This window comes from Parasteatoda tepidariorum, chromosome 2 (genome assembly GCF_043381705.1).
Source record: "Parasteatoda tepidariorum isolate YZ-2023 chromosome 2, CAS_Ptep_4.0, whole genome shotgun sequence".
NCBI lineage: Eukaryota > Metazoa > Arthropoda > Arachnida > Araneae > Theridiidae > Parasteatoda > Parasteatoda tepidariorum.
In genome coordinates, this window is record NC_092205.1 from 21,021,788 (window position 1) to 21,165,966 (window position 144,179).

A 144,179-nucleotide genomic window follows, 5' to 3' on the forward strand; every position below is an offset into this window, starting at 1 on the left:
ATATTAAATAAAATAATAAAAAATAATAAATATTTACTAAAAATATAAATTTGCAGGGAATTATCTATGGATAGACAAATTTTATAATAGTGTGCAAAAAAATTTCAATGCGCTTAAAAACTTCCCGAGATCGGGTAAAAACGTAAAAATAAATTAACATTAAGGAGTTCAAACTTTGGACTGCTCTTCTGACCAAACTATGGGGACCTTATTTCAGAGATTGCGACTTCCAGATAGCGGATATTTCAGGAGTTAGAAATCCGAATTCGTTGGAAAAAAAAGGTATGTTTACTCAGAGAAAGTACATTCTGTGTCTGATTTCGTAACTTGAAATGTCGTCTACACTTATCATTTAGCATATTTGAGGTCACCCCCTTGGAATTATTAAGATTGAGCCCTAGAATGCGAAGATCAGATTATTAGATTAAAAGTAATTCATTGTGGTCCATTTTTAGTTTGCGCATTGTACATGCAATGCATGTATTTACTATTTAAATATGTAATATAATGTAGTAAGTACTTATATACACACAATGTATGTAAATAAAATACACAATTCAGAACAGATGAAATATTCTATTTCTGATTATCCCAATTATATTCTGATTACTGGAATTCTGTAATCTAATTTCATAATTTCTTTTAAGCACAATTCTTTATTGTTTGATTATAATTACCTTTATCGTTATTTTGTCTACTTGTATTTATATTATTTGATTACTTTTAATCCCAATAACAGATGTAATAAAAATTTTGATAAGTTCTAATCCCAATTGCATTTTTGGCCCGATTTGGTTCAAGCTGTAGCTTAAACTCTTGATCAGCAATTCTGAGAATGACTCAATTAATGTATATAGTCAGTTTCAAGTAGCTAAGCAGCTTCTTGGGTATTCATCATTATTACCGTTTATACAACCAATATCTAGAGATACCAACTGCTCCGCTTTCTAAAAAAGATTATATAAGGAGAGAGCTAATTAAAACCTGAAATTTTCAAATATTTAACTAATTCAGCCGAGAGCTTGAAGGTTTACTTCAAAGTGACTTATTATATGAACTTTTAAACTGCGTAGTGGTGAGCTACTTTAAATTTAATTCACCTAACCAAAGGTCATACATTAAAGTACAAAATTTTTAAACCATTTGAAAAATCTCTCTCGCAGAAATGAACAAGTTGGCTTCACCTCCAATATCTAATGCCTGCATATTACAGTGCATATACGTAATTAATTAAAGATATTCAACAATGGATATTAAAATAAGACGAGAACCAATATTCTTCTTTCCAATATTCCAATATTCTATTTTCTTAATCCAAAATTTTTGAAAAACACTTTTTAGCATAATGCAGTAGTATTGTTAGAATAAGTGATTCCAAGAACAAGTCGTCATCGCCTCCAATATCTAATGCTTACGTATTGCAACGCATATACGTATTTAATTAAAGGCAGTCAACAATGGATCTTAAAATAAGAGAAGAACCAATTTTCTTCAATCCAACATTACAATATTCTATTTTCTTTATCTATTGCATTTCCAACTATCCAAAATTTTTGAAAAACATTTTTAACATAATGTATTGTTGAAAAAAGTTATTGCAATAACTCATAATTCAACTTATAAAGTATTAACTAACGTAATAGAATCACTCTACAATGACGTTTCAAGCAACGTTTTTTTTCTTATAACGTAAATTTTAATAAAAACATTAAATGACTTCCAAAATATTGTCGATACAAGGACGTGGTTGTCTCCCTATAACGAATTTTTTAGACGTTTAGCATTTAAATTTTTTTGGAGGGATTTTGCAACTGTTTATCTTTTATATTTTCGTTATTTTTGAAGAACATATTTTAATTTTTGGAAGAAAAGAAAATCTGATATCACATATTTTTAAACTAATCATACTGACTAACCACATTGTTACATTTATTTAAATATCTACAAAAGTTAAATTTGTGTCTACTATAAATGAACAACCTATATTTTCAGTTGACAACTATAATGAAATAATATTAGTTAAGTAGTTATCAATCATTGTCCGGAAAGAAACACTAAAAACGTTTACTACAATAGAGTGTTCACTATATCCGGATTTCATTATAGTAGAAATAGATACTTTTACTATAATAATTATTATACTTATTTTTTGAAAATGAAAAACATTTATACAAAATTTTTATTTGATATGTCTAGTTCTATTTCAAAAGAAATGCAGCATTATTACATGGCAGGTAAAGCATGAAATGATAGTATTTAGAAAAAAAAACTTTCTTTGTAATCTAAAATATTCTGGTCATCATCTGAATCTGACAGCTCTATATTCTGAATTCTATTAGCTGTCCCCGGGGATTTGCCGAATGAACATGTTGTCCGAAGGCGCCTGATTGGAGGGGTGGGGCACGACATTATTCTCGTTTTTGTATCAGTGACAAATATTCCTACTAAGAGAAATCGATAATCTGCTATGCTGGAAATCGCTTGTTTTTAATTCTGAATATCACCTGCTTTTCTCAACTGGTGTATGGAGGCGAAGTTCGGTTTAGGTCAATTTCATTCGATATTTTTAAAATATTCGTTATTAAAAACAATTTTATTTATAATTTAGATCATTGTTACTTATGTAGTGTTTTTTTTTAATTATTAGTTTTTTACATGACGTTAATGTAAAATATTTATAATGTAAATCTTGCATTAATAAATAATTTATTATTTTTATTCTAGTTATGAAACCTTTTACACTAAGAAAAAAATCCTGGTAAAATTACCGCCCTGTATAATAATGTCATTTCTGGTAAAAATACATACATAATATTTATTAAAAATACAAACATATTATAATTGTATTATAACATAAGACAAAATATACGGTATTTAAATTATTAATTTGATAATTTGTACATTCATATGGTCATTTTTCCATTCATATGGTAACGGTTTATTGGAAATTCTGCTTTTCAAAATTATAGCTCGCGTAAATACACATTTAGTAAAAAATATAAAACTAAAAAGCAAACTTAAAAGAATAAATGTTTTTTTTTGCTATGCTCTAAGGTATAATAAAATGTACAAATTTTTCCAGTTTTATCAAATTTGTTATAAAAAATTATTTTATTGCTAATTTTATCAAACTTATTACCAATGCGCTTCGGTAAAAGTTACCTAGGTTTTTGATGCTCCCATAGAGCCAAAAACACGGTAAATGTTACCATATTCTGGTAGTTTTGACTATACTTTTTCTGAGCGTAGAACATCTTGTAAGATAAATTCAACTTATTTGATAATTATTAAATGAACTATTAAATTAATTATATCGATTATAAGTCCTGTGGTGTAATAACGTCACTTGGGAAAACGGACAAAAAATAACATATTTTATTTGCTGCAATTAATTTAAAAATATTATTGAATATTATTGAATATTTTGGTCAAAATATCAAAGACAAATAGAAACATAAAATAATGATAATATAAAACTATGAAAATTATTCAACTTCTTCTCTAAGCTATAGATAATTGCAAGTTTTTTTTAAAATAAATTAAAAAATTTAAATTATTAAGTATAGGAAATTTGGATTAAAATATTAGAGTTGCCGAAATACTTTACAGCACAAAGCAGTAAATTTTTTAAAAATTATTCTATCTAGCTTTTTGTATAAAACACACTAATTCAATTATAAAAATGAAACAAAAATAAACTGATTTCCGGTACCTTACGTTGAATATACGTAACATTTTAAGCAAAACAAGTAATGGCGTAAATACGGGTTAAATATTTACTACGAACAGATTGTTGTTTTACACAACTGTTGTAAAAGACACAAATGCTTTTAAATCACGAAGAATAAATTATATTTGTAAAAGAATTGCTTGAACCAAAAGTTTTAAACAAATGCTTTCACAATAATCTTCACAATATTTATCCAGTTTATGAAAAAAGAAAAGAAAATACTTCAAACGTTTAACTAAATAAAATTTTATGAATACTTTTTTTCTAAAAAAAAGGCAAAAAAACAGTTCTTTTTTTTTCGGTTTTCTTAAATTGATAAAAGATTTTTTCGTTGGCATGGTTCCCAAATACCTCACATTTATTACCATAAGGGCGTTTTCTTTAAATTCAGTTTACCAGTATTGTTAATGCATCATTTAATGAAATGACTTTTCATATTATAGATCAGTATTAATAGTTAAAGAATAGTAAATAATAGTTATTTATTTTTATGAAATAGAGTGTAAGGCCCAAGATTCATTGATTTTAAAATATGTTTTTGGTTTATTTTGTTTTATTACTTAATTTTGCGTATTTTTCATGCTATAAAAAATAATTTTGAAAGTTCCAAATTTCATAAAATTATGGTATAGGGATATCTAAGGCATCTAATGATCTTATTTTTAACTGTATTCATATGCAGTAAAAAAATTTATTTTGTAATTATATATTATAATAAAAGGTTTATCTTGTTTTATTACTTAATTTTGCGTATTTTACATGCAATAAAAAATAATTTTGAAAGTTCCAAATTTCATAAAATTATGGTTTAGAGATATCTAGGATATCTAATGATCATATTTTTAACTGTATCCATATGCAATACAAATTTTTATTTTATAATTATATATTATAATAAAAGGGTTTGAGGGAATATAATGATAAGCCACTATTTAAAACTGTTTAGGAGAGCATTTATAAAAATATTTTTGGCGACAAATACCGTGATTTCCATGCAGGAAATAAGATGTTTCCGTGTATCATCTGTATTTGTCTGTTATATGACGGAAATTCAGAAAACTTTTAAAATTTCTTGCTAGAAATAAAGATTAATTCGATGTTTAAATGTAACTTTTGGACAATTTAAGTTCTATCTACCTCCCAGCCCTTCATTTATAATATTTGTGTATACATAGATAAGTTTCCAATTATAGTATGCATGCATAGAGAAAAGTTTCCTTCTCTAGTATGCATGTTTGTAGGAAGAGTTTTCTTGTAACAGTAGGCATTCATATGGAGAAACTTTCTATTATAAATTATAGTATGTACGTGTATAGAGAAGTTTTCAATTATGTTAGTATACAGAGTTCTTTACTAATATAGTATGCATGTAGATAACGAAAGAAGCTTAATTTTATCATATGCATGTATAGAAAATTTACACTGTAAAAAATTCATGGTAAAATGTACCATGAAATACCATACTTTACCGTATGGTATTTCATGGTACATTTTATCGGAACATGTTACGGAACAAAACCTCTGAGATATCGTAATTTTTTGCAGTAATAATTACGGTAAAATCACGGAATAACTTAAATTAAATAAATATTACTGTAAAAATTAGGGAATAATATCTTATGGTAAAAATGGATTTTACGGTAATATGAATTTAACAGATGGATTATACTGTACTTTTATTCAGATTTTTTTACAGTGTTGTATGCGTGTATATAGAGAAATTTAATATTATAGCATGCATGTATATAGATAAGTTTACAATTATAATATCCATGTATATAAAGAAGTTTAGAATTATAGTATACATGTATAGAGAGAAGCTTACTGTTATAGAGTTCAATCACTAATCCTTTTATGCATTTTACTGATGGTATTGATTACAAATCTCACAAATGATTATCATACAGAGAGAGCTAACTTATTTCTAATTTTCATTCGCTTGAAAGCTTATTGCAAACAACATAGATAAGTTTCGTAGAGCGTAAAGACTGTAAAAAATGTAGGGGATAAGATTAGTATCCTTAATTAATCATTAGAATAAAAAATTGGAAGTTTCGAAAAGTTTTCAGAAAGCAAAAATACTAACAAACTTATTACTTAATGTTTAAGTTCCGTCTACGTGGCAAAGGGATACATCAGAGTTGGCCAAAAATGTAATCGATTACATTTTTTGATTACAGTAATCAATTACTTGTAATCATGATTACAATTTTCAAAAATTTTNACTCCCTCTGATTTTGATAATCACAATCGCAGTTCTATATTTTTTGAATAATCATATCATTTTTAAAACTCGATGTTCGTATAGTAAACTGAAAATAAATGCATTTTAACTACCACATGCGTGTTATTTATAAAGACTTGTGTATTAATAAAAATATTGATATATTTTGGAGGTTGAAAAAATACTTGCGATAAAGAATGGATGGAGCAAAATGTTTATGCAAATCTCATATTTTTTCCCTCATATTTATAACACTTTTCTTTATCTCTTAGTGAATGCTATATTCTTCTAAAGATCAACACGTATAGTTGAAAGCTCTGTGAACTAAAAGTTAGATAGAATTTGTAAAACTTAATAGAATACATAAACTACAATTGTGGTAGTTTTTTGAAGAAAAAAAAGACTTTAAAAAAACATATGCCAAAAAAAAAAATCTTTATGCCATGTTTTGATTTGTTTTCCCGAATTTTTTAAGTGATATAATGCATAAGGATTTAATGCATTTCATTTTAAATATTTTTTCAGAATATCTACAATATCGAATTTAATATTTCCTAAAAAACCTCTTTTCGAAATGGTGACCTATATTTCATCATGACGATACCAAAGCAAACAAAAATGCCAACAGTTCATTGCTAAAGAATGTAATACTTATGGTATTGGCGCTTTTACAACAATAGCAACACCATTTTTAAACCTACTTATTACATCTGTTAACCTTGGTATCCTCTAATCTCGCAGTCCCCAACATAAAAAAACTAGAACATAGGGGGGTTCTCGGTTGGGCGCGAAGAACAAGGGACCCTGTTCTATCACCCATAGCATAGATACGGAGCAAGGAACTTAATCAATAGCCAAAGCTAGAGAAATGACAACAATGAAAGAAACAACTATTTACCATGAGGTATGTAGGATAAGTAAGATGACAGCCGGGACAATGAAATCATCCGATCCTACTGACCATCTCCTCTTGAATACTACGATGCCAGGCATCCTCAATTAGATGGAAGAGGAGCTCTTGCTCCTCTTTTAAAGATGAGAGGTGCACTACGCGAAAATCCATCCACTATCTTGCCGGAGACGGAGTCAGAAGAGCTTTTTCCCTTCGGCTAGCAGGGTTGCTACTTTTTATGGCCCCTCGTTTGACGCCAATGACATTTGGCAGATGTCGCCAACTTCAGCTGTTTGACCGATTGATCAAAAAATGAGTGACGGTGTCTTATTATTTATTTATATTTTTGTCGGATAAAATATGATGCAGAGGACGGATTTTTTATCACTCCGCATAAAATGAGAATAAAGATTTCTAAAATGGTTTTTGACAACAGCTAAAATTTTATTCATAAATTTAACTTTCGAAAGGAAATGGATGGAAAGATAGGAAACATGCATTTATCTATCTATCTATCATATATATATATATATATATATATGTATNCGATGTTCTTTTTTTGTGGCTTTTTCTTACATTTTCAGGGCCTACGCTAAAGATTTCAAATTATTAGCTACTAAATTACCCAAATATCAAAAGTATACGCCAATTTTCGAAAGTCTTCGTAAAATGCAAATCTTAAAAATTTTTATGATTATTTTTTTCCCATAGAAAAGTATTTTTTGGTAGTTTGTTGTTTATATTAATTGGACTCAATTCTAATTGGTTATGCGGCTCATCTACCGAAAATTACTGTAATCGAATAAAAAATACTGATTTGTTCAGAAAAAAATGATTTTGACTTAATTTTGAGGAAAGAGTTATGTATATATTTTTCTCTCCAGTGGAAAAAATCATTCGCCTAAACTATATATATATATATATATATATAAGAAGAAATATTAAAGTTTGTGTTTAAAATAATTTAAATTAGCAAAAAAAAAATAAAATTGAATGTAGAGTGAGTTTTGATTAGGGCGAAAGTCGGATGCGGTCACACTGCAAAGCACTCATAATAATATTATAGAGAGATATAATGTACTCAAGGTAACAAAATTGCAACATATTAGAAAATGAGTCTGATGCAAATACAGAGGAAAAATAAGTAAACAAAAACAAAACAGAAAGCAAAAAACCTAAAAAGCACACATTTAGATAAGTTAACATGCAATTTTTAGTACGTTTTTCATTTGTAATATAAATCCAAAATGCCATTTAATGAATTTTTTTGCTTAATAAATAAAATGATTGATATAAATTTTTTATATGAGGAACGAAGTTTTTGTCATACAATTTTTTACACCTGCGAATTCGATGGTGAAAAGAGAATAAGGAAAAAACGATTTTATAAGACCTATTGTTGCTACTTCAAGAATAAATAAGTAAATAAAATATAAATGTAAATTGAAAGTTATGGTTAATTAAGCATTTTTTGTATATTGCTTTCTTTATTTTTATGCAATAGGGATCATTAAAACAAATGCAAATATATCAAAATTTGTGGAGAATTCGCCCTTAAATACTCATTAGCTATAAGAAAGGATAGAAAAAATTTATAAGCATAAAATAGTACTTCCTTTAAAAAGTTTTTTAAAAAAAATCAACCTTTAAGTTCTACCATTCCCTTGATAGGGAAAAATGCAATTTTAATACAAATGCAAAATTTTATGACAAGAAATAAAGCAGCTGAAAAGGAAGTTTAGTTTTTGATTCAGGAAAAAAATTAAGTTAAATCTTAATTAATGGTTTGAGGTTTTACGATATCTTTAGTATACTATGACAATTTTAGGGAACAATTTGCGTATTATGGACTTATAAACTATTGCAAATAGTCACTAACTTTATTCAATTCTCGCAGTCCATTATTTTTCTATTCACTCGTTCTTATGTATAGTACTATTACAATTGATAATATTATTATGTTTCTCTGAATAATAAAGCCTTCTCTATCTGATAAATAATAGTCTTTTAAATCATAACAACTGCAAAGTTTTTTTCGTGTCATATATATCTAAGATAAACCTTCCTTTAAAAAGAAATAAATAAAGCATTATTGTTTTAGCCCTAACAATGAAAAATTAAACAGTTCTAAATGAAAAGACAGAATAGAGAACTGCTGAAAACAATATGGAAAGTAAAACAATTCGTAATATACCCTGCTATTAATTATTATTTTTAAATTTTAATATGCTTTACCAAAATTTGTGATTTGAATTTCTATATCTACGTATATATTTCTCATATGTAACACCATAAACTAGGGTTTTTATCTACTGGCAACACTATAGTTATTATTCATTTCATTAGGTTGTCTTATTTAATAATTTATGCTGTGCCAAAAGATTAGTTATGCGTTTAAGTATTTATTTGGGTTTAGTTTGTATTGTTTCGAAATAAATACTTAGTTACCAAGTAAATGTTTAGATTTATTTTTGAAACTATTTGAAAAAGATGTAGAAATTTTAACCATAAATGGGGCTATGGTGCGTATATTGTCAAACCATTTATCGATAACGAAGTTTGCCTTTTTCGAGTGATCGCATATAATATATATTATGAGAAACTCAAGTTATGACTTGAGAGGTGCGGGAGTATTGGGATGAGTTTTCAGTTTAATCTCACTACTGAGATAGAAATAATTTTAATATTTATACTACCATGCAGAAATGTCACGAACTCATTCTTACTATGGTTTGTATGATTTGAGGGCTGTCGATCCAGGCTTTAAATAATTTTAAGTAAAATTTAGTGTGGCCTTTTAAATTACAATTCAACACATTCATATGAAAAAAAAACTTTGATAATAGCGCTGACGTCTCTTAAAAATAGTAAAAATTGAAATCAAAGCCAAGCCGTGAGAAACAGCTAGGTGTTGAAAATTTTTTGTTAATTTATTGTTTAAAACTAATTAAGGTGTTAGGAATGGTGGAGGGATTGAGGAATTAGATTATAGTATGCTCTCGATATCTCTAAAACCTTGTTATGACAAAAAAGTATTTTTCTCTCATAGCGTTATATATTCACCTAATGTTAATTTGAATTCCAATGTCAGAATGTTTCTTCTCAAAACCTTGCTGCATCAATTTTTTTAAAAATAGAAAGTGAATGGTAAGTTTATTGTAAACCAATTCATGTCCATTTAATGCATAATTGTTAGTAAAATCGATTATAATATTCTTTAGGCATGAACTGTTTGAAAATTTAGCTAATTTGGCGTATATTCGCGAAATAGTGTTCGTGAATAAAAATTAAAAATTGTTTTCTCCGTAACAATGATTATTAAAGTCATAAAAGAAAATTTTCAAAGGTTCTATCTGAACGAAACATAAAATAAAATTTAATTTAATTTAATTTAAGATTGTATGAAATTAAAATTACCTTATATTTATGTTTAAAAAAAACTGTTGCGTGTTTATTGAAAACACGCACATCTGACGCGCATCTGCCTCACAAGCGTGACGTCACTTGCAGGTATCGTATTAAATCTTATCCGAAAAATTGATTCAGCGTGATAATATACCCAAGCCATAAAGCTTAAGCGTTAACATACCATGCAATACCCCGTGGTTGGATACAGCAGCGTGATCAGTAGCAAGTACCCAATTTTACTCTGTGGTTAGCAAGAACTCGAATGTCACCGACACTTTGATGCATTTAAGCTAATGATTTTAAAACAATATTTTTTTCTTTCATACTTGCATATTGCATTTTATATATTATAGGTTTTATATATTATAGATCTTTACAGTTCGATTAAAGTTCTCGAGATATGGAGAAATGAGCAAAAAATAAAACCAAACTTTGCCCAAAATGTGGATCACTCTCCTAACTAAACTATGGGAACCATATTTCCCTGATTGCGACCACCCCCTTAATTTTGGGAGTCAGAAATCCATATCCGTCGGGAAAAAAATTACATTTATTCTGACAAAATACGTTTTATATCAGATTTTGTAACTTAAAATATTGTCTTCCCTAATTAATTAGCATATCTTAGGTCACCTCCTCGAACCATTAACCATCGAACCATTAACCTCGAACCATGGAGTCCTAGATCGTGAGGATCCGATCATGAAATGAAAATTTATTTAGGGTGGTTCATTTCATTGGCACACTCTACATTGCAAATCGATCACAACAAATCAAGTAGAATTTATTTGAATTTATTAGGGGAAAGTTTATTTCACTTTTTTAATAATACTTTTTCAATTTGGTCACACTTATTTTTTAAGAATAGAGCATAATAATTATAATGATGGTTCTATATTATTATATATAAAGCACACATGGCCCACTTAGAATTCGGTTAAACCCGAGAAACTTTAAAACAACCCAATTTTTCAATTCAAAAATTCAGATGTTAATACTTCTGAAAAATCCAGAAAAGTTGACTTTATATGATATACTGTTAAGATAGTATGAAAACAAATAAAATACTTATGTTCTAGTTGCTACAATTTTGAATATTAAACAAGAATGTGAAAATACCTAAACATTTCCTTCTCTTTTTTTCTTTTCGTCTTTTTCTTTATTTTCTTTTTTTATGTGGAATTCATTTAATTTAAATTTAAATTACACAATATGTGATGTTCATCAACTCTTCAATTTTCATGAGACTGTCTTTAAGACTTAAAACTTCATTTAAATTGCCTTTGCTTGTTACAAGCCTCTAGCTCAGCGTTTTCTAAATGGTGTTACGCAGAACCTTAGTGTTCCGTGGAAGGGTGACAGAGGTTCCTAAAGTTAAGACTTTTCTTAACCAGTTATAATTTGCAATATTTGGTATTAAATTTAAATCCAATTGATTATGAAATTATTTAATTGAAATATTTGCGAATCAAGAAAATTCAGAAAAGTTTTTTTTTCTAACAGCAGTACAATGAGTGAATTACGAATAGGATTTGAAAAATTGCATCAGTATTTCACATTAAATAGAAATAACCAAATTCATCTCTAAAGAAACACAAGAATGTTTCTCTGATAACTATTTTCAACGTTTATTTTCGCCTGCTTTCGTTTTATTTTAGCGTAAACCATCTTTCAACTTATTTCTTTCCATTTTATGCATGCACCAATATCAAATTAAGAACTAGATTAGATTCCACGCCAGATCTGTGAATGCTTGAGAAAAACCCAATTTTTAGACTAATATTGATGAAAAAAATTATAAAAGAATTTCATTCTTCAGTCATCCACTAAATATTTTCAGAATGATTAATAAAATTTAGATCAGGGCATATTCTAAAATATCCTGTTATACTAAACTAATATTTTTCCAAAACTAATCCATTTCAGTAAAAAAAAATTTAGAAAGTTTTAACCACCATTCAAGCTCTTCAAAGAACCGATAAAAGACTTCTGTGTTTTTTACTGCCATCTTAGCATAACCCTTACCCTTTTTACGAGTGATTTAAATTATTTTTTGCAGAGTCCACCAAGTTCTTTAGCTAAAATAGGGGTGTTATTTTATGTAATATTGTGAAATTGTCGCATAGTGGTCACTATATCAGTTTCTAATCCTAAGTGAAAATTCTGCCATAAACCTTTAAAAATATTGTCATTTTAAAACATTTTTAAAGAATGCTTTTTTCACATTTAATGTTAAGTTGATTTAAAGATTATTTAAAGACTTTTTATAGCCCTCTTTAATTGCCAAAATTCTCATAAAAGTTTTCTCCGACGAAACAAACATTTTGCCTGCGGTGATTATAAAATCTTCCTTGAGGATTAGAGAAATTTTCCGAAATCTTCATTTTCCTGCATGCATTTATGAGCAAAAATTTTATCAAAGGGCTTTAACAATCTCTGAAACCTTCAAATTACAGTTAAAATTATTATTATTTACTGTTAAATTATTGGTACATTAATTCATCCAAGAAACCTTTTACCTTCTGTGTTTGAGCAGAGTTTCTTAAAAAATTTAAATTTATATAGAGTGAAATATTTGCTATTTACTTTATATCTTAAAGTTATTTAAAAATAATTACCTTAAAAAAAAGAAAAAAGTTTGTAAAAAATAAACAAAAATTGATGAAACTGTATTAAACATGTTGATACACATTTTGAATTATTACAAAAAATTATAATAAGTTTAAGTTATTTATTGTTTGCATTAAATTAAGAAAAAAAATGGTTTTTTAAAGAGCAGCTTTGTAAAACTGCACGAAATTGAAAATTTTTACTTATACTTAACTTGGTAATAATAATAAAAAAATGAAACAAGAATAGAAACAAAGATTATAAAACCTAACAGAAAACAAAGCAGAATATTTAGAAATAAAACAGTTTATCAGCCATCTGTTGAGGATCCTCCGTTTTATAATGCCATTAGGTTAATATATCAATATGTAAATATGCGTGCTTTCGTCATTTTTCTCCAGTTGAGGAAATTCCTTGAACAAAGTTGTTTTCTCTGTGTAACACTTAAAGGAGACTCGATAGTTGGCTTTTTTCCAGCTTTTTCGAACATTTACTGACCAGTCCTGTGTATTGCGCAGAAGCCGCACTTGCGATTCGTGAACGAAATCCACTAGGAAATATTTGACGTCTAAATTTAATTTATAGATTATTTTTACACGGCGTTAGCTTTATTATTATAAAATGAGTCAGATTTGACATTTTACAAATAAATTAAAAGGCCATTTAACTGGGAAGACTAAGTTGAAAAAGAATATTAGAATAATAAAAAATATTTGGATAAGAATACTGCTATATAAAATATGCTCAGTAATTTGGGGAAAATATAGCAATTCGTCTAGCTATAAAAGTAACTGTAAAGAAATTTTGACATAGAAGTATTTTTAATAAAATGAGATGAATAAAAGTTTCAACAAATTATAATTTATATTGAAAATTGTTTAAAATAAAAAAAATCGTTAAAAATAGTCATTTTTAAAGAAGAATTATAACAAATATATGATTGTAAGATTAGTGATGTATATGCAGGGTTTCCCATAATGACTGACCTTAATATATAATCATTGTTAAATATGAAATTTAAAAAACAGAATGCACAATAAGAGTCGGAGATTAAAAATGAAGCAAAAGAATAAACGCTATCAAAATTTTACTAAATACTACTGAGGAAGCCGAAATTGTAAATTTTAAACCCCTTTTATTGACGGAGGAAATAAAGAGGAGTTGAATTACGGTTATAAGAAACACCTACAAGTTACATTAAGTAATCAAACTGAATTTGATGTTTTTAATCTTCGTTACTTGACAGATTTCGATAGCGGTTTTGTTCTTTCCTCACTTAAATATTTATTTTTTACCTCTAACGAATATGCTTTTTTTAATTTATTTTTGAGCAGGATTCTTAAAATATTTCTAAAATAATGGAAAGTACAAAACACGCTGCATGCCTATTGTTTTTAATTTTGTCATTAAATCATTTATTTTTCATCATTATATTTAGTATTATTATTTTGAAATAACGAGAGTATTTTGTTTTATTTTTAGGAGAAAATCTGGTTTGAAATTTATCTTGTATACTATACGAAGTTTCTGTTTTTAAAAGCTACTCGTGCGTAAACGTAGGAGAACTGTTAAAAAATCACTTTAATTTTTTTTTTGTTAAGATTGGGAGAATGTGGATTAAAACAAAAAATCTACTAGTTTATTAATTTTGAATTTACCAGAAGGCCTCAAGAAACATGGGAATCTAAGCATAAATGTACAAAACCATATTTAATAGTTATAAATGCAGTCGACCTCTAAATTAGAGAGCACTTTAAAAAAGACACCTGTTTTTCCGTGCAATTGAAAAATTAACGTACTTGACAAAAATTTCAAAATTGAGAAACTTACATAATTGACATCATCTTATGATAAACTACATATTGCGAAAAAAAATTTTCAAAAATGAATTTCATTTTATCAGTTTTTTGAAATTCTATTTTAGCATTCATAGCATTAACAATGGAAAAATAATAGATGTCAAACCACTTATTTCGAAATTATTTTGTTTAATTTCGTAATATTATTTTATTTCACTTATATTTTATTACTTTATTTCATTATTTTATTTCATTACGTATTACGTATTAAATGTTGTTTCACATATGCATAAAATTTGAATTATTTGATTGAAATTAAATTTTATTTAAAAAACAAAACCTATCAATCAAAACAATAAATGTTCAATTCAAGAATTTTTTGAAAAAACAAAATCCCTAATTAAAACTACATACACTGAAAATTAATATTAAAAATTTAAAATTCGCAAAAGTTTCATTTTTTAAAGTAATTTTTAACTCAAACTAAATCTCATCAAAAACAAATCTTTCAATCAAAATACGAAACGTTTAAATCGAAAACCATTTAGGAAATAAAATAAAAAAACACTAATTCAAACTTAAACGAATATTTACGCAAATTCTAATTTTCTACATTACTGAGAGCCATTAATTAAGCGCTGTGGTAAATATTTAACAGGTAAAAAAAAATAAACTACGGGGAGCTTTATTAACCTGACAAACTATTCGCTTTACTCAAATAAAGAACCGCGGAACAACCAAATCATGGCATTTAATATTGCTTCTGTTTGGCGAGAAAAAAACACAAACTAAAGGAGATAACGAACTCGAAATGGCTGTAGTTGTGAAAGAGCGCGCCCTACAAGCAGCTAAACATTCTCTGACAATCCACACAGAGAGACAGACTGCTTGCAATACTATGAGTGAGAAAATCGATAACTGGCCTGCCCCCCCCCCACATTAGAAGGGAAAGAAAGGGGAGTGGGGGACTTTTCAGTTCCCAAACCATTTTTTATTTTATTTTTTTATTTAAATGCCAACACATTGATATTTATTTTGTCATTTTAGAACGGCTTATTTATTTGGCAAAGCTAAAAAGTTTAATATTAACTCCGCTTTAGTAAATTACGAGTGGAATATTAAATTTCTTTCTTAGAAATTGTCGAACTTCGCTTTAATAAATTTGGGATATAGGATACATTCGGTTTAGTAAGAATATATAGGATATAGTAAAAAACTGAAGGCGAATAAGTTGCTAAACAGCACATCGTTATCTTGAACAAGAAATTTCGGCAACTTTTATCTTGAAAGGGAAATTAGCTTTAAAGGTTCTGAATGGGCCGTGATGTCTTGGTGGAAAGAGCGTTCGCTTTATAATAAGATGAACCGGGTTCGAATCCCAGTGAAAGCTGGTTGATACGAACTGCACATCCGGCTTGCACCGACCACAGTGCTGACGAAAAATATCCTCAGAAATAGACGGATCATGGGTTAGAGTCCCCTTGCCATCAAGCTAACCGTGGGAGATTTTCGTGGCTTTCCACTCCATGTTACGCAAATGTGGGTTAGTTACTTCAAAAAGTCCTCCACGAAGGCAAATATCTCCCAATACTTGATCCAGGAGTTCCATTGTCTTCTAGATTGGGTTCAAAATTACAAGGCTACGGCGTTGTACGGGGGTTCAAAATTACAATTGGTTACAAAATTGCGATTGGGTTCAAAATTACAAGGCATCAGTAGTCGTAAACCCAAATCTTGGGTCGGATGTTCAACGACGGGTTATAAAATATAAAAAAAATGGTTCTGAATTTTATTTTTTCTGAAGAAAATGAGGATTGGAATAATATTTGATACCTTATTAATTGTTGATACCGAAATTGGTAAACTGTATTTAAAACTGAATTGTAATCAATCGAAATTTACTAATTTCCTTCTTAGAATTATACATTAATTGATTAATTTGTCTTCTTAATGTCTGATTGATAATATATTTAACTGATTTATAATTTTTAAGCATATATGAACTATCGTAATCACTATTTTATAATTATACTGTTGTCATATGGTAAAAATAATTTTTCGAAGAATTTGGATATAATGAACTACCGTTTATAATGGACTTACTGCTGGGTTCAAAGACAGTTCTTTATAACGAGGTTAGGCATTTTTTTAAAACAAAATCCTCCATAAAATGATTCTATAAAATTTTAAAGTGCTACAAAGGTTTTTGATATTTGTGCACTATATTCAACTATACGTTTTAATTAAATTAAAATTAATGTAATGTTTTTACTACTATAATACAAATTTCTATGCGATTTGTGATAAAAAGGAAATATTTTAACAAAACGTTATTCAACACCATTAACTGTACAAAACTAATGATATTTGTTTTCTTTAGATATAGGTTAAATTTTATTTTTTATTTTATATAACTATTGACTACTTATGTAAAATATTTCTTTTTTTACTAAACAAGTGACTTACTTTGAAATCAAATAACATTTTAAAGTGAGGGAAATAAACACTACAGTTACATCAAACAATTCTCCAAATAGCGAATTTTTTGTATTTTTTCCTTCCAATTTTTAGCTTTATTAAAGCAATTATATGATAACAAGATATTTTGAATGCATGCGTAACTATTAAATATTAAATGACACTGCCCAAAAATATATGGAAAGTGGTCTAATAACTTCATCAAAAATAGTCGTGTTTTTAAATTTTAAGTTCTAATAAACTGGTAGACCGATTCTGATAATATTTTGGATTTTGCATTTTAAAATTAGTTTGAAATGATGCAAAAATTAGAATAGATTACGATTCAAATTTATTAAATTTAACATTCATTATCCTTCTAAAATAAACATTCAGTAATCAGTTAAAAGTTAAGTATTAAATACTCACTGTGATATTTAACATTTATAATAATCAGCAACTAAGCATTTTTCTTGTTTTTCAGTGGATTTTACTCATTTTTGAAAAATCGAGTTTTATACTAGTGGGCAAAATTTTTCGATTCACTTAAAAAGTTCCAGACATGGCAAAATATGCAAAAAGTAGAATTTCAATTAAGGAACCCCTGACTAAATTTTCTGTATTACAGCTACTCCTATCCTTCTTATATCGAAGATTAAAAATCAGAACCTTTTTGAAAAACTGTGATTATTTAACGGAATTATGTTTCTTGGTTTGTTTACGTAAATTACTATCTCAACAGATTCATCAATTTAAATACGAATGCTCAAAATATGAAAATTGTACCTCATTCTGTTAGCATTCAACCATTTGATCAAAAGTTATACATGCTGTTGTTAAGCTTTATTTTGCGTACAAAATACATTATTTTGAGCATTATAGTATACATTACTGTAGATAAATTATTTTGAGCACCAAATTATAGCATTATTATGAACATTTTTTAAAATTTTTAAGCTAATTTTAGCTAATTTCTTTTTTTTACTCGTTTGGAAAATATACAAACTTTTAAATTTTAGCTTCAGAAAAAAAAAACATATTTTAATAATTAAATTTTGAATCCTGGTTTCGACGTACTGAAAAAAAAGCTATGCAATGCTTTTTATTCGATCAAATTTAAGTTTTGTTATATCAAACAATTCTTTATTCTTGAAAGGTTCAACAGATATTCTTGAATAAATTTTGCATTACTATATCCTTATTCTCACTTAATGTATCTTTGGACACTTTTTGAAAGAATATTTCTCATTTATCGCCTATTCCAGATACCGAAATACTACAGATAGAAATTCTTCTTGAAATTCTTCTTTAAAATCAGCATTTTCCTTTCTTGTTGAAAAGGAATAAAGGAAATCACTTTGAACTTTCTGTGTATGTCAGTAATGAATTAATTCTTCGCATACAATTCAGAAAATTAATACTTTTTCCAATTTTAAAATTATATGAATAGCAATACAAACTTTAAAAAAAACTTCTAAATGTATTCTAAATTTCAAAATGGCAACAAAGAACTGGCAACAACCAGCATTCCATTTATTTTTTGTGCTTAAATCCAAGGTCCAATATTTATGTTAGTCTACAAATTATAATTTTCCTCCAAAATATGCGCAAAATTTGAGAGAGGCGTTGTATATATTTGGCAAATTTCCATTTGTCTAAATTCTTGCGACTTAATCGCTTTCAGAATAGAAATTCTAAAAATAACTTACTAAAGAAAATTTTCTAAGAATTCAGCTCGACTTCCAAACCACTCCTTTATCAAATTAAAATTATCGATTAGGAAAAAAATTCAAAATATTAAAGCAATTAAAATAAGTAATAATAATACATCTAAATGGAAAAATGCGCTAAGCAACAGTAAAACCAAGAGGAATTAAAATTATCGAGTTGTTCTTCAACAATTCCTTTATGTTTTGAATATCTTTTTTTATCGAGACGTGTTACATCGTGTTTAGACTTAAACATGTTCATTATTACGTGCCACCAAACAGAACAATATAATAATTGAAGCAAGAATGGCATATAGAAAATTCGCTATAAAATTATATGAATTAATTAAACTGATATCCTTTCGTCTTTATCAGATCATCTGTTTCAAAAACTGCATAAATTTATGTTTGCTTTCTTTTTGTCCAATGGGTTGGATTGAGTTTCAATTCCAGCCACTAAACGTTTCTTAAGACGTCTATTATAAAGCTGTTTATCTTTCTTAAGTAATCATATTTATATTAAAATCACCGCCAAGACAGAAATTATAAATAAGTTTATCGTAGAGAATATAAAAATGCTTTTAGTACATATTATGGAAAAACTTTAAAAACGCGCTAGTGGAAATAAAAAGTTGTTGGACAGTTGGGTCCATTTATTATATCCTGATATTTTTGTTTCATTCCTATATATTTTTTCCTTTAATTTGCCCAATCAACATTTTCCTTTTTTTATTCTTATTAAATATAGAGTAAGTTTTTATGTATTTTAGAATTGAGGAATGTTTCATCACAGTTTGATATATCACTCGCAAATTTTGGGATGATTATTTTCACAAATCTAAGCATTCTCACATTATTTTTTACGTCAAATCTCTCTCTTGTATCAGGCAATAAGGAAATGATTATTTTCTCATATGTTTTACAGTTCACAAAAATATAAATAAAAAAAAGCACTCTAAATAACTTTTGATTTAAAGATAGCATTTTCTCATTCTCAGACTCAATGGTTCGAGGGGATGACCTCAAATATTCTAATTAGTTAGTGCAGGCTATGATTTTAGGTTACGAAATTAGACACAAAACGCATTTTCTCTGAATAAACATACCTTTTACTTTCACTGGGGAGATTTGGATTTCTGAATCTCAAATGATGGCGGATAGCCACACTCTGGGATATATAGTCCAAATAGTTTTGCTTGGAGAGCTGTCTAAAGTTTGAACCCTCAAATGTTAATTTCACTTTTTGCGTATTTCCCATATCTCGAGAATTTTTTAAGCAAGTCGAAAAATTTTGCACACATTTATAAAATTCGTTTATCCAAAAAAAAATCTACACAAAAAATAATTTTGAATAATTGTTTATTATATATTTTTCATTTATAATAGTTGAAAAAAATTGAAACTCTAGGTATGCGAATTTTTGCATAATTTTAAAGAATGTAATTTATACCTCACAATACAAAATTTGTACAAAAACTGACGAATAAAGTTCTTGAGAAATCGAACTTTTAAGAAGTCGTGTATTTAAAGTGCGATTGCAGGGACTATTGGACCGATTTCGTTCCAATTTCGAATTTTGACACATACCATTACACTGTTTTAAATGATAAAAAAATGTGTATACAATGCATTTTTTAAATTTTATGCATGCAAATCTTTTGCACACAAAATCTATGCATGAAAATCTTTTGCTCACAATTAGAAACAAGTTTTGTAACTGAGTTCAGACTGTTTCGACTCGCTTAAAAAATTCTCGAGATATACAGAAATACGCAAAAAGTAAAATTAGCATTAAGGGGTTCAAACTTTGGACCGCTCTCCTATTAGACATTCTCAGATTAAAATCAGTCGAAAGGAAGTATCTCTGTTGAGAGAATGTACATTTTTGTGTCTGATTTCTTATATTAAAATTCGCTTGCTTAAAAAAAATAACTTCGCTTAAAATATCGTTATAACATTTGAGGTCACCTCTTTAAACCTGTAAGATTGAGTTCTAGTTCGTGAAGATTTGATCATTAAATAAAAATATATTATTTGGGATAATTGGTGCTTTTCTTTGCACACGCAGTATATTGACATGATTTTTAAGTAACTGCCAGTGAAAGTGAGAATGAGTGAAAGTGAGAATGAGTGAAAGAGAAAGAGTGAAATTTTTCAATCGTATGAGTAAAACTTTATTCTTTCTTTCTTTTTTCTTTAAGTAATTTATTCTTTCTCTACATTTTTTCTTTTCGCAATGGATTATTAGTTATGTTACAGATAGTGATTGTAGCAAAGGTTATTCTCCCTTATTAATTTACTAAATATCCATCTAAAAAAATCAACTTTTAGTGAATGGTAATAAATGAATGTAGATAATACAAATTTTTTATATTTGACAGAAAAAAAACCGTAATTAAATAATATTTTTAGTTAGCAAAAGTCACCAGATTTAGTGATAAAAAAATAATTTTTCAAAATAATGTAAACTGCTGTCGTCGCTATGGTAACGCTTATATTAGCTTTGCCAGGAGTATAGTGCAAATAGACCCAGACGAGGAAGTACCCAGAACAGCAATCATTTTATCAATGGTTAATAACTTTTATCTTAAATTTATTCATGTTAATTATTTTATCATTCAATTCATATGATATGATTATTATTTTGTAATTCAGTTCCTAATTACTTTGTTAACAAAATATATATTGTATTCTTAAACAATTTTTAAATATTCCTTTAGCGAAATGTAAGTTTTTCTTAAAAAAAGGAGTTGCGTTTCGGGGGGGGGAATTGATGAAGTTTTACAGGTACTTGCAAAATCGACTTTAAGAAACAGAATATATATATAATGTTTTAAATACAATTGTAAAATAGACCTTAAAAGTGGAAAGAATTGCAAAAAAATGTACAAAGAAACTAAAATATTATTTCGGGAGCCATAAAAAATCTCCAAGCTATTATTGACGGCAGCGATGCTTAATTAAGAGTGGCAAAAGATACTTCTGGTATTGTGGTAAAAAGTATATTTAATATACTAATCTATGCACTACGGTAATGAGTTTTTGAAGCCCCACCGAAACGAATAAGCATCATAAATAATGATAGTAATAAATAATGATAAATAATGATAAATAAATAAATAATAATAATAAATGGTAATAATAATAAATAAATAACAATAATAATACATAATAAGGATAAATCATAATAATACATAATAAGAATAAATCATAATATTAATAAACAATAAAACTTAGAACAAATAGTTAAAAAGAAACTTAATCATAAAAAGTTTTATTAACATACATTGAAAGAAGTTCTCACGCATGTTACATTCTGTCTACATCTGCCAAAAAGTTAAAATTACTATTTAACCTCTGTTGAAAACGTTGTTTGACAAAGTAATAAGCACTTTTCTCAAAAGCGCTTATTTTCCGCTACGGTTTTTGAGTTGTCCCATAGCATTTGCACGTCTACCGCAGCTTTAATTGAGTCTCTTCGATCAATATTCATATGAAGGGGACTTTCGAATCGTAGCATTCGAAGTTTCTCAAAAAAATGAAAGAGAAGGCTTTCAGCTGTCATGCTTCTGATTTGCTACCCAATTACTCTAATGAGTCATACAGATTGAAAAACGCTTGTGTCAGCGCAATTAGTTTGTAGCCCAATTTGAGAAACATATAAATTGACTTCTCTTCGCTGCACCTCTTTTGTACAATGATGGTGAAGGGATTACATGAAATATCTGATGCGTGTACAAAATATTTTCCGCCAAATATTTTATTCAAACTATTCATTAATAATCAACACAAGCCAAACGCTGACTTGTATATATTACTTCAGCTCTCCGCTTTATTTATTCTACAGAAAATCAGTACAAATTGCAAAGATAGTATTAGTTTGTTATGTATATTATATTTGACAAGCTTTAAATACATAACTTCTAATATTGTAAATTATAAATTTGCAATGGAATAAAGTAATCAATCGTCATTTACATACACGTTAAAAAAGCCTATTTTTTACGTTCTATAGTAACCATTCATTACGTTCTACAGTACAGTACTATACCTACTTAAACTATAATTCGAAGTTTTTATCCTTTTATTTACCAAGTTATTGAAAAATTATCCAAAAATGTACTAAACTTTTTTGTACCATTCAATAATATCTTTTTTATACTTTAACGAATAGTTTTTAATATTTAATAATATTTTCTAGTTTTTTTTCTTTAAATTTTTAATTTAGGATTTACGTCACGTTATAAAATTTTAATTAAGGTTAAGTATTTAATACTTTGATTTATAAATAGTTGAAAATGTTAATAAATCAATAAGGAAATAAGAGAGACTTGTTTTAAAAACTGATCTTGATAGAAATCTGAGAATTGAGGAATCATAAGATGGCGTCCTTGAAAAATATATTAACACTTAAATAGTTCCATACGGCCGGAATAGCGTGGTTGGCAGGGCGCTGGACTAGAGTTCGCATCCAGTCGGCTGAAAAACCCCGTGTAGGCTACGTTAGACTAATTAATAGGCTACGTTGTTGAACATTTCATTTTTGTATACTCATATTTGGGTCGGCAGTTCAATGCGATTATAAAATTACTTATAAAACAAAACCATCCTTCTGAAATCAAATTCTTTTCCTTGATACGTGATTTCTTTTATTCTGAAATTACCTTTCGAATTTGTAAAACGTTTATAAAAAGTTAAAACTAGAAAACAGGACTTTTCAAGTTTTTCAGGCACCAAAGTACCTTTATGCTTGAGATAAATAAGCATGTTTGTTTAGCCTAACTTACTTAACGGATTCTATTTAGAAACTTTAATTTTTCGAACTTTCTAACCGTTTGCATTGTAAAAATAAGATTTATTATGTGTTGATGCTGTTTGTACGTATCAAAACAATTAATTTGTAATTATTTTCAAAACGAAATCTTTCATTTTATTGCTTATGTATATATCAAACTTCATTTCGTTAAATTTAAAATTTATTTTTTGGAATTTTTTTATTGAGAGCTATTTAATCAAGCTAGGTTATTTTATCGTACTGATTTTAATAGAATCGCCGCAAGAATACAGTAATGCAAAAAAATATTTTATTAGTTCAACAATCATTTGATTTTTGATAAAAATATGAAATATAAAACATTTATTAATTTATTTATGCATTAAAAAAAAACAGTTTATATTTTATTATTTTGGGATCTCCATTTCTCACAAACACATTATACAGCTATTTAGCTCATGGAAAAGTAATCTCGATAATTTGTTTAGATATATGGTTGTTATAAGTTATCTTCTCGTAACACCTGGATAAAATCTCGTAAAACCTCGTTGTTACGTATATCAGTTTAATTTGCTAATTACAAATTGCCTTATAGAAATAAAATCTCATAAAACTTCGTTGTTTTGTATACTCTTGCGTCTCCTGTTGGCTTCTGGAACCATTCTCAGAAGTCTGATAACTTTTGACACATAACTTAATTTAAATCAGTTTTTATGACCCAAATGCAAATAAATCTATCCTAAGAAACGTAAAATTTCAAAAAATGGGGAAAAACTTTGAAACGACGAAATTCTTCCTTCGAAATTTCGAATTATTTTTTATCAAGTTATATTGATAAAAACAAATTCAGCTTGAAATCTACAGTTTAAAAGTTAAATTTATACTATCTTAAGTTTCATCTTGGTTTTATTTATATCTGAATAAACAGGTAGGGTAAAACACTTTTTTCTACAATCATAATTTATTTTTCGAGAAGCACATAAAGTAAAATCATGAGAAACCTGTAAATTATACATTATCTGGTTCAATAACTTGTCAAGGTGTCAAAAGCAATTTTCTTACTTCATAAACTGTTTCAAGAAGCCAAGTTATCATGATTTAAGGTTTCACTATATACAGATATTTTTTACTTAAAACAGAAAGCTTTCAACTCTATAGAATGTATAGTATTTTTAAAAAACTCTTTTTTATTTAGGAAAAATAATTTGTACGATACTTTCGCTTTTCTTTTTGTATCAGTTATTTACAAAGGAATGTTTAATTTTTCTTCTTTGCATTGAAAGATAAAATTATTTGTTAAACTACAAGGTGCTGCTTTAATCTAAGGTACTAATTTCATAAGTGTTTGTAATATGTAAATTAAATATTCATTTATTTCATTTTAAACAACTGTATTGAATTTCTGTATTTAGCTATAAAAGTTTCAGAAATAATTTTAAGTTATCTTTCGAAATAAAAAAAGTTTTGAATATCTTGCTATATATGTTTTTTTTCCAGAAAATGTTTCTAATTCTGAAATTGTGAAAATGAATCATTAATTGATGCCATTCGGAAAGTTCTGTTATCAAAGAAAAAATAGAAACTGAAATTTGTTTCATTACTTGACAGAATATTTGTGTGATTTAAAATAGAACTTTATATTATTGCTTTACTTTGTTTTACTTTTTTACGATTTTTATATAAGAGATTAGTGGACTGATCGTTAAGACACGGTTCCCAGCAGATCACCGAAGTCAAGCATCACTGGCTGCGGTCAGTGTGCGGGTGGGTGACCACTTGGATCAGTCTGCGTAGGGACCGAGGGTGTGCGGTATTGGTCCTCGTTAAACTGTGCTACCGTAAAGTGCTCGACTTCGCGTGCAGGTCGTTGGGCTACCGAAGCAGCGGTGCCATCCCCTCTGCTGAGGATCAAGATTGCGATGGCATGTCTTCGGATCATTCTCAGGGATGCTTCCCAGACCGTCGCCAATAGCCCATTGTGCAGCTCTAGTGCGACGTAAATGAACTACAACAACAACATATAAGAGATTATTTTCATTCATAACCTAGATTAATGTTCTTAATCAAAAATAAAATATTCACAAATCTTTATTTTTCTTTTCTTTTTTTTAAATTATGAGTTATTTGCAATAAAAACTACTGATATTGCAAACTAACACCCATACATATTCTTACCATCACCTTAAGGAATGGATATATCTTATGTAATGTTTAAAAAGGAAATAAATAACTAATATTGTTCTTATTATTTGATGGGATATTTATGAGCTATAAAGTAGAACTTTATTACTTTACTTTTGTTTTATTTTTTTACGAATTTTAAATAAGCGATGATTTTTACTGAGTGCTAACAAATTACCTATATTCATATATTTAATCAAGAGTAAAAAATTTAAGCTGCAATTTCACTTAATTTTCATTTACTTATTTTAATAATGATGGTTTGAAATAAAAACTACAGTTATTGCAAACGAATACTTGTAAAAATTCTTTCCATTACCATAAAGTATAGAAATATATAATGTAATGTTTAGCAAAAAAAAATAATAACAACTAAAATTAGTTTTAATACTAGACAGGATATCTACAAGATATGAAATCGAACTTAATATTATTTCCTTACTTTTGCTTTACTTTTTTATCATTTTTAAATGGGAAATGATTTTCAATGATGTGAAATTAACTATGTTAGTGTTCTTAATGAAGAATCAGAAATCTACACTGCAGTTTCATTTAATTTTCATATACTTATTTCAATAATGAATGTTTTGTAATCAAAACTACACATATTACAAATGAACACTAGTAAAAATTCTTTCCATTACCATAAAATATAGAAATATATAATGTAATGTTTAACAAAGAAAAAATAGCAACTAAAATTTCTTTTAATACAAGACATGAAATCAAACTATGTATTATTTCTTTACTTTTGCTTTACTTTTTTATTATTTTTAAATGAGAGATGATTTTCAATAATAAGAAACTAACTATATTAATGTTTTTAGTCAAGAATCAAAAATTTACACTGTAGTTCCACTTTATTTTAATTACCTTTTTAATAATTATAAGTGCTTTACAAAGAAAACTACTGACATTGCAAACTAAAGTTTGCTGAAATTCCTCCCAACACCTTAAAAGATAGAATTGCCTAATATAACATTTAAAACAAAGAAAGAAGTAACAACTAAAGTTGTGTTAACTACTTAATTGGAATTTTCGACATACTTACTTCCTGAGATTAACGATAACTCTATTAGCTTTTAGTAGATTTTCTAAGTTAACGACTTTTCGCACTTCTCTCGGCATTCTATGAAAATGAGTTTTAATCCCCTAAAAATTTTAGCATCACATTTTGTGTATAAAATCTATAATGAGATCAAATATTTGAATTATCTTATTCATAGAGTTTTAAAAATAAAGTTCTCGATTACCGTTAAGAAATAGAACGCTCTTTTAAAGTCTTCATCAGTTTGTTTATTGAATACGGAGGATAAAATGATTGTGATTTAATAAGCCATCATCATACCATTGCTAAAATTTACTAAATTCTTGCAAGCGCTTTAAATAAAAGTGTTCTGGTTGTACACTTTTATACAAATTGTTATTTCTTACGAATTGGATTAATTTGTTTGCTTTCTTTTCACGTCATTTTTATCATTACGTTCCATGAATTTTTATTTAAAATCTGTGTTTTTTAAATTCATATCTCAAAAAAATTTGAAGTTTGTGAACACCAGCAGAAAAATATCTGATTATAACGTAAGGAATAATTTTTTACTCAAATATAAAAATCCCGCATTGAAAATTTAATATGCAATATTTAATATTATCATTATAAATGATTCTTCATAAGAAAGGCAAATTTGTAAATCCAATTTACATGTTTTGCATTTATTATCATAACTAATTTCTTTTTCAAATAGAAAATTCTAAAAGTGGAATTCAAATATTAATGTTTAAATTTTTTTAATAATAATAATTTCACTACGAATAAAAGAAATTCGAAATTTGAAATCTATTATGCAAGTTATAATATTATTTTTATGGTTAATAATGAGAAGTTGTAAATCCTTAAATTAATTTGAGTTAACTCTCTCCTCACTTTAGCATAATACCCTCAGTTTTATAAAAGGTCCCAAAATATACTCAAGATTTGAATTAAATAGAAATTTTTTTCTTTCAATTGTATTTTATTTAATTTTTTATTGAAACGTGAAGTATATAGGATGGTATTGCGAATGGAGTAGCAGCTGGAGTAAATATCTTCCACGGATTTGCTAGCACATATACACTTTTTTGTCGAAAATTTTCATAAATCTAACTGAATTCCGTTGATGGTAAGGGTAATCTCTTCCTTCAACACACGGGTGGATGTGGGAATGTTGATATTGACCTTTGAATTCAAATAACCCCATAAAAAGAAATAAAACTGAGGATAAATGACATGATTTAGGGAGCCAATTTTGATAATCAAAATACGCATACATTAATTGGATTTTTTAAATAAATCATCAATGAAATGAAAACATTGAAAAACATCATCAATGAAAACGCGCTGTTCTTTCGCGTAGTGCTGCATTTTTACTGTCAGTTGCCAAACTGTTTTTAAATACAAACACTAAATTAATTAATTTTCTACTTGAATAAAGTCATTGCATAAGTTTTCGGACACCCGTTACATTAGTGAGGAAGTGAGAAGTTTTCTTGAAATTTGAGCGAGAAATAAGAAACTGTGAGAAATAAAACTCTCACTTTTGACAATTCAGCAATCCTAGAGCCATATTTCGTTGATTTTGAGAATAATTTCAAATCACATGGTTTGTGACAAAACGTGAATTATAAATTATATGACGAAAATATTTCTGCAACTGGAAACACCATCGTAGCTTATTGTGGGAGATCGTTAATTAGAATGACGAAATTAGAATGAGGACTGGAAATAGAGATCGAAAATAAAGTGATGAAGTAAGCCGACTAGCTGGCCGGTATGGTAATCAAGGAGATGGCCTCTTACCGGGAAGATCCCGGGATCAAATCTTGCCTCGAGCATGGACGCAAAATATCTCTTAGGGCTTATGTCGTTAGGGAGAAATTAATCTACCTGTATGGTGCCTACGACAAAAAGATTAGTGGAAAAGTTAAATACTTTAGGCCCTACAAGCTGTTTTTTTTTCTTTTCTTGTAATAAATCGAATGATGAGATATTTCCTTAATTTTGAAGAAATTCGTTTTCTTTCAGAGGTGAAGATAAGTATTTCGTCACTTTGACGGAAAATTCACTCGTAACATATACTAGGAAGGAAGAAAATTTCATCAAAAATGAAGGAAGTTTCGTACTATTTGATTATCTATTTTCTTCAGTGAATTTGTTTTGGAAAACAACAATAGGAAATTATATTTATAAGAGAAGACAACTCATGTTTCCCTTTTTAGGTGTTATTTTATTTTATCGAAACATGTACGAACGACAATTGTCAAAAATTGTTGTCTACTTTGACGGATTCGAAACGATTGTTCAGGTAAAGCTTCAGTGAGTTGAAGAAAAAAACACACTGTAAAGATGTTTTGTGTTGCTAGTTGTAAGCAATTAAAGTTTTTATTCAAAGAATTTATTTTATTGTGATTTAAGAGAATAAAGGCTTTGCTGTGAGGGAACTATATAATTAACTGGAAACAAACAGAAAGTAAGTTATGGATTTAAAATTGTTGCTCTGGATTATATACCTTAACATAGTAAATGGAAGAATACAAATACACAAATTTTTGCTTACTTTCTGAGAAATAATTTCATCTTACTTTAACTCAACACTAGTTTTAATTAAGAACATATATATTTGCGTAACATGAAATCAATAAAAATTGAAAAATAATAATCTTGTTTTGTTATTCTGATAAAATACATTCTAAAAGACACTTTCCACCCAAAAAAATATGCATAAGCCATAAAACTAACATTAATAATAGAGACAAAATAACTGCTTTCGTGTTAACTGCCATAATATAAAACAAGTAAACGAAACTTACATTGATAATTTAATAAAACTCATTAATATAATAATTATAAACAATAACATATCCGTATTTATTCTTATATTAATTTAAGATGACAAATGGTGCAGTACTGACTGTTAATTTGAAGATTTAGGTCAGTGGTTCCCAAAAAGTGTTCCAAATAACCCTACAAGGGTTCCGAAGGTTATGACTCTTATAAGCCAATGATATTTGAAACCTTTCATTAAATTTTTTATAAATTTAAGAATCTGTGATAAGTACTTAATTTCTTGATTACTTTTATGAATTTATTTAAGTAAAATGAACTAGAAAAAAGAAACAGTAAAATTAAGAAAATTATATTTTTCGTAACAACAATATATTGAATAAATTAAAGGGATATGTATTTACGAAAAATAGCAATATTATGAATTTCTCATTAAATATTTTAATTGAAAATAAAAATTAAAGATGTCAGTGCTAAATAAATATGTTTCTCCGTTATTGTCATTGCTTATAATAGTTCTTTTTCATTTGAACTAAAACATAATGAATTTTATTCAGTATATCTTGTACTTTTCAACTTATACAAAAAACAAATTCAAAACCGAGCTAGATTCCAGTCCAGACCTAAAAATTTAACTGTTTGACATAAAATTTAATATTAAGAGTAGTATTGATAAAACTAAGAAAAAAATTCATTTTTTAAATTACAGTTTTACAAAATAATTGCCAGTATTCTTTTGCTGATATGAGAATTTTTTTGACTAAAAATGGTCGATCATTCAAAATTCCATAACCGAAAAAAAAATGGGGACAGCTGATTTAGATAATATATGAAACTGTTGCGTACCTGCAAGTGACGTCCCGCTTAGATGTTGAACCTGATTGGCTGGTGAATATGGTTATACTATGATTCAGCAGCCAATTAGGTTCGACACTTGCACGTGATGTCACTTGCAGATATTTGATTAAATCTGATCTGAAAATTAAATAATAATAAATCAAGCCTAACAACTATAACGTTAACAGGCAATCTTCGTTATGCACAACCAGCTGATTTCAGCGGTCTTTTTCTACTCGAGTTGAATGGTACCCAATTCCATCAGAGTTTTCAGATGATAATATCAGAACTAAATATGGCAACAGAGAATTCTTCAGATCGGTAAAGTTCCAAAAATGTCGTTTGCTTTTTGGGATTGATCTTGTTGTGCTGCACATTGTTATTGTTTTAATTAGTCTTTTGATGACTCTTACAGTACTTATAAAGTATTATTAAATATCTTATATCTTATTTAACATAGAAATAAATTTAAAAACAAGCAAAATAAAGAAAAATTAAAGTATTTACATCAAATCGTAATTTTTTTGGAGGTTAGAAAAACATGAACTGCGTCTTCATTACTACCCGACGTCATTATATAAAACACATCCGAGCATTTTTTTAAATCAAAATAAAATTAACTAATCGATTATAGAGAATTTTATGAATTCAATTTAGTACTTGTACTCGAGAAGCAGAGCACAGCAGAAACCACGTGATTTTGCCTAATCTAGTGGTTGTGCTTGATTGTTAAACATTGCAGCTATTAAGCTTGACTTATCTATCAAGCTGAATACATTTTAGGATCGCATTTAATTGGTTACCAGCAAGTGACGTCACGCGTGGGTGACGAACCTGATTAGTTGCTGGATCATGGCTTAAGCAAAAGACAAAGTTTACTTACGCTTGAAGGCATTCAATTAAAAATAATGAAGAAAAAAAATTCATTTATTTTCCAGTTAGAAGTTGAATTTATTATTTAATATTTTAAAATATTGCAGATTCTTTTCGAGTTTTCGTTCCAGATAAGCAGGTTTCATTAAAAAAAAAATTATAGGAACTACATTTTTTTGTCATTCTTATTTATTTAGTTTTAAATAAGATTTTTTTTTTAAAAAAAACACAAACCTAATTGTATGAAAAATGTGCTTCTAGAAATTCAAAAAATTGAATGATTCGTTTAAATAAAATAAGAGAGAGTTATTACTTCACGAAGAAATAGTTTTTAAAAAGAAATGCAAATTGGAAACAATTTTGAAACTCATTTGAATTTTTCACATAAGTCTTAAATGCTTTCATACCTTGAATAGCTCTCTAACTTTTTTGAGATTTTAACCCTGATATTGGAGTTTTTAAGGACGAAAAAAAACTCTCTTTACTTGACTTCAGGTGAAAATTTGAATTTTATTTTACGATCACTTGGTTTTAGATTTCTCATTCTTAGATTAAAATTAGAAATAAAAAATATGCATCGGTGACAAAAGACTTCAAAAGAATTTTAATTTTGTGAAAAAATAAATTGAAATATTATAGAAAGTAAACTTTTCATATTTAATAAAATGTATTTGAGGCAAGTTGAAGGTTTTTGGCTGATTTAGATTTCGCTTTGTATTTAGTTTTCAGTTTTAAATAATTCCTCGATATTTAAATTTGAATTTCACCTCACTTAAAAACTAATTAGTTCTAATTACCAGTATATTATTCAAAAGAATTATATTTCTTTTCTTAATATTATTTTTCTTAAATGCTGCATATTTTAGAGAGACATTAACTTCAAAAAATTATTAAAATATTATTTACATGTTTCTTGTTTGTTTATAATACGCATGCTTTACCAACACTCTTATTAAATTATAAGCATTTTATTGAATTTGTTTTTATTGATTGTTTTTAATTTCGTTTGTTTAATTTTTGAAATACAAATATAAAAAAAATTAATTTAAATTGAAGGAATTAAGAAAATTTAATTTTGAAGGTTGATTCTCTTGAGTTGCATCAAAAATTAAAAGTTCTAAGTTTTTAGAAATTTGAAATTAGTTATGACATTTACATTATTTGAGTTACACCAAGTTGAGTATTTGTAAAATACCATAAAAATTCAGTAAAAATTAAAAGGTGGAAGAAAAAGAGATTATTTTCTTAATCCACATTTGAATTATTTTATTTCAAAAATCCAATTTGCTTTTTTTTTATAAACTTTGAAAGTTTCTTCCACATTTTTGAGAATCATATGCTCTTAAATTATTATGCATGTACTTGTATGATGGATAAATAGGTGAAGTATCCTAGTCAGCTCACTGGAATTTTATTTTATCTTATATTTTTATTTGGTGTTTAATATCTTATCCAGAAATAAAGATCTCTTTTTTAAAAATTTTATTGGATAAAAAATATATATAATTATTAAGTAAAAGCGTGATATTGAATAATAATTTAAGAAATCCGTTTTAAAATATAGGCAAAAAGAAATCTTGAAAAAGTACTTTTTATCTTTAATGTTCATTTTCCCAACCAAACTACAATTTTTTCTCTTTATGCTTGATCATTTTTAAATCCATTTGAAAAGAATTAAAGCAATAGGTAGTTAGTATTAATTGTATAATAATCCTGCAGAAGCAGATATTTAGATTTTTCCCCGAAAATGATATTAGAGGAATTGCGGTTTTGGTTTTTCTTAACTTACACTATAATTTGCGGGCTCTAGTGTGTATATTTAGATATTCTCTATGGCAGCAAAAGCTGGACATAGAGTAAGCATATGCATAACAGGCTTCTAATGTTCGAGAGAAAAATTCTGAAAATTTTATGTGCCGTAAAAGAAAATAACCCCTGACGAATTCTTTACAATAATGAAATTTATAATCAATATAAGCAACCAAACATAGCGAGAGTCATGAAATCAAACCAAATAAGGTGTCTGGATAACTTATTTAAAGCTGAGGATTGAAACTCTACAATGCTGTTAATCGCCAGTAAGCCAAGAAGCACTAGCAAACGGCATGGATGGCTTAATGACGTTGTGGACTCTGATGGGAAAAAACTCGTGGGAATGTCCCTGGCCTGCTCTGGGCTGTAGTGCAAAGAATAATAATGTGAATATTCGTTTTACTTTTTAATAAAATTATAAAAATATATAGTAAGAGTGGGGATTATGAAACACCTTTTATATCTGAAAAAATTACACTTGTTGATAATAAGCATCAAATTGCATATTCTATGCCAGAAAAAATATTTTTAAGGTTTTAGAAATTGTTGTCGCATTTGCGTAAATAATATTTTGAGTTTTTTTGAGAATATTTTTAAAAAATATAAAATACAATAAATTGTCTTCTCACAAAATTACAGCAATTAAATTTCATAATTAGACTTTTCAAATAAAAGTAATTAATTAATTAATCCCTCGAAAAATATATTTTGAAATTTATTTAAAATTGTGTTTTAGTACATTTAAATTATAAAAAGCGTTGTTTGAGATGAAAAAAGTAGCGTTAGATTTTTAAAATGAAAAAAGTAGCTTTCTATTAAGTCCAAAAACAACGATTTCACGGTTTGAAGGTTTCAACAACTAACTCCCCCTGATCCAATTGGTGCGAGTGAATCATTTTTTTTAATCCCTTTATAAAAATATCGTACTGCAAAATAATGCGTTCTGTTAAGAACAAACGCTAAGCTTAACATTTAAGCTTCAAATTCGAGATAATGCGGACGAAAAACGACAAAAATCCGGCCGTAAAAGGTATATTAATTTCACTGCATTGAAAGTATTCACGGGGAAAAACAACTTTTACAGCGGTAAAAGCGTTATTCGGCGTTATAAGGAATTCAATGTAGACTTCTTAGCATTTACATTTAAAGCTCTTATCTTGTAATGTAAATCTCGCATTCGTATTTTTTGTAAGAAACACTTAGGAAATACGTTAATAGTTTTAGGTTCGTGACGTCATTCCAACGCAGATAATTACTGGAATTTTTCCAGAAGACTCTTTGTTGAAATTGCGATAAACAAAGAAAAGAAAAAATAATTGTGTAGAAGCAAGGAAATCCTATCCCGACTTTAAGTGTACTTTTCAGTTCGAAAAATAATAGTAAAAATAAATTTAAAAAATAAAACTTTACAATGCGAAAGAGAGTTTTTCCTGACAACAGAAATTTTAAATACAAATTTCAAATAGAAATGCATTATTATTATTCCTTTCACCTCCATGCTTTTTTATCATTCATTAATCTACATGCTTCATTATCATTGATTAACCTTCATGCTTTATTATCATTCATAAACTTATGTGTTTTATTATCACTCATTTAACTCCATGCTTCATTATCATTCATTAGCCTCCATGCCTTACTATTATTCACTAACTTTCATCGTTCATTATCATTCATTAACCCCCGTTCTTCATTATCATTTATTAATCTCCCTGTTTCATTATCATTCATTAATTTCCATGTTTCGTTATACTACCAGCATATGCCCAGGAATTTGATTTGCACTTGAAGCACAGATACAGAGATGTGAAGTTTTCTTTTTGTAAATTTATTACATGATTTCTTCGTTATTTCATTCCACTTCGCGATTTTGAATGTAACATTGTTTATCACTATCACGTGATTATCGTAAATAAACTGTAACGTAAATGATTTTCAACGTTACGAGTTCAAATGTGATAATATTTTATAGACGGGAAAAAAACTCCTGGATGGTGGACAATTCCTTACACTAGCAAGCCTAAATATTACAAATCTCCACAGTTCATAAAACATTCCTAATTTATATAGCTTGCAGTGTAAATAACCCTATATTAGAGTCGTAGCACAGTGTTGATCGGTGATGGGTTAACTCGTCTTTTCATGTTCAAACGTTTCTGACCGATCACGAGTTAAGGCGTCATTGCACTTGCAATGTCGAATTAACTCGTCATCTGTCAAAAACGCTTTGGCATGAAATTAATGTTTAGAATGTTTTATTTTACGTATTTATTTACAAAATAATAGCCCTTGGCATGACATAGTTGTGTAAAATTGCCAGTCAACAAAGTTTTAAGAATTACTTTGTTAACTATAAATGCCTCAGAGGAATATCTAGTTCCTGATATGTACTTTCTCATGTTTTTTAAAAAAAATTATACTTCTCAGAAACAGATTTGATAGAGGGTTCCTACAAGTTTCTCCCACTAAACATTTAATCTCTTGCTATAAAATATTTAAACATGTGCTCTTACTCATTAGAAATATGTCATATATATGCCTTATACATTCATCACATTATTTTACTATGCTAGTAGGTCAAGCCCCCAGCTCATTCATTTTCTATCGGTTTTTCTTAAATTTTAATAAATTATATGGCTATTATAATTTTGGGTCGAAACATCTTGTTAAAATATTAGTCGTAGCACAATGAACGACTTCCGGGATTTGAAGAACAACCCAAGGTGCTTGAAAAAATAATTTAACACTAGGAAGATTGAACAATGCTGTGTACCTAGAAAGACTGAAGGGAGGAGTGTGGCCTTTCCGAGATTTCGTTCTCAGATCAATTTAACATCTAAAATCTGAAAATATAATTACAATTAATTTATTAAAAAATATACTAGAGACTTGATCATCAAAATTCTATGGTATTTTATTCGATTCGGTTAACGAAATTATTTAATTTACTGAGTTTTCTATTATGCATTAGTTTCATACAATATTGAATTTCCTTTCTAATATAAATAATAATTATAGATAGGTTGAAATACTCTTGTTTTTTTTTAATGAGACTGGCTACTTTATGGTTACCAAAGATTATCTTATTCTCAAACCTTCCTTGGGTTATGGGATACCTACTTCAGCCAATTGAATGATTAAAGCATCTAATTATAACTTTTAATTATATTTTACGAAATTACCATTTAGAAATTTTCAATAAAAGCGACGAAGCCACTCTATTTGGTGGCGTAGCTTTGAATATTTCGAGAGCAACTGAACTTTAGGTAAAACTTATTAAACTTGCTTTTAAGCTACTATGTCTTTTTTTTAAAAAAAAAGTATTTCAAGTTATACTTCATTTTAAATAAAAATTATTATGCATTACTCCTTTTTACCAACAAAATTTTATTGATGATTCTTATTAATGCAGTTTTTTATGTAATTTTAGTTTCACATTTTTCAATAATCATTTTTGATCCATGTAGCAAATTTGAACTATATTTTATAGATGTTGAACATATCGATGTTATGATTTAAGTGGCTAAACTACTTTTTGTATTGCTAAAGCAAGTTGGCTATATATCAGGAAAATTAGGAATTCTGAGAAAAATAAGGAAATTTTTCAATAAAAAGTTTTTTTATATGCCAGTAATTTCTATTTTTGAATGAAGGAAAAAAGTCCAAAAGTTCTCCATTAATCAATGATTGTATTTGTTTTTGGAAATTCCCAATTTTTTCTGAAGCGAAAATTATTGCCTTCATATTAATCTCATTCTCATTAATAAGTTTTCTGAATGTGGGGTTAGACTAGGTATGATTACCTAGGGATGATGGGGTTAGATTACGATGTATGTTCTAAATCAATTGATGAATAAATATTTTGAATGTCCAGTCTCAAAATGTTCTTAACCCCTACAGGATCATGATTAAATATATGTGATCACGTGATTCTTCTTTCCCTGCCAACAATATGGAATGAACATTCCTGACTATAGCGGTCCAAGATCTGATGGACATGATCGCATTAAGCTACTCTCGTATTTTCTCTCGCAATAGTATGCATACGTAGTCTTTAGTACGTTTAAATTTAGAGTTTGCTGGTCGGTAGAAACGCTTTTTCTCCATCTGCTGGTCCTGCAAGGTTTAAGGGTGGTACAATAAAGTAATAAGTAAAAAAGATGCTTGTTTTTCGTATCTTAGTTACTGTTTGATTGAAACAAAAGAACTCCATAAGTAATCATTGCTCCAGAAATGGTTAAGAACAGACTTTTTTCAATATTGAACATTTGTCCACCGGTTACAACTAAGTTTAAATCTTTTACGTTATTCGACAAGATGCAGAAGGCTGCGATTGTGTCAACTCTCGATGACGAACTAATGATTCTCGAAGAACATTGACGCAAAATAACATTCAGTCGCTTTCCAGCACTTGATACTCGAGCTCCAGTGACGGTCAACCTCCGAAACATCATAACAGAGACAATAAAGTTCCATCCGTTGTAAATCATGACCATGTTTGTCTGTAACACTTCTTCTTGCGACACAAAAATGCTTATCGTGTTATAAAACAAAGAAATGGTAATGCCATAGACCATCAGGGCTGAGTAACACAACGCCCTATCCGCTTCTCTTACGAGAGATGATATCACGTTAGCAGTTTGAATATCGGCGGCTAATGAGTCTTCACTTGGGATTTGGGATGTTAGCTTCTTTTTTAAATTGTCTCCAAATGCGTCAATGATGTCCCCCAGTGTCTTGTAGACGGAATTGCAAAGCAATAGTGCCACTCCACAAGAAGATCCACCATTGCAGAAAGAAAAACAAATGCAAGTTAATACAAAAACAGCCATTAATTCCTTGCCAGTTTCAGAAGCATGCATAGCACTTTGAATAGCCATGCTGTAAGTTTCCCATTCTTGGCAAAAGAAAAAACCTGACATTAAAATAGCTACCGTCACGAACAGTATACCATGCAGTATAATATAGATAGTAATTTTAGTACCAATATATTTGCCTGGATTTAGTATGCTAGAGACCACACTTATGTTTTTTAGCATTCGTCTTATTTTGTTTCTTTTCAACAGAATGACAACTGTATTTAAAATTCCAAATATCATGCATGTGCTTAAAGTCAAGAGAACCGAAAAGGTAGATATTATTTTCCAAATAAAATATAAACCGATTGCCGCCGCTAGCACTTTAATAATATTGAATGTTATCATCCAAAATGTGTAAATACACATATTTTTCTTTTTATTGGTAAGCATTAAAGGTACTCCAATAAAGGTTGCTAATTTGCATATGACATTGAAAGAAGTCTTCTGTTTATCATACTGAATTAAGTTTTGAGGCATTTTTTCGTTAAACAGCATAGCTACAGTATTCAAAATTAAAATGTTTCAAATAATGTAATTTATCTCCTACGTCCTTAAAAATTTCTGCGATGTAAAGTAGGAGCAAATATCACCAACGTTTTGCTTTTAAAGACTTCCTTAAAATCTGTCCAAGGCATTTAAATGTTCATATAAGAGACTTACGTAATATTGATTGGTTTCGTTGAAATTAACGGATGACCGATGAACTTAGCAGAGGGTTCTTTGTTTTTGTAATTGATTTCGTAGTGAGCACAAAAGGATAACTAATTGAGATTATTTTGCGGTGTTGATTTAATACGAAAAATTATAAAGCTCACTTTGGTTGACTAAATATTACTCGCAATTGATGTTTACTTTATGCATGCCTGCTGTTATTTAAAAACAAAGGAAACTAATAGCTGAAAAGTTTACTATTATAATGTTCACAAACTTAATCTATGAGTAATAATATATTAATTTTCAGAACATGCAAACTAATTCAAATATTATTGTCTCAAAACAAAGGCCACTTTAAACAAACAATTTAAAGTAGAATGTATTTGTTATTACTTCATCAACACATTTAAATCACTTTATCAGTTGATAAACAAATATTTTTAATTATGAAATTTGAAGTTCAAATTTTTTTGGAGCAAAATGAGCCTATCTGATTGATTTCTTGTCTAAAAGTTTTTCATAATATTTTGCAGGTAGACTATTTATATTAATTATGGATTTACATTTATTCTGCTCATGGGATTTACATTAATTCTACTTGCAAGATTAATGTTAATTCTGTTTGTGGTTCATTAATTCTATTTATGGATCTGTTACGTGATTGTGTGTTTTTTAAAGGGCTAGAAAAATTTGAAACCTTTTTGAATATTACGAAAGAATCATTTAATTTAAACTTTAAGCATATTAAAGAACAATATTTGAACAATATTTTATAAAGTTTTCATGTAAAATGTTTAAAATCTTAGCCGTTGAGAAAAGTTTTTTAAAAGTATTTTGAACAAGCATTCCCGTGGGGGAGACAATTTCTCAAAGCCTAATGCACCGATCTTTAAAAGATTTGGGACACTCTTCGACATGAAATTGAATAAATATTTAACAAGGGATATAAAAAATTTAAATCAATTTAAATACTATTTGCTTCTTAAAATGACTTTTGGTACAATTTACGCAGTATATTACCTTGTAAAATAAATTGCGCTCAACGAAAAGAATTTTCCTACAATCAAACAATTTCATGCTGATACCAAAACAAATTTCTCATCTACTGCCTTTTAGTTTCATACAGTAGAAGAAAAACAATCAAAAATATTTAGAAAGTTCTATCTGCAAGAAGAGTGAAAAATTCAAGATTCAAGGAAAATTAAACTATCGTAAGAGCCACCGCCATATTGAGTACTAGAAATTCATTGGAACAAAAAAATTAAGATTCGATAATTTTTCGACAGTTATCAACTATTAAATTTGCAGTAAAAAAATACAGATCCATGGTGACTCAGGGGATAGGGCGCTCACCTCCCAATGAGGTCACCCTGGCTCAAATCCCGGCAATCGCAGAATTCAAATTCTGTACACGGCACGCACCGACCACAGTACTGAAGTAAAAACATACACAGTGGTAGACGGATCATGGGTTAGAGTCCCCTTGACGTCAGGCTAGCCGTGGGATGTTTTCGTGGCTTTCCTCTCCATTTAACTCAAAGGTAGGTTAGTTACATCAAAAAGTCCTCCACGAAAAGACCTCCCAATACTAGATCCAGGATTTCCTTGTCTTCTGGATAGGGTTCAAAATTATAAGGCCGCGAAGTTGAACATTGGTTGTCGTAAACTCAAAATTGGGTCAGCAGTTCAACGACGGTAATTGCGGTAAAAAATACAACGTGGGCTGATTTACTCTTCTTTAACGAGCTGAAATGCCTTTTTAATTCATGAGTTAAACGCGATTGTTTTACAAAATTCCAATGCGTCCGAAAGTTATTGAGATTTCAAATTTTTTTTTCTTTAGATCTTTTTTTCTTTTCATAATGACTATTTATCCATTGCTATAGAAAAATGAATTCATATCCCTCTAGATTTTCACTTTATGAGCTTGCACTTTACTTGATGATAAAAGTTTAAGAAAAATTAGTAAATAAAATAAAAAATAAGAGAGTGATTAAATGTTGCGAAACATAAATCTTCACATTTTTATTGAAATTTTCAAAAATATAAAGAGGCTCAAGAGTGATGAAAAACAGTTTCCAAATCGAACTAATGTAAAATATACGTTAACGTTATACCTTTTGCTAGTGAGTGAAATTAATTTTCATGTATTATTTCTTATTGTGTCCACACATTCTGCATTCTTAAGTTTAGCACAAGAAAGGCGGATGGGGCCAGCTTGGCCCCTTTCGTTTCTTCTTGCACTGCATTTCAAAAAACTGACTGAAAGTATTGAGTATGGATAGTGTGTTCTATACTACAAGCTCTTTACTGCCTGTACTTCTAGGTTACTGTTTCCGGTGTATTTTGAAGCCATTTGGCTCACAATGTGATCATTGTGTTTCGAGATTCTCTTGAGTAATATTTCTTATATACGTGTATTTGTTACCTAATTTATTATTTGTGTTTAAAAAAAGAATCGTTATAAAAATCGCCATTTGAAGACCTGCCATTTCAAGACGTAAGAATCGTCATTTGAAAAAAAAAATAATTGTTATAAAACTCGTCAATAATTTACCATATTCGAAATTTAAACCTAAAAGATAATTAGTAAAATGAACTTAATCTCGTTGCTCGAACAATATGCTAACACTAGCGTATGATGGTGCACGGCTTGCACCAAAAACAAACAGTAATAAACAAGTAAAAAGAGGCCAAATCAGAACTGCCAAAAAAGCGACTTCTTTCCAAATCTGGCAACCATGTCACTTTTTTTAACTATACATCTTTAAATAATTAAAGCAAATTTTCACTTCAAACTCCCCAGAATTACTTAATATCATTAATATCTCATGAAATACATCAGATTCAGAAATCAGATAATTCATTTTTTTTTAATTTTTTTCTTTTTGTTAAAAACAAAATTATCTGTTTGAAAATATCGCCTCACGGAATACCCATACGAAAAAATCGAGGTATTTTTGAGGTAGTTATTTAAATACGTCATGAGGTTTAAAAGAGTGCAAATGAATACATCAAAATTTACCTCAAATATACCTTAAATATAACTCCAGGGGTATCAATCTGAGTTGTTTCATTTTGCATCGGTGGAGAGGTAGATATTTACTACTTTAAGGTGTTTCGTTTTCCACCTTAGGTTATCAACCTGAAGTATATTTTTTTACACCTGTGGAAGTATTTATTTTACAACCTAAGGTGTTTCGTTTCACACTTCAGGTTATTCTGGATCTACCTCAAATGTATTTTTTGACAGTTGTAAAGGTAAATTTTCACTAACGTGAGGTGTTTTATATTCTATCTCAGGTTATTGTATTTCAACCACAAGTATACATTTTTATGCTTGTAGAGGAATTTTTTATCAACTTATTTGTGTCATTTTACACATCAAGTAATTATAAATCAGCCTCAAGTGTATTTTTCTACCATTGGATAGGTTGTTTTTTATTAACGTGAGGAGTTCGATGTTCTTTTTTAGGTTATTATTTTTCAACCTCAAGTATAGACTTTTATAGTTTTCGAGATATTTATTTATCTACCTAAGGTGTGCCATTTTACACTTCCGGTTATTATAAATCAACCTCAAGTGTATTTTAGGACACTTGTAAAGGTTATTTTTTATTAATCGGAGGTGTTCCATGTTCTACCTTAGGTTATTATTTCGTGACCTCAAGTATATATTTTTCTATTTCTAGAAGAATTAATTTATCAACCTAAGATGCGACATTTTACACTTCAGAGTTATATCGCTGCTGTTTACATTTATATTGAAAACACCATCCATTTCTGACCTTTTATAATTAGTTCCAATTTATGTGCTTATTTATTCATTCATGTGGTTATTCTTGTGACCTATTTGAACAAGAATATCCTTTCTATCACGCTTAATTTTACTGATAATATTTTCGAATACTTTATAATGCACCATCAAATAAATAAATAAATAAATAAATAAAATAATTTAACTGAAAAAAATTGAAAAACAATTATCACATACAGGTAACAGGTTACTAAAGACAATATTTTGACACTTACTTCTTTTTTATAACGCAACTGGATTCGTCCACTATGGAAAGTTACAAGTAAACAAATTACTCTTCAAAGCAATGGTTTGAAAAAGCTCCATCGTTACCTATCGCAAAATTTTTCAATTACCCAAAACTATTAAAATACTCTCAAAAAAAGTACAAACTTTTTTTTAAAAAACCAAAATCTCCGACATTTCTTGTTTTGGTTGTTCATAACAAAAATTAACAACTTTTTTTGTGTTTGACCAAAGTAACCTAAGCAGTAGCGGTTGCTAGTATATCCTGATAGCTGCCATAAGAAAAATGACTCATACTCAAAACATTAAGTTCAATTAATAAGACCTCTTGAAATTCCGAACATAACCAGAATAAAACAGAGACGAGAATCTTTTTTTAAGCGTATTATACGTATAATACGAAACATGGAACAGGGTGGTATAATGATTTTAGCCTAGACATGAATATGTTTGTGTTAACAATTAACAATATCACATTTGTGTAGTTTCAGAGCAGGTCCGGCTCAACAAAAAGGGGAATTCGAGGCAAAATTTATTTTTGGGCCTTATCTACATGTAATGTGATTCGAAACAAAAATTTTAAAATTTTGCTTTTTGTCACATCTTTCAATTTATAACCTCAATAATATAAAAGATATCTATTGTATTATTATACATATGTTCTTATATTATTATATATCGATTTCGATTCAAAATTGTTAGGTTCTAGTATCCATTTATACACGCTTTCTTTCACTTTTTTATGTTTGATTATAAATATTAGATGTCAATTTAAGAAAAAAAAAATCAATATGCACCAAGAGAAAGTATTATATATATATAAACTAAGAACAGTTTTAATACTTGTTTAGTTTTACAGTGAAATTTGTATTGCATACTTTTATTTTATTCACTTTTACACACGAAAAAAAAAAAAACGACGTAATCTGAAGTTCAAGCTTAGATGTCAATGACATATATAAATAAGTCACTCCTTTAATATGTTATGGTTACTTAATGAATTACTAGTTGACTTGTAGATCTACGCTCAAGTATAGCCAAAGATCTTGGAAACTATTTTTAATCGGGTAAGTTTCCCTTACGAAAATTTAAGGTATATTTAAGGTTGATTTGAGGTATTTTTGAGGTATTAAAGTTGTTTTGAGGTATATTTAAGGTTGCAGACAAAACAGCAATTAAAATTATACCTTGTAAAGGTTGTAATTAAGGCGTACGAGGTTGATTTACATATACTTCAGCTTGTTTTGAGGTTGTTTAAAATTCACTTCAATTCATCCAGACTGATAAGGTGATTTTTAAGGTATACCAGGTTTATTTTCTTACACTTGTAACAAAAGAGGTATTTTTGAGGGAAAAATTTTTTACCTTATTTCAACTAACGAGAGTGAGGTATTTATTGAGGTATATGAAGTCATTTTATTTATACCTAAGCTTATTTTGAGGTTGTTTTAAATTCACCAGACTGATAAGGTGATTTTTAAGGTATACGAGGTTGTTTTTTTTACACTTGTAACAAAAGAGGTATTTATGAGGTATAAAAAAATCAACCTTATTTCAACTAACGAGAGTGAGGTATTTAATAGGTATAAAAAAATATATCTTTTTTCAATTAGAGAGAGTGAGGTATTTATTGAGGTATATGAAGTCATTTTATTTATACCTAAGCTTATTTTGAGATTGTTTTTAAATCACTTCATATCAACCAGACTAATGAGGTAGTTTTCAAGGTGTACCAGGTTGTTTTTCTTACACTTGTATCAAAAGAGGTATTTATGAGGTATAAAAANCATATATATATATATATATATATATATATATATATACTAAGGATAGTTTTAATACTTGCTTAGTTTTATAGTCAAATTTGTATTGCATACTTTTATTTTATTCACTTTTACACACGAAAAATAAACGACGTAATCTGAAGTTCAAGCGTAGCTGTCAATGACATATATAAATAAGTCATTCCTTTAATATGTTATGGTTACTTTATGAATTACTAGTTGACTTGTAGATCTACGCTCAAGTATAGCCCAAGATCTTGGAAACTATTTTTAATCGGGTAAGTTTATATTTATTCCACAGATTCTCATATTCTTTCCAGGGTGATCTTACCACCCTGATCCTTGGAGATCCACCCTGATCCAGGAGAATGATCCCTTAATGCAAAAAACATATAACTTTGAATGAAACTAATAGTTTAAAAAGTAATATTTTCCTGAATATGAATTCAATTTGGGAAATGATTTAGTTTAATGTGATTCACGCACCTCCGATCTCTTTCTAGAGAAAAGGGTCTCATTCATCCTCAGTAGCGGTTTGAGGTGTGTGAATCTAATGCAGTGAAAATGCGACTTAAATCAATTAGTCAACTTTTCTGCTTACTTTAGAACGCACATGACGATTCTGCATCCTTTTTCTCTCACTCGTAAACCGTAATCGTGATCGATTGTTTACTTTTTGTGTTGTTTTATGTATGAGGAAAGTGTTTTTATTTTTGTATCTATATTTAGCCAGAATATTCGAGTATAATTTAATTAACTTATTATTTATTAATATTTTAAATGTATTCTAGCAATTATGTTTCGTGGTAAAGGTTGGTTTTCTGGCGGAATGTGGAAACCTAAGAACCCTCACTCATTAGAGCACTTGAAGTAAGCCTTTAATTTAGACGTAATAAATTATGAAGGTTTCTTATGCAACTTAAATTTCACAAATATTAGTTTCATTTTAAATTTTCTAATTGTTTTCATGATCTAGTAACCTTGAATCTTATTTTGTTGTATATGTGTGGGGAAACGGGATAATGGAATTAAAAAATTATGAAGGATCTATTTTATTACAAAAAAAATATCGAATGAATCTACTATCGGCGCTATTAAACCACAGGAATGCAGAATGAATCTGATTTAGCGAAAATGGATTGTAGAAATTCCGGCAGCTCTTTTGAAAATTTTTGTCGAATTTAAAAGTTAAAGGCTGCAATTTTATTATTTTTTTTACATAGAATAATAGCAGGAGTAATTGTATTTTATTTAAATACCAGAATTCGAATGTGTTTTTCTTTTTTAATACTACCGAAAATTCTCAAATTTCTGCTCTGATGAAGCTGAATTTCTGATTTTGAAGAAAAATCAGAAATTCAGCTTCTTTAAAGAAAGTTCTGTTTTTTGTTATTTGTGTTACTGCTATTGAAGCCTCTATAAGTAAAGACGTTTCAAGGTGATTTGTGAAGTAAGCGTTGTTAATTATGTTAATGTGTTATGAAAATCACATTTCAATTCTCTGTAAAATGAGTTTCGAATTACCATTGGGATTACGATTTACAGCTGATTACTTTTTTGTCAACCTCGTTTTTTTATTTACCATATTTTAATATCATATTATTTATCATATTTTTTACTACTTCTTAAACTGATTAAGAAATTACACATCACAATTTTATCTAGTTTTGTGAGTGACGCACGCAATCTCCAGGTTACCACATCAATGGTATTTCGTATACAAATCTCAAAATCCATCTCTATCAATTAGAGTTACTGACATTTTTGAGTTAATTGCAAATGCAGTTGTACTTTTCAAAATGTAAATGTTTGTGTTTGGACAATTTTTGATAGCCATTCATGAATGAAAAGCTCATTAAACAAAATGATAAAAGTAATTAGAAGTTGAAAGCTTTTTTTTTTCTGCACCTTCTGTAGAAGAAACAATGTTAACTAACATTGTTTGTCAAGACTGCCTTTTAATAAATGAAATTCATCAAATAGATTCAGTGTTTTCATTACAAAAAATAAATGGGAGAGAACTGGTTGAGATTTCAAAAAGTTAAGTGAGATTTCTAAAAATTAAAAAAAAAATAGACTTGGATAAAAAATTATTTCTTTAATTATAATACATTTTTAACATCTTCTAATTGAATATTTTTGCTGCATCATCATGTGGAAAATGTTCTATATCTACTTTTTCAACAGCTATTATATTTATTTGGTTGAAAAATATCCGTATTTGTTTCGTTTTGACCGTTTATACTGAAATTTTTTTCATTTGTCCGCTACGGAGTAGAAGATGTCGCCGTAACAAGGTATTCGTTCATCTTACATTCATGCACAAAAAATATAAACGTCTTACATGAAGAAACCTTACCTACGGTGAACAAGTGGTTGCAGAGAAATGTGCTCTAAAAGGGGTTCCGTGGTTCGAGGGGGGGTGTTCTGTTGTTCGCACCGGTTCTGAACAATACTGGTAAATAGGGAAGCTAGATAACAAGGACCGATGCTCAAAATAATGAAAGATCAAGGAAGAAAAGTGAAACAAATTTTATTCAAACTGGCAAAAGACGAAATTTTTTCCATTATTCGCGCATTTTGAAATTGATTAATAGAGTGCGCGAACTTCTCACGTTTATCATTTTTTATTGCGAGAAAAGAAAAAAAATATGTGAGATTCTCGGCTTCTCGCTCTGTAGTGAAAACACTGAGATTATTCCACAGAGATTGAAAAATGAAGAAAACCGAGTCCTTTAAAAACTGAAGAAAAAATTATAAATATCTTTTTTATTTGAGAAATGTTAGATAAGTTTTTAGTTATATTTTTTTTGTAGGGAGGGCAATTTCAAACAAACAACAACAAAAAAAAAAACAACTGTTATGAGAGAATATTAGCCACAGAAAATTTCTTTCCTTCCTGTTAACTAGGTTTGAGTTTTTGCAGTGACATGGTAAAAATTTAGTTTTTACCAGTAAAAACAATGGCGAAAATGGTAGAAACAATTAACCATGTTTATTTATCTATTTCTAGTGGTTTATTATTTATATCTATTATAAGTAATTATAATTTCTGTATTATAACTAATCTTAGACATCGCATAATCAGTGTTTTCATCATGGAAAAAAAATGGGTGAGAATTTCTCACCCTTTCTCTAAAACAGGGTGAGATTTCTAAAAACTAAAAAAACACAAAAACTCTTGAAAAAAAATCATTTCTTATAATACAATTTATACTTATAATACAATAATTACTTATAATACAATTTTAACGTCTTCTATTTTTTAAAGCATTGAATATTTTTGGTACATCATCATAGAAGATTTTGCCTTTACAAGGTATTTGTCCATCTTACATAAATGCATAAAAAATATGAACGTCTTACATGAAGAAACCTTACCTATGGTACATGGTTGCAGAGAAATGTGTTCTGAAAAGGGTTCCGTGGTTGTGTTCTGTTGTTCGAAAAGGTTCTGAACAATACTGGTAAATAGGGAAGCTAGATTACGGGGCAGATGTTGAAAATGATGAAAGATCGAGGAAGGAAAGTGAAACGGATTTTATTCTAAGAGGCGTAATTCGAAGCTTTTTCCAAAATGCGAGAAATTAGTGAATTTTGAAATTAATTTATAGAATGCGTGAATTTCTCACGATAATAATTTTTTAATGTGAGAAAAGAAAAAAATATGTAAGACTCTCGCGCTGTAGTGAAAACACTGATAATGCATATTTCTTATATATGAGCAAGTCACTAACCATTAAACAAGCTATCTATACTGATATGAGTTATTACACTATTTTATATCAATGTATGCTATAACTTTATTGCAACTGCATCTTCTTAAGGCTCAGAAACCAATGTTGGATAACATGGTGATGTAATTTTGTCAATGATTATATAATGATTATATATTTTCTCCTACAGAACAATTGTCTCTGAAAAATTTTGACTTTTTTTACTATCATTAGTCAAAATGTTTAATTACTATGAAAAGTTATAAGAATGTCCAGAAATTAGATCCCTTATTGCTAAATAAATAATCTGAGTTCAAACTCTAGTTTGCAAAACAAGGTGAAATTTGTTTGACCGCCTAAGGAGACGAGAGGAAGATAAATTTAGATAAATAAAAGTAAGGGATAACATTGAATTACCAATGCTATAAAAAAAATAATAAAAGAAGCTAGAATGATGTCATTTGATTATGCCTCTTTAAATATTTATACCTTACAATAACTGATATCGAAGAAAAATAAGAATAAATATGGATTAATTGTAGAGGATCTTTCCATTGTTTGCAATTATTTTTAATTAGCAATCTCCTTTTAGTATTTTTATTAAATCATGGTATTTTTTACGAGGTTTCTGATTGATTTTTTTCTTTTCAAAATTACATTTATAGGGGTAAAAATGTTGAATATTCACTCAAATGTGGTTTGCAGGTTAATGAAATATTACTTAATTGTTTGATAAAAGAAGTCTTGAAATTCCTTATGAATTTTTTATTAAATATTGGTTAGAGGGAATATTACCAAATTAATACAGAAATTTTTTAATGCAAAAATATTATGAAAATTTTTAGATTATATTGATTTTAAACTATTACTTATTAATTAAACTTTTCAACATTTCATTAAAAAATTATATAAAAACTCTAAAAACTTTCTGTTTTAAGCAAAGTTATTCTGAAATTAAAAATAGTAGGTATATTTTGTTATATTTTTTGTAAAATTTGAATTTATTATATTTAAATGGTACATTATATCTTTTTTAGTTTAAAATTTTTAAGAGTGGTCAGGATCTATACACTGTTCTGATTTATCTGAAAAATGCTGATATATATATTTTTTTTGTCAACTATGAGTCCTTATCTATATTATTGCTTTGCCATTTAATTACAAGAATTACACTTAAAAAGAACATTTTACTTTGTATGTGTACTTAGATCAAATTTCCCCTGCACTAGTTATTGAAATAAAATAAGAGTATAAAAATATGATTTTCAAAAATGATTATCAATAATGTATTAGAAATAAGAAGAAAAAATTTAAAAATAAGATAAGAACATTATATGAATGTTTAATTATTATAAAGTCATAAGACCAATGATAATACATTAATGTATAAATGTTTTATTTTAGGCTAATTTATTCATCAGTATATGATAAACGTTATAAAAAGCATGTATAAAAAATTTTAGGGCATTAAATTTTAAAATAATCATGATTACTTTTATGCTTATAAGATTATTATAACAATGTTCCAAGTTCTTGCTTACTATACTTCCTTAATTTATACTTTAGTTTTAAGACGTTTATAGAAATGGCAAAAACAACAAAAAAAAATTCTTGAGAAAAAGGTCCGTGATACAAACATGTTTCTTTTTAACATGTAAGAACCTTGTTACAAATATATTTTTTAAAGATGTTAAAATTCATGGTAATAACCTCACATGCTAAATAACTGATAACCCATTAAGGTAGATAACCATGCTGATAACCCATTAAGGTAGCGGTTGAATTGTGTTAAGTATCCTAAAATTGTTTATTTGTTTTATGTTGTATTTATGAATTTTTTTATTTTTTGTCTTTTTTTTTTGTAGGTACCTCTATCATGTGCTGTATAAAAATCAAACTGTGAATGAGCAAAACAAGAGCTTGCTTGTTGAAACTTTGCGATCAATAGCTGAAATTCTTATTTGGGGAGATCAAAATGATAGTACTGTTTTTGAGTAAGCATTTTTAAACAATTTCTAATGTATTATTTGTGTGTATTTGCTTGTATTATTTCTAATGTTAGTATTATTTCTAAAGTATTTTTCAATGTTTGTATTACCAGAAAAGTAACATAGTGGTTATTAGTTAAAAAACAGATGTCAACTTGCTCTGCTTTGTGGGGAATAACTTTTCTGGTGATTAAAAAAATTGATGTTTTAATGTATCATTCATAGTTTAGAAATTATGATCTAAAGTTATTTTGCTCGCTGCTACGTATGACCAACAAATAAACTTATAATGTTCAAATATATCGTTTCCCGAAACATAATTTTATAAAATTGTTTTCAATGAGTAGATAAATAAAAGTGTATCTATATAAAATCCTTTTTTGGCAACATATTTATTTAAGAAATCGTTTGTCATGTTATTGCTGGCGTTCGATTTTACTCCTTTATTCAGAGGAGGAAACAACTAAAAAAAAAATTTTTTTTTAAATATGCTACCACTCTATGAAATCTTTAACAGAAAGTGGACAGGGTTCCCACGAGTCAGGGAAAACCTGGAATTGTCAGGGAATTTTATTTCAACTCTAAAAATCAGGGAATAGTTAGGGAAATTTGCAATTTTCTTACAAAAACCTGGAAAATTCCTTCATTATTCCTGGAAAGAAACCAGTCTTAAAATTGTCTATAGCAATACTCAGTCATTGAGATTCGAGTTAAATAATTCTAACATCTATTACAATTATTTATTGTAAAAATTTTACATTTTAGACGTACTGAATTGCTTCCTTCCTCATATAATGATATATATTTTACACAAAAAATCTAAAACTTGGCATAACAAATAAAAAAATCCAAATTTTCTAGTGATAAATTTTGTAGTATAGATAAAATATGGTATGGATTTTCATTGAAATTTACCTGGAAAAGTCAGGGAATTTTTTATCTGAAATTGAGTGGGAACCCTGGTGGAGTAGTTGGCATCCTTGGAAGAATAGAATATAACTATAATTATGCGATAATTACAAGCAACAATAAAATTCTTTACTATTAAGTGGTGTGTTATTTAAAACTGTAGACTGTGTAATACGCACGAAAGTGCGACCACCATTTGCGGAAAATTTGTCACCATCACGGAATTTTTTTTTACCATTTTTATAAAAAGATAATGTTCTATGACTCAATCTTAATGGTTTGAGTGAGGGGGTGACCTCAAATATGCTAATTAATTAGTGCTTGCAATATTTTAGGTTACAAAATTAGACACAAAAACATACTTTCTCTGAATAAACATATATTTTTGTCGGCTAATTTTCTTTTTTGCATATTTTATCATAGCTTTTTAAGAAAATTGATAATTTCTGCTCTCAATTGTAGAATTGGTTTATCTAAAGATAATTCTGTGTTAAAATAATTTTAGAGAATTATTTATTTTACAATATTATTTTATTTTATAATATTGTTTTATGTTATAATAGTAAAAAATTTTGAATTGTAATCATAATAATTTTTGAACCATTTTAAAAACGTAATTTGAAATGACAAAATGCCGAATTCAAATAAACCCATGTTTTCATTACTTTTTGTGAATTATTGTATATTATCATTCAAATATTGTATTTTATAATTTAAAAATATATTCTCTAAGATGATTTTATATTTTATAATTATTTAGCTTTTTCCTGGAAAAGAATATGCTCTCATTTTTTTTGAAGATAATGAAACAGAAATGTGGACGTTATGTTTGTGTTCAATTATTGCAAACTTTGAATATTTTGTTTGAAAACATTAGAAATGAAACATCTCTATGTAAGTATAATGTGTATGTTTGTATGTATATAGAAACAAAATTTAAAGAGCTTTAAACTAAAACACTTTGTTTTAAAATAATAATGATTAAGCGTTTTACTAAAATGCTTTATGTGGATAGATTTTTAGAATGATTGCATGTTGACAAGGCCGTTTTTAAACACACTCCCTAGGTTAAACATATTAAATTGAATAAAAAGTTTTGTAAGGATCTGTTCTGTCTTAAAATTTTCCTTATCACATGTTGTATCTGGTTATTTTAACCCTCCTGACTTTAATGGTTTAAACTCTTTTTCTCTTTTTTTTTTTGTGTGTGTGTGGATCATGTTTTGCATTATAGAATGTAAATTTTTTTTAGCTGTGAGCCTTTGCAATGTTTCTAAACCGGCCGAGAAAAGTTTTTTTTAAAAAAATCAATCATAAAAGACCGGTTAAAATAAAAATAAAAACCACCTCCTTTAAAACACAATATTTTTCAAAAATTGTGATAATATATAGGAAGCGTAATGTTTCTTTTTTTTCTTCTAAAATGTTCTGTATAAACAATTGTGAATTGTTTTTTTATAAAGCCTCCTTTTTTAAAAATTTCAGATTATCTATTGTCAAACAATCATGTGAATTCCATAATTGTCCATAAATTTGATTTCTCAGATGAAGAAGTAAGTTTTCCTTTTATGTTTTGTTCGCAATTTAGTTGTGAATGACTTAAAGCTTGTAATTTCATGATCTTATGATAATCTTGTGAAATAGATTATGCCATTACATGCTTGGTCTCAATATTATATTTTTTGAATTCCAACATTGGTTTGAAAATGCAGTATTTCGTTTATTAAATTAGTATTTATTGATGGTTGGATGTTTGTTTTTTTCCAATTAGAATATTATTTAAATCTTTTCAATTTTCTTTTCATAGGTAATGGCTTATTACATTTCATTTTTGAAGACATTGTCCTTGAAGCTCAATACTCATACTATTCACTTTTTCTACAATGAAGTAAGTTAATGTAATATTTTGAATAAAAAATTTTCATTGAATTTTTTTATTGTTTTATTTAAAATTATTAGCATTGTATATGTAACTAGTGGCAGTATTATGATAGTATTACTTTCCTTTCCTTCTTTCTTCATCCCAGGAAAGAGAGGAAGGAAACCAGGATCAAATAAATGAGAAAGATAGGGAAGTTAATGACTTACCCTCTCAATCTTTCTCATCCAGTAGCTTTCTCTGGACATTCCTAATTAATGCAATAGTTTTTATTTTTTATTTATTTATTTATTTTAAATTTTGAACTTTCAAGGTGTTGAGATTCACATCAATTCAAGCAATCCATAGTTGATGGAGTTTTCCTTTAATTTTTTTCTCTATGGGTGTGAACCAAAAAAATTCTCTTGCATCCGTTATCTTCCTGCATTCTAGCCTAAGCACCTATCCCTTGAATTATAATTTTTTCATGATTTGTAAGACATATAAATTGCTGTATTTCATTCTGATAGAATTCTAATGCTCCACAATGATTAATTTTAAAATTATATCTTTTTGTGTGTATCTTATTAATGTGTGATGTTAATGCTTTCCAGTTGTTTGTTGGAAGCAAAAATATAAATTGGTAAAGGGATATTAATTGTCTTTATGTTTGTTTATAGTGATAAATATTTCTCTAATGAAGTATTTGATCTCAATCAAGTATTCGATGACCTCTTTGTTTTTAAAATACTTAAACGTTATGGAAAAAAGTTACTATTAATAATTGCAACTTACTTCATTTTGTTTTCATATTTATTTAAAGAATGAATTTTAATAATGTAATTAAATATTTTTAAAATAAAAACTGTAATTTATTACTGAAAGTAAGTAAAAAAAATTTGAGTAATTGTCTGGTTAGTGTTAACTTTTATTGTGAATTTTCACTAAGAAGTAATCTTATTTTCATAAGCAATCTCAAACATTTATTAAAGACAGGAAAAAGAAACAGTACAAGATTAAAAATTAATATCAACATATAAGACGGGAATGTATCGTAAAGCCATCTTCACTGTTATTTTATTGTTGTCTCCTTATAAAAGTTTGCAGTGCTAGTTGTAGGAAAACTGTTATGTCCAATGTCTTATCTAATTTAGATTATTAATTTCATTAATTATATATTAATGAAGTTGTTATTTTTTGAATAAACTATGTTACAACTGTCTCATAATGATTCACAAATAAATATATTAAAAATATTTTCCTTTCTTGTTTTGTGAAATCATTCTTTATATTTTATTATGTAATTAAATAATTATTTATTTCTTTACAGCACACAAATGATTTTCCTCTCTACAATGAAGCAATTAAATTTTTTAAACACAGTGAAAGTATGGTGCGAATTGCTGTACGAACATTAACTTTAAATGTGTTCAAAGGTAAGACATATCACAACTATCCAATACTGCTCAAAAACTTTTGATTTGCTTATAGAAATGGTAAGAAAAAGTAAAATTGTATACTTATAGCTATTTGAATTCTTAAACGCATGTTATATAATGCTATATAGATGTATAATATTGTTTAAACTAGTCAAATTTTATGTCATTATTATTTCTTTTTTTTAATTGTTCTTTAATTCTGGTAAGTATGTTTAAAAATACATGTATATTTAAAATTGCCAGGAATTAACTCAACATGCTTTATTAAGTTATCGAATTGTATTTTTATTTTATTTTTTAATTTTTTAGCTGTTCTTAACATTAACCTGTATATGTTTTATAAAATTGTTTATTTTGAAATACCATAAACCACATTATGTATACCTACATATAAGTGAAACATTAAATGCTAAATAAATGGTTTAGGTAATATTTAAAAGATAAATGAGAAAGTGAAATATAGTAATGAATGAAACATCATTAAATGTAATGTTTGTGCACAGAGTGTGTAGCGTTTTTAAAAAGTGCTTAACGATGAAACTAGTGAACGAGTTAATCAATGCGCAAAGAAAGTATTTTTATTTAGATTTTGTGTTTGCAGAAAGTTTTTTATTCGCATTAATTTAAATTTTAGAAAAGAAGGCAATAAAAATTATGAGGCCTCCCAGGGATGGTTACTTTAGGTGACTTTATATTTTTTATCCATCATGAAATTCAAAGTCAAAATAATTAAGTAATTAATTTTGAGTTTACCATATTTAGTTTTAATATTCAAATAATTGATTTTGAGTTTACCATGTACCACAGATGTTCTTTATACCACCAGAGTTAAGAACTGCAGAAGTAAACTTGATGATTGTGTAAAAAAATTAATTTAGACATTTATGGTATGTTAGAAACAGTTTTTTTTTACAATTACTAAAGTATTGTTTATGTTTTGATAAACTAAACATTCTGCGTTTCAAAAAACAGTTTGGTATTTAAGTCTAAACAAACATTAACAAATTCTACAAGAAGTACATAGTGGTAATATTTGTTCAACTGTTATAAAGTAATTCCACTAACCCTAATTTCTAAATAAAACCACCCACATGATTATAACTTTTGTTAATTTTTTTTCTTGACTTTAGAAGTTACTAACTTTTTAAAATGGGAAAAAGTTTTCAATACAAAATTTGAAAAAGAAAGAATGCAAAATATAACCGGCCAGCATATGGTCTACAATAGCAGCGAAGCTGAGAAAAATTTGTTCTTTATAGAGAAATCTCAAAAAGTATTAAAAGGTATGTAATATAAAGGTAAAAGGTATGTAATATCATAAAGCACTTTTGACTTGCACCTTTTTCCGTATAAAAAGGGAAATTTTAAAACTATTTTGATACCTTGAATTTGGTAAATACATAGACCTTTTGAAAATGCTTAAATTTTTGAGCTATATCTATACATTCAATTATCCCTGTAGATGGGTTTTTAAGTTATGTCTTTTTTTCTTTCAGTGGATGATAAAGCCATGCTAAAATTTATCAGAGATAAAACTGCTGCACCATATTTTTCTAATCTGGTTTATTTCATCGGACAACATGTGATGGAATTAGATAAGTGTGTTAAATCAGCATCTGAGTAAGTGTTTATTTTGCTTATCAACTGTTATGAATGATAATTACTATTAATACCATGATACACCCATTTTTTTTATCATTAATCTTAATAGATGAAAATGTTATGTTGGTTTCTTAATATAATATTTCTTTACACCATGTATCTTCTAGCATGTTTTTTTTTCTAATTGCAAGTTTTTATAATTCTGTAAAACCCCTGCAAACTTGCACCAAAACTAGTAGCAGAATCTTTGTATTTGATCTGCAACACTGAAAAATTATTAAAATTTATCTGCATAGAATGTGTTAAAGTATGGAGATGTTGTGTATGTAGATATAGATTAACTACATATATATCAATTATGTATGTAAATATAATGTATGTACTTAAAAATTCAACTTAGAGGAAATAAAAATTTAATTTATGAAGATGAAAGATTAGCTATTAACACAGGGGAAATCATTTTTTTTAAAAAATGTTTAACTTGATTCGGCCTGCATATTTTTATTGCTTGGTTTATTTTTATCTGCAAACACAAACTATATCTAAGTTGCATGCAATCGTGCAACACCAGAATTGATATTTGTAGCTGTTGAATGATTATGATAGATTTTTATGCATAGTACGACATATAGTGGACACATTAGAAAAGCTCTCTTGTAGAGCTAGTGTTTATTTTCTTAACTAAAAATCAATGTAAGTATATTGTGCATGTATATGCTTTAATAAAGCCTATTAATGTCTATTTTCAACAGATGTTTCAGGGTAAAAAATAAAAAAATATAGAAAAAATGTAGGAATTAAATTTGCTTTAAATTATGTTTGTTTTGTTAAATATTATCCATCTTCTGAGCTTATTGAAATTTTTCTTCTTATTCTTTTCCTAAGGTTTTCGCATTGATTGATTTATTGAAAAAAAATAACTATGAAATTGTTAGTGAATGAAAAAGGTGAAACAGCATCTTTTTTAAATGATGCCTGTGTTTAAAAGTAGTTAAGGGTAATTCAAAAGTGTACAATAAATAGATTAATAAAGTTTGTCTTTTGAAAAAATTGAAAAGACCTTTAGACTGAATGAGAACAAACAGTATAAAAGTATATAAGGAATAGTTATTTATTATATAAAAATCTGTCAGTTGAGTTTTATTTGAATCGATTTTCGCCTAGCTTGTTATTAAAACAACAACAATGAATAATAGTTTTGTTTTGTTTTTCTTTTTGAATTTTTTGTACAATTTAAAAAAATTGGGTATATAAATATTACGATTTTTATTCTAAAATTGAATAAATGTGAAAAAAATAGAGCAAACAGCAAACTAATCTTTTGATCTAATGATATAAGTTTAATGAATCGTCTTTTTTTACTTAAAAGCTTTGATCTTATTCAGGGATGTGATTCTTCCGCGGATCCGCTGATTTCCGCTTTTTTCAGATTTTTCCATATCTTCCGCTCTTTTCTCATAAATTTCCGCGCGGAAAAATTTTTTATGCAGTAAATAATATTTTGTTGAAAATTTTTTTCTTCCGCGGAGCGAAAGTATTGAAGCCCCCAATAAACCTTTCTTCACATGTCANTACAGTTATAAACTTCCTCTTTTTTGTGTTTTTGTCAATCACATCCCTGTCTTATTATTTTAATATTTCTTTCCTTTAAAAATTTTACAACTTTCACCCATGATTTCAATTCTTACTTTTAAAAATGTTGTAAATTGTCTTAAAACACATTATTTTTATGATTTTTGTTATATAGTTATCCATAACTTAAAATAAACTCTTGACTATGAGCTTTTATATCTGTTTAAACTCAGAGCATTTTGTCAAACATTTTTCTGTTTTCCGTCAAGAAAAATTTTCTGTGCAACTGTGATTTTACAATTTCTATCACTCATTCAGAAATTTCATTCATTTTCATTTTAGGCAAATGATTTTTCAGTCATTGCTGGATATAATAGTCCTTTTTTTCTAGGTGAAAATAGACGTAAATATCCTGTGTTCTTAAAAATTCTGTAAATATTTATTCATAGCTGAAAGATACTATACCAATTTTAACAAAGAAAATTTTTACTTTAAAAGGAACCAAGTAAAAGTACCCTTTAAAATATAATATTAAACATCTGTTTTAATTCAAAAATAAACCACTCAAAGAGACTAGCATTTCACAGAAAGAGCCAATAAAATTTTCAAGTAAGAAAAGGAAAATTAATAAATTTATTTTGAACGTTTTGAAAGCAAAAAATTATAATTAATGTGAGTGCATCCTTTTAAATTCAGGAATTCACGTGGTACTTCCTACCGTTTTCTACATTATGATGCAATATACACTTTTTATTATCAGTGTAAAGTAATTTTTGTTTCACTGAAATATTGAAATGAATGCCTTAGTGTGGATGTTCTATAGGGCAGTGTTTCCCAAAGTGTGGTATACGTACCCCCAGGGGTACGGGAACAGTTTAACTTGGATACATGTTCTTATGCAAAATATCTTGCAACAAATGAAAATTAAAAAAAAAAAATTTTTTTAACTAGTAAAAAATACATAATTTTTTTTATTAGTGGTACGCAACTTTACGAAATATTTAGAAAGGGTACACAAAAGTCATAAGTTTGGGAAACACTACTATAGGGCATTGAAATAATATTACATTTATGGTGTAAAAATGGGATTTAATTTATAAGTTGTTATAGTGAAAAGGTAACTCTAATGGAAAAGCATAAACTATATAAATAAATTTTTTTGCACTTTTCAGAAATACTAAATTAAAATTTTCATGTTTTGTAGATTACAAGTGCAAACTAAATTGGCTGACCTAGTTGCTGAGCATTTAGATCATCTGCATTATCTGAATGATATATTGTGCCTTCATATTGAAGCTTTGAATGATGTTCTTACTGATCATTTGTTGAATAAATTACTGGTTCCATTATATGTATATTCTCTTGTACAAAAAATTCCTAATTCAAGTCCTGAGGTAAACAGTTTACCATTAATTTATGTTATTTCATATTGAATGAAGTTTATCATAACTAAAATTAAATTAAAGGATAAAATAATACAAATTACAACCTAAATAAATTAATTTTTGCCGATAACTTTTGGATACAATTTATTTTATTTTTACTACAGCTAAATAATATTGTAATATATATTTCAATATCTTTTCTCGTGTATGCTAATTTAGTCTTTAACTTTTTATTTATGTATTTTTTATTTATGTTTTTTTACTACAGTCTATTAATATTGTATATACAGTCTATTATACTATATATTTCAACATATATTTCTGATATAAGCTAATTTTCTTCTTTTAAATTTTACAGGAAGAAAAGTCTAGAGTTAGTCCTATAGTGTCTCTATTTTTGCTGTCTCAGGTAAAGTAATACTAATTCTTAGTTCTAGTGTTAATAATCATTGTAATATTGTTTGTGTCTTTCATTATGAAAAAAAACTGTTGTGATAAATAATAAAAAGGATGTTTAATTTAGATTGATCAGAATGTTTGAAACAAAATTGTTCTCGAATTGAACAAATACTTTCTTTTTAACATTCAATCTAGGTAATTTTTTTCCTGTTTTTTTTCTTCTTCTTAGAACTGTTAATTTTAAATTAATGAAATAAAAATGCTTTTAAAACTGTATTTTTGGATTTAGATGTGCTAAGTTTTTTGCATGATTCAAGAATGTAATTGAGCATTCTGTAGTAAAGTATGTAAAATTTACCAGGAGGGGAATGAAAAGTTAATGGTTTAGCTCAAGTCTTACAAATTACTATATGAATAATATAATAACTATTTTAAAATAACTTGAGTTACTAGTCTCTGACCAGGGCAATTAATAAAAGACTAAATAAAAATCAGTTAATAGTGTTAGCTATATCTATGATAAATACCTCTTATCTCTTTTTTTTTTAGTGTAATGTAACAGTTTTACAACTTCTCTTGGTTCCAACAAACTGGTGTTGATTCATGTCTTCATGTTCTTTTATTGCCATTATTTTTTATGTCTTTTTGGAATAATATATTGATTTTTATATTGATTTATATTTGATCACTATATTGATTTTTTTATATTTTTAAATTTGATATTTTTCTGAGTTTGTACATCAATTGAAAGTGCTTTTAGAACATTTTTCATGGATCAATTGCATATAGGAAAATAATGTCCTAATAATGTGTCCAATTATTTTTACATAAAAAAATTGACTGAAGTTATTTTTTTACCTGAACCCATGACATTGTTCCTGACATTTTTCATTTAATACATTTGAAAATAGTTAATGGATTTTANTTTTTGAATAAATGTTGCACTATATTGATTTTTTTATATTTTTAAATTTGATATTTTTCTGAGTTTGTACATCAATTGAAAGTGCTTTAAGAACATTTTTCATGGATCAATTGCTTATTGGAAAACAATGTCCTAATAATGTGTCCAATTATTTTTACATAAAAAAATTGACTGGAGTTATTTTTTTACCTGAACCCATGACATTTTTCATTTAATACATTTGAAAATAGTTAATGGATTTTATGTTGTTGAATTTTCCTATTGAAAAAATATCTTATTCTGTAGGTTTTTCTGATAGTATCTCACAAGCCTCTTGTTCAAAAACTTGCAAATATTATACTTAATGCAAAGATGTCACTATTTGCAAATGGCTCACAAAATATTGTTGTAAGTAGCACTTTTAAAATCCTCATAAAGGATTCTTCTTATTAATTGTTTACATACAAAAATTTTCTAATTAACTATTTTAATGATAATAGATTTGTTTATTGTTTGAATTTGCTATTTTCAAATATTTGTAACTTTTGTGCTTTGGCTATTAAATCATGAAATAATTTTTTTATTGTATTTGTAAAGTTATCTTTTAAAACATTTGATTTTTTTATGGTTAGAATTACATTTGTATAACTAATTATTCAGTAATTAGAAATTTTTCTATTTTATTAGTGTAGTGAATTTAAACTGTTAAAACTTGTTGACTGAGTTTAGGGTTCAGCCTCTTACACTGTAAACTAGTTTTTCTGTGTGTTTAATGGAAAAACTTTTCTTGACAGGAGAATTTGCACTTATATTTACTAAAGTAGTCTAACAATTTATGACTTAAAATATATTGGTGCTATACAGGCCATAGATTATTTCTAATTAAGTGCAAAAAAAAATTCATTTTTCTTCCCAAATTTTTAAATTAACATCTAATGTTTAGAAAATTTTTAATTTCTTGCATTTCTTCTTTCTTTAGAAAAAAGATTACCTTTGCTGTGTCGTGGTTATTATGTTAGAGATGTTATAAAATGATATAATTCAAAATCTAGTAGAGATAAGTATTTTCAGAAGCAGTAATTGTTTAGGTGTCTGTTATAAATTTGGCTTGTCTTAAATTGCTACTACTTTGATATAATTGCTTCAACCTGCTCCAAAATGTTCCCTTTTCTCACATTTGCATAATATTAGCTTCGAAAAATATAATTTGCTGTATGTATGAGAAAGCTGCAATTTTAGCCAAATTAGGTCATTAGCTAATCTTTTCAATTTTCTAGGCATAAAAATTTGTATCAGAACTTGTGACAAAATTACAAGTTTTGACAACAACAAAATAGTATGAAAGTACAAAAACCAGTTAAATACAAGTTATCCGAAAAATTTCGAGTATTTAGAAAAATCACACAACACGCAAGAATTTAATTTAAACATTTCAAATTATTTTCCATAAATGTCAATTATCTCTTTTTTACCTGAAAACTATTAAAGTAAATGATTTTTTTAAATGAAAGATTTTAAAAATTGGCCTTAACTATAGATCTCCTTTTAAAGCTTATAAAGTACAATATAGACCATCAGTTTCATCACCATTAATAAATTCTTCTAGTTTTCTTAGTCATTAAATAAATTAATTTCTCTTAGTACTATAATTTAAAATTGGTCTGTAAAATTAACTTTTATGTATTTCAGTCAAAGTCAAATCATTAGTTTTGCATTAATAAATTTAATATGCATGCTATTTATAGGCACACAGTTTTCCCAATGATAGCTCTTCATCATTTTCCCCTTTACAATTGTTGGGTGCCCAAGAACAGGAAGCAATCAGAAATAATGATCAGTATACTGATGGAAGCAACCCTGAAGGTAAAATTTTCTTTAATTTTATGATTTTCAAACATGAATTTTCATTAATAATTTTTTCTTCTTGATTTTTTCCTTTAAATTCATTTTTTCATTGTTAATGTAAGTCCTGTTATATTGAAGGAATGTTAATGCCAATAAATCAATTATTTTCCATTTTAAATAATCTTTTTGAAACAAATGTGACTAAATATGCATTTAAAACTTTGATTTCTACTCTAATTGCCTCAAATATAATCTAACCTTGAAATTAATTTAAGATGTTATTATTATGCATCAAATAAATTATATTCAACTAAGAGCTACGCTATTGAGATGAGACTTTTTTTATTTTATTTCTTGAGTAGATGTGAACATGACAGTATCTGACATTTTATTAAGAAAAAAATTCAGTTCAGAATTGCTATTAATTTTTGTGAATTCTTCTGTTTAAGAATTTATTACTGTGTTTAGTGATAAATACAATAGTATAATTGCTTTATAAATAGAACTCTTGTTTAAATTCAAATCTTATTGTCTTTTGTTTGACTACAATATTAACAAAAAGATATTTATATCTTGTTCAGCCAGATAGATTCAGATTCTTCTTGATCCTTTACAAGAAAAACTTATCATTTAACCCAAGAGAGTACTCATTTCATTCTTACGAAACTTGATCTCTAACGCTTTGCATATGTCTATATAGCTCCTTAAAGCTCTTGATACTTGTTTGCTGTTCTTCAATTTGCAATGTTAAAAGAATATCGTTTACCTCTGAGTTTATATTTTTTAGTCTTTGCTATATAGTCTGTCTAATTGACATTGTAATGTTTTCTTAACTGCAATCAAAGAAACTCACTGACCTCTTATTTAATATTTTTTAGCTTAACAGCTAACTTTGCATAATCATAGTTTTGATGACATTGATTTTGTACAAGAAAATAGAGTTTTGCACATCAAAAGATTTAATTTGATAAATAAAATATGATACTGAATAATTGATTTCCAATCCTCAAATTTTTTTTCAGTGTCATTTTCGGTATTTGAGTAAATTAAATATAATAGGCTTCTGTCAAAGTGTCATAATACAGAGTAAAAATATTCAGTCTGATTTTGTAAAAATAAATTCATAATTTCTCCAGGTTAAATTTTGTCCAATTTTATTTTTATGGTGTGCACCAAAAAATGTAATTTAAAAATGTTCTACTTATAATAATAATATGAATTTTAATTTCAGAATGCATAATGGGTTTAATTTAAATGAATTGATAAAATGCATTTTTAAGAAAAATTTGTACTTAAGTATTACAAACATTTAATGCCTCTTATTTATTACAAATGTTGAACTCAATAATTAACATAACTTCAGACATGAAATCTTCCAGTTTCATTCTTTAACAATATTTGAATTTAGTGTAGTATATTTTATTTAAACTTGTAAATTCAATCTTAAATTAGTATACGCTTTCTGAAAAGATCTCTTTTTATTTCAATTCAAGTATTATATAATAATTGAAGATTTTGTAATCTATAAAGACTAAAATTTAAATTTAATTTTTATTCTAAAATTGAATATTTTTACATTAATTTCAAACTTTTTTGTGCTTCATTAAAATTTGTTAAAAGCAGTAAAAAAAAAAGTTCTAATATGTTTAAAGTTTTTTATTTTCATAAAATGTGAGGTTATGCCAACAGCATTTTATGTAGACTATTAACCTTTTGATGCAGAATTTTCATTATACATATCTCTTAAGCTTTTTCATTATTTTGTATTAATTTAGTTCAAAATAAGTGAAAAATATTATATTTAGCATTTATTTTAATAATTTTTGGTTATAAAATAATAACAATGTTGTCTTTTTTTTTTTTTTTTTTTTTTTTTTTTTTTTTTTTTTTTTTTGCTTTAAGGGTAAAATTTTCCTAACAATACTTCTTCAACCTTACATTTGTTTACAGTTCTTTAGGTTTAAGAGAAAAATTAATTCATCAATGGAATTTCTCTTATTTACAGAATCAATTATTCATAAATCTTTGAAAATGAATGATAAAATATTAAAACTACTTTTTTCTGGAATTTATATTTTAGAACAAATATAATTCTGAAAATCAAACAGATTTTTAGTAACTATTAGACTGTTCTTCTATAAACAAAAAAAAATATTCCAAATTATATTATATTTTTATTTGTAATTAGGGCATCAGAAAATAAATTTATAAAAGGGATACGTCAGCATCAAAAGGTTGAGATATTTTAAAGTGATTTTGAAGTGTGTATTTGTTATACACACAGTATACTATTCTGATAGTATAGAGCAGTGTTTCCCAAACTTATGACTTTTGTGTACCCTTTATAAATTTTTCGTAATGCTGTGTACCACTAATAAAAAAATGAGTGTATTTTTTACTATAAAAAAATTGCACAAAAGTTAAAAATCACAACTGGCTGTTGACACCACTAATTATTAACTGCAAACTCCGCAAAAAATAGCAAATAGAAAAATACGTAATCGTAAATTTTCATGGCTAGCTTTGTTTTTAAATAAGTTTGTTTGAAATTTTCGTTTATTGCAAGATATTTCGCATAAGGACGCGTACCCTCGCTAAACTGTTCCCGTACCCCTGGGGGTACGCGTACCACACTTTGGGAAACACTGCTTTAGGGCAATATGAAGAAAAATGATTCCCTTTCTCTCCCCCACCCGAGACAAAATATATCCTAAATAGTGACCCACACCCCTATTTGAAATAGTTATACCTTGTTACCATAGTCACCCCCACAGGTCCAGACGAATNTTTTTTTTTTTTTTTTTTTTTTTTTTTTTTTTTTTTTTTTTTTTTTTTTTTTTTTTTTTTTTTTTTTTTTTTTGCTTTAAGGGTAAAATTTTCCTAACAATACTTCTTCAACCTTACATTTGTTTACAGTTCTTTAGGTTTAAGAGAAAAATTAATTCATCAATGGAATTTCTCTTATTTACAGAATCAATTATTCATAAATCTTTGAAAATGAATGATAAAATATTAAAACTACTTTTTTCTGGAATTTATATTTTAGAACAAATATAATTCTGAAAATCAAACAGATTTTTAGTAACTATTAGACTGTTCTTCTATAAACAAAAAAAAATATTCCAAATTATATTATATTTTTATTTGTAATTAGGGCATCAGAAAATAAATTTATAAAAGGGATACATCAGCATCTAAAGGTTGAGATATTTTAAAGTGATTTTGAAGTGTGTATTTGTTATACACACTGTATACTATTCTGATAGTATAGAGTGTGTATAACAAATCCAGCTGTTCAAATGTTTAAATATCTTATTTGAATTTCTTTTTCATGCTTATTCTGATGTTTCATTTTTATTTCTGTTAGAAGCTTCCAATTTGTCTGATGAGGAAAAGGTAAAAGCTGCTCAGAAATCAATTCAACAAGGCCACAGAAATAGTCAAAATTCTGAAATGTTACAGCAAAGTTTCTCATTGACTAACAGGTATTAAAATGACTTTTTTTCTTTTTGTCTAAGTAATTTAAGTTCGTTATTATTAATGACATTAAAAACTTATTCTACAAGAAATTATACTTTTGCACAAAAATTTAAACTGCACTAAAATTATTCCCAAAAATTGGTTGGCAATCGAAATATTTCACAAAAATTGGCTTCAAATTAGAAATCCTGGACTGGTCTCTGATTTAAATGGATCAATAAGTTTTGGCCTACTGAATTCTTTTCTATTAAACTGAAACTTTAATATTAGTTTTTCATTTCAATTTACAAACATAATTTTAAATTTTCTTTGGCAATCTTCAATGTCTGATTCGAAACAGATTTATTTATCAGTTGAGGCTAGATTTAATGACCCTTGTGCCCAGGTAAAACAGACAGTGTAATGTGAGATTATATCATGACTGCTTAAAAATACCATAAATTTTAATTTATGGCTAAAATAAACTTTAATGAACGTGACCCGTCTTAACATAGAAATGTTTTACTTTAATAAGAATTCTGCAACTGACAGAAAAATTGGTAATAATACAACTTTTTTTTATGTTTATATGTAAAAGTATTATTTTGAAATAATATACTTCATAGGTGGAAAATCCACAAATTATATGATGGTTGCCATTTTTGATAATTAACATATGTCAAGATAACAATGAAAACCACAATTTTTAATTAAAAATTAAATCATATGAGATGATCGACATCTTATTAAAGGAATGAATTCAATTTTCGAGCAGGAACAGTATGACTGTTGGATTTATTATTTACTAAGTTACACAGATTATGATTGACCATATATTAGGACCACCCAAGGATATAGGGTATCAGGTCACTCTTCCTTTGTTTGAAGGAGACTCTAAAGTGCTTCCCATTAATCGTGTGATAACATCAAAGGAAGTAATGGTTAAAAAATTTGTTTGAAACTTTTTCTTAATCAAATGACTGAATTTTGGTCTCTATATTGGAATGAACATTTAAGTCAATGAATGTTCATTCTAATGAACATTAAACTAACATTTGGTCTATGAAATAGCAAATGGAATTTTTTCCATTGGTTGTAATAAAAGGAATGCTGTAACAGGAGGCCATACTGAAGAGTGTAGACAATATTAATGTTATTTAAAATACTTTTATGCTATTTTGTAATGATATAAAATTCTGTAATCTCAGTCACATTTCTTTAACTTACTCTACTAATTATATTAGTTTTCAGATATAATTTGAATGATTTATTATTTTTCCTGTTTGGTAGGTTAAATTTTCCCATCAAGAAAGAACAATCAAAACACTTAAATTCATTTATAGGATAAGTCTTATTTTAAAAATAATACAAATTTATTTTAATAATTTTATTTAAAATACAGTAGAACATCGATCAATCATTCCTGCATCTTTCGTTTTACTGTATATAATGTTTAGTTTCAACTGTCCCATCTTGAATGCTATTTTTATTAATATCCCCTTCAATTGGTTTTGAAACATGCAGATTCCTACCCCCATCATTCAAAAAATATTCAAAATTTAAAAAAATATTGAAGATATTTTGTTTTTCGAGAAAAAAATGCTAACTCCTGATGTGTAAAAGATTTAGTATAGAAGAAAATGAGGATTTAGTATAGGATGGGTAAAACTTCTGAAACATAATATTTGATGTTATTGCATCAATTGATGAAAATTTGGAGCTTATGGTATTGCCGGTTCAAGAAATGGTTGTAAAAGCTGAAGTAGTGTTGAGTGATTTCGATGAGGAATGCAAAATGGAACCACAGTCATTGCCAACATTTGCAGCTGGCCTTGAAGAATTTCCAAAATAAAATTAATGTATTTATTTATCCTTCTTTTACATCATAATATTTTTGTTAAGAACATAATTTTTGTAATTAAAATTTTTTATGCTTATCCTAAATTTATTAATTCATTCATTCTTTATTCTTTTGCATACATTTTCATACAATTATTTGATATTTTCTATTGACCAATTTTTTTATTTTCCCATATCTATCGTTCTTACAAATGAAGAAAGAAAAATAGAAATTATCTATCAAAGTTTTAGTGTATATTGTAATTTTTAAACTTCGCTGCATATTTTCCAACTGGTTCAAAACATTAGACTGCCATTAATTTCTTCATTTTGTTAATTGTATAATGTATTCCTGACATAATCTGTTCAATTGGAAGATCAAGTTTCTCTAACAAGTATGAACAGTGAAAAATTATAAACTAATTGCACTAAAAGGGCAATATTAAGAAGTGTTTTTATTTAAAAAAAAATCCTTTATTGGCCTTTTAATTCTCAATAAACTTTTAATTGTGTAAATTATAACTAAGCACTTTTTCCATGGAATACCCAAAGAATATTAATATATTTTGTGAAAAAATCGATTTAGTGGACTAGATCATATCGTAAGAAAATTTCAGATTGACTGTTAAAAGGTTACTTTAGTTCAAAAATCGTGGGGAAAAAATCATTCATATATACATTTAATATCTCTGTATTCTGCTCTCTTATAAATTAAATCCTAAAAATTGTCTTTTTTTATTATTTTAGGCCATTCTTGGAAGCCATATTTTCTGCATTAGATTGTAGTGAAAATGACCATGCCACCTTATTTTCTTTATGTGTTTTATATGCATTAGGATATAATCCTGGTTAGTTTTATTTATTCTATGTTCCTATTTAGATTAAAAATAATAATAACTAATGATACATCCTGCTAACTCCTATTGCAACTAATTTAGGAACTTAATTAAGATACTTTTAGAGAGGTATGTGTACATTAAATTTGTAATACAAAAAAGCACAGAGTTTTAAAGTTTGTTAAATTATACAGACATCATAAACTTAGATGCAATAAAATAGTGCATTTTTTTATTGTGTGCTCAAGTTTATAATTGATATGTGTTATTTTTATAATTTATTATGAGGATTTAGAATTAAACCAGTAAGGGCTGTTAACTTTTTATCATGAAATAGGCTTAATTACAGGGTTGGCAAAATCATAATTTTTAAACTAGTTTTTTTATATTTATTTATTTGTTTATTTCTCTTTTTACATTTAATAATTGATTAATAATTGATAATAAAATATAATAATTGATTAATATTATTTAAAAACAATATCAGGGTGCGTAGCGTTTGTAAAAAGTACTTAAAGGTGCTTTTTGGGGGATTTCGTTTTTAAAAGCTTTTAAAGGTGCTTTTTTCAGCTGGTGTTTTTAAAAAGTGCTTTTTTTCCCACAAAAAAATTTTTTTTCCTTCAGTGATATCTGGCGGATCCCCTGCATTTCACGAAAAATGGGGTGTTTGCTACGTAATCATTCACGCGGACTTCATGTCGTACCCACGTTATGACTTGCGCATGCGCGCACACTCAAAACTGAAACCCGAGTGCTCCAATTCGGATAGTGTCAGATCCTTATTAAATGTTTTTCTTTTTAATTTATTTTAATTTTATTCTTGTTTATTTTATTTTACTTCTAACACTTTTTTGACGTAGGGGGTAAGGGTACTTTTGTTCTGAGTTCAAGGTCAAGTTGAATTCACTCGAAGATGTGGGAAAGTACTGATTGTTTTGATTTACATCTGTTTCTTTTTGGGTTTTTTTTAACGCTAAAACTCTTTATAAGAAGTTTTTGTTTTTCAATAATATCATTGATTGAATGTGAATTTTTTGAGTGCTTAAAAATTTTTGTAAAGTGCTTGAAAAGTTTTTAAAAAGTGCTTATTTTTGATTCAAAGATTTGGCTACGCACCCTGAATATAATAACTTATATAATTCAAGTTTGTTTGTAAAGTTGCTAAAATTATTTTTTAATTAATATGAACTAAATACTGAACAAATAAAATATAACTATAATATAAGCTTTCTATATTAATATAAACTAAATACTGAACAAATAAAATCATAATTATTTTTGTTGAAACCAGATTTCCTCACAAACTTTAAAAATATGGAAGCAATTTGTCAATTCAATTCCACTCTTATTCATTTTTAAGTCTGAATTTATGCACTTCCCTTTTCGTTATTTCTTAATAAAAAGAAATAAAAGAAAATGTTTTTATCCATCAGATCCGAATATTAAGTGAAACCACACCCTTAAAAATATATTCATTATATTGTTTAAATGATTTTAAGAAAAATCAAGTAATTTAAATCCTGCCAGCCCTGTTTAGTAGTGGGGTCCATTTTTACTAAAATGAATATGTTTGGGTGGCATAGGAAGTGGGCAATAACCTTAAAATAGTTATTAGTGGACAACAGCCATAAGGGAAAGGGTGAATCTTAAAATCCATATGAAATATATATATCGCAAAATTCATATACTAAATTTTAAAAAAATGCCATGAGATGATAAAATAAGAAAATGGTTTTTCTCTACCAGGTATCTGAACACTGAAATATTGCTACTGTGTTTTATAATTTTCTTGCTGCCCAAAATATTATATTGAAGAAAGATAAATTTTGGTTTCTGTCTAAATTTGTTTGGATTACCAAATATTATTGCAACAGGTATTGATGTAGAGAGAATTTACAATTAGTATATATTTTGAAATAAGTATTTCATTTATTCTTCAAGCGCTTTAAATTTTTTTTTACAGTAACTCTATTTTACTTAAAATTAAATTTTTATACATGAAGAAGTGTTTAACCCACTGGGGGTTCAGTAAATGGGCAAATTTGGGAGAAATGTTTCTCCCCAATACACTGTTTGACTTATCTAATAACATGGAAAAGCTGCTTTTCCATGTGGAGAAGACTACAGGTTAAAATACAGCTTTTTACCTGCAAAACCATCTGTGGGTTAAAACAATATGAACCTGATTAAAATACATTTTTGGTAACATATATTTTGTTCTGAAATTCTAAAACTGTCTTTTAAAAAACCTGTTAGCTACATAACCTATTATGTATTTCGCAAATCATATGCTTTTTTTCGTAATTTTTATATTTAAAAAAATATTATAGTACTAACTTTTTTTTAATTTTAATTTCATTGCTTAATCTATTTGGAACATATTTTTCAGCTGGTATGTATTAAAGTTCATTTGTATATATTTTTTATAAACAATTTGCTGTCAAATTGAATCTAAATAAAATTAATACGACATTTTGGGATGTGAAAAATACTTCTCCCAGGTTAACTCTATTTGATTAATATAGTAATTGAAATTTACCCTAATAGTATTCAGTGTAGCAAGTAGAATTTGAAGTAAAATATTTTAAATATACCTATGCGTTCATGCAGGTATTAAATTTTTTTATTTCTCCATATATATGATGAAATATTTTAAAATTGCATTTCTTGTTGAAGTATATTTAAATATAAAAATTATAGTTTATATTTGACTGTTACAAATGGGATTTGTTGAGTTTAAAACAAATTAATATGAACCGTGCATAAGCTTCAATTTTAATTTATTTTAAGTTTAAATTACTTCTTAACTCTGAAACCTTCATCAAACCTTTCTAAGTCAAGCAGTGATTTTTTAATTTGCTTCGATTTCACACTTGTGTAAGTTAAATCAATCGAAGAATATGCCTTTTATTTTTATAAGTAAACTGGTACTCAGGCTCTTCGGGTTAGACAATTGCTACTATAAAACAAATATGTGTTGTTTAATCTAGTTGCTTGTTTTAACAGCAAATATATTTTGGGTTTAGTAAACATTTCATGAAAAAAAATTTTATATTAATGTATTGATGCATTAATCTATCTATTTTTTTTTTCTTCAGGAATTAGTCAGGATGTTTTAGATACTGTTTTAATGCCATCTGATAAGTCTGAAGTAAGTTTTGACATTTGAAATTTTTATCTTACTGAAAAATATATGCATGTATGCTTCTTATGTTAATTATGTATGTATCATCATTTTCAATTATTAATAATCTACCGTTGGATTATGATTTTCTTTTAACTTTTCCAAAAATCTTGAGCAGTTGTTTCTGCCTTCCATGTCAGTAATCGAAAATTATATTGCCTGCAATGCATGTAAAAATTCGGATTGAGCATGTATTTTTATCCCTTCAAATTTTGACAAAAATTAACAGGATGCTGAAGGGCTGAACAATAAGCATTGAAGAGGGAGAAAAAAAGTTCATATTTGATGAGAACTAATTATTATAAAATTTGATTACATAAGTAAAAAATTACTAAACAAAGTTAGCTTTTTTTATTTTTTCTTCTTCCCAGGCATATTTATTTTTCTGAAGAAAAATAAAAGTTTTCCCCAATCTCTGAGCATAAGAAAATACTTAACTTAAACATTTATAACATTGTTTTAAAATAAAATTTTTAAGGACTTGCCCTTACATTTAGTACTTATTAACTTAGATAATATCAATTTGCTTATAATAATGTTCAGTGTTAACTCAATCATTATGTTTTAATATTTTCTTGTTCGCCGATATATCTTTATTATTAATACTGGATATTTCTAATTTATATCACGATTATTGCTTACTGAGGTTTGCCTGTATTACAACAGCAATGTATTTGTTGAAAATTGCTTTAAAGTTTAAGTTTAAAGTTTTAAGTTTAAAGTTTTTTTTTTTTTTAATTTTTGTTTTTTATTAATGCTGGTTTGTTATGTAAATAACTCTCTTACTTAAGTGTTTGTGTGAGGGTGATTCTCACGAAATATGACAATTTACAGTCACTTGCACCAAGATCTAATACTAAACTACTAAAAGAACTTTTTTTTAAAAAAATAATAAATAGCATTGCTGTTAGCATTCTAAATAACCTAGTACCAGCATCGACTATTTTGTATATTAAAAAAATTAAATTGAACTTTAAAATTTCGTGTTTCTGGCATGTCACAAACAATGTTTCCAATAATAAGTAGCTTCAAAACTTCCCATAAATTTTTCTATATCTAATCATTTCTAGAATATAAGCGGAGGGCATTATTTACAAAAACTTCTTTTGAAAGAATTTTTTCTGTCAATAATTTGTTTGTCACAGGAAAATCTGTCATTTTCCTGGCTACTTTTATTTAGTGGTTTATAACCAAAATAGATAGAGCCATCAATCAATATCTTATGTTAATAGATTGATTAGATACCCTCCTATCTGAACATGTTTTGTTGCATGAATAAAGAACCGACTTACTGGTTAAAAATTTATTTTTAAACTTTTTTCACTTAGTAGGTTTTTGTGTTGTCATTTTCCTGGCTTCTTGAAGTCATTAGTAACATAAACTACATTGATTTATCTGAGTTATTTTAAGAATTCCTGTTGTTTTCTGCAGAATATAAACGTCTTACGCTAAAATATTAATTTGAAGTAAAGTTATATGCTATAAAATGGTGAATTTGTCATTATCCTGGCTGTCATTTTCCTGGCTTATGAATACCAGGACATTGAAATGTTACCAGAGATTTCTGCTAATACTCTAAGGAGAGAAAGCAAATATTAATCTAATACCAAGCTTATGTATGATTGTAATAAGATTGAATGTAATCAAAATTATTTATTAATTTAATGATTGATTATTTTACGCAATTTTATTCTGTACATATCAGCAACAAAAATTTTTTTGATTCTTTCTATAGTAGATAAAAGAATTTAAGTTATTCATGATCCATCTAACGTAAAGGCTTAGGTTTTGTTACTTACTAATGGCTAAAAATGACTGTTTTTTCAAACTTCTATGCTAATATGTCATTTTTCTGGCATTCAAAATGTGGTGAATTTCTATTTTATTGTTTTCTTGAGTAAATGTCAATAAACTACACTGCTGTCTGTAAGATATTAATAAATGTAACTAAGTAAATATACAAAAAAAAATTTAGATTGTTTTGAAGACTTTAAATTTGAAGAAATTTTTTGGTTCAAATTATCATGTTTCCTAAGAATCACCCATAAACATTATTTTTGCTCTTTTTTTTAAAAAAAAAAAAAGAAGGAAGGAAGAAAAAACATATAAAAAAAACTTTTTTGTATGTATGCTAATGAATGTTAAACAAACAAATTGTAAGATCAAAAAATTTAACCTTGAGTGAAGGATCTCATTCGGTAAGCTATGTAGGCTTGTGGCAAAAAAAGATTTATGTACAACTTAGTTAAGAGAAATAAATTCTTTACTATTAAGAATTTACCATTATAACCATCATGCCATAATTTAACATTTTAATTTAAATAATTCTTTTAACAACTTACAATAATTTTATTCACTTTGCATTTTGTTATAACTCTGATATATTTAATTGTAAATTTTCTTATTTTAATGGTTTTTTTTTGTATTGAAACTAATAATGACCTTTATTTTGTAGACAAAACACTACTATAATGTTAGCTTGGCGGAGAAGTTAATCCAAATAATTAATCTTAGTTGCCAGTATAGTAAGTATCACATCACTTGATTTGTTTAATTATCAAAAAGAAAACATTGTGACTACTATATAAAATTTTACACATGAAATTATGTACTTAAAATTTTGCAGTATTTTACCTGTTAAGAATAAATTAATTTTAAACTTTTGTCTTTTTTAAAAAAATGTTTTGTTTATTTATAATATTAAATTAATCATGCCTGATTCTTTAATGAATATTTTTCTTGAGCAAGTCATTATACATAATTAATATGAGTTAGACCTAGTGTAATCTTATAAATATGTTGACTTTGCTCTATTTTAACCTTATATAGCTCTAATATGGTCTAATATTTGTTTAATTTATTTTATTTTTCTCTTAATATGGTTTACTAGCCTCTTGTAAGGTTTATTAACCTCTTATGGTTTATTAACCTCTCTTCTGTACTTCACTTCTATCAATATGAATCCTGCTTCTATGTTTTTATAATTTAAAGAAAATGTACTGTACTGTAATGTAATGTAATGTGTAAATGTATATAGTGTTTTTTCTTTTTATTTCAAACTCAGTATGTGTGCTTTAAATAGGTACCTAATTTTGTGATTTGTTTATCATTATCAATCAGTTAATATTATCAAAATAATTGTGTCCCAAAGTGATTACAATAAACAGAGCCTACATATATTAGAAATTGTAAAATTCAAAGAAATAATCCTGATTTTTAATTTTAACTGAATTTTTAAATCCAAATTTCCGATGTATTTCTATGGCCATACTAAAATAATTGAAACAGCAGCCCTCAAAATGGAACTATGCACAATACCACTGGGAAAGGCAATAAAATAAATGCAAAGAGGTATGAGCTAAGCCATTATATGTTGCTAGTTGGAAGTTTGGTGATATGTCGAGTACAGCAGTGACTGCGACTAAAGGCAAGGTGTTGGTGTGTGCTGACCAGCTACATCACATACAGCAGTAAATACCGAAGCTGTGCTGGGTTTGATTATGACAAATTAATCCATGATGAAAAATGACTTCTGCAAGAAACTTTGTGGACATTTGTGAAATTATTCTGGCCTGGTGCTTCACTGTGTTGATACTCTCTCTGAAATTGGCAATTTCAGACTGTGCCTTGTTTTATAAGAGCAAGGACACAGTTATGGGACTAACATGTTGCATGTAATTGTCCACGGATAGTGTGTAAAACTTTCTGCAAATTAGTTTACCAAATCCTTCTGGGACCTCCCTGATAAATGGCAGAAGTGCACTGATGTGACAAAGGATTTGTCTTACTCATACCTGCCAAGTCTCCTGTTTTTTAGCAAAGACTTTAGTAATTTAGGACTATCTCTCCTGTTTAGCCATATATTCTCAAATTTCTCCGTATTTGTTGAAGAAATTGAAAAAAAAATTAGTGACAAAATGTCCGCTGATGACAAAAATACTTGTCTTATTCCTTAATAGATGGTGTTATTGCCAGTATTGCAGTATATTGGGTGTTTATAGTTTAAGTAATTACAAATAATGGTTTAAAAAAAGTCTTCAGATTAAGATTTATATACATATTTTTTACTTTGCTAAATGTAAGTGCTTATATTATTTCCAATTTTGAATTTCTCTTTTTGACTTGCATGATGTATTAAATGCATTCTTATGCATGATGTATCAAAACTTTACTCGTAGCCTAAAAAATGTTGCTAGTAAAATCTCTGTTATTTTATTTCTCCAATGTTGGCAGGTATGGTTACTTATAAATTGTATTCCTGGCTTTGATAACATTTGTGTCATTATTTTCTGTATCGCATAAATGAGTAGATATGAGTTATTTTTCAGATTTTTTTTCGTCCCCTTTTTTTCCTAATTTATTGTATATAATGTGCTTAATGACTTTCTTGTTTTTTTTTTCTATGTTTAATCATTATGGGTTTTACTCTTTTGTTAATGGTTTTCAGGCTTATATTTTGCAAAAACTTTTTCAAAATTTTTTTCATCTTTTTGCTTTCATTTTTTTAGGTAGCAAAATCCGTATAGCAACTCTTCAGATGACACTATTACTGTTAAAGCAGCTTGCGTTAAAAAACACTGAAAGCTGCTTACTAGACTGTCACTTAGCTGCTATTGAACAAGCTCGGGAAGAAAGCACAGTTATGCTCAGAAATTTCTACAAAGTTAGTTCTTCTTTTCAAAAAATCATTCTCAGTCTTCATGCTTATTTATTTATTTATTTAAAAAATTTTATATGTTTTTCCTTGTTACATTTCAATACATTTTAATCATATTTGAAATTTCATCATTTATATTCATTGTTTCTCAAAGATATGTGTTGTGGCCTATATGTATGTTAAGCGATTCTTTGCGGGGGAAAAAGTTTTATATTTAAACGCAATTTATTAAAGGATGTGCATAAGCTTGAAAAACATTCAATTTCTTTTTTATGAACTTAATGAAAATAAAAAATTTAATCAATTATATTGCACTTAGTGTTTTACTTTTTTCGAATTATTCTTCCATTGCATTCAATTATCCCGTTAGTTTCTTCCCACCCTCTGCAAGGTAAACCAGGGTTTCCGCTACGGTAGCTTTTTTCGCAAAATGCGAAAAGACCCCTCAAAAATGCTAAAATTCAACAAAGCATTTTCGCATTTTTGCTAAAGGATTTTACTAAATTCCATTAAAAAAAAAGGCTTCCGCGAAAAACCATGACGCTAACATCCATGAAAAAAACTTGATCAAACAAGAAGGAGAAAAAATCTAAATATCTTTCGCAAGAAGAACCATGACGCTAGCGTTCACGAAAAAAACGTGATCAAACGAGATGAAGCATAGCGATCAACAAAAATGGCTAGAATATATGATATATATATATTTGTTAATGATTAATATTTAGGGCCCTAAAAGTGCATTTAACTTTCAAGAAGCATTTGTAAAATGGGCAAACATGAAAGAAAGGAAGATTGTCAATTATAAACCAAAATGTTTTGATAAATAATAAATGTGTTTTTTTTTGTTATAGGTATTCTTTTTGATATTCTTGTACATTAAGCTATTCTTTGTCAGATAACTTACAGTACTTGTTTGATATAAAGTAATTTTATAAGCCTAATGGCATTTTAGCATTTTGCTAAAACTTTTTTTCAGATTTTAGCTTTTTTGCTAATGAATTTTTAGACTCAGCTTAAACCCTGAGGTAAACAGGTTTTATCACAAAGCCATAATAATGTTCAATTCTGGTACTGTTTGTTTTCTTTTCATCCCTTCTTTTACATCAGTCTAGCATCATAAAAGTTTATTTCCTTTAATTTAATTTAATGGCTAATTAGGTTAGTTTCTTCCCTCCCTCTCCAAGGTAAACACAGGTTTTATCACAAAGCCATAATAATGTTCAATTCTGTTACTGTTTGTTTTCTTTTCATCCCTTCTTTTACATCAGTCTAGCATCATAAAAGTTTATTTCCTTTAATTTAATTCAATGATTTGAATTTTTTTTAATTTTATTTAAGAATAGTGCTGCTTAGAATTACATATGAAACTGCCTTGTTGCATGCATATCCTAGCAAGGTCAGATATTATAGAAATTAAGTCTGTTCTTGTGAAAATGTATCAAATTTATTATTACCATGGTAATAAGGGTCTTTATTTTATTTTCAAACTTTATTTTTCTTGTAGAATTTCATGAAGTTCATTACATATATTTATAGTTCAAACGGATATCAAAATAACATTTATGCATTTCTTATTTTTTTAATTTTTTTTTTAAATAATGAAAGGAAATTTGAATTCCACTGATTATTAAAAGGATTAATATTTTTGTTAACTTGTCTATAAAATGCAAGAATTTCTTTTAAACAGTAATATCAAATTATTCAAATTATTAAATGTTTTGTTTTCATTTGAATATTTTATCTATTAGTATTAAAATAATGAAAAATAATGATAGTTGCTATTAAATTTTTACTATAATATATTTTAATTGAAAAATGATAGTAGCTATTAATTTTTTACTTTATACTTTTAGTATAATGTACTTTTAGTATAATATACTTTTAGTATAATATACTTTTAGCATTTTCATGTTTGGTTAATAATTTGTTTACATAATTGTGATCTGGCAAAAAAAAATATTTTTTTACTGTTAAAATGATTTTTACTGTTGAAAAGAATAAATGACTCTTGTATGCAGCAACTAAACTCGAATGTGCTTTTTTACCTAGAGTCAATCAGTTTTTTCTTCATTTAATTTTTATGGTGAAATGTACTAATTTTTGCTTCACATGAAGAACAAAGTCTTGCATTATTCTTACAGTGACTATGGGAATTGAAGATTATAATCATATTTTATAATTCTAAAAATACTTATTCTTAGTTTATAGAATAAAATTACTTTTTATAAAAAAAAATTTGCAGTTAAAATTAAACTAAAAACATTTTGATGCACAGGTTATTCTAATCATACTTTAATTAAATATAGACTTTAAAAAAAAACAACTTTAATTCTTTAAATTTTTATTTTGAATCTCATTTGCAATAATTTAAAATAAATTCTACAGATGATTTATTTTATTATAGAGCGAAGAAATATTTTTGGACATGTTTGAAGATGAGTATGAAGAAATGAAAGTGAGTGGTATTACAAAGCAAACATTCATTGTGTATAATTTTCTCTAATTTAATTAAAGTGTTCTGGAATTTTTAGGCTAAATTAATACAATTTATTTTAAAAGTCAGTTGATGTGTATATTTGTGTCAGTCCTTATGTTTTTTCCCCTTTGCTAGGAATTTTTTTTTAATAATTCTTTCAGGCTGTTGATTTACTGAATTTTTATTGGAATGAAACAAGATTAATTTTACATTCAATATTAAAATTTTATTGGATGTAAATGTGGAAGTATATTAAACATAATATTCCAGGGAAAAGAAATTATTTAAATATTCTTTTAAATTGAAACATTTGATTTTTCTATCATGACAAATAGTCTCATAGGTAAAATATTAAAGCATCCTATGACCTATGAATTTGGGGATTTATGCGATGAAATTAACACTATCAAACAAAGCTAGCAAGTGATTTATAAATAAATTCCTTGAATTTAATTATTATTTTATTGTTTATTTATTTATTATTCTATAAGGAAGCATTAGTTTATCTGACTAACATTTACTTATTTTGTCTTTTTCTGAATTTGTAAATCAGTTTCATACTTTGATTAAATGATTAACCATTAATGTGAGTTAACTTTTTGATGTGATAATTTTAAAATGTGAGAAATAGTTGTTTTTAAATGTGTGTTTTGATTATTTGTGAAATTGATTTTAGAAAAAAGCTCTCAATGTTGAGTATTTAATGATGGATGAAAAACTTTTGCTGCCTCCTACTGGTACTCCTATGTCTGGCATTGAATTCCACAAACGTCTTCCGTGTGGTGAAGTAGAAAGGGCTAGAAGGGTAATTTGCGATATTGTGTTTTAATTAAAAATGTCTAGTATTCCGCAAGGCTACGTGCTTTTCTTCCCCCCCCCCCTCGTCCTTGTAGTGGTCTATGACTGTTCATTAATCTGATTTTTTTTGTTTATTTTGCATATATGTGTGTCTTTTCTTTTAAAAAATATGCAATCTATTATCCTTATATACAGTGTCTGTCATTTTATGTCATCACATCGGTACCTGAAGGCTTTTTTTTTACAAAAAAGGTGGAGTCCACTTGCCAAATTTCTACATATGAAATGAACATATTCATATGTAAACGTATGGAATTGTAATTTCTCAGTGTTTCGTAGCATTTTGAATTAAAGTATCGATTCAAAATCTTAATTAAAGTTAGTCAAACTATTTTGTAATTTATTAGAAATGAGGTTGGAGATACTCAGATTTAAGTTGGTTCTCTTCATCAGGTAGGTTTAGGCTAGTAAAAAGTGAAATAAACTCTTTGAATATGAAAAAGAACTTAGTATTGTCATATGATGTGAAACCTGTGAACTAACAATTTCTCAGAAAACTGATGTTAAATTTTGCTCTTGAATATTGTGAATTTCAATGAGTGACCAAGTAGTTTTGATTCCAATATCCAATAGTCATAATGTCCCTTAACATATTTTTTTAATGTTATTTTTAGTACTTCGAAATTCGTATATAATAAGTGGCTGCTTCTACTAACCAGTGATTGTACAAACCAGCAGGCATTGTTACCTATCACTTGTATTTCAAAAATACTCTTGCAGAATTAAGGTATTTAATAGCCAAGCGTAGCAAATTACTGCCAAATGCAAAAATTTATTGACTTTTTTTTTCCATAAATGCCCAATACAGAAAGATATTTTTATTAATCTGTGAATAATAAAAATATCTCTACTTGTAAAATAATGTGATGAATTAAGCGAGTGAGGTTGTCTTGTTATCTTTTTGCTTCGCAAAATGAAATTATAGCATTCTTAATAATGTTTATTTTTACTATGTTCTTTCAGGCTATCAGAGTTTTCTTCCTTCTTCGAGATTTATCGTTGACTTTGCAGAATGAGCCTGAAAATCAACTACCTTTGACAAACCTCTCTTCTTGCATTAAAGTTAATGATGCTCTTGATCTCAGTAAGATTTTTTTATCTACATTTTCTCTTTTATATTGTTTTTAAATTACCCATTAGTTAATCAAAGCTGTGAATGAGAAGATAAAAAAAATATTGTTCTTTGATTTCAAAATATTTCTAGTATTTTTATGAACAAAACACATTCCTAAATTTGTGGTATTTCAGAACAAAAATAAATAATATTCAATTACTGGATACAGTTCCAATTTTAATAGGTGAAACCGTTAAGATGATATATTATAATAATTAAAATGATATTTCTAAATTCGTTTTTCTTATTGACTCGAAGAGGATTCGTATTTAGTTTATTTTTATTGATTGAGTACCTGAACATTAAAGTTGGAAGAAAATACAAAAAATAAATACTGAAGTTGTTGGTTTTTATTTCTACCTAGCGCATTTTCAAATTGTCAAACAAATCATTTCTTTGTTATTTGTTGCAAGTATGCAAACATTTTTGATATATTATAAGTAAATGTTGTATGTCAATGAGCCTCCATCTCAATTAATGCTTTTTTGTATTACTGATATGCAAATATAGTAATTATCTAACATAACCATAGATATTTTATTTTTAAATGAAACCAATGATTTCAGATAACAGTGACCTCATTAGTTGCACCGTCATCACCAAGGATGGTCAAAAAATAAAAGGCTTTATGGTTATAGATGCTTTACAACTCATCCTTGTAGATCCTGATAATAAGCGTGTTGGTTGGGGAATTGCAAAATTTGTTGGATTTTTGCAGGTACTATCATTTCTCTAAATTTCTCATATTTCTAATAAATTTCATGTATTCATATAAATTTTGATTTTCAATAATAGTTTTTTAATTTTTAAATACATTTTAAAATTGTTCTGGGGAGAATTTTCGATTAAAAATGAATTCTTTGGTTTCCATGTTAGAAATAAGGTGTTTCTTTGTACTGGGATGTTATTTAGGAAAAATTTTAGAAGCTTGTAAGGCATCTGTTTAAAAACAGTTCTAAACAGTTTAATTCAAATGAATCGTATGTGAAAAAAAAACTTACTACATACATTGTAACTAATCGTTCAATTAAAGTAGTAGTATTTAAAAATAGCTGTTGTAATTAACGAAATATTTCTATGCAATTTAAAAAATTTTAGCTGTCATTTAACAAAGAAAGTACTTGTCAACTTTATTTCATTCTTCATTAGTACTTAATATTTTTTACTTGTGGTTAAAAAAAATTCAAGTATATTGTAATACTGAAAAAAAAATTTCGAAATTTGAGAGTTAGACTTTTGCTTTTTAAATCATTTCAAAATTTTATTTTTGTCATGGGAGCTTTCCAGGTATCTCCACAATTATAATAATTTGAAACATCTATTAAAAGAACAGGAATATGTATGATTAGATAAATCCTGCTTTAAATATAATTAAAAAAAAAAAATTTTTTTTTCCACTTAATTTCAAAATTAACTTTTAAGTTATACAACAGTGTCCTTAACTGCAAAAACTATTAAATAATGTTGCCTACTCAATGTCAGACTAGTCTAGTAGAAATATTTGCTCTAATTTCACCTCCTTAGTTTAATCCTCCCCAAACTAAACCATGATGTTGCTGTTGCAAATGTTTCGTAGAGGACTGATTGTAAGACATATTTTCTAATAGATCGCCGAAGTCAGGCATCAGTGAGCAGGCAGGTGCCACTTTGATCAGCCTGCAAAGGGTTGGAGGGTGCACTGTATTGATCCTCATTAAACTGTTCTATCCTAAAGTGTAGATCATTGTTCTACCGATGGGAAGAGCCATCCCCCACGCAGAAGATTAAAATTGAGATATCATGTCTCCGGTTCATCCTCAGAGTTGTTTCCCACACCATCTCCAATAACTCATTATGCAGCTCTAATGCGACATAAATAAAGTACTACTTTCACTGTTGTTGCAGATGCTTGTTTTATAGTTTATATCTGTGCCATCTGTTGATAAACTTGTCAGCTGTGCCACCTCTTGATAAATTTGATAACAGAATTTTAAAACTTGGGGAAAACAAATATTCCAGTTGTCTTAAAAGAATGCAACCAACCTTACATTTCTAGCTTTTTATATTTCTCTTTGAATTTATTTTTCAAAGTTGCCATTTGCAGTCGTAATCGTTGGCAGAAGCTTGTGTTGTCATTTCAGAAATTGAAAATTTCTTGAAAATATAAAAAGCTCTTTTTAAGAAATGCTTACATTATAAAAGGATATATTTGTAAAAATTAGAGAGTGACTTGAAATAGAACGAAAGAAACGTGAATGCAGTACAGGACCACTTCAGGGGAAACTCCGCATACATTCACGTGTGAGCTTTTCTATGAATAACTGTTTACTATGAATAACTGTAACTATGAATAACTGTAACTATGAATAACATAAGTGTTATTCAGTTTAGCACTTTTCTAGGTTTGAGTTAGATTTTGTTATATTGTTTTTGTTGCAATTTTAAATTGACTTATAGCAGTTTTTTATTTAAGAATATAATTGGATTTCATAATAAAACCTTTAATGTTTAGGATATTGAGGTGACTGGTGATAAAGACGACAGCCGTTGCCTCCACATTACTATTCACAGGCCGTCAAGTATTGCAACAGGAAGTATTAGATCCCCGCTCCTTGCTGCGAAGTTTGTGTTTGACGACCACATCAGGTGTATGGCAGCTAAGCAGAGGCTGAGCAAAGGACGCCAGAAAGCTCGTCAACGCAAGCTTCACCAGATAGCCCGTCTATTAGAACTTCCTGACCACATTCAACCCTGTCCCTCTCCTCTCCGACATAGCTTGCATTCCGTCAAGTCGGCAGACTTCTCTTCCTGTAAGTTCATCATTTAGTATAATTCTTAATTACTCTGGAATGTATCGGTAATAAAGTTGATTGATTACAGTTGAAGTCTACAATAGTAAAATTACAATTCTAAAATAGTAAAATTAATGCATTAAACTTTTCTGGTACTTTTCCATTATACCGGCGCAAATCTCGCTAAGCAGACTTTTTGGTGGCAGCGCACAGTCGACGGAACAAATCACACAAAGCAGACTTTATTGTCTACAACACAAAGCATGCACATAAAAAAAATGGTTAATAAATGGTTCAAATTATTTTTTACTTCGGAGGCATAAACATTTTAATATCGCTTAAAATTTTTTCAAATGGAGCTTCCGTTTGCTTTCTCCACATATTCTACAAGATAACTTTCGAGATGATGGCGTGCCATTCCTCTATGTTTCTTATTTCGCTATGCGCCACAGTCTCTCTATTTTTTGCATGTGAGTTCCAGTTTCCAGATCGACCAAGTTGTATTTATGGTTCATTTTGAAATGTTCGAAACTTTCATCTTCCTAGTGCAAACTTTCAGCTTTCTAGTGCAGTATGATTTCCATGAATCGGAATAACTTGAAGTTTCTTTTTCGATATTTTCCTTAATTGCCTTGAAAGTGTTAGAGAATCGGTTTGGCAACTCCACAAGAAAACATTCGTTCGTTTTCCGGCGAACTATACCGAAGATCCATTGTTGTGTAGTCCATCCCGCATCTTTTTTTCACTTCATGAACAAACTTTCGTCCACTTCGACGCTCATGTCAGGTACTTCTACTTTCCGTTGTTCACGTTTAAGCAAAGAATTCACACCAACTTCAAGCATGAAGTTATTCCAGTCTACAACTGTTACATGACTGTTTTCCAACTGCTTTTCACACCGTTAAACTGAGGTCAATTCTTCGCTGCAACGATAAATAAACCGCACACCCTTCAAAAAGCTCATTTTCGATTACTGAAACCAGGTGCCTTTACGGATACTTCTTTTGCAGATGAAAGATTGCATCGGCATTGAATTTCATCTCCGATATACAATTTCATTTCATGATTCTTCTCACAAGCTGCGATTTCAGCCAAAACGCCTTTCCCTTAAAAGAATCTGACCACTTATTCCTCTGTTTTGGGCAAATCCCACATTTTCATTGCTTTTTTCGTTAATTTTTCGTATAAAGAAAAAGATTTGACCGATAAAATTTTAAAAAAAAAATGGCCCTGTCTTGCTTTGAAAATGTGGAGACAAAAGGTTACCAGCGGAGATATTCAGTTTGTCATTGGTTGCATCATTATTGGCGCCTTTATATCTTGCGCCGGTATAATGAAGAAATACCACTTTTTTATGAAATAGGTGAGAAAAAGCTCAGGTTAATCTCAGGCAATTATGTAAATTGCCAGAACGAAATCAACACTTTCAAATACCTAGTCTATTGAGATATATCTGTCTATCATCATTGCCACACTCTATGTGTTTTCTGCCTCCCTTCAAATTTTCACTTAATGTAATTTAATTTAGCTACATAATTTCAGCCAGCAAATATCATTAAACTAGATGTTTTTGTTTCACTAAAGTTAAAGAATTAAAAAAAAAAATGCAAAATGAAAAGAAATTCTAATGTACATTTTTATTACTTATTAAGTAATTAAACTGACTGTTGTTGATATTAAACTGATATTGATATTTTTTCACAACATTTTCATTGAGTAAATAAAAATTTTGCTTTGGCAAAAAATTATTTTTAAATTTATTTATAAAATTTAATTCCTGTTTCTGTAATGTAGAATTAATTTAATAACATAATAATTTTGAAGGATTCTGAATGCATTAAGATTTTTTTTTTTTAAATTGACAGTAATTGTCCATTAGTTTGTATGATATGTCCATTAGTTGAATGAAGGAGTTTTGGGCTTGAAAAAAATTCTTGTTATTTTGAGAAAGATTCATTTAGAATTTATATTATATAATCTGTTGAAATACTTCCTGTTTTAGAGCTCTTATGTATTTAAAATATAGACAAATCCAATCTTTTCTGAGAATTTTGTTTACTATTTGAAATTACCTTCTTAATAACAATGAATTTTCAACTTAGATTACTAGTTAAATTTATATCTTATCATTGTTATTTCTTCTGTTGGTGAAAAAAAATATATTTATTTCTCTGACAATCTAATAGGAACTTTCTTAAAAAATAATAATAATTTTTAGTTTACAAAGTTTTGGGGAATTTAATTTGCTTCATTAAGTAATTGAATTTTATTTGATTGAGGGATTTCTTTTTAAATATAGTGTGAAACATTTAGATAAAAAAGATTTCCGTTTTACTTTATATTATTTTTTAGAAAAATTATTTCTTGGCTTCCTTCGTCAGTTTTTACAGCCATCTATCTAATCTTCAGTCGATAAGTCATAGAACAGAATCATGCTGTATTATCCCTTTATTCACTTTATTATCTTTAAATAATACCAAAAGAAACTGGTTCCTATCAGACTTAGATAAAATGAAAATCTTTCTGTGAACGCAAAATCTCAATTAAAGAAACTTCCTTTGTGCATTGATTTACTCTTGTAACTAATTTTAATCCTTTCGTCTTCACCTCATTTTGGCAAATTTATTTGAAACGTCAGTGATTTTTTTTAATTGTCTCTATATTGATTCATACCTCAAGGATGAGTTTGATTTTAAAAAAAGGTGAAAATAAAAATTCAAAAATGTTATGTGCAAAAACACTTTTCAAATAATTGAAAAAATACCTGAAATTTAAGCAAGAAACAATTGTATGTGGAAAGCATTTATCCCCAGAATGTTATCAATATTTCAATAAAAATATTGATGCTAGATTTTATTTATTGAAATTGTGTAAATATAAATCTCTATGTGTGATTTTTAAATCATGCGAATATGAATGTCAACATTTTATTTTAAAATCATGCAAATACAAATCTCAATGTTTGGTTTTAAAATCGCTTGAATACAATTTCCGATACATAATTTAATTTATTTGAACATGAATAATATTTTTTTCTCTCTTGAATCGAAAATAAAAAAACTTTCTTTAAAGAGGTAGATTATTTTTTTCTGTTCTGATAATATAACTATTATTTACAACGAAATAATATTACAACGAAAAAAAAATCCATAATGGTGTAAAATTTTATGTGAGCGGTGTTTGTGTACATTATACGGCCAGGTTCTTATTTGAAAAAAAAAAAAAAAAAACAACCAGTTTAAAATTCATATATTTAGATTTGAGAACATCATCATACCCATATTAAAATTATTCATTTTTCTTTGGATCCTCTTAAGTATTGTTTATTCATTTACTTGTCCAAAGCATCTCAAGGTAATCAAAACATCACAAACTTTAACAAGGTTTGCTAGATATATTCACATTGCATTAAAATATTAATGATAGTTGCATATTTTTCAAAAATTATCTTATAGGGCCAATTAGTTTGTCTACCATGTACTTTTATTTTATCGATATAATTATTAATGTTGTATATATATTTACTGAACTCAACATACTATGCATATTTAAAGCTATTTATATTCATATAACCTTAAACTATTAAAAAAGAGTATAATTTCTAATTTATTTCTAAAGTATAATTTCTTTGAAGAACTATAAAATTGAAATGAAAGAGTTATCTCATTGTGTTGGTCTGTCTCATTTTAGTAATGCATCGTAGCCAGTCTCAAGATACTGGTTTAAAAGGTAAAGCAGCTGGAAGCAGTATACGCCATTGTCATCACCGTCCCCTCATGTCTACGTCAAGTCGTGTACCTGGACATGCAACGATTCTGAAACATGGGGAGAGTAGCCATTTATCTGTGTCCTCAGATACCAGTGACAAAAGTCTGCGTTCTGCTGAGAGAAAACGTACTGGCAGCAGTCCGTCATCACCTCGACGACATGGCTCTAGGTCTAGAGAATCTTCACCCAGGCAACATGCTTCGAGTACGAGCTCAGAAGAAATACCCTTAGAAGATTTATCAAGAATACACAGTTCTCGCCATGGCAGCCCAAGTATAAGAAGACGAAGCTCATCTGGTCTACCACAGGTATTCCATTTGTATATTAAGCCATTGGGTGAATTGATTATTTAACACTTGTTTTATTCTATTGGCAAATGTTTATTAAAATATGTAATTGCTAATTCTTTTTTTAATCTTTAATCAAACAAGAATAAGATGCCAATTTGTTAAGATTATGAAGGAAATTAAATATATAACTGTTGAATTGTTCAATTGGGAAAAGTAAATTAAAATTGTTATAATTATAAGTAAATACATGAATTGTTTCAAATGCATTTGTGAATTTAAATTTTTAAATCTTTCCAAATACTATTGTTAATATTCTGAATTGCTTGCATTGAAAATCATATTTTACCTGTAATAGGAAACAGAATTATATCTAAGAAATTTTTAAGTCATAGTTAATATGCAGAAAAACCAAATTCTTGTAATATAAAGTCCTTATTAGACCTATTTTTGTCTATGGCTAAGGCATTGACAAGATCTGATGCTTCAGAGCTAATAGCTATTCTAAAAGAAGTAAAAAAAATTTAAAAACTTTGTGTTTGAAAAGACAATATATTACAGGAATTTATAAATGTTTTAAGAACCTATATATTATAAAATTTCTGAAGATCAATAGATTAAAAACTGAACCACTTATGTGTCCAAAATGAACCATTTAGAACATATAAAAAAGTAGTTTTGAATAAAACTTCCACTTTCGGCTGTTATCAGGGTTTAAAAAAATCCAACCTGGATGGTTTTTGTTGGGTTTTTTAAAATGTTACTTAGTTTAACGCTTTTTTAGGTTCAAATTTTAATTTTTAATTCAAAATGGAACAAAGAAAACTTTCATAAGATAATAAATAAATAATGAATTAAAATATATATATTTAATTTTAATGTAGTACCATCTTTTCATGCTGGTATTAATAAAAGCTCTTAAATTAATTCCTTTATTGACTAGAAATGAAAGTATAATATCTGGGTCTGAGAAGTAGGCTTTTTTCTGTGTTATTTGTTTTTGAATACTTAAGTTATAGATTCATTTTTCTTGTTGAAATAAAGTAAGTCTTTTACAGGCCAACTAACTACATGACTAATGTTTATTTAAAAAAATTTCTTAACAGTTTTTTGAACTGCTTTTTAAACTATGCATTTAGAATTGCTTTTTAAATTATGTATTTAGAATGTAAGTTTTTATTAAATAAAATTTATAATGCCAAATAAGTTCCAAATAATTTAATTTCATATTATTCTGTATTTTATCATTGTTTAAAATGTAATGAATTTGTATATTTAAATGATTATTTTGTAGAATTAAAATATAACTCGTAACAAAATCCATCCATTTGTATATTTTATAAAACAAAAATGCTCTTTTAAATGAATTAAAACATTCTATTTTTAATATTTTGTTAAAATACTTATATATGCTTATTTATTCGTATTTGAAAACTTATTTATTAAGGAGATAAGAGAAAGATGGTTATCCCAGCCTGTACTCTGCACATGTTTAATTCAAAACAAATAACAATAAGAAAGCTCAAATTATTGTTTTATTAATTTAAAGTTACACACATATTTATTTAAGTACACTAAATTTTGAAAGTAGGGTTATGTATATTTGTGTATTAATATTTATCAGTAAAAAAGAATGATACAAGAGTAGATTTTGATTATGTTTATAAAAAAAATAATAAAATAAATAAAAATTGAGCCTGGGTTTTTGAGTGGTTCAAAAACCCTGGTTGTTGTGCTATCATGGTGATGATGATATATAAAAATTTGAACTGATCACCTAATTTGTTGAATTGAGTTTATTTTGATTTTGTTGTAGAACTGATTTTAGTTATTCAGTTAACTGATTAAGTAAAACTTATCTGTTTTAATTTATTACCATAATTTGATTGTTAAAACCTATAAATTCATTAATCCTTTTGATTTCCAATTAGGCTAGAATAAGTGCTCCTCCTGGACTCTGCCACCTGCAGCAACAAAGTGTTCTAACTCAGAGTACAAGTTCTACAACTAGTTTGAATGATAAATTATCCACACCAGCTAACAGTGAAAGGGCCTCAATATCAAACGATGAACTCTTTTGTGGTACTACAGTGCTTCAAGAAACCTCAGAACCTTCCACAGCTGACAGCGAAGCGGAAGATCCTAAACCACCCAGTGAATCTGATGCGGCACAGCTGAGTCCTTCAGAAGTTTGCACCAAACCTTGCTGTGCTGCTGAGCAGTCGAGTGAAAAAGTCCATCCATCCCATTCGGAAGCTTCAGTTGTTGCTAAATCAAAACAGGAATCAGAAGTGCTGACTCCTCAAAACTCTTCTTCATCGAGCAAAATAAAAGGCGCAATTCAAACTGTATAACACTGCTATTTTTATTTTAGACTCATGATAGATATTTGTTGTCTCTGGTCACTTTTTCAATGTGGATTTTTTTATTCAATTATACTTCTCTCGCTTTCACTAATGGTACACAACATTTCTGCTTGAAATCGTCAATATTAATTGCAATAGTTTGGATTTTAAAAATTGATAAATAAGAATTTTTTCTTTATTTTCATTCTATTTATTCTTTTTTAATTTTACTTTATTTTCTATTTTTGTATGATATATTATAAAATTTTATGCTATTAAGCATGCAATATGCAAGTTTTATGCAAGAGTAAAAAAATGGGAAATTTTATTATTTGTCCTAAATTATTTGTCCTAACACTATTTAAATTTTTGTAAATGAGATAAAAAAAGAAAGCTTTTTATGAATCAAAATTTTATCATTATGTTATAAGAGACAGGATTAATGTTACATAGTTCAGGGTTAGTAGTTGTTCTGGTATTTTTTTTTTTCCATGATCAGAATATCCTATTTTTTAAGAATACAAATGAGAAGTTCTCAAAAAAAAAATGAGGAATTGAAAAATTTTGATTTAATTTTTTTTATTATTTAAATAAATAATGCGAGTAGAAATCACAAAATTCGATCGTTTCAATTTAAGGAGTATTTTTAATATATTATGAATGTAATAATTTTCTGTTTTATTTTGAAAATTTTATATATATTTTTTTAATTACGAGCAGCTGACTCTTCTAACACGGAATATTTGAGGCAATTTAAACATATTAAAACTCAAAATATAGTTATAATAAAACATTTTTATCAGATAATCTGTCTTCTTATCCATTCTTTAAATTGGGTTTTTTTTTGTGCGTATGAATCAAAACATAGTCAAGAATGTCAAATACCACAGAATTCAATGCCCATTACAAAATTACTTATTGTTGTGAAAATAATGAACAAACTAAATTTTTTCATACATCATTTTTTAAAGGAATGATAACTTTTTTTTTTTTTTTTGCAATTTAATAAAATATTTTTATTTATTTATTTTTGTCTATGTAAAAACATTATTTTATGTTAGTTTAATTCAAAACAAATCTTTGAAATTTTATAAATCCAGATTGTTTATCTTTGAACAATTAAATATCTTGCAGCTTTTTTTTTTATTTGTAAGAACTTTAATTTGTAGTATCTCAATTAAATATTTCGTTTTGCATTTTAAAATTGCATAGATTGAAAAATTATCACCCATGCTACAGAAACATTTAGGAAAAGAGCTCTTTAAATAAACATCATGAAATGCATAATATCCCTGAATAGTAAATGGAAATTTTAGCATAAAATCTCATTTGAAAATGTGATCAGTGATAATTAGCTTTATATTACAATTAACATACATAATATGAAACATAAAATTATATAATGAACAAATCCTGATTACAGTTATTAAGGCTTATTTAAACAATGTATCAATTTTAATAATTCTTTATGTCTAAAACTGTATAGCTCATGCAATAATTTTTACATAATGTAAGCAACGAAAAAAAAGAAGAAAAAAAAGGTTAACATCCATAAATTTCTAAAATAGCTGATTTAATAATATTTACTACATCTTCTATATTCAATTCAATAATATATTTTCTTGTTTTATCGAGAATTAATAGTTAAGGTACTCTTAAATGTACTTTGTTATTATGTTTTTCTTTTAATGTTTAAACTGTTATGGCAGAAAATGATATTTAAAAGTTGCTTATTATTTGCAAATATTTGCTGCAAAAAATAATTCTCTTTATTATTTAATTTTTTCTCTTTTTATTTATATTGTTTTTGTCTACACTTTTTAATAATTTTTTTTTGGTTCTCTGTTATAAAATTTTGTTTTTGACACCATAAATTATTTTAACATTTGTGCCATTATGTGATATGTAAAGTACAATGTACTAGTCGAAAAGCTATAACTTTTATTTTTTGGAATCAAGTTAATCCGGAGATTCACGTTTTATGTCATTTTAAGTGTACATCGTTTTTATTTTATTATTATTATTCAGTTTATGTAAAGATTTTTCAAATACAAGATATGACTATTAATTTTCACACCCATTTAATGTGTTTTAAAATACATTTCTGTGCTCTTCCTTTCTTATTGTTTTTGACACCCTTGAACCATGTTCTTTTGACAAATTTTTCAGTTATGAAAAGTATGCAAGACGTATAACTGAAGAGGGGTGAATGATTCATCCCTAGAATCTCTGAAAACAAATTATTTTCTAAAGGAACAAAGTTTAGCGAAATCAAAGTCATTCAGAAAACGCTAATGATAAAATTAAAACTCATTCTGATCTGGAACTTAAGAATTTTTTTTCTGGAAATTTTATATCCCAAGTGCAGAAGTTTATTAAGGCAGATGGAGATTACTCCGAAATATATGAAATGAGTCCTAGAAATTAATGGTCATGCCTAGTATAAATTTATCAAAGTGTGGAATTTTTTATTTTATGTTCCTTAACTATTATTTCCTGTGTGAAAAAAGGATTTCGATATTACAAAGCTGAGAAAATTTTGTATATAAGTTGAAAATTTGGAACCTTACTGAATTTTACAGTTATTATTATTTTTTTTTCTATTTTTTTAAATTTAATTTTTTTTCATTTGCATTGACTTTTAAAATGCTCTATTAATATTATAGAAATGTTTTTTTATTTCTATAATAAAATGAATATGTAAATTTTTATATGTTAAGGCCATTTTAATCATCCTTTTTCAACATACAAGATAGCTCAATATTGTGCATTTAAACAAGCAATATATATCAAGTAATGTTCATGTCCTGTTTAATTAAATAAAATGATAATTCATTTTAAACACCTTGCAGAATAATAAATACCTGTTTTTACAGCCTTTTTTTTGTATAGTAATGTTCCAACAATGAATTTCACTGATTCTTTGTAGTCATTAAGTGTTGTACAGACTTAAATAAAAAATAGATTTTACGAGTCATTATTTTTAAAAACAAACTAAATTAGTATGTAATATAATTTACTCATAAGTTATTTTCTTTTTTATATTATTGGTTTATTTTATTCTTTGTATATAAGCTCTTGCAATGAAAAATCATTTTCAGTTCTTACATTATTTAAAATCTTTGCTTTAAAAATATTACATCATTTCTTAAAATGTAAATTTATTACTGCCTGTTTTTAAATTCTAAAAATTTTAATTGGATATTCATTCTTTTTGATAAAAATAACACGATGCTCATGTCATTATACTATCAGGATGTACAACATTAACAATAAGGATGTACAATCAGCAACCCAGGAAGCTTATCAACTTTACATTTCTTTAATATTAATAAACATATGAAATTTTTTAAAAAAATAACCATTCTCTGCAATATTAGTAGTGTAGTTCAGTCTTGAACATAAATTGCTTTATAGTACATTTGTTTAGATTTATTCATTATAAATATTTTTATTATTTCTATGTGAGCAAAATACAAGTTTTACATGTTTAAGTCACTTGAATTACTTTTAAATATAATTTTAATAGTCTTTATATTCTTAGGATTGCAATGTTGTGTTAATGTTGGTCCTTTACATTGTATTTTTTTATTTTTATAGCCTGCTTTTCAAAAATGTTTGTGCATCCTTGCCATTTTTATTAATATTTGCAACACGCATTATAAATAATTATTTATAAAAAATACTCCTCAATCACAAAATAAAAGGTGTTTTTAAAATAAGGCTTGTCCTATGAGCAATATTTTTTTTTAAATTTATTAAATATTGGTTTGTGAAAATACTTTCCCAACTTTTCTATGTAATTAATTTTGAAATTTTTTTTCTCCAGCACTTTAATCTTGTATTCTACCACTTCTATAAATTGAAATAATTCTGTGCGTCAAAAATAAAAGGCAGTATGTTAGTCACAGATATTAATTTTTTCAAAACCTGCTGTGTAATTATTTTACATGTCTAAATGTCTTTTCCAACTGGCTAAATGTGTTATTTAAAAGCTTAGGACCATGTGCTCTGTTCCTTTTGTAAAAAGTAACAAAATTGTTTAGGACCCTTTAATAACCTGGATTTAAAACATTAAAGAATTGACATACTGTTTTTTAACTCTGATATATATTTTACATGGAATATTTTTTAAAACTGAAAAATTTTACCTATCACTTAAGGTATCCCAACACATTGAACAACGTTTTTTAAAAAAAATTACCTATATGTGTTATAGCAAAAAAAGTTTATTTTTGTAGCAATTTTGATTAAATATTTATTTATTTGAAATTTTTAAGAAAAGCATGGTAAAAAAGTACCATATTTATAACTTCACTATTTATGCTCCAAAATATTTTAAAATGAAATTATTGAGAATTTTTTTTCATTATTATGCTTGTTGTTGACTCTTGAAAACAAACTAAAAGGCTGTTTTATTAGCATTACTTCAATAGTTTGATACAAAAAATTACACTTCATATCAAACAAGACTGCTCAAACAAAAAATGTTACATACATATGACAAACTATCTTCTAAAGGATATAAGAAAAGTGCTTATAAAACTTTAAAGATTCGGTGACAAAAACAGTTTTAGCTGTGAGATAAATCGCAACCTAAAAATTGCGAAAAATTAAGTCATTAGAAAAATCCATGTAAAAACTTGTATAAATAATATTGTTTTTCCAAACTATTACTTAGATTTAATTATTGTTGTTTCAAAATTTCAACACCAAGTGAAAGATAAAATTTCAAATATTTTTGTTGGCAAAAAACCTAATTTTCAAAACTTTTATCAAAATTTGTCTCTTTAAGGTAGCAGGGCACCTTAATAAATTTTTGTTATTACATTTTATTGTGGTGTGTATATATAGCATAAAAAATAGGTATGTCTTAAAAAAATTTATTTTTCTGTAATTATGTATTTACATTTGCAAATATAGAACTTCTAAAACACAGCAATGCTTTGTAGAAATATGTGATTATTTATAAACTATTGTATTAAACATTTTAAAACAATGACATTATTCTGCTTTTATGCTTTAATATATGTGTATAAAGATTTATAATTATTTATTTAAGATGTATAAATAACGATGTAGGTAAGGTACTGTATCTGAAATGAAGCCAATTTATTTAAGTATAAATTGTAAATTTGTTTTAATGAAAGAAATAAAAACTTTTTTTGTTAAAATCATTTGGTTAAAAGTTTTAAATTATTAAATGCCTTAAAACAGTTACCAATATATAATGTTGTTCAAATCAAATAGTAATTTCACAATTTATTTTCTTTGATTTCATATTGATTAATCAGCTACATTTGTATTTTTCTTGCTCCTTCCTGTCTCTATGTAGATTAGTTATTGTTAAATCAGATATGGAAATTGGAATTGAGCTGTTCAAGTTAACAGCTACATATCAAATGATACAAATTTAAAAGGATAATATTAATGATATTTTTACCTTTTTTTAAAAAAAATTGCTTTCTTTACAAATTTGCTAAATTAATATTCTGATTTTTTACACTGTAAAGTAAGTCAAAAAACAATCTTTCTGGATGTTATGAACTAACAAAAAAATCCTAGCAAACTTTCTAACTTGAATTTTGAGATAAACGAAAGAATACTCCTGCTCTGTATATTTCCCTTCTGAAGTATTAAATTAATTGGAAAATGCAAAAATTCCCTAGTACCATTAGCAAAATAGGTTAATAACTACCATATTTATTTTGAGTGCCTCATTTATGTTTACTTATTTATCCCCGTTGTGTAACTAAGTGTTCTCTTTAGGGATATAGGATTTTTTTTTTTGTTTAATTTTTAAAAACTGGAAAAAAATAGGGGTTATAATTTTTTATTAAAAAAAAAATTGTGTAGAAATATGCATTGAAGTACATAAAAATATTCTCAGGACTAAAGTTAAAATAAAACCTCCCATAGGTCTTGATATAAAGAGCGACCATCCAGTGTAAATATTTCTACAGAAAAAGAATAAGTTAGGTAAAAAAAAATTTTCAGCGATTTTTTAATAATTTAAATTTCTATCTTTACAATGACTTCAAATAGCAGGGGAAAAAATACCAAACTTCTGATAGTTATTTAATTGCTGTAGCTTATATGCTCTTAAACACAATCCCACATTACTGAAACCTTTCTTTTATAATAACATAAAGTCCCATTTGCTATTTAATAGATTTAATGTCTCCATTTATTACAATGCAAATTATGTTATTACAATAATTTGGAAGCAAATTACCCTTCATATCAGTTTTCTGATTGAAGGGTGTAATGAATTAGCCTGAATTAAAGTTGCATAAAATATGAAGATTTCGAAGCAGTAAAAATAAGAGCTTTAAGCTCGCCAGTGGGTTAAGAATGTCCAATTTCTTTAGATGATGAAAATACACAATCTCGTAAATTATCTTTTTAGATGGTTGTGGGCATGACCTTTAATCAAAAAGTTGGTGAAATATGGATTAATTTTCATAATTTACCATCATTAGAAGTTACTCTATATAATTTTGTCAAAATCAGTGTCATATTAATTACGATTTAATATTTCTCTACACCCCTCATATCGCAAGCTCACATAATGTCCATTTATGTTTGGATAACAAGAATAGAGATGGGCAAGTATCAAATTTTTTGGTATCAGATTTTAATTTATTGAGAGGATGAAAAATTATAAAGTAAAAGTTTGTTTTATTTAAACATTTTTGGTATTTCAGTTAAATTTAATACAAAATAAATCTACATGTTTTCATTATCTTTACTTTCAATGAAGTATAATATATTCAGGGACTTAGAAAGGATATAACTATCGTAAATCCATAAATTTATTATGGCTGAAAAATAAACAAAATACTGAACAAAACATTTTACATTTAACTGGATAATTTACTCAGATAAATAAAAGATTATATTTAAACAATATTGATATGTAACCATATAGCTTATTTTGAATTGTGATAGTCTTTGAAGAAACGAAATTAAATCTGTATCACTCTTTAAATATCAATTTCCTAGTATCATTTCAAAAAAGTAACTACTGGTTTGGGACTCATCCTCAATTGCATACCTGCCAACATTGGAGAAATAAAATAACGGAGATTACATACTAACGAAATTATATAGGCTATGAATGAAGTTTTGATACATCATGCATAATCATGTAAGTTAAAAAGAGAAATTCAAAATTGGAAATAATATAAGCATTTATTTTTAACTATTTTAATTTATAACCGTCGTTGAACAGCCAACCCAATTTTGGATTTACAACTACTAATGTTCAACACTGTAGCCTTATAATTTTGAACCCAATGCAGAAGACTCCTGGATCTAGTATTGGGAGAAATTTGCCTTCGAGGAGGATTTTTGATGGAACTAACTTGCATTACATGGTGAGAAAAACCATGAAGATATCCTATGGTTAGCCTGACGGCAAGGGGACTCTAATCCATGATCCATCTATTGGGGATATTTTACATCAGCACTTTGGTCAGTGCAAGCCATGCGCGGAATTCATATTGACCAGTCATCACTGGGATTTAAACTCATTGGAAGACGAACACTCTATAACATCGCAATACTGGTAATAGCACCATCTATAATAAGAGGAGCATTTTTGCCATCAGTAGATATTTAATCACCAAATTTTTTTAAAAAATTTCTTCAACAAATACAGAGAAATTTGAGAATATACAGGGGTAAACAGGAGATAGTCGTAAAATACAGGAGTCTTGGCAGATATGCAATTAATGAGTAGGTACTTTTCTAACTCATAGAAGTGGTATATCGCTACTGAAGTTAATATTTGGATTTGTCTCTTCTAAATGAATATGGTTACAAAATCAAACTTTAAAATAGTGTTACCATCCAGATAACTTTACAAAGTTATTTTTCATCTGTTTAGGCAATTTTACTTCTTTATATGTTCGAAATGAATTGGGACAAATTGTATTCATTACTTAAAAGGTGTATTCATTTTAAGTACTATGTATTTTGAAATACTAATGATGAAATACCAGATACATTGATACAGACTCAACTTTAAACAGGAATCATTATATCAAACATTGAATAAAACAAATTAGGTGAAATTGTATATTTATAGGATATCAAAAAAAAAATACTAGGGAAATTTGTAAAACTTTAAATACAGTAAAACCTCACTACAACAATATTGTTGGGGATCAAATAAATAGATTTTTGTAGAGGGATTTACTGTTATATCGAGAGTCGATATACTTAGGGGAACAATAAGATTTTTTTTATAAATTTTAATGTTATATATATACTAACTGTAAATATATTACATAAAAATTTAATTTGTAGAGCGTTAATTATAGTTAAATACGAAATCAGATAGGAATGTTCCATCTGTAACTTCTTAAGAGATAAGGGAGGCAATTCTAAGAATGGAAGCTCTTGGGGTGGTCCACCTAAATCAAGGATGGAGTATGGAAATCTGAATACAAAAGCCATTCACCATGGTGAAAAGAAATAAGATTTTTTACATTATTTGAAAATCAATAATAAATGGAGAAAATAAAGTTGAAATTAGAAGAAAAAAAATATCGTTTTTTAGGGATTTACTACTTTAGAGAATATCACAATATTGAGAGGAGGATAACATTAATTCATATCCAAGTTTATCAGGACCATGAAACATTATTGTAATAGTGGGAGTTGTATCGGATATCATAGAAGCGAGAGTTCACTGTAGTTTTGTTATAGATCAGTAATATTCAAGCAAATGAAATTTTACAATACTAATTTTACTTTTATTAACAGTAGATCAACAAGTATGAAATATATTGCAGTTTCAAAACTTACAAAAGCTAAATAATTGAAAAATTTTGATTCTAAAGGCATTAATAAGTAGGCATAAAGAGAGAGACAAATATAGTTTAAATTGAGCTAACTATACAAAAACTACTTACATTAGTAAATCTATACAAAAATAAAGTTTTTATCACAAAAAAAAACGTTAAATATAATCCAAAATTAACAAAATGCAACGAAAATTTGTATAAAAAGTGAGGCACTGGGTGCGATGCAGGTTAAAAATTCCCATGGAGGAATGGTTCTGTACGTACTAGCAACAAAGTTTTCTGCGAGCTGGTTGAGCCATTGGAATTTGGTAATCTGTGAGTATGGCTCGATCAGTATCTATCTCATCCGCAATGACAGAATCTTGACTCTCAAGGATCTAAAAACAACATTAACTTGCTCAATGTATAGAAATAAATAAAATAATGAACCTCAATAATCTGAAGTAGGTTCAAACCCAATAACTTCAGATAATTGAGGTTCAACTATATAACAAATAAAGAGTTAAACGGATGAAGGTTTTAAGTCGCATTTTTGTAAATTTGTATAAATTAGCTTTAAAGTTTTTACATTAAATATATATATATATTGATCTTCCGCTATGAAAGCACTCAACAATTACAACTTAGGCTGGTAGCAGAATTTATGGGGAAATATTGCTAATTATAAAAATTTAGATTGATTTATGTATACCAAAATTTGCTAATACAAAATATAAAAAAATTCGAATAAATCTATACACTGTGATCAAATTTTTTTCTTCTTTTTAATCTTAGCAATGTTTTGTCAATTCTGCTTTATAATTTTGATCAGAAACAAATTTAGTTTAGATGTGTTTTAAAAGGCTAGCGTGTTTATAAATAGAAAGCACTTTTCAAGAGAAAAAAGAACAGATATATGCACTAATCACAATAAAGAAATAAATAAAATAATTTTATAAAAAGAATGAATGTGCAATTGTTCAATACTGCACTATAATCAAAATAACAACTAAATAAAAACATCATTTAAAATATATTTTTTAAAATCTACCAATAACAATCTATTTATCGTTTCAAATTTTGTAATCTCCGTCCAACCATTGTTTGACAAGAACCTTTTCTGCAATAACTTTAAAAGCTGATATTCACGTAGTGCAACAAATTTATTTCTGCCATTTTGATAAAACAGTTTTACCAGTAAAACTCAATTTTTCTTCTGTAAAGGCATGATTAACAATGACAAAGGCAAGCAGAATAATTTTTTGGTTTTAATAAATGCAAGTTTCTTTATAGATTTGACTAATTTGCATAAGGAGTTTTTGAAAAGTGCTACCTGATGGTCATAATTTCAGCTACTTTTTATTGCAAAATTTTTTCCGCATAGTATATTTAACTTCTTTAAATATATATCAAGTTTCATCATTTGACAGGCTGAACGGGATCTCAAAAGGTTCACTTTACTTAAACGTCCTGTAGGACTACAACTTTAAGAAGTAGAAGCTCAAAGAAATAGCTCTGAGTAGGACTGGGCGATGTAAGAGATTTTATATCGAGATTCAGCATATGTTCAAAAATTATATATCAGAAATCTTTTAAATTAATCAACAAATAAATAAAAGGAATAAATCTACTACAAAAGAAAATGTCCTAAGTAAAAACAAACCCAAGCTTAATTTTATTTTATTTTTAAATTAAAAGTGAGTTAGGATTTATTGGTTTAAAAATAATAAAACTGTAACAAAATAATTTACATACATGCATTCAAAATTAAAAGGAAAAAAATGAAAGTCAAAAACAAACTAAAGAAATGTTCACTTTAGTAAAACATTTTTTAAATTTGTTGAAAAAACTGCTTTTGAAGCATCGTTAGACCTTCTTTTATTTATTTATTTATTTAAAATAATAAAGTTGTATTATCTAATGGTCAAATTCCATACTTATTAATGTAAAAATAAATTTTAAGTTATTTATTTATTTATTATTTTCTTTTTGAAAATAAAGTCGACTAAGGATTTATTTGTTTAAAAATGATACGAACTGTCTAACAAATTATGAAACAAACAAGTATTAAAAAAAAATTTAAGAAAAATTTAAAAAAAAAAACTTTTAAGTACTATTGTTAAATTATTAAAAAACGTCAAAACATTGCTTAACTTTTTATTCAATTAAAAAATAATATTTTATTAACTAATAGCCACAGTTTTTATAATTAAAAACGACTGAAGATTTATTGGTTTAAAAATAATCAAATTCTATCAAATGATTATACTTACCTGCATCAAATAAATTTTAAAAAAAAACTATTTATAACAAAGCTAAATACAAAATATCCATATTAAATTGTATCACTTAAAATGAAAAACAATAATTTAAAAAAAAAAATGAAGAATCTATTATTTTATTCACATTTTCTTTTCATTAATAGAATGAATTCCGAACGAAAATTTAAGATAACAGCGATTGCGGAATGATCGCCAAGTAACAGTAGGTCTACTAAAAATAATTGACAAGAATCGTTGAATCCAGACAGACAAAAAAGGGAAAAAAGTGACGAAATAATGCACAACGAAACGATTGCTAATTAGTAAAAGTCCTACTGAAAATAATTTACAAGAAACGTTAAATACCGACGAAATAAAGTGCACAGCAATCACAAAATAACGCAAGTCCAGCTGAAAATAATCTTCTAGAAAAGTAAAATCTCAAAAGATCAAAATGACGCATAAAGAAACTATGCATAGCATTCTATTTCAACACTGATCCTCTCATGAAACCGGGAGTTCTGATTCAATTCGCTCTTCGTCATTCAACATCATGAAACTAACATCGTCTTCGTAGCTAGACGCCATCAACATCTTCACAGTTAGACGAAATCAAAATCGCCTTGGTCAGAGCAGTGACAGCGGTATCGTAGGTAAGGATCCTCACATGTTAAACCGCAAGCGTTGTCTTATACCAACGGCTGAAATCAGATTTCTGATGCCTCGTCTAAGACGAAAGTCACGAATGCATATATTGGCCTGCCGATTTATGCATTAAATCGATATTTCGCAATGCATCAAAACATAGCCCAGTCCTAGCTCTGAGTATATCATTTATATTGTAAATTTAATAATTAGATTGAATATTTTAAAAAAATGCTTGTATACTATGATTTTTGATAATGGCTTGCATTACGTGCTTTTTGCAGAATTAACAGTAACCTTATGGTTTACACATATAAAAAAAAATTAATACCTTTTTGACTAAAAAGCGAGAAGCTTCATCAACATTAAGATTGTCCTTGGCAGATGTCAAAAACCAGCCGGAAAATCCCTTTTCTTGGCAAAACTCATCCATAGAGTTAGGATTTGTAACTGTACCTTCAAAAGGTAGATCGCACTGGAATGACAAATGAAAATAATTTTATTGAAGAAGATTTACAAAATTCGTAAAAATTTCAAACTTACTGAAGTTGCTTGCTTAAATTGAAAAGACCAATTTCTTCTAAAACATTAATTATTACTTTTAATGGTTATTTTACATAGACGTTTGGTTTCCAAAAAGGTCTAAGACCCTTTTGGAGTTTGAAATCTCTCTTTTAATTTATTAATAAAAAAAAAGCAAAGTTAGTCATTTTAAAAACTAAAAATTACACATACTACAGTACAAATAAATTTTTAGAGAAATTAATGCTTTTCTTTTCATGCATTATATCAAGATGGATTTCAATATTCAAACACTGGTGTGAATTTTATTGTAATTTTTTTATATATATATATAATTATAACATCTTGATTTAAAGTTACATTTCTAGTTTTATATATGGTATTTTATTTTACAGCTAAGTAAACTGAAAAAAAAAAGAAATATTCTTAAAATATCTAAGTTTCACGTTTATGTACGCATACTACAAGAAGCTTTAAATATTCTGATAAACTCAGTTCAGAACATAGAAAAGAGTTTGTTGGTTAAATGTAGAGTTTGATAGCACAAGAGCCGAAATGAGCTAAACTGCACCAATTTAAACTATATCACTTAAATTATTCGACATTACAAAAACCAAATGGTGCAGTCAAATAAGTCTTAAGTAAAGATAAATGTAAGGAAATTTCACTAAAGTACTTAAGGCTCATTAAATTCCTTTTATACTCTGAGATACGTAAAATAAATGGCATAAAAAGTAAGTACTGCGAGGGAAGAACTTAAACTGTGTATTAAATATTCTAATAACTTAAAGAACTGAATGAAGAACATATATATTTTAAAAGAAATCAATATTTAGAAGCATATTGAAATGTTGAATAACACAACGCTTCTTCTTACACATTAGTCATTGATTAGTTTAATTAGTAAATTAAATTTATTCTTCAATTATATCAATGTCCATCAGACATCTTCATATTTATCCCTTTATTATAACAATGATTAACAGACCTCTAAAGGTTCCATTTAAAAGACAAATGGACATTCATATTAATATTATAGTCTGCTCAAGTCTATCTCATTGAAATTAGCACATCTTTATTTCTGATAGCTTAATTGCCAGGGCAACTTGCTGATAAGTGCATAAGGTAAGCCATAAAGTCAATATTGAATTCTTAGTCGAGCTTGAGCCGGACTTGAAACTCGTTAAATGGTTAAAAGTTAAGGTGACTGGAAAAAGATAAAAAAATTAATTTTTGTAGAAGTAAAATTGAACCATTCAAACTGGAATCACATTTACACATTTATCACTAACAGCACAAGAACTATACTAATAAATCATATGTCTTTTTTTTTTAGAAACTGGTAACAAAACCAATTTAAATCCAACTTTATGCACTCTTGATAAGAAAGAAGCATATTTTCTCTTAGTCATCAAGTTGCAAAACCTGCAAACTGCACATTTTGAAGTAAATATATACATTAAACTAAATATAGAACCATATCAAGTTTGCGTTTAGTGTTAATATGAACATACAATATTTTCAGTTTCATAAAAATAAAAAAAAATCCCATAACAAATGTTGTAATATAGTTTATCGCATTTTCATTTTTGTGTAAAAATGGAAGTTAACACATTTAGCATTTGAGCTACTCATATAAAAGGGCATACTATGACTGAAAGATTCTGAATAACTTTTATTTCACTATGATAAAAAAAAAAAAAATATTAGACATCAAAGAGAAGGCATATAACATTTATCATTGTTTAGTTGAATAAAATAGATTTCAAAACAAATTATAAAAAGATAAAGCAAATAATTAATATAAATAAATCTATCTTATTTTCTCAGCACCATGATAAAATCAAAATATGTATTGATAATAAATTGAAAATTAGGAATCCTCAACAAAAATTAGTTACTTTTCATGACTATTTCATACAATCATGATGAAAAAAAAAATATTAGAAGAAAGTAGTGAGATAGAATGATTATTTACGAGAAAGAAGTATAAGCCTGATCATGACACTGTAATGATAATTGTTACAACACAGCACTTTCAATTAGATGAGTTTCAAAACATCTTTAAGTAATCCATCTAAATTGGATAAACGACAAATTATATCAATCTCACTTCTTCATAGCATTATTCCCAGTAAGGCCCCGTAACAAAATCTATGAAGGTAGAGATAACAAGTTTTAAAAATAATCCAGTCAATTTTGATATAGTATCACAAAATATATTTACTTTATTTGCTAACAGAACACAGGGAATTTTACTTCCATCAGGTAGACTGACTTTTGAGTCTAGATCAGTTTTCCACCTCATAACAGCATCAAAGGTGACAGATCGATTAGCATCGAACACAATAAAGGCACCAACAGCTTCTTTATAATAAACACGTGTCATATTTCCAAATCTTTCCTGTCCTAAGAAATAAAATTACAGACTTAAGATTTCAAAAAAAGAAGGAAAAAAAAAACTAAATTATATGAAGAATTATATGAAACAATTTTTTAGAGTAGTATAAGCTAATAGATTACAGTAAGTTATTCAAACTTTCAACAAGAGGATTGATACACAAAACACTATTGCATAAAAATAAAACTATTGATAAAAATATGAAAGATTCAGATATTAAAAAAAAACTGACGACAATTTGCTTGGGAAAATATAGTTGATTTTTCTATCTTAAGTGAATTACAGTAGAACCCTGACAATCTGACGCTCAAATAAACGTCACTTCAGTTATTCGACAAACTTTATGAGAGATATCAAAAATATTCCAAAATATAAAACTATTTAATATAAAAAAAAATATGGTGATAATTTTTTTCATGATTTTGAAACATTCTTAAATATAGAATAATAAAACACTCTATAACTGAAGTTGCTTATTTTTAATTTCATTAAAAGACTGATTATATACCTGAAACGAAACAAGAAACAGATCCCCTTAACTGCAGATTCGATTTTCCAACAAACCCCTAGTTCCGATGGTGTCAGATAATAGGACTTCAACTGTATTCCCAAACAAACCAATTGAAACATCGAAATTGCCAGCACCTGACCTCAATCTTTATCAATTCATAGATTTTAAATTTTAATTAATTCCCTTTTATGCATTTTCAAAAGTGCTCAAAAATCTTAAGCTGTGTGGTTATTTTTCAATGTGTTCAAAAATATTTTCAAAAAAAAAAAGGGAAATGATTAAACAGCAGCAGGAAACATTTTTGCACTAAATTTCAGGCCTTACTGTAACTACTTACCTGCAATATCCCAAAGTTGTAAACGAATAAGAGTGTTGGTATCCCAGTTCAAAACTTTCAGGGCAAAATCAACACCTATCTAACATGCTAAGTTTAAAGATTATAACAAATATAAGTATTATATTCTAATATAAGTAATACAGCTTAATATAAACATTATATTCTTTTTTAAGTATTATTTATACTTAAAAATGAAAATACTACAGCAAAGATATAAATACTGAATATACCGGTGAATAAGTAGACCTTTCAACATCCTCAGAATTTCATGAAAAACAAGGTGTCAATTCTTGTTTGAAACTGGTAATGGTGTTGGACATTCCTTGATCGTAAGATACAGAGGCATTATAAACAATGAGATAGATATGAATAATTCTGTATCAATTTACATCCACAAATTACTCTTTACAAGAATTATTTTTAATTATATATGCAATAAATTTTGCAGTTTCTCTCCTCATATTTTCCTTACAAATAAAGATTCTTTTTTAAATAATACTTTATATTATTTAATTTATACAATAATTCAAGAAATATTATACAATGAAAACTTTTAAATCATACAATAAAGCTACACATTTAAAAATTCCATAACATCATTTGCGCTGTATTCATTAAGACTAGAAGCATAGTCATATGGATCCTACTCCACAATGGATTCGACTTTATTCTAACACGCAGAGTCCCACAATAAATAGTCTTCATCTCTATCCAAAGAATTCGGAATCGGAACATTTAAAAAATTTTTACAATGACAATTGAATCCAGATTTTGCTAGTGTCATTTGACACACAACGTCTTAAGAAATAGGAATAATGCATCTTTCTGATATTAACAATAGTAGGAAAATTGTAAAATGCATCTCAAGTAACTTTTATTTTTCAAATTTTTCTTAAAATTTGTTATGTCATAAATTAACAAATCATTACATTATTAGTAATTTTAAACCAATCAGAATCCACGTTTATCAATAAAATACTATTGAAGTAAAATAAACCATGCCACTTTCATATAGCTGCATAATAGATTTGACTACAAATTTCTTTAATGAAAAATAAAGCAGATTTCACATTTTCATTTCTTTTTTATCTCGTCATTTCTGTTAGAACAGAATTTGACAGTCCTTTTTTTAAATAAAATTTTTCAACATTCAACTGCAATTCTCGCAAAAAACTCTTTATAAAAGGATACAGTTGCTCTGTAATTTTGTGAAAAAAATTGGTGAACATATCTTTTAATGATACTTGTTTTTCCTGTTCCCAATTCACCAATAACCAATATTTTATATAAATGCTCATGCTTGTTGGGTGATGACACCTATAAAGTAAAAATTATTAACACAGACAAAATTTTCGGACTTAAATTTAGATAATTTTTTAACCATGGAAAATAAGAATTTTTGAAAGATCACAAGTTTTCTTGAATAAATCAATATTTATGTAATTTTTAATACAACAGTGCAACCAATTTACCATTTAGATGTTAAAATACATACATACTTTAAATGCATTTTCTTATAAACTGTAATAACCAATCCAAGTATACAACTTAACCATGTTTCAGACTTAAAAAGTAAATGCACAGTTGATGAACCAACTCAATTATATTTACAGTATAACTCTTTAAACAACAGTTGAAAGTGAAAATATTTTAATTTAAAGAGAGTTTTCATATGAACAGTAATTATTTGTCCGTAATTGTAATTATATGATGTTTGTAATTATTTGTAATTATATGACAGTAATTATTTGTCCAAATAGGATTTTTTTTTTCATGCATGTTTCCAAATTATAAAGTTAAGTTCAATACATACAAACACATTGCAAGCACCTAACTGTATAATTCAAATTTTTTATAAAAGTTAAAGGCCATAGACTTACACATTATCAACTCCGCTCAATAAAATACAAACATTTAAAAACTTAGAGTAAAAAGCATTATTAAAATGTATTCTTAAATTTCATGCACTCTATGATACAAGACCGTATGATATCCAGTAGGTTTTATATAATCTGAAACATTTAACAATATGATGTAAAATATTTTCATCAAAAATAATAAGTAAGAACGAAGATATGAAATTAATACTAGCTAACCCACATAAACTTTTAGAATTCTTTTTAAACATACTAACACTTCAATTTTCTAATAGTAAAATAAAGTTGAAAAACCTATGTTAGAAAAAGAATGAAGTAATTCAAAAGTGCATAAACATTTACAAAACTATGGTGAGTTTAATTATGGTTTCCTAAACTTATCTTCTACAGTGCTTAAATAATGAGGAAAAAGTTTAATTACACATACCGAATTTGCCATTAATAAAAATGTATTGTTAAATTTTACAATGTACTCCTTTTATCTAAGTAACAGAATACAAATTAAGGTGATAAACAGGTAAGACGCGCTTGAATTTCATGCCTGTCCGGAGTCTCACATGATAAAACAACACGTGACATAATAAACAAACAAATCACACACAGACCTACGGGCCAGTGAAGTACTTTGATTTGCATATTAAAACTTAATTAAACAGAAAGAGCATTGTGGTCTGTAAAAGTGTAACCTGAACTAATAAAAATAAATAAATAAAAATAAATAAATAAAACTAATTTAAAAGTTGATTTGCTTATTTGGAAGAAGTCCAAAAACAATCGGTTGCCATGGTCACCAAAAAGAGCCAGCTTGAAAATAATAATCATAATATTTAATTAATAATGTTATAAAAATATAAAGAGAATTCGTTAAAAAATAAAAATAAATCCATGATAATTTTATATCACCACATTTTCAAATTGATCATATCCGTAAATCCGCGTTATTTATTTGCGCAATCTAAAATTGGGACAAAATAAGTAAATGAAAGCGTCTTCTGTTGGTTCTGACATTTTGAAATCATAATGTAGATCTCTGCTTGTAATCTACTTTTGAATTGTTGAAATTGAACAATATTGTTCATATTTTTCAAAACTTATTTCTCTTACGTTGTAAGAAAACATTAAACACATCCAACCTTATTCAATATTTTGTGAATAAAAATGTCTATTACTGTTGAGGAAACAAGGTTGATACAAAAACTTAAAAAGTTTGAAATTCAGTGTGTAACAGGCAACTTTACTGCCGATGACTTTCATATTGATGTAGAACGCTATAAGTTTTCTAATGAATATGTGCTATTAAAAGACTTGAATGTTTTAATGAAGAATATCTCAAATCATGAGTATAAAAAAGCACTGCAAATTAATTCGGAATTTTTTAAACCTTTCAAGGATATGTGCAAAGATTTAACGTTAGTATTTTATGATATGTATAATCAAATGAAGTCTAATTACCAATATTTATTTCACTCCAGCAGTGACGATTGTCCTTATGTAAAGCAATTAATCTTGCTTTTAGTTGGTGTGTCTGCTTTGCAAGAATTTGTTAAAGCTAATATTTGTGGTCCAGTTTTACGAGATTCATCACTCCATGAAATTTGTGCTAGTTTCTTACCAGATTCGCATTTTTCTAATGAATCGGTTCTTAGTGCTCTTGGACAAAACGGAGAAGTTATTTTAACACATATTTCTCATCCCAAATTGCTATTTTTGAGTCTTATGTTATTATTTGGTAACAATTTTGATAAATGTCTTACTCATAAATGGTGGTTATCACGTTGTATGATGATTCATCAGAAGATTCTTCCCGATATGTCATTAAGTTTATACAGATCCATCAATTCCTTGATTCATTCCCAGTGTGAGATTAGTTTTCTGCATGACAAAAGCGAACCATTGGCTGCTTTCATGTTTAATTGTGAATGTGCTCAGTTCTTCATGTACTACAATGAACTAAATGTAGCTGAAAGATACATTATAAATGCACAAAACATTATTGGGCTAGGCATTCAGTTTATAAAGGATGAAGATGAAATAAGCCAAAAGCGGATCATTGTAAAAAGAAATGATAAAAGATACGATAGTGACTTAATTGTATACAATTGTGCTTTTCCTAATTGTTTTGTTCCAGAAATGGGGGGGAACAGGATTGCTTTACTTGATCATGAGAGAAAAGAAACTGATGAACTGTCTCCAGAGGAACAGGTGGTATTGCTTTTGTACTGCCAGTTAATTCTGAGCAGAAGGTGTTACAGTGATGTCAAGTCTTATGATGATATTTTAATACTCGAGTCCTTGTTGTCAAAACCTAAAATTTGGTCTTTGCAAGTGAAGGCTTTGATTTTGAGGTGTATAAGGGGAGGATGCGAACATACCATAAATCAAGTGAATGAGTTGATTTTCCACATTAAGAATGACGTGACAATATTTCCTCATAAACTGGTTCTGTTCTATTGTACTTCTCTTCCAATGATATATAACATGCATAAAATGCATGCTGATGTATTGTTAAGCACAGGACTTGTAATGGAAGCTTTAGAAATCTATAAGGTGCATAATTTATGGAAAGATTCTATTTACTGTTATAAGGATTTGGATATAGTTTCAGTAGGAGTGAATGTGCTTGAAGAGGAAATAGCCATTAAACCTAGTCCTTTACTTTGGTGTTATTTAGGTCATCTTAAAGATGAAGTGGAGGTTTATCAAGTTGCTTGGGATTTGTCTCGCCATTCTAATGCCCGAGCTGCACGTTACATGGGTTATTATTATTATAAGCATGAAATATATGACACTAGTATTTCTCATTTCAAAGAATCACTCAAACTTAACTGTTTGCAGCCTAAGGTATTATTCTGTATGGGACTCGCTGCTATGGCCTGTAATGATTTTGCTACAGCTATTGACGCTTTTAAAGGTATCCTAGAAATGGATGTTGATAATTGTGAAGCTTGGATACATTTGTGTAAAGCTTATATTAAGGCTGATGATAAAGTCAATGCATGTAGATGTTTCGTAGAATCGACAACGTTCAGTATAAAAACGACGAGCAAAATGAGGAAAAAGTTTTGGGAAAACTATCTATTGATTAGTGCTAAAATTCGTGCATTTTCTGATGCGATAACTGGTTTTAATAGTTATCTTGATGAAAAATTTGCTTGTTTTTATTTATTTGTTGGTGACACACCTTGTTCGAAATATCTGTCCTCTACTGACATAGAGGTTTTAAAAATTATAGTTAACGCTATTAAAACTGATACACCTGATATCCACCATACCTTTTCTTTAACACTGAAAAGAAAAGCAATCAAACTTTTTAAACGAATAATTTCTAAAAAATGCCATTACCCCATTATTTGGGAGTTGTATTCTGTTTTGTTGTGTATTGGAGCAGATTTTCGAAACAACATGTATAATACAGAAAAAATTATTAATTTGCAACAAAGAGCTATTAAGTATTATATTGAGCGATTAGATAAATATAATTGGTCTTTTGAACCACTGCTGAAACTTTTGTTGAAATGCCTGAATTTATTTGATATCTATGCAACAAATTTGAGAGGCAGACCTGGTATGAAGAAAAGAGAAAGGATTAATTGTTCTAATTTCAAATTATTTTTAGATAAAGCAGTGAGAAGAGTTAAATATCTCCCTCGAGTTTCTCCGAGAGATCGTGATTTAATATGTGAAATAGAGCAAAAATTTGGAAATATGCTTTAACTAATTTATGATTCAAACCTGTCCTAAAGAAGAAAAAGGATTAATTTTCATTTATTTTTAATTTAAGCTCTACGAAGAATGAAAGATCTCACTCTAGTTTCTCTAAAGGATTGACATTAATTTTGTGAAATATTTGTTTACATAAATTTTGTAAAATTTGGGAATATTCTCAGGGGTCTGTCCAGGGCAAATTTACTGCCGTTTATCGGTACTTTCACAAATTCAATTTTAAGAAAAGCGATAGTTTCACTAAATACTTTTAACATATTTTCGAAAAATATTTTCTAAATTTACCATATTTTTGTGGGTTATTTTAATATAATTTTTAGATTTCACAAATTATGACTAAATTTTCACAAAATAGGTACCTCTAAAACAAACCTAGACACACCCCTGATCGTGTAACTTCTGTGTACAAAAAAAATAGTGTACATGGTATAAAAAGATACTTCTGCTATATAAACACTTATTCTTCTCTATAAGCACTGATACTTCAGCTATATAAACACTGATATGGCTTGATGGAAATTGACCCTTGGAATTGTTTTCAAAGACAATTTTGAATATTGTGAATTATTTTCAAAGAATGTTTGTTTTATTATAATTTATGAACTCGCAACTTAAATTTATAATCTAAAAACTTTATTTAAATTTTTTTAGTGACCATTATTATAATTTAGTCTTTCAAATCTGTTTTGTTTTCCTCGTTCGCATCTGGTGAGCCTTAAAAATAGGCCAGCTCTGTTTTGGAGAAATATTTTTCACCTTTATGAAGGTTATAAAGTTTTTACATAGTCAAACATATCTTTCCACTTTAGTATATCCATGTCATATAGATACTTTATCTTGTAATCTCAAATGAGAGGAATTTAATTTTTTAAAAAATATGATCAAATTTATTACTTGCCTGTACAAATTAATTTATGAGTTCTTAATTAATTTGTTTTATTTATGCCTGTTAGTGATCAATTTTTTTAATTTTTGGGAAATTAATTCATATTGAATAACTATTTTTATGTTGAGAAAAATTTTCAAAAAATGCTTGTAAAGTTCTTTTATCATGAAAGCAAGAATTATTAAATTTAAAATAGTGAATTCTTAATTATTATTTGTTTATATTTATGCTTATATTTGAATTATTCCAATTTTTAGGTATTTATTGATAAGTGAAATAATATTAAGTATTTAAATTTAAGGATTTAGAGTACTCTCCAAAAGATTGTAAGTTTAGTTTCACTTTTAATTTGGCATAGTTATAATGCAGAAGAACCCTGTGTCTACTTTGCGAAATTTTTTCCCTTTAATCGTTATCTGTAAAAATGTCTTTATTTTAGCTTCTTTTATTCTATTTTTTGTAATGCTTTATTAGTCTCTACACATTATCTTCATTGGATTTATTTATTTTCAATGTATTCATTTTCTTTTGTTATTTATCAATAAAAATTTTATATAAATTTATTATGTTTTTTTTTTCCCCTTAACACAATAATAAATTATGATTCTTCAGATTACTTTAATCAAGAAAAACTTATACAGGTAATTTTTTAACACTTTACTTATTACTTTTATTTTATAAGTTAACCCCTAATATTTACTTCAAAATGCAATTTTTTTTTTGTTTTTTTTTTTGCAAAGTTTGTTATATAAATAGAGTACAGTATTAACTTCTAACAGAAATTATACTATTCTGGAAATATATTTAAAACTAAAAAACTAGACTGAGAAATTTATCTAATAGATAGGTACTAGGTGTAATACCAAATTTAAGTTTCTGAGGACTCATTAAAATAAAAATAAATTTTTTTTTAACTAAGTGTCAAATTATTATAGTTAATAAGTAATAACTACAATAAACATATTTTTTTATTCAAATAAAATGAAATTATCAGGATTAGGAAATTATTTCTGTCGAGGAGAAATTCTTTTCTTAAAATTAAATAATTACTAGTTTTTAAATTTCTGTGTTTATGTTATAATTTTTTTATTAGATTATTTATGAAAAATATAGTTGCTTAATTTAAAATCAAAGTAAAACACCAAGTTAATTTTTAAGCGGAAAAGAGAGAGAGACTATTGAGGTTATGAATTTTAATTTACTTATTTATTTTTGCTTTTTATTCAAATCTTGCTTAAAAATAAGTTAGAGTATGTTTTAAATTTAGAAGTTAAAGCAAAATGATACTAAAGAATTTTTACACAAAGAAAAATTTGGTAATAATGAAAACATGATTTTTAAAAAAAGGAAAGGAAACTTGTTTCAATTATTTTAACAACAGAGATGAATTAGTTTTATTTATTTGACCCTGAAAACTAAACTTGAATTGGCATCAACGTGTAACTTGTATATATATTTAATGAAATACATGTATCAAAAATTCGAGATGTAATTTTATTTTAATATTTTCGGAAATGAATCACAGTTATATTTTAAAGGAAAAAAATTGGTAAATTTTCAACTCAATTCAAATGTAAATTTAACTTTGCAATTATGTAGTATGTTTTTTTTATTATACAATTTCAGATATAAATTATGAATGATAATTGTGAAATTGCAAATGGCTTAAGTTACAAATTTTATAAACTATATTTTACAAACTAACAAATTCAATTGAGATTTTGATAAAATAAGCTCATTCCTAAAAAAAATAATATTAAATAAGAGTGCATTTTAAAATTAAAAGACTTGAAAATTAGTAATGATATAAAATTCATCAGAAAACCCATTGTATGAAGATAAGAAAAGAATATCAAAATTAATAAAAGTTGTGATATAGTATTATTTCTTAAATAAATTTGAAATATTCAAAAAAATCAGCTAAACATAAGATATACTTTGGATGGTAGCAGAATTAATTCTGCTAATATAATTTTATTTAGTATTTCTGTATTGCTTACTACGATATTTTCTCCTTTCTTAATATTTTTTCCGTCCCGCAGTGGACTGATCGTTAAGACACGGTTCCCAGCAGATCACCGAGGTCAAGCATCACTGGCTGCGGTCAGTGTGCGGGTGGGTGACCACTTGGATCAGTCTGCGTAGGGACCGAGGGAGTGCGGTATTGGTCCTCGTTAAACTGTGCTACCGTAAAGTGCTCGACTTCGTGCGCATGTCGTTGGGCTACCGAAGCGGGGGTGCCATCCCCACCGCAGAGGATCAAAATTGTGATGGCATGTCTTCGGATCATCCTCCGGGATGTTTCCCAGACCGTCGCCAATAGCTCATTGTGCAGCTCTAGTGCGACGTAAATTAACAACAACAATATTTTTCCTTTTTATTGAATAAAAATATTTTTTAAAATTTCCATGATACTTTTCTTTACAGCTATGTTTAATGTTTCTTTCAGTTCCATATAGTTTTTCAACTTAAAAGATTTTAATCCATATGAAAATCAGGATAGAAACTAACGTACTTCCTGCCTATATGGGGAAAGCATGTGAAGTGTTGCCATAGTTCTGCTGTACGCCACCTACAACCCATTTCGATAACCCTCGCAGACTTCGAACGAGCTAGGAAGAGAAAAATGACGTCATTTTGACGTCACGTTTCTACTCCTAGGGAAAACCTGAAACCTCGCGCTTTCGAACGGATTTTGCTAACGGGCTGCGATCGTCATTTTTCCTCCCATCTATCGGAAAGCTTTCACCTAACAATTTGCTGGTGAAAGCGATTCGAACGTTCGAATAGGATGCGTTTAACGCTGGGATTAAATTAGATTTCCGATTTCAAAGATTACTTTTACCCAGATATTTTATGATTTTTTATAATCATTTACCTAGATATTTTATGAATATATTTCAGACATAATTTTTTCTCTTACAAATTTATTGTTTCATATAATAAAATGATTAAATAATTAGTTTCGGTTTCTAGCAGAACTTATAATAAAATCTATAATAATCTTGCACGACTTTAAATAAAACGTGAAAAATTTTTCTGTTCCAAATTTTTGCGTATTCTTAGCCATAATATGTTAAGTATAATTATTGCCATGTTTTTATTAACTTTTATTTTAAATACCTCGTAATATTTTCAAAATATCTGCAGAAAAAAAATGGAATTTTTTTCCTTAAAAAATTGGTGAGTTATGACTGAGATTAGTGCCAAATAAATAAAAAAGATTACTATAACTAAATCGTATAAAATTTAAATAAGAATTACTATAAATTGTATGCTTATTTTTAATCCGCTATGCAATTTTCTATCAGAGATTTGAAAGAACTGAAGCTTTTAGAATATGATCGGTTTTGTAATTTTTATAAAGTAGTTGATTAGTTTAGATGCATAATTAAGAAGCATAATTTCATTTATTTTCACTTGTCTCTTGAGTTGGGTAGAATATAAGTGGGTAATAAAAAGCATGGAATATGAAGAGCGGAAATTTTGTCGATATAATCGTTTTTGAATTATTATTAAGTTGCAGTTAAATTTAGATGCATAATTAAGAAACATTTTTATTATTTTTTTTATTTTTCTGTTCATACTTTAAATGTGAAAATTTCATCTTTTATTTTCTAAGACAAAAAGATATTTTTACTCTTATATCTATCTATAATGCCAAAATATATTCGACAATTTATTTTTTGAAAAATTATCTATTATTTTTAGGAATAAAATTTGTTAAGATTAAGATTAAAAAAATTCTAAAATCACCTTTTTTAAATTTTTGTTGTNCCAGACCGTCGCCAATAGCTCATTGTGCAGCTCTAGTGCGACGTAAATTAACAACAACAATATTTTTCCTTTTTATTGAATAAAAATATTTTTTAAAATTTCCGTGATACTTTTCTTTACAGCTATGTTTAATGTGGCTTTCAGTTCCATATAGTTTTTCAACTTAAATGATTTTAATCCATATGAAAATCAGGATAGAAACTAACGTACTTCCTGCCTATATGACTCTCCACACGCTAATGGGGAAAGCATGTGAAGTGTTGCCATAGTTCTGCTGTACGCCACCTACAACCCATTTCGATTACCCTTCGGTAGCTCACTTTCTTAAGTTAAGGCATAAAAATATTTTAAAAGTAGTAACCCGGAGGTTTTACGACGAATTTAACTTTTACCGACATCTGTATTTACTGTACTTAAGATAAGCTTTATAAAGATTCTTATTTACTCGGCATCCGAATTTTTAGTAATTTTTTATTAGTTTATGAGTGGCAACGGAGAATTAGAAATTGTAAATAAACATTGTGTTAACTCGTGCCGTGTGTAAATTCTGAGTTAAATGCTTAGTTAGAATATTATAACTATGGATTTAAATAATAGTCAATTAAAAGATGAACTAAAAAAGTTTGAAATAAACTTGACTCTCGGAATTCTTACCGAGGATAACTTTACTGAGGCTTTAATAAAGCTCTTATTAAGCAGTAAAGATGAACATAGCCTGTTATTAAGCGAACTCATCAAAAAAATTATTAATCATAACTACAAGGATGTTTTAAATATGAACATTAATTTCTTGAAACCTTTAGTGACTTTTTGTGCTGAAAAAACTCCTGAATTTAGTTTTGAAAATGGAGAAATCAAATCTAATTACAGTAATGTAATCCATTCCTCAATGAATGACTTTAATTACGTTAAGCAATTGATCTTATTGTTACTTGCTGTTGCTGCCTTGCAAGAATTCGTTGGAGCTAATCTTTGTGGACCAAGTATACCAGAAGAAGCTTCTTTTGCAGTCCTATCTGATTTGCTTCCGGTGGAAGTTTATACAAATGATCGTGTTTTAGATGTATTGAGCAGAAACGGCGAAACCATAATGACTAAAATATCGCACCCTAAACTATTGTATTCAAGTCTTTTATTACTTTCTGCAGACACTTTCAGCCAATGTCTTACTCATAAATGGTGGCTAATTCGTTGTCTTATGGTGCAGCAAAGAATTATTCAAGAAACAATTCCAGATTTGCACCTCTTGATATCAGTACTTATAAAACAGCTGAGGGAAATGGAATTTTTAAATGATAAAGCAGAATCATTAGCTTTGATTATGTTTTTGACTGAATGTGCTCACATACATTTACATTACCATGAAGTAAACTCAGCTGAAATGTGCATTAATGAAGCAGGTAATAAGTTGGACTTGCAAATTGAATTGAGTGGAGCCGTTGGAAAGAGAACGCGATTCCAAACAAAACCTGTTGCACAATTAGTGGTAAAAACTACAAAAAATGATAGTGTGACGAATCAATTAGCTAATAGTGATAAATTTCCTAAAGATTTGGCCCTAGAAGATGATACTGTGTTAAATAAAATAGAATATGTTAACATTGAAGATAATAACACAGATGAAACATTACCAGAAGAACAAATTGTAGTTTTGGCTCACTGCTGCTTAATGCAGAAAAAAATGGCTGCAACTGATCTAAAACAGGAAGAAATTATGTCATATGTCAATTTTCTTTTATCGCAACCCAGACTTTGGTCTGTACAATTCAAAGCTTTAACTCTTAGATGCCAGGTTGAAAAAGCAGCTACAAGAAAATTTGAACGCTCTCTTACTCAATTGGAGGAGTTGATAAATACTGCAACAAAAGACGAGCCACCTTTTTCTGTTAGACAAACAGGTTTATATTGCACATCTTTTCCATTTAAATATAATTTAGAGAAACTATTAGCTGAACTGTTAATAAGTATAGGCTCTGTTAAGAGTGCATTAGATATATTTGAAAGATTACATCTCTGGGAAGATGCTGTTGTCTGTTATAAACAGCTTGGAATGACTGTTAAAGCTGTAGAAGTTCTGGAAAGATTGATTGCTAAGAAAGAAAGTCCTGTCCTTTGGTGTTACCTTGGAGATGTAACAGATGATCCTGAGAATTATAAAAAAGCCTGGGAATTATCGGGTCAGAAAAACTCCCGCTCTCAGCGTGCTTTGGGTTACTATTACCTTAAAAGGAAAGATTATGAAAAGTGCATTCCTCATTTCATTCTCTCAACAGATGTAAATCATTTGCAACCTACTGTGTGGTTTACTTTAGGTTATGTGGCAACAGAAGTCGGGGACTATGAGCTTGCTGCTCGTTCTTATCGTCAGGTAGTTCTGCTTGATAATGATAATTTTGAAGCATGGAATAATCTCTCAAATGCCTACATTAAATTGAAACAAAAGGAACGAGCCTGGAGGAGTCTCCAAGAAGCTTTAAAATGCAACTATGAAGAATGGAAAGTTTGGGAGAATTTCTTAATTGTTAGTGTTGATGTTGGGGCTTTTGAAGATGTTATTAGATCCTATCACCGCCTGCTTGACTTAAAAAACAAGCACATAGATGCAGAAGTTTTAAAGATTTTGGTAAATGCTATTGATAAGAATTTACCAGATATACACGACTCACCTTCATCGAGACTCAAGGACAAATCACTCCAACTCTTTGGTCGTTTGACTTCGATTGTTACAAATAAAGCTGAATTATGGGAGCTGTATTCTATTTTGCAATGTAGTGGAACAGACTTTAAAAACAGTAAAGATGTGTTGGATAAAGCTGTAACATTTCAACATAAAGCAATTCGCTCCTGTATTCAAAATTCAGAATGGGAGGAAGAAATTAATGCTTTCAATTTAACTCTAAATTCTGCTTTGAGATTTGCTGATCTTTGTATAGCTTATGTAGAGCTTTTGGAAGAAGCTTCTTTAAAACAACAACAAAAATCTGTAGCTAAATATTCCTTGCAAAATATTATAACCAAAGCAGATAGAGCTTCTTCTAGATTTCCTGAAAATTTTCCAGAGGAAACTGTGTTAAGTTTAAAAACTTCTTTACAGACTCTAATTGGTCTTTAAAAGTTATATTTGATAATAAATATCTTTTTTATCATGTTTTTTAAAATTTGTGTTGTAATTCACTCATTTGAATATATTTTATTTATTTTGTTGCAATATTAGAAAAAGAAATGTTTTTCAATACTTCATTATGCTATTTTGCAGGAGGAATTCTCTTCCATGAAATTAATCATAAAGTTTCAAATGATAATTTTTTTTCTTTAAAAAAATGCATCGAAATGCAAATTAATTATGGCAGTACAGTGAAAGCTCTCTGGAGCAACCACTCTCAGTTCCACAGTAACATCGTCATTAATGGAGGTTAGTTGTTCTCGGGTGACTTAAAAGTGTTATCAAAGGTTTGTTTGATATCAGGAACATGTTTTTTCGCAAGCGATTTTAATTTTACTCAGAGTAAATTTTTTGTGTGCAGAAATGCTAGTTGTGCTGCCGTCATGAATAAAAGATCGATGAATGAAATTTAGCATCTATAAAAATTACCTCTTCTGATATAATTATGAGTAAAAAAATTTATTAATTATGGAAAATAGAACTATTTTAAGTAAATAAAGAAGTATGTTTTTTTGCTTAATTTTTCATTTAATTTTATATCATAAAAATTAGTTTGCTTTGAAAGGTTTTTCTGAAATAGTTTTTTTTTTCTCTAATTTAACTTTCAACTCTGATATATAATAAGTCATTTATAGCCTTGTCTATAGTGCACTAAAGTTGTCGATCTCTTTCAGGGATTGTAATAAAAAAAAAAAAAAACTCTTTAAATAAGAGCCACTTACAAATATTTTGAATACATTTGAATCTAATTTGTGTTGTTTTGATATTTTTTCGTGTTTCCATATTTGACCTTTTCACATTTGGTGCCAAGCTTTGCCTGGTCGCTGGGAGAGGTTTTGGTAGTCTCTCTTCAATACTAAGTCTATGGAAAAAATTCTATACCTTCAGAAAGTGGTCACAAATAGTAAAGGTCCCTACACAGTAGTGGTGGTCTTTCCTGGAGGTTTCACTGTATTATGCTGTGGAAAGTTATCCTGCAATAATTTGTCTGCATTTTGATATTCTGAGAGCATTTTTTCAGTATTGGCGACTTCATTGTTTATTCTAGGTTTACTTTTTGCCTAAATGTTAAAATATCAAACGTAGTGAAATAAAGTTAGCCATGAAAAGTTTCTCTTAAGCTTTTATAGTAAGTCATAAAATGCATCTTAAGCTTTTATAGTTCCACAATTTTGATAAATATGACAGTTCAAAAATAATATGAAACATTGAGCACAAAAATGGATATACTATAGTTTCAATTTTATATATAGGAACTTCTTCAATGGTTCTTTTTTAATATTTGGGTATCTATTTTCATCAAAAATGGGATTCCTCCACGAATTTCCACTTTTCAGTTTTTTTTATTCATCGCTTTTTTACCTATATCTTTTTCTTTGCAATCAAGTTTATTGCGACGCACGATATTTGTTATTGTAATCAATTCCATTGCCTTGAGTTACGTAGGGTTTTGTATTGTTTCCAATATTATTTTTCAAATAATAATAGATCTTTAGCTTTGTAATCTTTATTTTTAAGTAAAATTGCCGAAATGTAGGATTCCTTCCCCCTAAATGTAAAAATTTTTAAAACTAACAAAAATTTTTAGCAGCTAATTTCTGATTATCTTTCTTAACTCCATAAACAATATTAATAAGTAATAATAAGAGAAACAGTTTGATAAATAGAAAAATCATCTTTTTCCTTTCCGACAAACTATTTTTTGGTCCAACAGTAACTGCTAGCAAGTGTTTTAAAAGCATAATGGTAGATGCTTTATTTTCGTTTAATTTCTTAAATTGCTGTTTTTGTTAGATTATATAATTTTTCTCTCTGTTTACTCATGGATAAATATAAAAAATAAATATTGAAAAATTGTTACAAAAGTTGTTTAAAAATCTTGAAAGACTAAAACCACATGAAAATTTTGTAGAGGACATCCACTGCCTATATATTTCTGGGTTTCAACTATTTAAGTGAGAAAGATAGTTAAAAATATTTGAAGATTTAAGGATCCCATGATGAAGCTAGATCTCTTATTTCGTTTAGTCTTCTGAAATTAGTGATTCTATCTTCTTTTCTAGTTTTGGCTATATTGTTTGTTTTCTCATAGCAATGATGCAACCAGACTTAGATAAAATAAAAAAAAAACTTTCTGTAAACACAAAATCTGAATTAAAAAACTTTCTGCGCTCGATTCTTGTAACCAAGTTTCAATCTTTTCGTTGTTACCTCATTTTGGTGAAATTTGTTTGAAAATCCTGATTTTTTTTTTCTTAAAATGTTCAATTCTTATAGAAATTTATATTGGTTCATACCACAGGAATGAGCTTGATTTTAAAAAAAAGCTGAAAATATAAATTTAAAAATGTTATGTGCAAAAACATTTTTTAAAAAAATGAAATATATATATATATATATGTACCTGAAATATCGACAAGAAAAAAGTGATGATGCATTTATCCCCAGAATGACATCAATGTTTTTTTTAATAAAAATATCTATGCATAATTTTATTTAAATTGTATGAGCATGAATCTCAATATGTGATTTTTAAATGAAGCAAATATTTTTAAGTACTGAGAGACATATGGAGAACAGAAATTTGAAGAACTGAAGGTAGATTACTTTATACTCAACTATGAGTTTTTTTAATGCTGATTTTTTTCTTTTTTTAATTATATTCAGGCAAGCCAGTTTTATCATTTTTTTCAATACTTTATATCAGAAAAATTGAGAACTTTTTGTTGTTTTGTTTTATCTAAAGTGAAGCATTTCTAATAACAGAGCATTTCTAATATCTTTCTTTTATTGTCCCTTTTTTCTTAAAATACAGCAATGTGAAAAGGTAAATTAAGTTTTTTGGCGTTAAATGTATTGTTTAAAATTAAGAACAATTTTTGTTTTGCTTCCTATCTAGCCTTCTCTTTTTCAAAAAAAATGTATGTTTTTATTACGATGCAGCAATTAAGAGTGTCCATATTAGATTTTAATTTTCACTTTTCTTGAAAATATGGTAATTAGAAAACTGAATGTATGGTAGGTATTATAATTAGATTTAAAATTTTTCTTTTAAAAAATTAAGATAGATTTTTATTTTTTCGTTTTTTTTTTGTATGTAATCTTTGTTTTTTATAGGCATTTTTAAAAGTGTTTTTTGATTCATATTAATTGTTTTAACGTGTCATAGATAATTTTTTCCCCCGCAAAAATATCATTTTTAACATAAAAGGTTTGTTTTAAGAATTGTTAGGATATTTTTTTATTTCTCTATTTTTAATTTCAGTTTTTTTTAGATAGCTGTTGGTCAGTTTTTTTTATCTTAAATATTTCGAATTATCTAATAATCCTTATTATCTTAAACATTTCTAGAAGTTTTTTTTTTCTTTTAGCCCATACCAATAATACAGCTAAGTTTTGATTATTTTTCAATAATGACTAAACCTATTTCTATATAAAAAATATTAATTAATGATTCTTAAATTTTTTTTTGCTATTTGGCCGAATAATTGGTAAAATCACTCTTCGTCTCATCTCTATAACAAATGTTGAAAATTTATTCCTAGGTCAAGAAAAAAAACAGTATGCTTAAATCAAAATTTCTAAATAAATAAATGTGTTTATTCATGTCTTTTATATTGATATTGCTAATTAAATTTTCGTAAATGTATTAAGTTTGAAATCCTTTTCATCTTTATTACTTTACATATATTTTCCAAATCATTATTTGATATCTCCTGTCATTGCTTTCCCTATCTATCGCTTGTAATGAATGGTCGTATGAGAAAGGATCAATCTGTTTGATTATGCACAGGTAACCAATACTTTAAGCTTTTCTCTTTTGTCAGTATCTTTCCTAAGACCCAAACTACTTTTCTTGATTTTAAGAAATATTTAAAAATAATGCTGCTCATTAGACGTAACAAATATAGCTAAATTTGATTGTGAAATACATTTTTGAATTTTTGATTTCTCTAAAAACATTATAATCTTTTTTGTCACAGTTTCATAACTGTCAATCTGTAATTTCTACAACGATGATTTACTTCAGTGGTAGTAAGATTAAAATTAAATTACATTCAAAGGCGAAAATTTACTATGCATTTGACAAAAGCTTAAACCGAGATTATTATACATTTATATATATGTAGAACAGGGGTGTCAAACTCGCGGCCCGCATGCGGCCCAAGGTGAATATTTTTGTGACCCAGTCAATATATCCAAAGCAAAGTAAAAATAAAATAGAAATGTGAATTAAAAACGAAACCAGCATATAAAATGATATAATTTAATAATTATATAAAATTATATACTATAAATCAAGATACAAGCTTGCTCTCCGATCAATATTTATCTTTTATGGTTGATATAACCAAACACTTATCCTATTTAAATGTATTGTTACAAGGCAAGGATCAGATCATTACGAACATGTTTGACATAATTAAAGCATTCAAATGTAAACTATTTCTTTGGGAAAGGCAACTGGAAAATGAAGATTTAACGCACTTCCCAACGTGCAACGAGAACAAATCTAGTTTAGATGATACTGCATCGTATCAAAAATACGCCGAAAAAAAATTCAAATCTGAGAGCAGAATTTGAAACAAGGTTTAAAGATTTTAATTCTTTGGAAGACAAATTTTGTTTGTTTTCTTCGATTTTCGCAATAAATATAGACTCAGTACCCAGTTACATGCAAATGGAAGTGGTTGAGAATGAGGGTGTGCCTGAATTTCACGAATATTTACCAGCAACGTTTGAAAATTCGCGTGGGAAATTATTTCCATGCTTGGAAGTACTTATTAGTGAGAGCAATTATTTTCTGTTATGAATGGAAATAATTCTCCTGTCCGAAACTGTATTAATAACGCTCACGCTGGGTCAATTTTGAAAGTAGTCTCGGCCAATAAAATCTCTCCCGAAATAGAAAAGATAATAGCAAAGAAGAGATGTCAAGTACAGGACGTAAACAAAAATTTAACTTTATATATGTTTATTACAATTCAAAATAAAAATATTTGTTTCTATGAGCATTGATTTTTTTTTTTTTTTGCGGCCCACCTAAAGTTAAGCATTGTTTATTTGGCCCAAGTTAGCTTTTGAGTTTGACACCCTTGATGTAGAATTTATTTAAATGTAGTGGTGGTCTAAATCATTTTGAATTTAATTTATAAATGCAAAGAATTAATAGCAAACATACATTTTACTACCACTTTAAATGTAAAAATAAAATTTTATGCCAAATGTGTAAAAGTTGGCACGTACGCAGTTCCTATAATAAAAGTTCAAAATAAAATAAGTAGGAAAGAAATAAGTAAAGTAAAATAACTTTTTTGTATCACACAGGTGAATTTGACTCAAGTTGAAAACTATTTCGCTTATCAATAAAAACTTTAACATGCTCAATTTGCAGTGCTCTAGAGCTAGTTTGTATTGTAGATATCTTCAGATTATATCTTTGATATCTTCAGGCTTGGTTGTAATATATTATTTACGTTTTACAGGCAGATGTCACGATAGTTACTTTAAAACCTTTACCTTGTTTTTTAAATTCCATATTACAACACACACAATTTAAAAATGGAAGGGAAAAAAAACATACATTTTGCCAAATTATAATTTAGCATATTTTGAAATAAATGTATGGAGTGTGGGAATTCTTCTTAGTAATATTTCTATGAACCATATTTAGAAATAATAAATGGAACATAATATTCTACTTGAACCAAAAGCACTTTCTATTCTCTAAGACAGTGTTTCCCAAAGTGTGGTACGCGTACCCCCAGGGGTACGGGAACAGTTTAGCGAGGGTACGCGTTCTTATGTGAAATATCTTGCAACGAGCGAAAATTTCAGAACATTTTATTTCAAAACAAAGCTAGCCATGAAAATTTACGATTACGTATTTTTCTATTGGCTATTTTTTGCAGAGTTAACAGTTAATAATTAGTGGTGTCAACAGCCAGTTGTGATTTTTAACTTTTGTGAAATTTTTTCATAGTAAGAAATACATTTATTTTTTTATTAGTGGTACACAAAAGTCATAAGTTTCGGAAACAATGCTCTAACAGATTTATGAAAAATCTATTACTTCTCTTTTGCACAAGAAGAAAAATAAGTTTCCTTTAGCTAGCTAGCTATTACGATTTTATAACTTTTGTTAGTCCATGAAAAGAGGGAACAAAATACATTACAAGTGACCAATTATCAATAACAAATGGTCATTCCCAGTCGACTTAATTTAAAATTATTAATTTCTTTATTACCTAATAAACATTTGAACCCTCACTTTTTTTGGCTTTAATAAAAATGTATTGTTTCACTTTTGCACAAGAATATAAAAAAGTTTCTTTTAGCTGGTTATTATGATTTTATAACTTTTGTCAGTCCATGAAAGTAAAGAACAAAATTCCTTACGGCCATAATTAATGGTCATTCTCAGACGACTTAATATTAAAAATAGTGATTAATAATTAGTTTATTTCCTAATAATCATCTGACCCCCACTTTTTTGTTGATGAAAATAAACCCTGTACAATTACCACTGGAAAGTTCAGGTTACAGGTTCATATTATCACACACTATTTGAATTTGTTCTACCAAAAATTGCATTTGAGTTCCAATTAATTTTATATTGTTTCATGAGCGATAATATTTATAAAAAGTCTAACTAATGTAATTAAATCATTATAATTATTTCAGATTTATTTTGAAACCAATACCAGGGGTCTGTCCTGGCCGAATTTACTACCGTTTTGCGGAACCTTCACAAATTCAACTCTAGGAAAATAAAATACTTTTTCTTAAAATTTTATTTTTGCATCTCTTAAGAAACAATAAATCCATATTTTTATCACATTTTTGTGTTGATTTTTTAATATAATTTTTCACAAATTATGTCTCAATTTTCACAAAATAGGTTCCTCTCAGAAAAACCTAGACAGACTCCTAAATACATTGTGTATCTTATTATTAGTTCAGAAACCCTAACTTTTCTTAATTGAAAACTTTATATAAAATACTTACACTGAATATAAACCTACTTAAAGAAGGCAGGAAAATTTTTCTTCATTTTAGAAATGAACCATGCACTGTTTCTATATTTTGAGAAATGCTTTATGATAACAATCATTTAGAATATTTAGTTTTCACAAAAGTGTCCATATGTTCACTTAAGTGGCCACTTTAAAAAGATCTACTTCTGGCCTACAACAAAATTTCCCTATTTTACCCTAAAAAATATATATTATTCTACAATAATCTGTAATTTTTATAAAATGATATGGAAAATGATTAGGTATCATTTTATATGGAAATATGAAAACATAATTATTTACAAATATTCAAAACTAAGATAAATTAAATAATCAAATATGTACAGTAAAAATTATCTACATCCACTCATTATGATTGCACATACAATTTTGAAATATCTTCATACTTAACATTATCAATAGTCTTTCCCTTAAAAGATCCCGACACAAGACGCACTTTAACTGAAAAAGTGTCAAAATTTACATCCAATATTTTAGCTTCATTATGTCTGTACAAGCCATTCAAGATAAGCACTTTTCTTCCCACTGTAGGTATTACTGTTTCCACATCGTCCTGTTTAACGTCTAACTTTTCATCACAATCAATAATTTTCACAACAGCTTCATATCGATTCTTCACTTCCTGAATAACAGCTTTCTTTTTGTACAATTCTTTACCATATTTATGTGTCATGAGTTTAACAACAATACCTGGAGTTAACCAATAATCTTTTCTATTCTTTTTCTCCATAGCAGCTTTTTCCTGCTCGATAATCTCTTCCAAAGCTAGTTTACGTTTCTCTCCCACAGAATTCTTAGTAGAGTCCCTGACTGAAGTTTTTAAAGTAGCGCTTAAAGGATTATTTTTAACATCAATTGTTACTTTCTTTTCTATTTTCACAGGTTTCATCGCAAATGCAATTTTTTCATCCTCATTCTCTTTTTTAAGTTCTGTGTATTCCACTTTTGGCTGTGGCTTTGACGTTTCTTTATCTTTCTGCATTTGTCTCTCGAATAACTGGTGCATTCTTTCTTCATCATCAAGCTTCATTTTTTCTTGTTTGGCAAGAACTTCTTGGCGCCTGATGGTTTCAGGATCCCGGTCAATCCAACTGATAAACCAACCTTTTTCCGTTTCATCGACAACACAATGGCCTTCCCGTCCAAGCCATTTAACAAAATCGGTGAGTGTTTCCCACTGTGTTGAATTCATGTGCAAATGTTCACGATCAGCAATGTATTCCTGATACACTTGATTGGCGTGAACTCTTCTGGTCCCAAAACGTCGTTTTAATAATTTTACGAAACAATCCAAAAATTCTTGTGAAAATTGGTCGATATATTTATCGGGATTATCAGCAAACAATAAAAGTTGTCGCTGATGAGATTCGGACATAGTGTGACATTTGAACCCATTTTCGTCACGACATTGTTTTTGACACATTTGGCAGTACCATCGCAACTTTTGAAGTCCTTTCGCTTTGATTCTATTAGCAATTGCTTTTGGTGCAAGAAAGCCGTGCTTTGGCATAGTGATACTAAAATAAAGACTAAATTATTTGAAATACTGAAGGAAGGGAGCATAAAAGTTTACAAATAAAAACAATTTTTGGGTTGAGTTGTTTGATAATGTCAGAAGCTGAGTTCAAATCTGCCTCTCTCGGCCACTACACCAGCACGAATGTCTTTGCTACATTTGCGCAACTTCAACACGGCATGCAGGGCCATTCTCACTGCATATAATTTACACAGTTCTATTCACTATCAAGAGTGTGAGCCTGATCGGAGAAACATATTTCCCATGAAGAGCTCAGCAATTAAGATCTCCCTTTTTCTCCGCATTGACTGGAGATGAAATCAGGTTTAACTATTTCACTATCGCTTAACTTACTAATTAGCGATCATAACGTTCGAATACGCCACCTGGGGAGAAGACCGGTTCCATGTTTCGACCTTCCCTCCTTTTCTCTTGTTATAATTATTTATTATTTGTATGATTACATTTCCGTGTGGCAACAGTTTTTTTGTTGTTGTTTTGTTTTTATAGAACGGCGAAATGTATCGCAGTATGTAATGTGTAATTTCTTTGCTTAATATATTATTTATTTAACCAAGTTGAATCGTTTGTGAATCATTCCACTAAATCATAAATAACAGGTTATGGGCTCCAGCAAGCTATTTATGCGAAGTTAAAATAATGAAATAATTGAGTTTGGCGATAGTTAAGCGGAAGTGTTAGTGCTAAGTTAATTCATATTCCGAAAGTCAGCAATTGCAGTTAGTTTAAGTAATGGATCAAGGAAAAATCCAAGTGAAACCATTAAGTGGTAAAAGTGATTGGGCAATCTGGAAATACAGAATTAAGTTTGTTTTGAATTATCATGCAGATGCTCTGGAAGTTGTTGAAGGAAAGATGTACAAGCCAGAACTGCCTGAGCCAACAGCTTCTGAAACTATCAAAAAGAAATATAAGGATGATCTCAGAGAATTTAATAAGGCAAATAATTGTGCTATGATGGTGTTAANTGTTTTTGAAGTTAAGGACTTGGGTGAAATACACCATCTACTATCTATCAGAATAACCAGAAATGAAGATGGTTCCATGACTCTAGACCAAAATACTTATAGTAAAGAACTACTAGAGACAACTGGCATGTTAAATGCCAAGGGAGCTTCTACACCATTAGACCCAGGCACGAAATATAGACAGGCAACCGAAGACAATATGGTGAATGCAGAAGGAGCTTTAAAATATAGGCAGGTTATTGGAGGCCTCTTGTACTTGGCAGGGGGAACAAGACCTGATTTAGCTTTTGCCACAACATATATGAGCCAATTCAATAGCTGCCCAAGTAAAGAACATTGGGCTGGTGTGCAGCATATATTGCGTTACCTGAAGCAGACGAAAGATTTGAAACTGACTTTCCAAAAGACTGGAAAGAACTTGAGGTATTTTGTGATTCAGACTGGGCTAATGATAAGATTGACAGACGTTCCTTCAGTGGCTATGTGGTATTGCTCGCAGGTGGAGCTGTTTCATGGAGCAGCAAGAAACAGAGGACAACTGCTCTGTCAACTGTTGAAGCCGAATATTTCTCAATGTGCCATGCTGCAAAGGGGGTATTGTGGTTCCAAAAATTCTTGCAAGAAATAGTAAATGAACAGCTTCTAAGCTTTCCACAGAATGTACATGTTGACAATCAGGGTGCTATTTCTTTAGCCAAGAACCATGTAACTTCTGAGCGAAATAAGCACATAGAGCTTAGACATTTTTTTCTTCTTGAAAAGGTTGAGGAAAAACTATTGGCGTTTATTTATGTACCTTCTGGGTCAAATGTTGCAGACATGTTCACCAAAAGTGTGCAAAGAAAGTCTTTCCACAACCAAAAACTTAGTATAGGACTAAGGGAAATCTAATCAAGGGGGGGTGTTATAATTATTTATTATTTGTATGATTACATTTCCGTGTGGCAACAGTTTTTTTGTTGTCGTTTTGTTTTTATAGAACGGCGAAATGTATCGCAGTATGTAATGTGTAATTTCTTTGCTTAATATATTATTTATTTAACCAAGTTGAATCGTTCGTGAATCATTCCACTAAATCATAAATAACACCTCTCTTCCTCTTTTCAGTTATATAGGAATGTACTACGTTATTTTCCCCTTTCTTAATATTTTTCATATTTAATTTGGCAAACATATTCCTTAAAATTTCCACAACATTCTCTCCTCGGAAGCAGAATTCATTTCAGCTAGGGAGGAGAAACATCTTCGCGTTTGAAATTAAGATAACCCTTAATGAGTGCCAAACACAAACAGTGAGTTCTTTTTCAGTCACTTACATCGCTAATTATACACCTTTCTTACTCTAGCTAATTAAATATATTTTAAATTTAAACTATTATTTTCCCAGCAAAATGTCTCCGAAAGGACAAACTATTCATTCAAACGAGAGAAATATCATGAATAATGTAACCAAATTTTTCAAGGATGAAGCCAGAGCGGGAACATTTTAATTTCAATTTTACAAGCTCAGAAACGTGCTACTGCAGCTACTTGCGTTTCACGAACAACAATTAAGCGAAATTAAAAGGAATATATCTCAAATGGACAGTTATCATCCCCGGGAAAACATCGTAAACGTCCTGATTATAGAAAGCAATTTTAAACAATTTCGATCTCTGTGTTCTTCGAAACATAGCTAATGAATTTTATGTCAACAGAAAAGTTCCGTCTTTGTCCCAATTGCTTCCTTAGGTGGAAAAAAAGAATACATTTTCCATGGGAAAGAGGGAACTGACGGAATTATCGAAGAAGTTGTGGAAAATATTTCTTTTTCCATCAATTCTGATTCTGACACTGAGAGCGATTGTAGTAGTGATAGTTTTGACGATTAAATTTAATTTAATCTTGCACCTTGTAGATAAATTATATATGCTTGCAACGTTCACTTGACGACGGGGTTTTTTGGACCTGGTGTAGGTTTTCCTACAATAGGGGGATATGTAACAACAACAGCGTACATTTTTGAATGCAAAGTATGTGCTGAGTATTTTTGTTTATTTTTTTAAAATATTAATAAGCTATAACATTAAATATAAATAAGCTATAACATAATAAGTTTCTAATTGATATTTAATTTCTTATAATCGATTTCATTGCAAAAAAAAAAATCGAATATTTACTAAACCATATTTTTTATTAATGAAATTTGAACCAGATTTCCTCATTATTAGAAAAAATATATAACTTTTTTTTTACATATCATATTTATTTTACTGAAAAAAATCTCAATAATAATTTTTGTTACTTCACGTTAATGATGATTTATATTTTATTTTTGTAAAGCATTTCTAAGTTGTCAAATCTAATGCTATTAAAAATATCTTTACAGAAGATTGGTAAATTGTATTAGTTTTTATGTTTTACTGTTTTCTTAAAATTTAATAAATTTAGGTGAATTTTAATTCGGATTTACGTGTTTTTACGATCACATTAAAATAATTATGATACACTATATTGATGATGTTGCTGTAAGATCCTAAATATTACTAGAGATGCTTCGAATAATAACTTAAAATATATCGGCATTTAAGAAATATTAAGTATTTAAAAATCGAATTCCGAAATAAGTATTTTTGTCATACCATCGCCAAATAGCAACCTTGTTGAGAATTACTCATATCCTTCTCCCAAAAATAGCGAAATCCTATCGTCGGATACCACGTGATGAAGGCGGAGCCAAGTGTCAACTCCTAGTGAACGAGCTATAGTACTATGTTCAATGTAGTTTTCAGTTCCACGTAGTTTCCTGACTTAAAAATTTTATCTGTTTGAAAATCAGGACAGAAATTAATTCTCCTATGACTCTCCACACTCTAATGGTGAAAGCATGCGATGTATTGCACACCTGTCTACGCCACCTGTAGGTCATTTCGACCCTCTTTCTCCTACCACAATCACACAAGTTTTGTTTCCATTCACCTATCTCCTTTAACTGCAATTTATCAGGTTTCAATATTTCTTTTTTCGTATTTGTTTGTTAAGACATAAATTATATACTCAGAACAATTATTTTTCCTTAAGTAGAAGAAAAACAAACACATTTTCAGTTGCATACGCTCGAACTAAAATTGTGGAAACGTGGAAATTCGAATTTTATTTCATTTAAAAGTTTCATGGTTCGTTGTAAACGCGTTTATTCAAGTGCTTTTGCATTAACAATGTTCTTTATCTTACCGTTCGGAGCGTACATGAGTAAATTAGGTCTTCCGACATGTGAGCAGGTCACATAGAGCTATCCGTGGCAAAAGGTTGGATTTTAAAGATTTAGTCTACTTACTTACAATGACCATCCTTGTTTTTTGTTGATCGTCATGGCGAAAGCGAGACACACCGGAAACTTCAAACGCTTGAATTCGAATGGCATATCTGTCGGGGTCAATAAGAGGCGCGATAACAGAACATCTTCTTTAAATTTGCCATTTAGAATTTTAGCTTCGAAGATATTTGTCATTATTCTTTTCACTGAAAGACATGTACAGTTACAAAGTTTGAGTGGATTGATGTTTCGGAGAAGAAATTCAAATACGCCAATTTTTAACGTTAATATGGGCGGCGACATGCCGGGCAAATTAAATGAATTCAGTTAGGTAGCTGACAACCTCGTTCTGATTTACATATTTCTATTACAGTTTCGAGGAACTTATATGCTCTTGTATTTCCAGGAATTTCTGTTAAAATGCGATTAATGGTGTCATACACGTCGTAGCTTTTGGCTGTTTATATAACACGTTCACTAAGTCACTGGAGGTTTTGTAATTTTGCGCAACGGCGGTTCTGTAATTTTGTAATTTTGGGAAAACGTTGTGAATAAGTTCATCTGTGATTGAAATAATTTCTCAGAAATCCGTTGGCAGTGTAACGATTTGAGTGGATTTATCCATTGCCATTATTTTCTTATCAATATCCAACAGTTGCTTTGTGAAACGCTAAGCTGATGATTCATGCTGTAGTTGAACGCATGTTGGTCTCTGAGTGCCAGATAGCGTAATTGCAATGTGTGCAATGTATTGCAATGCCAGGCAGCCCAATTTCAAAATGTGTCAGACAGCTTAATTGCTACTAATGTAGCATCCCATTTGATATTGTCTGAGTTCATTGATTGTTGAAGTTGCGTTTTCCAATCCAAAAAACTGCCGTATTGATTCCTTTATTTACATATTTACAAATGTAGTTGCGTTCAATGTATAGCTTTCACCGAATTTCAATATTCGACATTGATTTGTGATTTGTACATTTTCGAAAGCAACGGTGAATACGGTATAATCCAAGGATTATCGACTTCAACATCGTTGTTTGGGATTTTTGAAATGATGGATCTTCCTCCATATTCTTTTGATCGTCGACGATAAAGTGGATAGCCGTTGTGATAGTCTCAGCAGTTTATTCTCTTGGATATCGTTTGGTGCATTTTCCATCAGACATGCATGGTGCAGTGTTGTTGAGTGAACTACATAGACAATGAATTATGTTTTAGTTGAGGACCTGAAATAAGTCTGAATCAATGATGAAATCAGGTATTTCAGCTGATATGATCTGATCAATTTGACATGGTGAGATTTTTTTTAAAAAGTCAAATCAAAATGTACGCATGTGGCAATCCTCTTTTTTCTATCATTCAAAAGAAAACACCCAACAGCATGTTTCTCCTCAAACTTGACGCTTTACAATGAAATCAAGTAAAGATAATTATTTTCGTTGGTAACGATCAGGGACTGACTAAATCTTGCATTGACATCGGGTACGGGGCTTCAGTTCTGTTTTGAATGCTTAGAGCTAATCGGAAAGTAATCTAAATTTCGACTACCAGATACCATTGAAGCGAATATTTATTCATCAAAATTCCATCGCAAAGATGGCAAGATTTTATCGAGTTAACAAATATTTAGTAAAATAAAAAGATTTTTTTTCTGTTTAGTTAGAACTTTTTATTTAAATGATAAGAAATTATGCAGTACTTTTCCATTTCGCCGGAGCAAGCGATAAAGTTGCAACATCGAGATGTAAATTAAATTGAAATTTTTTAAAAAAAAAATTTTTGGTGACGTCTATTTGAAAAAAAGTAATAATTGAATTTTATTGCGAATGGAATGAAATGGAAAAGTACTAAATATGCTAATAAATCAAATCACTTTGCAAGCTAAATCACTTACACGAAGGAAGAAAGGAAATAGGAAAGAAACATCGCCAAGTTAGGCAACCTTTCCACCATCTTTGTCTTTCGCAACACTAATGTTTGGTACAAGTTTTGAAGCTATTGTTGTAATTGTTTAACTAAAGTAAGATATTAAGAACACTACGTACGGCCTGTTCAAATGTTTACACGTTAAATTCTACTATCGATTTTGTATGCGGCAGTTTCAAAAATTTTTTCTCCGTTGTTTTTAATTCTAGAAAAGCATATTGTTTTTGTTTAAAGATGTATTTGGAATTTTCCTACAGTATATATTTTTTAATATTTTTATGAAATTTAGCTTCTCAGTAAATTAATATCGAGTAAATTAATACAATCAATTTCAACTTTAACATGGAGTGTTGTGCGAAGTATAAATTTGTGGAATTTTTGATTTTTGAGGTTTACGGCGAAAGTACCGTTTCGTCTGATGTCCTTAAAACATAGTTTCCGCTGAATTAATTTCTAAACCAAACATTTTATCGTTTATAACCTTTTTTCCTCTCTCACAAAAGTACATTAAAATTCAATTTTTGAAAAAAGTTGTAAACGATTCTCATGTTTCGATTTTTACGTTAATATTAAACTTATCTGTTTAGAAATAAAAATATTTATTCTTTAAATTTATTATCTTAGATTGTCATCATTTTAGGCCTACTACAAAAATTAACAGCGAATTCAGAAATATTGCAAATTTAGTTTATTATTTTATTTCAAGTATTAAAATCAAAATTGGATGACGAAAAATTTTAATGCTTTTCATTTTACTCACGTCAATAAATATACTACTTTTTCTAAGAAGCTTTATTTAGTGAAAACTCTTTTTATATTCTTCATTACGCTGAGATAAGCAGAAGGAAAAGTTTGCTTGTGAAATGCGTCATAGAATAGCATTTAACCCTTTGCTTACAGTGCCTAATATGATGAAGCCAGCCATTAAGGTCCACATATTATACCAGCCGTAAGCAAAAGGTTAAACAGTTTCAATGTCATCCGCCATCTTGAGACGTTTTGTTTACGTCTCTTATTCTTACCTCCATAATTATGCAAGTATAAAATTCATTTGAAAACAAGTTATGAGGCTCTTACTTCAAAAGATGGAGTTCGTCCTCTTATTTCTATAATCGTTATTTTTATGAGAAATAAAAGACCGACTCTATCTGGCAAATATGGTCTATGGGCTGAGAAGATTTATTAAATCTAGGTTTCTTATTAGAAAAACAAAGTTCTTAATCTACAAAACTCTTGTGAGGCCAGTCTTGACACATGCTTCTGAGGCTTGGACAATGTCAAAACTGGCGGAAAATCGCATCGCAATATTTGAGAGAAAGATTTTGCTTAGTTTTTTTGGTGGGGAAAATGAAAACAATAACTGGAGAAAGAGATTTGACTTTGAACTGTACAAGATTCATAAACTACCCGATATTATTAAATACATAAAAATAAATAGAATGAATTGGATGTCCCACGTGATTCGAATGAGTGATGACAATACCATAAAAAAGATACTGCTTTTTAGACCCACTGGGACAATAAAGCTGGGAAGGCCACGATTGAGATGGGCTGACTCGGTGGAGTCTGATTTTCTTGCAATTAATGAAAAGAATTGGAGATCAAAGAAAAATCGGAAGTCGTTATGGAGGAACCTTCAGAGGAAGGCATTGGCTTACATTGGACTATAGTCCAATGTAGGCCAATGCCTTCCTCTGAAGGTACTGGCAAACTGCCTTTCAGACTATGATGATGATGATGATGGTGTTTAAGGAACAAAATGTTTCTAAAAATCATTAAAAATTAGTATATGGCATGAAATTGACATTTCTCCAAGAAAACCAGAATCACTACCAGAATCTTGTAGCATGTTCCTAAAAATAGATACGAATTAATTTTATATCGCTTGCAAGAGAACAATGGAGGCTCCCTTATACAAACACTGATGACTACACACTTCTTACCTACGCTATATTTGAAGTGTGCTATTAGCCACCAGCAAACATTTATAATCTCCTTTTAATAGCAGCGGAGGATCAGGGAATAGAGGGTTCGCTTCAAATTCGCTACAAAATTAATCGTCTCAGATGTCATTTGAGAATTAATTAAACAATTTCAATTAAATTGAAAATTACATTTTGATATTTTATGTAAAATCAGTTATAAGTTTGGTACATTGTGTTATCTAAACTATTTATTAATTGAATTTAATCACATCATTATTATTTTTGATTTTAATAAAGACTAGTAATCTCAAGTTATTATAAAATATAAAATACTGCTAAACCAACACATTCAAATTAATCTTCAAGGCTTTACGTAAGATGTTAACTTCTTGTCACTTTCGCTACCAAAATCCAAGTAAAAATTATTCAGACTTCACCTAATCAGTAAACGCATTAGCCGAAGGCTTTTAAATGCTCCCGGAATTGATTTATTTTACGCCTTTCGTTGCTTATTAAGATTAATGCCGTAAAGACAACGAGATTTCAGCATAAATCTCTTATTCTTTCCGTTCATATTTGCTCCAGTTTCGTCTTCTTCTAATCTTCGCTAAAGGAATTTATCTTAGCCTTCCACGTCCAGCACCGAATTAAGAAACTTTTCCTTCGTTGGAAGCTCATTATAATCAATCTAACCCACCCTCTAAGAAAATATTCTGTTTTCACTGTCAAGGGTGGAGCAGTGGGGCGGCTATTAACTGTCGCTGCTTGGATCCAAGTAACTTCCTCTGAAACAAATGGTTTCCCATTAAAAGCCAAAAGACGGTATTAAACTATCCCAAAACGATAGGATGAGGATTTGGTTCTAAAAGAGCCCCAAACCGCAATGAATCGCAAAATTCGATAAGGGATGGAAATATACCCGAATTTTAATTCGAGAAAGCTATCGAATTCCCATCCCGTCCTCCAGAGAACGTGCCAGACATAAATCCCAGGACGAATCCTCCAGTCAAACCCTCATATCGATGGTGGATTCGAATCCTTTGAAGAATATTCTTTTTCCAGAATGAATGTTCCTGTCGATTTTCTACACTACGGCGACAGTTTTGAGACCTCATTACACACTCCTCTTCATGACACCCCCTAACCCTGTTAAGGACCCTGGGAGGAATAAATGAGATCGATCTCTTTTCTTATCATTCGAACATCCCCCTTTCGAAGGGCATTATGGGAGTCATTTATTGTTCTTTAGTAATTACTGTCTCCTCAAGTCACATTTAAACTCAACCTTTGAAAAGTATTCGCTTTAAAACCATTACATGTGTAATCGTCGATAAAAACCATTAATATGACGTGGTTATAATGAGTGTCAAGTACCTTTGTTGAATAAGTAAGTGAAAAAGGGGGACTCGGAATCATCATTGCTTGGAGCGGCACTTTGTCGGGGATTTTGTCTGTCTTTTGGGATTAAGTAGATTTTTGCCAGAAGCGAAAACTTTACTTAGAAACTCATTTCATAAAGTTTTCTATCAATCATCCACGAAAGATTTCTTATTTAAGAAAGATTTCATTGCTTATTTTTAGAATTGTGCTATTTGTAACTGGAGTAAAAACTACCCTCTGGAAAAAGGCTTTTAGGTAACATTTGTCTTAATAGTGCCTGCTAATCTGTTCATGTTTACCTAAAAAATGCTTATAATTAGAGAAAAATTTATCTTTAGTTTTTCATTTTCGAACTGTAAAATTGCTTTTTCTTTTCAATATTTTTAAAGATATTACTACTATCAATATTAATAATAATAATAAAAATGATAATGATAATATAATAATATATAAATAAATTATTAAATAAATATTTGAATACATAATGAAATAAATAAACTAATTAAATTAGTAAAATGTAAATTATTTTGTATGTTATTCCTTTCTTTTTAAAAGGAAAACAGTACATTCTTGTAGCTTTTAAAAATTTCGAAACTGTGTTTCATGTTTTTCTTTACCTAGTTTCAATTTTCAAGAAAATGGTACTGATACCTCATCGCCTTCTCTGTGATTTTACATACAACCATTTGCTACCACGTTCATGTACATTACAGTGCCCATGTAAATTTGTACATAACTGCGTTCAACCATGTTCTGTTCTTGTATAATTTGATTGCATATAGTTCCATTTTATTTCGTTATCAAATTATACAAATCTGCTTTCAAAACTAACAGCTTTTAAGTTAAACACGTTTGACAGACATTTAATTCGTACTATCTTTTACGATATATATCATAGAATTATTTAAAAAAAGGTTATAGTTTCGTAGTCTTAATGGAATCCGAGACTTGGAAACGTATTTTGATAAACAAGAAGACAATTCGTTCTTGAAAAAAGAAACAACTATATGACGCTGCAAGAGTATTGCATTTGATTGGGCTACTAAAAATAGCGCGTTTCTTGCTGACGTGCCTTCAACAAATCAAATAAAGAATTTTTACTTTTTATCACTGCAGAAGAAAATCGTCTGCAAGAAACGATATTTATTATTCTTTCATCAGTTTCTGTAAATACGAATAGAAAGACGTATAATTGCTACGAATTTTAGAAATTATTTTTATTAATACTTATTACTTGTTAATTGATTATCATTACTAATAACTGTTATTTTTACGTGATCGCTTACAATTTTTGTATTGAACTTGTTATAAATATCTTTATTTAATTACTGTTTTGGGAATGTCTAGTCCATCTATGAATTTGTTCCCTGCTTTTAATACAAATGCACTTTCTGGTTCATTCATAGAAAAATAATACCAATGCAATTTAAACATGATGCAACTCTTTAATTTGAAGGGAGAAAAAACGAGAGTTTTTAATCAATAAGTTTTATTTTCCCTCGTTTCACAAGATTTAAGAAAGCAAGCAAAATGAAATTTGTTAAACGTTGTTCCAAGAGCTGGAGATGTTGATATAAGCTCGTGCTGCAATCTTGGCATCCAATGGGAATAAAGATTTTTTCACAATTCTGGTTAAATAATAATAGTTTTTTTTTTATAAGAATTTCCTGCTTTTTTTTTAAAAAACTTGAAACAGAGTATAGAATTGCTTTGTTGTAACAGAAAGCTATGTGAGTAATAGTTGGGAAGAAACTTTTGCGAATTATTTAGAACTTCAAATGATATTTTTTTGTGTGCTAAGCATGATATTCTACTCGCCGATCGGCCTGTGTGGGGTTCAAGGAACTGGCCATGTGTTAGAAAGGTTCTAGGTTCGAATCTCGGGCAAGGCATGGATGTTCTTTCCTTCTCTGAACTACTTGTCCGTACCGTGGGGGCAAAGTTGGACCACCTAATATGGTGCCCCTGAAAGAGTGGCCAACAGATCTGGTCTTCATATTTGTTCTTATCTCTTTTTTACCTGGATCATAATTCTTCACTCAAATCAAATTTTTAAAATGGAATTTTTTTTGAACAAAAAAACTCCTGACTTGTATTAAATATGTTCAGAAGTTTAGTTACCTTATAACATCTCTTATATATAAAATAAATTAACGCACAAAACTTTAAAAGAGTCAATTGTTTTTTTTACTCCGTACTGCATTAGTTCGCTCTAAAGTTTGTACATTGACGATTAAAATTAGATTTATACCTCGCTTTTGTTCCTGGCCTCAAACTTAGAAATAGCGATCCCACAACGAATCCTGTCCACAATCTATAAATCTTTAACATTCCTTTAAACTGTTCTCGTCATTACGTTCTCAGTCTTGACGTTTAAATTTGCTGCCAAAAAAAAATGTCAGCAGTTTATCACCAAATACGTTTGTAACTTTCCACTGAAAAAACACTCAAAGATTGTCACTTAGTACCTTCATCCAATAGATCTGCTAAATTTAAAGACTTACCAAATTGATTAATGCTCTACTGTTAAATAAGACTAAAGATCTTATCTTGAGAAATATAATTTTTTTTCCTAAAATATCACCTAGAAATTTTATTCATTATGCTGCTCATTAAATGAAACTGAAACCAAATTTAATGATTGTTCGCTAGCGCTGGATATTTTTCTTAATTAAATGTTTCATTATCAATTAAAAAATAATATAAAAGAACAAATCAACAAAAAAGTACTTTCAAAATCGAGTCTTAAACTTATTCATTAAAAAAAATCCCCTCACATTTCTTTGAATTATTTCCCAAAATTCTATTTTAATTGCAAACAAAGCTGATTTCAATGCTTCGGTTCTTCAGAAAAAGAACAATAGAGTTACGCAATAAAAAATCGAAATCGAAAGGAATAAAAAAAAAGAGTGTTTTTGTTCAATCCAGGATTCCGGAAGCCCTTCTATCGTTGTGATTATTAAAGAAATCCCCGTAATTAGAGCGATATTTTTTTCTTTTGGAAAATTTTGGAACAAAACTTTTTTCCGATATCTGGAACGCAAGCGAATAATAGTATAAATTCTTATTATGAAAGAACAATCGTGATAATTCTTTTTCTTTTCGTTCTAAATGAAAATAATTTAATGAAATAAAATAAATCTTCTCTATTATATTTCATGTTCTTTAGGAAGCGTTGAGTGGTTTTTCGAAGAAAAAAAATGGATCTTTCTAATGAAGAGAAAAACAAACCTTGCTATTCTTTTTATCCTGAAAAAAAAGCTTTTTTTCCGCGTATTGTTGAGAAGTTCTTATGCAAGTATTAAGTCCCAACAATAGGGTTTATTATTATTAATTAAACAGGTACTCTGTAGTGAGAAGTATTTATATTTTTGTTCCTTAAGCTGCATTTTTTAAATTAACTACCTGTTCTGATCCTTTAAAAAGACGAAAAAGATTATAAGAAAAACACAGATTTGTTTTAGATTTTTAAAAGGCACAAAAAATTACATTTCGGTATTTCGTGTTAACGAGATAAAATTAAAAAAAAAACTATTAAAAAAATATGACATTAATTTTTTTGTATCGTGCACAAAATAAATGGATGAACACATTTAATAGTTTTTAATCTAGTGACCAGATTTTCTCGTAATAGGACTTAATCTTGAGGATTCGAAGTCCTTACTAAAATATTAAGTTAATTTGTGATATTTTAGGTTACAAAATAAGACATAAAAGTGTTCTTTTAATGAATAAAACATATCTTCTTTTTGATGGTTTTGGATTTTAACCTATCAAAATATGAAGAAAGGCTGCATTCTAAAAATTATAGTACTAATAGTTTTAAACAGGAAAGTTGCTGAAAAATAAATCCCTTTTATGTTAATTCAGTTTTAAGCGTATTTCTAGTGTTTTTAATCAGATAAAAAAATCACTTAATTACACGTAACTTCACGTTTAAAACAATTAATAAATGGTTATTATTTTTTATTAATTATTTATTGGGAATTAAGCCACATCATTACAGCATATTAATAAGTATAATTGAGAAATCAATTTAAAATCAAGAAAAATAAGGAGAAAGTAAATCATTTAAATCAAATTGTAATTTACTTTAAGTTATAACAAAATATACATAGTTTTCATTGACGCGCAACATTCTCAGAAAAAAAAACATCCAAGCATTTTTATGGTATTAAAGTAAAACAAATAGCCAAACAACTAAACAGAATTTTGTAAAACAATAAATGAATACGATAAACGTTTCGTTTAGCTAGTAGTTCTTATTACCGAAGCGGGGCGCTGTACATATTTTTTTAAAAGTTCTCCCGTTTGGCTGTGTTTTAAAAAAATTACAAATTACATAATTTTTTTTACACCCAGTAGCATTAGAAGACTGTGAAAGCCCAAGATTAATCTTTGTAAACAACCACAAAAAAGTGACTTTTATTATTTTCTATTTAACATATTAGAAAAGGGTAAACAGGCTAGAGTGACTAGTATGACAAATGACGAGAAACGGAAATTCTAGAAGAGTACACAAATATTTCAATACGTTACAATCCATATCTAGAACTATTTCAATTTTAATAAACAACATTGTAGCTATCTATTTCACGACCGAGTACCTAATCTGATTTACTCAGATATTTTCACAAGATTAACTTTTGTGAAAATATCATCCACCCTAGTTAAAAGCAGGCCGAAAATTGAGGAGTGTCTTTTTAAGATATCCAGGACGATGGTTGTTCTGATAAACATGTGGTAATATTCCATTCCAATAGGGGTCTCCGAGGGATTTAAAAGCATCTTAAATTCTTGGCGGAAACCTTAAACTTCCTGTGGCAGCAAAAATAGTTCCGAACCACTCGTGGAAGTTGGAACTTTTGACGAAGTGAGCCGCAAATCCTTTTAAAGCTCTTAGAGATGGTCGCCAAATCGGATGAGAGTTCGCGAAGAGCTTTCACAGAACCCCAAAATCCCGCTGTTGCTCAAGCTTCGAAACTTTTAAAGCAGAGTCGTTGAAATTTCTGGGAAATTTTGTTCGAAGTTGAGAAGCCGAGAGCAATCGCGGAATATATTCGCTTTAAAGCGTTTAATCTGGAATAAGAGTGGAACTGGTAAATTGAATTATTCGAATGAAAAGAGATACTTTACTTCTCAAGTTTGTCATTTTATGTAAGAGTAAACTGGATTCGAATTAAATTTGTTTGAAATAGTTCCTGCCTACCATCCTTCCATTACCTTATGAAAATAACAAAGTGACTTTAAAATTTTAAATTATTTTTTATTACTATTTGACAATATTTAGATAAATTTTTTTTTAAGAATTAATTTTCAAGGATTAAACATATCTATATTGCATATATATGTTATCATGCATATGTGTAGAAAAAGAGGAAGCTAAAGTAATGAGGAGATGGGATAGTTTTTATATTTTATTTTATTACCTGCGTTGAACAGCTGGCCCAATTCTCAGTTTACTACTGTCAATGTTCCGTAGCCTTGTAATTTTCTCTTGGTTAAAGCATTGGGATAAACTAGCCTTCGTGGAGGACTTCTTGATGGAACCACATTGAGAGGTTGACGCTCTCATTGGATGAAGTTAAAATTACAATAATAAAATCAGTATATAAAATCAACAATTCAAAACTCAATTGGTGACAGCAAATTTAAGTGCTTTTTCATGATGCTTTCCAGCTCATTTGCTTTAAATACTGACTGTTTATCGATTGTTGTCGAAAATATTTTTTTCCTCGTGGAAGGGGGGAGGGAAAGAGAGAGAGAATTTAAATTAATTTATCGCTAATCATAACTTAATATTTAGCGATAAAAACCGTTCCCGATTTGAGTTCTTTTTATAGTTGAATGCGTTGTTGTTGTTACTAATGTCACTAGCTAATGTCAGCAAACGAATTTAAGGCAGAGGGTGCGTTTCCTGTTTTTCAGTTTTGCCATCAATGGCCAAGACATCGTCAGGCATCTTCAGCCACACACACGTAACTTCCCGTTTATAGGGCGGACCCATCCATACATCCATTCATTCATGCACAGATTGTAATTTTGACCTGAACCGGAGAACGATTGATCTCTAATTCAGTACGAAGTAAAGTTACGATTTGTTATAGGGTACAGGGAGGACTTTGTGACCCTACAGATTTAACGGGAACCAGTCACCATTTACTACATGGGGAGTCTTCGGTCAACGGAATCGAACTCATGACTTCTTGGACATGGGCCCAACGCCCTACCAACTTGGCTTTCCTGGCCATATAGTCGAATATTATAAGTATCAAAGAGTTAAATTACTTCTCACTTAGTTATTCTTATTGAGTCGTATTGAATTGGTCTTTTTGCCTTACCGATTTGAAATTGGTGGAGTCAAGTGTCTGATGCTTAAATGCCTTTAATAAAGTTAAAATTTCCCTAACAGGGTCAAAGATTTTGTTACCAAATTCAAGGAAAACTGAAAAAAAAAAAAACAATATATTGTGCATATTACTTTTCTCTGGTAGAGATTTAAAGAAATACTATTTGATTTTTATTTTAGATCTTTTGTAAAATTAAATTAATGTAATAGTTTTGCTTTAACAATTTGATTTATACAAAACTGTAGCAAACAATTAAAATGTGCGACAATTAAAATTAATCACAAAACTAAACGATACAGTTTTTTTTAAAATGTTAATTGATCTTTTGGGGACTCAGTGTGTTAATAATTTCAAATATTTTCATGTGTAAATATTGCTGTTGTTAATTACTTGCATTTAAAGGCTATTACCAATGTTGATATTTTCAAGTTTTTTTTTAAACACAAATATTTTTGAATATTAAATATTATCGTTATTTAATGATTCGACTAAACGTTGAGTAGACGAAAACAATATTTAATTCCGCAATCATTAATTTTATTAGTCTCGAATACTAGGTATGCCATTAGTTTATTTCAAATCAATTTGAAATCATTCTGGAAAATAGTTTTCATTAATGCATCGCTAAGAGGAATAATTTCCCGAATGGAATTTTACTAAAAGCTGATAAATAGTCGGATTATGAGCATACAAATCTATACTTTAATATGATTATAATAATTTGAAATAATGAATTTCTCAATAGCATTTTTCTGCGCAATCAAATAATTATAAGAATTATGAAATTAACGCTTTCATATACCGTTAAGAATTTTCAAAGAGAGAATTTAGCTACATTTAAAATGTACTAAGTATAGTTAAATAAGAACTATAGCTTAATCTGAAAGTCATTTCAATCAGGAATTTTCTAGTCTCGAGAGTTGGCTTGAAATTTCCAAAATACACAGAAATAATTTCAACAGAGAATTTCCCAGTCTTCTGAGTTCGGTTCAAAATTACAAAAACATGGAAATATCATTTCAATAAGGAGCTTCCTAGTCTTTGAATTTTAAAATTAAAAAAATATAGAAGTTTCATGCAATAGGTAATTTTCTATTCTTCGAAGTTCGGTTCAAAATTATCAAAATTTAGAGGTATCATTTCAATAGAAAATTTAGTTCTGGGATCGGTTCAAAATTACAAAAATCTAG

At 28.1% G+C, this 144,179-nt stretch overlaps 6 protein-coding genes across 9 annotated transcripts in view; 3 read left to right on the forward strand and 3 right to left on the reverse strand.

The window, feature by feature from the left end:
- The window catches only part of LOC107455286 (inactivation no afterpotential E), a 99,327-nt gene extending 92,247 nt beyond the window's left edge, over window positions 1-7,080 (reverse strand). Inside the window, exon 1 of one of the 2 annotated variants that reach the window (XM_016072791.3) lies at window positions 6,853-7,080. In XM_016072791.3, the coding sequence (XP_015928277.1) occupies window positions 6,853-6,947 (95 nt within the window). In that variant the 5' untranslated portion in view covers window positions 6,948-7,080. The remainder of the gene's footprint in view (window positions 1-6,852) is intronic. The other variant, XM_016072792.4, reaches the window with a different exon arrangement.
- A 37,987-nt stretch (window positions 7,081-45,067) lies between these two features.
- On the forward strand, window positions 45,068-90,485 carry LOC107455279 (C-type lectin domain containing ema). Of its 3 annotated transcripts, XM_043046956.2 has the most exons (24): window positions 45,068-45,335; window positions 50,047-50,175; window positions 51,839-51,972; window positions 52,564-52,631; window positions 52,886-52,966; window positions 54,267-54,372; window positions 55,506-55,658; window positions 55,872-55,995; window positions 58,754-58,943; window positions 59,293-59,343; window positions 60,544-60,645; window positions 61,983-62,100; window positions 65,450-65,567; window positions 68,128-68,228; window positions 71,315-71,367; window positions 73,856-73,925; window positions 75,909-76,063; window positions 78,462-78,512; window positions 79,210-79,338; window positions 80,355-80,475; window positions 81,072-81,223; window positions 82,997-83,294; window positions 86,967-87,352; window positions 89,263-90,485. In XM_043046956.2, exons 1-24 carry the CDS (start codon window positions 45,262-45,264, stop codon window positions 89,683-89,685), a joined length of 3,387 nt encoding a protein of 1,128 aa, XP_042902890.1. In that variant the 5' UTR covers window positions 45,068-45,261; the 3' UTR covers window positions 89,686-90,485. The 3 variants fall into 3 exon arrangements, with proteins under 3 accessions (XP_042902890.1, XP_042902891.1, XP_071033380.1); XM_043046957.2 differs by lacking the exon at window positions 55,506-55,658; XM_071177279.1 differs by lacking the exon at window positions 60,544-60,645 and having other exon boundaries at window positions 45,122-45,335.
- A 7,931-nt stretch (window positions 90,486-98,416) lies between these two features.
- On the reverse strand, window positions 98,417-107,811 carry LOC107455282 (RAS oncogene family member Rab32). The gene is made up of 6 exons (XM_016072786.4): window positions 107,450-107,811; window positions 106,337-106,462; window positions 105,146-105,224; window positions 104,124-104,305; window positions 101,706-101,849; window positions 98,417-98,866 (listed from the first exon to the last, which is right to left on the reverse strand). Exons 1-6 carry the CDS (start codon window positions 107,459-107,461, stop codon window positions 98,753-98,755), a joined length of 657 nt encoding a protein of 218 aa, XP_015928272.1. The 5' UTR covers window positions 107,462-107,811; the 3' UTR covers window positions 98,417-98,752.
- A 369-nt stretch (window positions 107,812-108,180) lies between these two features.
- On the forward strand, window positions 108,181-110,736 carry LOC107455281 (tetratricopeptide repeat protein 27-like). The gene has a single exon (XM_016072785.3). The coding sequence runs from the start codon at window positions 108,181-108,183 to the stop codon at window positions 110,734-110,736; it is 2,556 nt and encodes an 851-aa protein (XP_015928271.2).
- A 5,154-nt stretch (window positions 110,737-115,890) lies between these two features.
- Window positions 115,891-118,566, forward strand: LOC107455283 (tetratricopeptide repeat protein 27). Its single transcript, XM_016072787.4, has one exon. The coding sequence runs from the start codon at window positions 115,989-115,991 to the stop codon at window positions 118,518-118,520; it is 2,532 nt and encodes an 843-aa protein (XP_015928273.2). The 5' UTR covers window positions 115,891-115,988; the 3' UTR covers window positions 118,521-118,566.
- A 7,277-nt stretch (window positions 118,567-125,843) lies between these two features.
- LOC107455289 (kin17 DNA and RNA binding protein) lies at window positions 125,844-127,280 on the reverse strand. Its single transcript, XM_016072799.4, has one exon. The coding sequence runs from the start codon at window positions 127,116-127,118 to the stop codon at window positions 125,958-125,960; it is 1,161 nt and encodes a 386-aa protein (XP_015928285.1). The 5' UTR covers window positions 127,119-127,280; the 3' UTR covers window positions 125,844-125,957.
- Between the last annotated feature and the right edge of the window lie 16,899 nt (window positions 127,281-144,179).

Excerpts from the sequence above, each read along its gene's own strand:
- LOC107455279 (XM_043046956.2), top strand. The coding sequence starts at position 45,262 with ATGTTTCGTGGTAAAGGTTGGTTTTCTGGCGGAATGTGGAAACCTAAG. Across the intron at positions 52,967-54,266 it reads TTCACTTTTTCTACAATGAA|CACACAAATGATTTTCCTCT; the intron begins GTAAGTTAATGT and ends ATTTCTTTACAG. Across the intron at positions 68,229-71,314 it reads TGCATTAGGATATAATCCTG|GAATTAGTCAGGATGTTTTA; the intron begins GTTAGTTTTATT and ends TTTTTTCTTCAG.
- LOC107455282 (XM_016072786.4), bottom strand. Across the intron at positions 105,225-106,336 it reads CACAAAATTACAGAGCAACT|ATAGGTGTTGATTTTGCCCT; the intron begins GTATCCTTTTAT and ends TTAGCATGTTAG. Across the intron at positions 101,850-104,123 it reads GTGTTCTGTTAGCAAATAAA|TGCGATCTACCTTTTGAAGG; the intron begins GTAAATATATTT and ends TTGTCATTCCAG.
- LOC107455281 (XM_016072785.3), top strand. The coding sequence starts at position 108,181 with ATGTCTATTACTGTTGAGGAAACAAGGTTGATACAAAAACTTAAAAAG.
- LOC107455283 (XM_016072787.4), top strand. The coding sequence starts at position 115,989 with ATGGATTTAAATAATAGTCAATTAAAAGATGAACTAAAAAAGTTTGAA.
- LOC107455289 (XM_016072799.4), bottom strand. The coding sequence starts at position 127,118 with ATGCCAAAGCACGGCTTTCTTGCACCAAAAGCAATTGCTAATAGAATC.